The sequence below is a fragment of the Struthio camelus genome, chromosome 8 (assembly GCF_040807025.1).
Source record: "Struthio camelus isolate bStrCam1 chromosome 8, bStrCam1.hap1, whole genome shotgun sequence".
NCBI classification, from domain to species: Eukaryota; Metazoa; Chordata; class Aves; order Struthioniformes; family Struthionidae; genus Struthio; species Struthio camelus.
The window spans coordinates 12,307,208-12,451,111 of NC_090949.1; the positions used below are offsets into that span (position 1 = coordinate 12,307,208).

At 39.6% G+C, this 143,904-nt stretch overlaps 2 protein-coding genes and 1 long non-coding RNA gene across 11 annotated transcripts; 2 read left to right on the top strand and 1 right to left on the bottom strand.

The window, feature by feature from the left end:
• Positions 1 to 4,306: 4,306 nt before the first annotated feature.
• On the bottom strand, positions 4,307 to 21,876 carry ATP6V1G3 (ATPase H+ transporting V1 subunit G3). The gene is made up of 3 exons (XM_068952112.1): positions 21,618 to 21,876; positions 14,299 to 14,399; positions 4,307 to 11,119 (listed from the first exon to the last, which is right to left on the bottom strand). Exons 1-3 carry the CDS (start codon positions 21,697 to 21,699, stop codon positions 10,946 to 10,948), a joined length of 357 nt encoding a protein of 118 aa, XP_068808213.1. The 5' UTR covers positions 21,700 to 21,876; the 3' UTR covers positions 4,307 to 10,945.
• LOC138067992 (uncharacterized) lies at positions 11,113 to 45,090 on the top strand. Its single transcript, XR_011142472.1, has 13 exons — positions 11,113 to 13,118; positions 13,991 to 14,176; positions 15,964 to 16,197; positions 23,189 to 23,322; positions 27,123 to 27,275; positions 31,006 to 31,094; positions 33,736 to 33,889; positions 35,217 to 35,336; positions 36,035 to 36,127; positions 37,166 to 37,694; positions 41,956 to 42,078; positions 42,869 to 42,958; positions 45,008 to 45,090. It is a non-coding gene; the product is annotated as an uncharacterized lncRNA (long non-coding RNA).
• A 6,106-nt stretch (positions 45,091 to 51,196) lies between these two features.
• On the top strand, positions 51,197 to 121,434 carry PTPRC (protein tyrosine phosphatase receptor type C). 9 transcript variants are annotated; one of them, XM_068952113.1, is made up of 34 exons: positions 51,197 to 51,315; positions 51,401 to 51,524; positions 87,851 to 87,946; positions 88,767 to 88,862; positions 89,683 to 89,778; positions 90,123 to 90,149; positions 90,825 to 90,965; positions 91,745 to 91,831; positions 93,221 to 93,253; positions 94,051 to 94,269; positions 95,172 to 95,282; positions 96,445 to 96,597; positions 97,709 to 97,843; positions 99,604 to 99,753; positions 102,766 to 102,959; positions 104,999 to 105,059; positions 106,958 to 107,066; positions 108,283 to 108,314; positions 109,517 to 109,632; positions 110,195 to 110,285; positions 110,389 to 110,465; positions 110,691 to 110,727; positions 111,156 to 111,253; positions 111,839 to 111,964; positions 113,093 to 113,250; positions 113,739 to 113,874; positions 114,576 to 114,725; positions 115,161 to 115,251; positions 116,204 to 116,337; positions 117,374 to 117,508; positions 117,813 to 117,935; positions 118,356 to 118,534; positions 119,206 to 119,341; positions 120,136 to 121,434. In XM_068952113.1, the coding sequence occupies exons 2-34, from the start codon at positions 51,458 to 51,460 to the stop codon at positions 120,406 to 120,408; spliced, it is 3,867 nt and encodes a 1,288-aa protein (XP_068808214.1). In that variant the 5' UTR covers positions 51,197 to 51,315; positions 51,401 to 51,457; the 3' UTR covers positions 120,409 to 121,434. The 9 variants fall into 9 exon arrangements, with proteins under 9 accessions (XP_068808214.1, XP_068808216.1, XP_068808215.1 ...); XM_068952115.1 differs by lacking the exon at positions 90,825 to 90,965; XM_068952114.1 differs by lacking the exon at positions 89,683 to 89,778.
• Positions 121,435 to 143,904: the final 22,470 nt, after the last annotated feature.

Below are 143,904 nucleotides of genomic sequence, written 5' to 3' on the forward strand. Positions count from 1 at the left end.
TACCTACTGCTTCTAGACTCGAAAAGACTAATTGCCTGGTTAAGCCCATCCCCGTTTGCAGTCTAGACTGAGTTTAGTAAATGTTGTGTTCAAGCTATAAGCATTTTCCTACAGCTGTGCTCACATAAGCAAGTTGTAAACAATTGTTGCATGGTACTTCAGGAAATTGTACTCATTGCAAATGTTGTATTCATCTGTGCCTGGGTATGTAAACTGCACTTGCAAAACTGCTTGAGCCAGGGATCGCTGTTCCTTCATTTCTGTAGCGCTTAGCACAAAACCACAAACTCTGTTACTAACGGCAATTATTTGTTTGGTAACATCTGTGCACCTTGGTCACGGCCCAGGACTGCTCTGAGGGTGGGACTCTGGGTTGAGGTGGCAGGAGATGATGGTTCCCTTCTCCAGGAGTTTGCAGGCTGTAGTACAGCACAACAGGCAGCAGATAAATAGGGACACAATGACATGAGAAAATAGAAATTACTGAGACGTTATTGGGCAATATGATAATCAGTAGACTCATAACACAATTTGTTTTATGGCTGTCGTCATTTTTTGCTAGGATTTATGGCAAAAGAAAGCTTCTTAGGTGGAGCGGGGGAGGAAAATGAAGCAATGAAGCCTGTGTCTGTGAGGAACTCCTAACAGAGGAGGGAGCAGTCTAGGAAAAAGCATGAAGATACTGATTTGCAAGTGTGATAAGAGGGTAGTGGAAACTGGATCCATAAATTAAAAAGAAATTAAGGAGGGTATAATGGAAATAAATTAGGGTGCACATTAGAAGTGAAGAAAAGCAGGTTACATTTGATGTGAGAGAAGATTGGGAGCCAGTGGAGCTAATGCTGACCTGATGAAAGTGAGAGATCAGGAAAGGGTTGTTTTTTTTTTTTTTCTTTTTTCTTTTTTTCCTTCACAATAGCATTAGTGGCTATGAGAAAGAGATTGATGCTGTTACCAGGAAGCGACACTGAAGAAGGGAACTTCCACTTTAATTCCGCAGAGGAATATACCTGACTTAGAGACATCCCCAGCACTGGGACTTGAAGAGATGTCCGTGCCAAATCAGTGCCGGGGCAGGGAAGAGTAACAAGCAAAGCTTGGGGTGGTTGTGTGAGGGGCTGCCTCGTTCAAGTTGCAGCAAAAGACGGGGTGAATTTTCCTTTGGGCAGAAGGAATCTAATCCGATGTAGAGAGAGAACACCTCAGTGTCTCAGTCACTGAGATCGGTGAGACTAAATTTGATTTTTCACATACAATATCCTGGGGTGACACAGGACGAAAAGAGAAGGAAATCAAAAACAGGGTCCCTGCAATCTGTTTAGAGAGCTGCAAGGCAGCTTGGGAGGAATCGCCAGAAGGATGCTGCGGTGGGGAGCAGTTAGAGAGGCAGAGTGAGAGCCTGAAGCGGGGAGACATTTGTGTACAATTATTATTATTATAACTATTATTTTAGTTGACTGTGCTGACAATAGTGAGGTGGGATATCTGTGTCTGTGGCAGGGCAGGAAGAAGCAAAAGTGAGAAAATAAGTGAGTGGGAAAGTAATTTTCTAGTTTTTCCCCTTCTTTGAAAAATAATTTCAAATATAAAATACAGAATAAAATTAAGCTCTGCCAAACAAGAATGCCAGAGATCCAGATTTCTATGCCAAAAAAGTGAAATAGTTTTGTGGATGTTTTCAAATAATAAATGCAATGATCATGTTGTATCCTCTTCTCAGACAGATATGTGCAGAGAAATATAAAACTATGACCAGAATTAATGAAACAGTGTATCAATTATAAATTTAATTTTGCTGTTGATTAGTGAATTTCAGAAGATGTCAATTAAGATTTCCAGCCTTTCAGAATGAAGTCATGTGGGATATGATGGTTATACGTTTACTAGCGGTACCATCCTGGCATCTATACTCCTGTTGTGTAGTAGATGCTTGTAATTTCGGCAGGGATCCTGTGAAAGGGAGATGAGTTCAATGTCTAGGATTATAGAGAGAGAATTTCAAATCCCTCATAGTCACCACGGTATCTTTGTGTGAGCTGGGGAAAATAAAACTTCTCTGCCTCGCAGATGTTTTGGAACAAACCCACAAACATACAGGATGCACCAATGGTTGGTGAAAGCCACTTCAGTGCACAGGAGCTGCATTTTGCTCCCCTAGAAAATTTAGTTAGCGCATTAGTGTGAACTCTTACCAACATCCGACTAGATGGCTTGCAAGCCCACGTCACCGGAGCACACTTCCTCAGCAGTGCTTGTTGCAGGGTGCTATGGAGATTGCTCTTTCATTCCCCAGCTATTTCATAGACATGCTGGAGTCTGAACTCCTGTACTAGTCTATAAGGTGCAAATGCTTGTGCATATACTGTTTTCTCTATGTGAACGTTTGTAACCGCTTCAGTGCCAATTTAATGGTTGACTTCTGAACCTTGTTGCTGTTAGTACTCTGCAAGACTCCAGCCTCTCAAGAGCAGCAAAACGGAAGCGAGGCAGTATAACATGAACTCAGACATGCTCGTTATATTATATGCCCCTTCAAACTGATCTTCACCTTTCACGGACCTGAAGTTTACAAGGCAAAGGAATAGTTAAAAGACTTGGAACAAGTCGCAGGGGGGTGTGAAAACAAAGAGGCTCATTAAACTTTATGCCTGGATCTCAACTATAAACAACACAGTACAGTTTTAGTTAATGCTTTGAATTTTAATTACATGCTACCTTAACATATCTAATCTTGTCTTTTGCCGTCTGATATTAGAGCGGATCTCAAATTTAACTGAATGTTGCTGCACAGGATTTTGTGGAATGCTGCAGTATGCGTTTGTGGATAGGATACAAATTTGATCACCATTTCAAGGTAAGGAAAGATATTTTCATACTGAAGCGTAGCATGGGCTTGATTTTACTGTCCCCAGAGCAATTAATAACATATTAGTGTATATGACTGAGCTTGGTGTTTGCTGACAAGTCCACATGCCTATATGTAGAACAGATTTTCTTCTGAATATGGCATCTTTCTTAACCAAGAAAGAATATAAATATTGGTCTTGGTGCTTGAACACATCCCATCTCAAACAAATGAGGCATATTTTTTAAAGCATCATGCTGTATTGTGGAATTCCTGAATTTCTATATAGATCAATGCTGTGACAAATTCTCATGTTACATTTGAACATCACTGTATCTGTTTGTTCTGTTTCAACAGTGACTGTTTCAGGGTGTGTTGCAATCTATTCTAGAATAATTTCTGTTTCTAAAAGTTAATGTTGTGGAAAATAATACAGAATCACAACTTAATTCTTGAACTGATGGAAAAATCTCTCATGGAAATAAAATTTTCTCAGAAAATGCTTATTTTATTGAGATACATTCTTGTTCTGAAATTCTCTTTAATTCTCTGTTTTGCACTCGGCAGCCTCTTTCAGTGACAGCATGCTATTTTGGGAGTCAAAGTGACTATGTACAGGCCTAGGAAATACGGTGATTATGCCCATCATTTTAATTCTGGTACCTTGTTACTCTAGTAGCTCCATCTATGACAAGGTGTTTCTCTTACTGAATCTGGCTTCAGGCAGAAGGAATTGTAGAAAAGAGCAGCAGAAGTGCTGGGAGATTATGGAACAACCCAACGTAGCAACCGCCAGAGGTGTGTCCTGATGCAGAGCTATGAAGTTAACACAAAACTGAGTTGACTGAATCTCCATTGCTATCATTTGACTTGTACTGCTTCATGGCAGGTGACAGTCAAGCTTCTCTCACAATAGTTCTTCTGGATATGCAAAAGTTTTGAAGGAGTATTCCCAGGAAGGCCGTAAGTGCTTTGGAGAGCATTCTGCTGGGTCAGCTCTAAAAAGCTTAATGGTGAATAATAGCTATTTTTAGCATTGTCTGAATTGGAACTGATGAATCATTCAAGCTTGAATTTGTCAGAAAAAATGAAAGTAATGTTTGTTTCATTTTCAGTGGATATATAATTATGGTCAGAACTGAAAATGAATAATAAAAATTACTTTCATGACTGTTCAATATAAAGCGTATTTGTATAGGACAATTGTGTGCACATACACGTATATGTGTAGCTAGAATTATGTAAGTTAGTAAGAGTTAGAGTACTTATAGAAGTGAATGAAGATTCTCCAGTCTCTTTATCTTAGAATTAAGTATTATTTTTGTGGGTGACTCCAAAAGGTAATTAAGAAATGATATGGAAGAGAAATTGTTTAAAAAAAGAGAAAAGTGTTGAATGTTAATTTACTTACCACAGCACTTAATAGCTAAAGGAAAGGCCATTAGCGAAAATACACGAATGGGTTTGGCAGCCTGTGCCGCAAGAAACATTTCCTATAGCATGTGTAGACAAAGCAGTTAAATGTTAACAGGAAAAAATGCTATTTTTTTTCTTTGAAACTAATATTGGAAGATACATTGTTAGAAAGTGTTAATCTGATACAATACACAATTATTTCATTTATTAAACATTCTTTACTACTGCTAACAGCTGGAAAACCATGAGCAGGAGGTAACATGCATCTCCTTCCTGCACAGGGAGCCAGGGCTATAAAGCAGGTTTGAAGTAGGGTATAAAGTAGCTCCTGAGGTGATTAAAGAGTCTCGGTGCAGGTTCCTGGGATGCGAGAATACTGGTCCCCGTGTCTGGAAGTACTGCCCAGTGGAGAGCACCCACCGGCTGTACAGAAGAGACACTGAATCCAAGTTCATCGCAGGAGCTATCTGAGACAACTCACGGTGGCCTGCGGTTCCTGGTGGGTCTCGCTTCTGCACTGTGACCTCTGAGCTCTCTGCACTTCACCTTTGCTTAATTTTAAGTACAGGTATGAATTATCCCACTACCATCAATGGGATTGCTCATGTATTTGGAGTATTTCTTCAGTTAAGTCTGAATGGAAAGAGGATGACCACAGAACGCTCTATTTATATACCAAAGTGACGCATGCATGGTTAAATTACACTTATACTATATGTCTGTTTCTGTTTTTATCTAGCCATCTATTTTCTACAATAAATCAGTGCCACAGGATTGTAAAACAAATATTTACACAAAATATGTAGAGAAGGAAAGATAAATGGAACTAGTTGCAAATTAAGTTATGCTGGTATTGCTGATTAGCTTTAGATTAACATTCATGTTATCATTGATTTGTTATAAGTGAATGAAATTATAAATAGTATGCTTTTAAAGCAAAGTCTATTTAATGCTAAGTACTGACATCATTTTTCTGGCATGGTATTTCACAGAAAGCTTATTTTTAACCAAACTAACATTTTCTGAAGCAGCACACTAGTCAAAATGTCTGTATTTCCAAAAGTGGTATGGAAATCTGGTAGTGTATTTGAGTCAGATTTACCTGTAAATAAATCAAATGTCTGTGGCAAAAGGGACTTTCAATCACCCTGGGTCAGGTAATTCAGTCGTGGCATATCTTTCATAAAAGCAACGAGGAATCTCAGTAAGTTAATAAGGTTGCCAGTCATCAGATTTTCCACATGCAGTCATGTCCTGTAAGTGCAATAGAGTGTATTAACAGTACTCCCAAGTAACATTTTCCAAGTGTTTTGTTGTAATACCGGTTCGGTCATGTACTTCTGACAAGCGTTAAAATTCCTCAGGGAAGGCTCAGAGTTTGAAGTGCCTTATACTACCATAACATGAGGAATAATCAAATCTGTAAAGGACAGGCCACTGTGAACTTGGCAGGAATATGGCACTTGTGTATCGTGTAACAGACGTTTCCTCTACTTCTGTGAAGAACTGGAGAAAGTTAGATTGGAGTATATGCACTGTATATGTGAATAAGAACATAACCTAATTAATCAACACATGACTGTGATGGGGTTCCTGCCATGGGATGGGACTGGAATTGCTGCAGTCATCCCCAAGTCTTTGCCTGGTTCAGACTGCAGCTGCCCACTTTCTGAATAGGTGAAATGACGAAATGCAAAATCGGTACTTTGCTGAGGGTCAGGATCGGATACAGATGCAAGGACAGTAGTTACCTCCTATAAAGGTTAAAATAATCTGTTCCCCATCACCTATATGATGAACTCTTCATCTGCTAAGCTGGTGATCTATTGCTATCCAGAAAATTATGACTGTTTGTCTCAAATCTGAAGCACAGGTGAGCAGGCAGGGCTTTTTTGTTCACAAAGAAATAGTGTAAGGAAAAGCTGATTTTTTTCATTCCAGAACATGTTGCTGTAAGGGTCATGTACCCTTCTTACGTCTTGCTGCTTGTTCCTACAACAGTGGCTGTCTGCTCTTTTTGGTGGAAAGAGCAAAATGAAGCCTGCAGATTTACATAAAGTAATGTGGTTACTGCAGGTATATTGTCATGGCCTGACAGCAGGCCACCTGCTGTGAGTTTTGCCTTGAAGGTGTGGAGGCTGGCAGAAGCCTGGGTGGAGAGCCCCCAGCAAAAGTGTTCTTCCAGCATTTTCGACTGAACTGAAAGATGTGGAGAAATTTCCAGGCAAAACCTGAACGTGTGGTAGCTTATTTGAATTCATCCCAGCTCCAACCATTTCGAAATTTTCTTCTTTACTGATGAATAAATAGTACAAGGGAAATTGTAACTCTGGAGTCCTTTCAGAGAGAACATTGATGGTAAGGATATTAAAGATCGCTTACATACCAGAGTCCTTTCCTCAGGTATCTAAAGAGTACCAACACCTGGACCTTTCCAGCTGTTATTCTATTGGTACTACATAACATTTTATTAATCTGGACACTATTATTTGAAAAAAGCAAACAAAAATTCCCCAAATGCATATTCTAAAGGTGCAGCTCTCCCTCATATAATTTTAGTTGAAGAACATTCCAGTTGAAGGTCATCTCTCTCTCTTTTTTCTTAAGTAAGAAGCAGAGCATAGAGGAAAGGGTCATTCTTTTTTTTAAAAGAACTGTTACTTAATTGATGACTGCATAACCTGTCTATAAATACAGCAAATTGCCCGTGCCATCGCAAATGTTTGAAGGTATTGCTCAGTAGTCTAAAATTAGGTTTGGATTTAGATGTCATCCCCAGTCTTCCCCTTCCTGGGTGGGCACCTGCAGTTCTGCACAGCCCCTTGCTGCAGGGATGCTCAATAAATCCTTACACATTGAGGTCTTTTCTGCTTTGTCTGTTGTTAAGGACGTTTCTGGGGCAAGCCTCTCTGTGAACATACGTATCTGCATGTTTACGTCTCGAGTGATCATACGTCATGCCAACCTGTTCCCACCTTTCCTTTTGTAGTATCTGAGCTCTGCAGTAGTAGGTCATCTCATCCCATTTTATAGGGAGACATTGCTTACAGTCCCTTGAACTATGAAACCTTCTAAGTCAGGAAATTAAATATTTTGTTCCATAAAGAGCTTCACTCGTACATTTATGTCCTACGTGTGATCATTTACAATAGCGACTTATGTTGTACTGATAACATAATCTTCCAAATATATTTTAATATGGAAAATTTAATTGATGCAACTATGTACCAGGAATGGAATCCAATTTCAGTTAACATCACAATTAGTATAACTGGCTAAAACTGATTCTGACTCCTCACTTCTTGGCTTCTAAGCTCTACAGAAGTTAATTAACAGGATAGTCTGTAGAAAGCCTCTACACAGAGCATAGTATTTATTCTTCATTTCTGGTGCGTTTTACATTATTTAGGTTTAACAGATACTCTATTTTAACTGCATGGCTTCAGGTGTCATCCCTTATCAGCCATGAATGGAAATCACATCACTAAGTCCTTATAGATTGTAACTTAATGGATATCACTAAGGGAAACCAGCTACAGAAAATTCAGCCCAAGCCATGTCATGAGTTATACAAAGTGGTTCTTGCACTTCCCGGCTTTTTTGTTTTTTGTTTTTTTTTTAATGAGGCACTTTAATTTGTTGATTTTAAATTTATTCAATAATACAATTCTTCTTTTCCAGACAGCAAAGACCTTTTTAACCCCCTTTTGCAAGTCAGCATAGGATTTGGCCAATCTACAAACCAGGGGCTCCCGGTGGCAGCAGGGCAGGGCCTGTCCTCCACCCTGCGAGGGAGCGCGGCAGCCCTGGCCCCGGGCATCGACCACCTCTATGACACCGGGGACGGGCTGGGAAGTCGTGCTCGGGGTCAGGCCTTTGCAGGAGAGCAGGTTATGGATTCAGGGTCCCTACAGGCATAATCCAGACGCTGTTTGGTTAAACGTGAAGGGCTTGTTTTGCTCAATGGTAATCTAACTGATTAGAAGGGAAGAAGGCCGGGTACCAGGAAGATGCTTTCTTCGCTGTCTAGTGATATGCACTGTCAGAACCAGTGCTGGGCCTCATGCTTGCTTGCTTGCTGGGAGCATTCGTTGTGTTTGTTGCTCTTATTTACAAGCGTATTCCCAAAGCATACAATTTATATAGACTGCTCATCACATGTACTTGCCCTCCCCTGTCCTTGTTTACTGTATCGTTTCACACTTGGCCATTTTTGGTTTGATAACCGGCAGATAGACGCTCAGAGCATGCTTCAAGAGATTAGTCTGAAATGCCGCTGAACAGGCGAGTAAGCACCCCGTTAGGGAGCTGCCTGATGCAGTCTGAACTTTTACCATAACACGAACAATCCGTTTTTTAAAATTTGGTCCTGCCGTCTGGACTCCAGCCTCACTGGCCAAGTGCTCGGCTGTAGTGTAGGGAGCGGTTACGTTTGGTGATTGTCTCCCAAGAAGGATTTTCACCTTTCACGGTCTGCTGAAATCTGCACCGCTCTCTGCTCCCCTTGCGGAGTCCCCCCGCCCATCATCACATGCAGCACAATTGATTCTTATATTCAAACCACACTGAAATGCGTTAAAGGCTTTCTTCTGACTTCAGAGAGAATGGGGATCAGTTGCTAGGTGAGATCAGAAAAATAAACCCCATGTGAGCTAACGTTGCGCAATTCATTTCATTATCTTTCATGCTGTGGTCTCAATCCTGATTTCAGTTAAATAATTTGCATTTGGAGAAGCTCCGCTAAAACCATTGAAGTTATTTTAGTATTAGATCACATAAAAAGTAGAAAATATGACTATCTAATTATTTTGAAGTTTCATCCAATGACTCATTCCCTACCTCAAAGCTTTAACTATTAAAAGAAACTCTCTCTTCTACCACAGTCTCTGCTTCAGCTTGGGCAAATTTGGAATTGGTTTGCCAATCAATAACTTTTTTCAGTTTTTAACATCTGAATATTTGTCAGTAACCGCGACCCAGTGCTCCATTTGCGTGCACAATGCTCCCTTGAGGTGGAGTTCAGAGTACACTTCAGTTTACGCTGTTTGCCGTTGAAATGTTTTGCACTGCTCATTTAAGTTCACAGAAAATAACGTGCTTCACAACTGAGTGCTGTACAGGGATTGCAGCCGTGACCTGAATCGGAGGCAATTACCTGCCGGCGCTGTGGGCTGCAGAGGGTGCCTGGCATTGCCAGCGTGCCTAGGTTGGGACTGGAGTTCCCTCATGCCCTCAGTAGGTCAAACCCCATCAGGACTTGATTCCAAGCCCTCTGAAATGAATGAGTCTTTCAGCTGATGCCTATAGGATTTCTAGTCTCTTCCCCCCTTCTTTGGTATCCTTGGGTCGTGTGTATCAGGGAATCTAATCAAGCACAGGAGACTTGCAGTCAGGGCCTTGAGACTATGTACCATCAGGCACAGCCTTGAGGAGTCATGTTTGCTGACATGAAGTTGACTACAGCTTTACGGTCATTTTACACATGACAGCATGTCAGCTGTGTAAACCTCACTGGAACATGAGATTGCCTGTGACTAGCTGCTGTGAAATTGCAATGATTTGTCTGTGCCCATGCGGACCAGAAATTGTGGCTATTGTTTGCTCCTTGTTGTGATTTCTCAAGCTTGTTTTCTAAATCAGTGCAATTTTGTAGTGAAGATAAGCCACTAATGGGGTTTGTGATGCAGGCGTGGGCCACAACACCACTTAGTCCATCAGATTTAACGGGCTTTACCTTGAAAGCACCAGAATATATATATTTTTAACTTCAGTAAAGTAGAATTTAATTCAAGGGAATCTGTGTCATTGTGGAGGGGAAAAACTACTCGAGGTCACTTAGGGTAACAGAAGTGATTCGTGACTGGCCTATTTCCATGAACTTTTTGAGGATTTACGTAGTGTGTAGTGTAACGATTGCAGAGATCGGCGCCCATAGACTCCTGTGCTTTCAGTGTAACTGGGCAGATAATGATAGATATGTTACTACGCGCCTTGAACTAAGAGAATTTCATAAATAACGATTGCTCCTGTTCTCATTTTTAGACTTCAAAAGGCTATATAAAGCTTGTGATATAATTAACCAACAGGACAAAATTTCAAGTATAGCTTTTGCTCATAAATCCGTACAAGTCAGCTAGATTTTGCTTTAAATTAGCATACAAAAATTGCAAGTATGTTTTGGTCTATTCTGTTTGATCAAACGCTACAGAGTTCCTGTATGGTCTATAATCTGACCGCTCCACGTATTCCAAACAAAACAGCAATGCTTTATTTTTAAATTTTGTAATATTATTCTATTTTACATGACTTTAAATACACTAAAGATTGGGATGAACAGATTTTATTCAACAGCACATCTAGTGCAGATCATTTTATATAAGAAAAGAAATAATGACACCCACTAAAAAGCTGCTTGTGTCAAATAATCGTTTATTCTGCTGTTATTGACTTACCCGCATGTAAATGACGGGCTTAGCTACTGACAAGAAACAACTATGTTCCAGCAAATGCTTGTGAAACCTTGAATAATTTTTGTAGCATCAAAAATATATGTGGAACTATGGGCTTTGGGCTTCAGTGCTCTTCTCTGTCACACATGCAGCAACAATAAAGGAGGAAATATTGGTGGTGTCAAGAAAGAAGGCTACTTCTTACAAATACCCTTCCCTAGAACATCAGCAGATCTTAAACTTTGTATCTGAAATTTGGGTGGATTTCAGGGTTGATGTCATATATTGTGTTCAAAAGCTTTTTCATCATGCTCTCCATGTTCTTGTGGTAGCTGCTAGTGAGGTTTCGGACCGTTTCTGTTGTTTGCTCTTCTATTTTAGCAGAGAGGTTACCTTGGGAGCCCATTACCTGAAAAGCAAAAGTTTTCTAAGCAAAATAAAGGCTTAGATATGACTCTGTGCTCATTGTACTTGAAGCAGCCTCTAAGAATTTCTCTTTATCATCCAGTATAAACATTATGCAGACACTTCACAGTGCTTTCTGACAGTAAGGGTAGGATCTAGATTAAACCGCATGCATAATAAACAGGATTAAAAGGGAACTCTTCCACATGCTCATTAGCACTGGAATCTCTCCATGTAATGCAAGTTTCCCAGCTCACTGTGGGAACAACATTTTACGTGTTTTCTCTTTTATAGCAATCACTTTAATTTACTTTCTATTTTAATGACTAGTCGACTAAGTTCTATCACTAGTACGCTTCGTTTGGCCTCACTGAGAATGAACGTGAACACGGCTATGGAGCAAAACATGGGAAAGCCTTTCTGAAAATGCATAATTAGAGTTTCAGAGTATTTGAAATGTCTTCAGTAGTTAGTGATGTATAACCCTCAACAGGCCTCAGACAAGGTCTTTTAACGGTACGTTTTCTTATCTGGCGAAATACCAGACAGCTTCTGGCACGGTTAATACCAGGACATTCGCTTAGAATTTAATTGACTCTAGGCTAGCTGAGCGTTTTAGCAAGGTTATGTTACAAGCAGATGCACGCGTTCCAAATCCAGGATTTTGGTCCTGTTCCTCTACTGCCCCACCATCCTCTGAATTCCTCCCTGATGGAAAGTCCATCCGATATTGAGAGAAAATTTTGTTTCTAGCTAAAGAATTGTGTAGGGCACATCAGGAGACAGTTCTGTATTCTGATGGAGTGAGAGGAATAAATAACATATTCCTCTTGTTTCCGCCACGCTTCCCTTGGGTGAACGGCCAGTTCAAGCTAACCTATGATGTTAGTGAGTACCTAGATGACCACCAGAAACAAGGGAGGAGGTCACTAGCTTTATTTTTAATGGGACTTTATTCCAACATAGTCCTTAGAGGAAGGAAAAGCAGCTAAATTAAGATTCTTGCACAATGCAACACTGAAATTCTGTTTATCTGCACCTGGCAATGTGGTAAGAAGCTTGTCTGCAATCCAGATGTAAAACATTTTCTGATTTGGAAGAAATTGAGGACAGAGATACAATTGTGAATACTGGGAAAAGATTATAGCTTTCAGTGGTAACTATTTTTAGTTTGTATTTTGTATTAGCTTTTAGACAAGTTAGGAGGGCCCCGTGGGGGAAAAGATTGTACAGTTCAGACCATATTTATGGAGCTGAGTTTTTCCACTGGGGAAAATAACTTTCTAGGGTTCCCAGATGATTGTGTGCTATCCAGCTACTAAGTACTTTTGAAAATTTTCAAGAAAAGTGTTATAATTTAAAAAAGAGCTTCTGTAGCCTGGGAAACTGCTTGCATGATTCATGCTAATATAATAATTTGAGGTAGTTTGGCTCTTATAGTTCCACGTATTTTTATTTTCTTTCTGTTTTTCTGCTTCTGAATTTCAAGATCTTGTTCTTGTCAAAATCTGTACAGCTTTATGCAGTCTATGATTTCCACTGACCTTGAGGGTCTGTTCCTTATCTGGCCCGTGCTGGTTTTATGCTGGTGCCTTCAAAGCCACAAAATTCAGAGTGAGGCTTCAGTCTCCAGCGTTCACTGATCTCTGAATCTGGGTATCCACACCACAGCCACTAGCAGAATTAACTCTAGCTCTGGGCTTAAGTTCCGTATGTTTTGAAAACAGATCTTGCTAACTGCCACTCTAACGTCAAATTAATAATTATTTTGTCTTGCTTTTGTCGTTCATTCTGGACTGATGTGGAACAACTCACGAGGTGAGAAAATTTACCTCAGTATGGATATGACAGCACATACTACGAGGAGGAATAGCATTAAACGTGACTGTGACAAGGAATCAAAACTATTAGTGTCTGAACACCTGAGCCAGCAAACTGAATTGCGTATGAGACTTCCCTCTGCGCTGGCTTAGCAGGAACTCCTGCCGGCCTTCCCGGCGCAGGTTAGTAACGATGGCGTTGGCCTGGGGTAGATAAACGTTCGACGTAATGGGGTCAGGAAACGTGAAGGAGGGCTGCAATGACATGCTGTCTTTTGAGGAGCAATATATGTTCTGCCCTTTCTGTGTAAAGTGCTCGGTCAACAAGCAACGGCCTTTTCTTGCAGCACTCATTTTGCTTGCAAAGAGAAAATCTGAGTTCGCACCAAAGCACAGGAACAAATTTTTTCTCCTTAGCTGTTCTAGACCTTAAACCAAGAGGTCCACCTTGACTGAAAAAATGAATGTATTTTAGAGGTGTTTTTACTCTATTAGTAAAGATCTGAAATTGTATGTGTGAAACAAATCCGCCTGGCCTTGCTGTGTGACATTGTGTCTGGGGGCTGACGGTATTTATTAGAGACTTTGTGTGTATGTGTGCTCCTAAGGCTTATGATCTCTCCTGGAAAATGTTTCATATGAATTGTGGCTGAAATGACAGGTTTGTTATGCAGTTCTTACGTGACCTCTTTGGCTTTTTTGTTTTGTTGCTGCTGTTGCAGATGTAGTTTCCCTTGGCTTTGCACAAAACAAGCAAGGAGAAAAGCAAGAACAAAAAATGAAAAAGGAAGGTCACCAAGGAAAAAAAAGAACAGTTTGTGATGAACCTTCATGAAAATACTAGAGAAATCTGCAAGATAGTGTAAATACATAAAATGAGCCACAATTCAGATATGAAAGTGTCAGCGGGAACGCTTTTGTTAAGAAACTGTAGTGAAAACCCCCAACGTTTTGATGATTTGAGTTCATCAAAGATGCAGCGTTACATGCAGTAAAAAGGTCAGCTAAAGTAGAGCAGAAATCAAAAGACAAATTTTAAATCTTTGTTTTTGCAGAAACATCCACCTTATTTCAACTTCCAATTTCAAGACGAGGAAGAGTCCTGAAATTAAACAAAGAGAATCTGAAAGTATTTTCTTTAAGGGAGATGTGATATTTCCATCCAAAGATGGAAATGCATTCAAAGCCTGTGGAAAAGTCGAACTGGAGTCTCTGCAGCGCAGGCATTATCTGAGCGATAGGTGTGTTTCCTCAGTATGGCCAGGTTTGTTTGTGAAAGCCTCAGAGTAATGCCATGTGAAGCAATCGGTTTCGCCATTGAGTACATTGACGCTACGAAAAAGGGTGCAAGTTTCCTACTTACGTTCGTTTGCTTATGCCTAAATTCTTTCTCCCTCTGTAACCGGTAGTGGTCTATCTCTGCTATGGCTTCTTCTTTGGCCTGTTTCAGTCTCTTTCCCTTTCCTGAACAGAGGGAAGAAACAGGGAGTTATTTCAGTTATCACTATATCCTAAAAAATGAATCTCTGTTTCCCAGGTCCTCTATGTGGCATTGTAATGTCATATGAAGCAAAGGCAACAGCAGTTTTATTTGCACAGAATTGTCAGAAGAGCCAAAGTGATGTAGGTAGCGTGCCTTGATTGAAGGCGAGTCACATGAACACCCTATCTTCAGAGGCCACTTCCCTATGTGAAAGCACATATCAAAATGAAAAGTTTGTTGCTTTGCTAGTAACAGAAATCTCTTTTGTAACTAGACATTTTCTCATAACACAACTAATTTTTTTTTTTATCGCAGCTTTGTGTTTAAATAAATATCTATCTTTTCTTCATCAGCAATAGTAGCAGCCAGATAACAGATTTTAGTTGTCACTGATTGGAAAAGACATTATTCTGTAAGATTTGCTGTATTGATTGGTTGCCAAGATCCCTTCATCCCACACCAACTGGATTCTATTTAGAGCTGGCAGATTTCCAAAATACTGCAAAGATGCATCTTAACTGCTAAGGAACTGAGTTGCAGCCTTCCCACTGTGTTGTTTTCTCCCCCCCCCACCCCCCCCTTTTTCCCCTCACATTTGGTAAATGCAGAAGTGAGTGATAAAGAGAAAAAGGATGTCAAAGGTATTCTTTGCTAATGTGTAGAAAACATGGAAGTGTTTGTAAAGTCAAAAAAAAATTTTTTTTGAAATAGGAGGGTGATGTGTTAGGTGGCATTTTAGGCTTTAGTGCAGCTAGAGCCTTCCTTCTGCAAAGGCTTGTTCCCATGCTGAATTTTATGTACAGAGAATGGTTACTTTGGTAAAATACAAAGGGTTTGTGAAAAATCAAACGTGTGTAAGGCATTGCAGGGCTGGACATACAATTAATAGTATTCGTCAGGTCTGCCAGGGATGTTATGTATCAGATGAAAGCAGAAGGTTTGATGGAAATGTGGTGCTTAAGTTTTTACAAGAAGCAAGTACTGAAAGTGTCATAACCATCCAATGGTGATGCATCTCTGCCTTTCTATTTTCTATGAACTAGCTGGAGTCACGTGGATCTCCACAGGACTCATCTACATTGCTTTGCGAGGAAAAAGCCACTTTCTAACTAATGAGGCTGTAAACCTCTGGAATTTAAAGCTGACTTTTTTTTTTTTTTTGTGCCTCTCTGCTGTGCAGCTAGAGTGGGAGAGGTTAAGGTTGCTCCTTTCTCTTACTGGACGCAAGGTCTCTGATGGGGAAAAAAAATACATTGTTTAGTTGCTTAAATTAGGACATCACAAAAATAAGACAATGAAGACATGAAGACTGGGCAAGTGAAAGAGGGATCTTAGTATGAAGCATGAAATATCCTTTTATTTATTTATTTTTTGTAGCCACCTGCTTGACATCGTTGATTTTTATGAATACTTTGGAAAGATTTTAAAAAAATCATTCAATTCAAGCGTGAGAGCTAAAACCAGTACCTCTTCTGAAATCCTAAAGAGCATTCTCCAGCTAAATTAGAAAGACAGGCATCACTATTTCTCATTTATTTTCTCCAGGCAGCTACACTGGATTGGTTCCACTTGTGCTGGACTTCTGAAGTCTTATTAGATGTGACATATAGTAATCAGCTTCCCCTGGGCCTGGCACCAAAGTGAACCTGAATGCTGTGAGGAAAAAACATTGATTTTGATGCATCTGTGATTCAGGAAAATCCTGGATGAAATGCCTGATCCAATGGTAAACTGTTGGTTTGGTGGATGGCCCGTTCTGAAGTCCGTATCTGCAGTTTGGTGAGTAGAGGCAGAAGGATGCCTAACACGCAAATTTCCTTTTAAAGCCTTGGTTTCTGGGCCATTTGACTCAGTGCTGTGCTTATTGTGGGATCTGTGGAGAGGTGAGGTGAGATTCTGTAAAGGTTTCCTACACGGAGGAGCAACACAATGCGGCTCTTGTTAGATTTACTGAATCTCAGTTCACCTGGAGAATGCTTTCTTGTGTAGTTAATTACATTTATCAGAGTCCATATGCCACCAGGGAGCTATAATTATGTATAAAGGGGCAGAGAGGCTGTTTAAAACCTCACAGGTTCCTCTGCAAAGTTTGTATTTGTTTGGTAAGAGCTGATTACATCAGCTTCTATTGCTGTATTAAGTCTTGGGATCAATAAGCATAAACTGGCAGATTCACGTAAAAGCCTGACATCATTGTGGACGACAAAATTTGGAACCAGGTTTAGGTCTATGTTTTGAAGTTCCCCTTATCCTCATCTCTAAATCTGGAGCTCATCAGCCCTTTGTAGCGCATGCCTTCAGGAGGTGATTCTCTGAAGATGCAAGTCAGTGGAAGTGGACTGTGATGAAGCTCTGCCAATTTCACCAGCTGAGGAACTGGATCTCAGTAGCAAATTATTTCAAAATCAGTGGGATTTTAATTTCAAATTCCATCTGGGGGGCCATCTGTAGTAAATATGTTGCGTATTTTGGCCACCAGATAGATAAATAAATCCATTTAAAATGCACACAATAGAACGAGGTAGAAAAAACCAGCTCATCTGCCCCTGACAATGGAGCTAGCGAAGCAAACAAACCCCATGTATGCATATACAAACATGTCAGTTCTTAACAGTGCACTGGAGTAAGCACCGTACGTAGGGTGTTGCTATAGGGTGGCAGCCATTTCATTTTTCCGTGATGCCTTTAGGACTGGCACAGCAGGAACCTGCTGCTTCCTATTTAATTAAGTGGAAAAGCTGTGAGTAAATTACTGCTAGTTCAACAACGTCGTGGACAGAATCAGCAACTGCCAACATATGCGACAGTGCATATGCTGCACCTGATTAAGTTGAGCAGAAACTGGAGCTTAACCTGCTGTTTCACTAGAGGCAAATCCAAATTAATTAATCAGTCTGTTACTAACTGCTTGTCTGCTACCTTAGTTGTACGATAAAGGATTGCCTTGCCAAAATCCCACCGATCGTATGGGCCAGGTTCTCTGCAGCCGCACAGCCGAGGTGAAATCAAACCTTACATGCGTAAGGGTGGCAGAGCGTTGAATTTCAGCCAAGATCGCGCAAAAAGCGAGCTAGAAACGTATGCAGATGGGTGAACCAACCTGACCACGAGAAATTTACTCTAGGGTCAGGAAAGTGAGGTACAGAAAGTTGCAACTTTGAAGAGAATTTCACACCGAAGGGCGTACCGGGGGTTCTGCCCGTTCCTGCCCGTATTAGAGTTTGTCTTACCTAACCAGTGGGGAAACGTTATTCGCACAGGGAAAAGTTATATTTGGAAATGCTGGGTATTTCTGTGATGGTAATGAACTAACTCTAGTGAGATGCAAAAGAACTTTGAGTTTTTCAGCTGTTGGTGATTTCTTAGACCTTGTAAGACAAAGATAGCAGACACCAAATATTTCTGAAAATGTTGCATTCTGATTTGCTCAAACACTACGCTATCTTACTTTCTAAAAATTGCCTTGCTAAAATTGGTTTTCTGTTTTCAAACATGTCATCCAGGCTAAATTTCTTTATAGAAATCATGTCATACAAATAAAGTTGCCAAAAATTAATCTATTTTTATTTTAAATAGGACCATTTCAGTTGTCTTCAAGAGTGTTAAATTGCTTGCACAGTGGGATTTTTGGAAGGCTTATTTTGAGAGGATTATTTTTTTTTAACTTTATTTAAAAAAAAAAAAGTACAATAGAAGCAGCTGATCAGTATATATAGCTTTTTCACCAGACAGAACGTGTCCTGGATATTATCCAAGAGAGAGTGAAGGATATAGGTTTGTTTATAATATTTTATTTTGGTTAATTTTTTTTTTTTTTTTAACGTGATTTCCTGAAAGCTTTAATCTGAGCTTTCATTTTTTTAGGCACTAGAAATCGAGCCACGGCATGAAAACTTATAGGAAACCAAATTTTGCTAAATCCAGTGGTCATCACACATTTGTTTCCCTTGTTTTACCCAAAAGGATTTTCAGGAATTGACATCTTGGCTCTGACAATGCTCATTTATTTCTGGGGTCTAAGTTATGCTTAAAGAAAAAATAAGAGACAGAATAATGCAGTGTATAAAAGGACAGAGGACCACAGGCTGTTTCGTTTCATTTTTAATCAGTTCGATAGTTTCAGCCTTGTGTACGTGCATTTACCAAAAAACTTAATAATTTGTCAGATGTAACTGACATCAGCCAATGATACAGTACAGATATTGCAAGCCAGGATAAAGAGTATTGACCAAGAAGTTTGAAACAACATGTACGGAGTTTTATCACAATATTTTTGCTTGGTTTCCTGTCTATAAATAGCATTTTATTTATTTGTTAATTTTTCAGATATCTAAAGTGGATTTTGCATTGCAAACAGTTACACAAATGTCAGCAAAAACTGAGCCCATTATCTGTTCATGCTCAATTTTGATTGGACTGTATGAGTATCTATCAATAACACTAAGGGTTTTGCGTAAGGGTAGTTTTTGATAATCACATTTCCTTGAAAGTGACTGGCCCTGGTCATGTCCTGTGAATGATCTACCTTTCATTCTTCTTATATTTAAATGTAAATAGAATAATCTGACTCATGCATATAGACGTGCTGTGCAAAGATTGTTTGCAGTGGCAAGGGAGGTCATATTTACAGTGTAACAGGGAAAGCAACGCACAGGTACAGGCTGGACAATTTCCTTGTTTTCACTTGCACCCGAGACCTCTAGATCCCCAGGCTCTAAGCAGAATCTGCTGATTTGAACTGGTACTAACTGGCTTTGAGCTGGTGTTTCCAGAGATGCAGCAGCATGTTGCTGTCTTGTTTTTCCAAATTCTATGTGCATAGGGTAAACCAATTATATTGCATATATTGGTTGATTGCATTTCAGGTGTTTCCTTTTATTTTAGTTTTTACAGTCAATCAGAGATAATCTGTGCAGTCCTTCATGTTGATCTACGTGCAGAATCTCTCTAGGTGAAAGACTTGAAGTTGTCCTGACTTGGCGCAACAGGATTTGGCACTGAAAAAAATCCCGTTTGTCCTTGTCCCACACTATTTAAGCTATGCTGGTGTAGTTAGGTATCTAGTGTGGCATAGTGACATTGCTATGAAAAGTATTGAAGTTAAGGACAAATATGGAAAACATCTGCCAGTATAATAATGTCAATTTGGCATATGACAGCAGAGGCAATTATACTAACAAAAATGATTATTATGGAACTCACATAATTTGGGGAAATGCTACAAGCAAAATCGCTCTCTCTCTCTTTTTTTTTTTTTTGTAAGTTCACTGAAAATCTCTTGTAATTTTGAGTTTAATATAGATTATCTTGGTAAAAGCTTTTTTTCCTGTAGCTTAAATGGAATTTTCTTTATTTCAATTTGTGAATTTATCAGGATTATATATTTTGCTTATGTAATTTTTCTAAAAGAGGAAAATATGTTTAGCTTTGAAAGTAATAGAGAAGGAACTCATACTAATGAAATATTTTTACTGTCTTCACTGATAGCTGTCTATTTAAAAGAACAAACAAACAAACAAAAAAAACCCAAACCCCGCCAAACCAAACACAAAGGGCAGTCAGCATCAAGCTATCGTAGCTACAGGCCTGATTCTGCAGTCTGTGGTCAGACCAGACTCTCCTCCTCTCCGTTTAGGGCTGGACGGTGCCTGCCCAGGTCATATGCTTTCTTGCTTCTTGTCCTTGGGAGCAGCATGTTGCCCCTATCCTAAGTGGGAAGGAAAGAGCAATACCACCAAGAGCACCTCATCTAGCTGTGTAAGGTTTGAATCACTGCTGAATTATTCCTTGCTTTCAGACTAGGAGCAGCAACTTTTTATTGTGAGCTTTTGGTTTTATGAGGACGAGAGAGCGTCGTCTTGTTCTGTTGCCTTTTCCGTGGCTACAAGACATAGGCAGTAGCTAGGCGCTCAGAGAAGCCTTATTGCCTTTCCACTTTTTTTCTGTATGTACTGTGCAAATTAATATGTCCTGCTAATAAGTAATGAATACATAGTGATGCTGATTTGTGTGTAGAAGGGATGTAGAGACTACACAAATTATTTTTATTTGGCTTCTATTTCTCCCTGGAAAACAAAATATATTTCTTCATCACAGTTTCTTGCTGGCACATGACATCATCTTCATGTGTTTTAGTTGAGGCCTGTAGGACGACATTAAGTTTCCCTGCTGCTGTCTTCTAAATCAAGATCACTCTGTGAAACAGTATTAATGTGCCCTTGCAGATGCAGCTCAGTGACTCATGTGGTTCATTCCTATTTCCAGAGAATTTGGTCACCGTATTTTTGCATTAAAACATTAGGAGATAAATGCAGAAAGCGAAGGTCAGAAAAAGAGATAATGGAAAGGCTCTGCCTACACAATTATTTATTTAAATTATTAGCAGATTCAGCTAGAACATTTTTTTTGGATATTACCTTCATTTTTGTATTTGTTGGTATTACTTTTTGCTTATAGCTGACTAGAATAAAACTATTTTAATTTATTATTCTTGGGTATTTACACCTGCTTTACCCTGCGCATTTAGGCATTCAGCAAACGAGAAGTTTGTTTCAAATTGAACATTTAATCACTTGTTGATTGCATGTGCCATGTTAGGCTAATAGGGATGACAGTAGTGACAATCCTTCTGATTGTACTGTGACTGATGATAATGATAATTATCCTGAAGTCTCCATTTGCTTTCATATTTTTTATTTGAAGACCAACTGAGATTAAAAGGTAAGTTCCTAGTTTTCACAAGCAGAGAGGAACACTGAAAACGTTCTACAAGACCTAAAAAAGAGAAATACAGAGTTTGGAGTCCGGAGTCTCTGCAGAGCTGGCAGCCAGAGGCGTGCAGGCTCCTAGTTTGAGTACCTAAGGGAAGCTGTAGTGTCATTAGTGGGATTGGGATAAAGCAAGGATAAAGATAGTTGACGGGATGAATATAACAAAGAAAACCGTGTTTAATGTAAAAGGTACACAGGCACATACACAAAGAGTGTTAAGCAAACTGCGAACCTTCAGGTTCGGTTATATGCCTGACTACAGTCATGACAAAATAGTAACATAAGTGAGAGGGAAGTGGTACAGAAGAAGGAATAGGGGCAGCAGCTGGGTTATGTGTACAGATGAAATAATGCTTTTTTTCCATGAATGACTGTATTTCTAGAGAGTTTATAGTAGAAAAATACAATAAAACCAGTCCAGATACTTACTTTTTTTGGCTTCTTCCAGTTTGTCTTTGGCACGTTTTTCCGCCTGCAGAAGCTGCTGGATTCCTTGAGACTGGCTGGTCATGCTGATTTCTTGAGTGTACTTCTGCAGTAACTGGAGCTCTGAGGGAGTTTTATACAGCCACCAGCCTCTTCCGTGTGCATTTTGTTCTATCAATTATTACAACAGCCTTCCAGATTGCACCAAACCAGCCTGCTCTATCCAGATTGCTGCTGGGCGATAAGACCTGCTAGTGTAATCAGGAGAAACACATCAGCTAGTTTTTAAATGACCTTCTCTCCTCCTCAGGGTCACCTAAAAGCTGAAATGTCTAATTAACACATGGGGAAAAGAAAAGAATAATACTCCAAATGGCTTATAGTATCATTGAGAAATATATTTATTTTTAACTTCTTTTAGTTAATCTTGTCAGAGCAACTGAGAACAAAAATAGTTTTGTTTCTTGACATTTTCTTTTGATGAAACTCCCCATGGATATGAAGAATCAGACTCAGATGATCCACAAGGAGTTTTGGTTGGATACAGTGAACTGACTGTAGACTTCTTTTTGCTGTTACTTTTTGACATTATTCATTAAGATTTTTTAATTAAAAACAAAATCTCCATTGAAAACTGATTAATGAGGGACATAAGTTTAAATAAGCATGGGGTGCTTGGTGTGCTTTGCATTGAAATCTGCCCCTCAGCCACAAGGGAGACGAGTGCTGTGGCAGATAGCTGTGGGATTTAGCCCTAACATCCAGCCCTGGGGAAGGTACATTTTTTTGGTCTAGGTCTTACTTTTGATATACCTGAACATACACAATAGTCAAATGGGTGAGTGTGGCTGTGGATGAGGATCTGGCTTCCTCTGGTAAGAAGCAGTGTCTCGTGAGCTACCTCACGAATGATCAGCACACACGTATTCTGAGTGCTTGTGAAAACCGAATCTTCCTGTTAAAGGTCCTTTGGCCGTTAAACAGGGAAGCAGGAGGGGAACCTGTCAAGATTTGTAAGATGGAAAATGAAAGTAAAAAATGAAGCGCTCTGGTTTACTTGGGGCAGGAAACTCGGGCTTAGAACTTTAAAGCAATAGTTACTTAAAAATTAAATAAGAAGCAGAAATGTTGCCAGACTTACCTCAGATGTCAAAAGTATGTTCAAGGCAAAGGGTCCTGCCAAGGAAATCTCTGTGCTGCAAGAAATGTTACCAAGCAGCTGGCAAACTCAGCTACAGTACAGTTTCAGGGCTTAGGTGAAAGCATCGGGCATCATACCCCTCGATTTTCAGAGCATTTGGCAATGCTGTTACATTGTTACGATGTTACACTGATGTTAGTAATGCTGTAAATTTTGATATTTCCAATCTGTTAGTTTTAATATTTCACAGAAGAGAGTTTTATATGATATATTTTTGAGGAAAAAATCCACCCTTGAACGGATTACAACATTCTTCTGTTGTTGAAAAATTCACGTATTTCTTAAGCAGATCAACTGAGCTGCAGATGTCAGAGATCACCTAGGTCAATGCTTTTCTGAATCAAAAAACCTCAATTTATAATTTTCCTTGTAGTTAATTCATATACAACGAAGCATGAATATGAGCTTTTCAATCGCATCTTTGCAGCGGTTCACTCGCTCTCCAAGCCAGTGGAAGAGGCCTGTGCATGGGCATGCTGAGCTGGCACCCATCACCACATCAGACAGGTACGGCAATGTCTCTGCAGAGAGGAAGAAGATTTAACTTTGGCTGGTGCTTCTATGTGTTTTGTTAGGCTCCATACAAAGTGCTGCATTCAGAGCTAATTTCCGAGCTCGTCTGATGATAATGGTGGTGATCTCAGACTACTTTGACACCTCTGTGTATTCCACTTCATGGATAATTCATTAAAATAAAGTCGATTAAACCACCAACTAACTAAACAGACTCCTACTTCGTCAGGCAAGCTAATGAGAAAGTTCTCTATGCTGCAGTCACTGGCTTTCTTTCCAAGTCAATGAGAGCTCCAGACTCATTTAGTTAAAGAAGAGAGCTGCTGTGGCAACTGGTGGGGTGGGAGGAGCAGTAGAGTTTGCAGAGGGAGAGAAGGTAAAGAGAAGATTTTTCCAAAGACAAGGCCCTTTCCTTCTTAGCAAGTTGTCTTTTCATCTAGCTGTCTTGGCCTCCAGAACTGCCTGTAGCCTTTCCTGGTTATTCCTGCTGACAGAAGGGGAAAACTAGATCAGCTCTAGCACATCTCACTCCCTCAAAACTAACCTGTGGAGCCAGTAAATGAAGTCATGTGAGGGGGTGGAGACCTTGCAGAGACCCTGCTCGTTGCAGCGTAACCAGCAGAAACTCTCTAAACTGGGCATTTATAGTTTAGCTGGAGGTTGTGCACCTGCTATCTTCTGTCCACAGCCGGAAAATCAGGGCCAGGGTGTAAGCCCCCCTAGGTAGTTCTGTTTATTTTACTAGGAAAAAAAATCCTCTTGTTGTTACTCAGATTGATCCTTACCTGCCATAAATATAATAACTTATCAGCTTTAAATCCACTGAATGGTAAAGGCAGGGCTGTGGCCTCCTTTTATTGTGGTCTAAGAGCATGCAGGCTGTGCTGTACGTAGGAGGGCAGCAGGCAGATTTTCCACTGAGATGTTTTTTGGGCTGAAGGTCTCCCATGCGTTGTCTCTGCTTGTATATTCCCGTAAGGGCACACGCTTTTTAATGACATGTTTATATTTTAAGAAAATATTATTTCAAAGTACAGCTGCTATGACTACTATGTAGTGTACTTTGTTCAGGCTACAGCTTCAAAGCAGCCACCTTAATTCAATGATGAAGCGATAAAATCAGTGGTATGTCAGGCAGGACAGTTGGCGTGGTGCTTCAGTGTGCAAGAGTGTGTGCCTTTGTTTTTGCTGCTCTGGAAAGGACTAAGCAAGGAAAAACACTGTGCAGACTTGCACACTTTGCTACACCCCAGTGAGGACTATTTTTGTAATGAAAAGGGAGCAACTTCCAGTGGAGTGAGGTGTATTGGGATGAGAAAGAGTACTGTGTAGTTCTGCTACTTCTCACAGTGTTAATGACGAAAGCACTTTGTATATCAATCCAAATGTCTGCAATGACAACCATGACACTTCTCAAAATCATGGCCTTTTTTCTCATAATTAAACAATCATCTTTGCTTGTATTAAAAGAAATAGTTATGGACTTTGCATTTAAGTTATGGTTACGTCTGCAGGTTAGGATTCTCGCTGTGGCATTTGCCAGCAGTGACATTGTAGCTAGAGAGCATCAGAGCAGTTGACGTTGGCGGCCTCACCCGATAGGACTGAAAGGTATGGAAATAAATAGGTAAGCAGAGATGAACAAATATTAAAATATTGCCCTGGGCAGCCTGCTGCCGTAGTGTCCAGGTGAGCTTGTTGACACAAGCCCAACTTCATCTGTGATAGCAGTCTGCATGTGTTCTCAGCCTACACTGAGTACATCGAGCACCTACCTGGAAACCAGCTTACATTTTTCTCTCAATTTGGTGTGTGCAGCCTAGATATGGATAATTATGCTTGCAGCTATAGTTGGCTGAGCGTCCGGGGAAAGCCAATGTGAGCTGTGTATTTAATCAGTTTTCCTAAAAAATCTCTCTAACTGCTAGGAGAACAGTGAAGAAAAATTTCACACTCTCCTTTTTTTCATTAACCGTGTGATAATTCAGATGCATTTAAAAAATTGCCGTAGTCTCTAAAACTTCCTGGTTAATTTATGTAACTTGACCATAGAGATGGTTGTGATTACTTCCCATTCTCAGTGTTTCACAACGTTTCATTTTAAATAATATTTCTTTTTTTTCTTTCTTTTGTTTTTTTTTTTCCTGGTACAGCCATTTGCTATCTTCTTTCCCACCCTTTTCATGCAGAACACACCTCTTGTCTTACCACATCCTCTCAATGATTTTTAGCATTGTTACCTTTCCAAAAAGAAGACGTCAGCCTCATTACTGCATTTGTGCAGGCAGGCTGTGAAGGGAGGGGAAGTGGGAAGTCCTGTAAGTATATTTTAAATTATGTAGGCTAACCAACAGCTCACACCCCTTTCACAGTTCAACATTCACTTGAAAATCTACATTCATTTTTCTTTGTTGGTATTTATGGACTTGTCGATCGTATCGTTTATGTATCTTCATACTGATTGTACATGTGTTGCCTGTATGTTGCATGCAGTCTTACAGATCCCTTGTTTTCCTAAACTGCAGCATCCCTTGAGTTTTCAGTCAGATGCAGCTTTTGCTGGAGCTCGTGAGAGTATTTTAACCTAAGTTTATCCCTATCCGAGCTATCTGCATCAAGGAGTGGGTGGAAATGAGAGAGGCTCCCTGCCCTGACTCTGCAATACTGTCTTGCGTGCTGACTGGTCGCACACCCTGTGTGTTTGTGTAGCATCACAGCCACTCTAGGAAGGACTTTTATCCTGCCAGTTTTGGTCAGGCAGCATGGCTGCCTGGATTGGTGGGGGAGATAGGCACAGCTTCTTCAGGTAACCCACAATGTAGTTTGATGTGCAATTGGACTTCTCAGAGATGCCATAGAGTTAACTCTATGCCACTAGTATGCCTGAAGGCCACCTCAGACACATTCATTATGGGCATGAGGCAAGGTTTGGGTCATTCTGGCTGTATGTAAACTGCTGAGATTACTCCCCTACTTTCAGTAATGCTGGATGCAACCTCAGGAAATGGATTCTCACCTTTTTTTCTGGGGTAAATCTCATGTTCACCATGACTTTTACACTTTCCCCTCTTCCATTTCTTATCAGATAGACCATTTCACATAATTTTTGCCCTAATATGACAGTCTGGTAATGGCCACAATTGCTGAGCTGGAAAATAACATGAGGAACTTATTTTGGTTATTCTATTTGGGATGTGGAAAGATAAGGATCAGCAGGAAATCACCCTGCTCTCTGTGGCCAGCAGAATTGCCCTTCAGATACTGGAATCTTTCTCTTCCTCTGTGCCACCTACCTTTTTGTTACTTGGTACGTGGCTACTGGCCTGTTCTCAGTAAGGGTGGAGGCAGGAGGATGGAGGCAGGCAATGTTTACATACAAACTCTTATACCTGAGAGAATTCCTGAACTGCGGAATGATTGGCTTTGGTTCCTTTCATTGCATAAAGCAAACAGAAAAAATCCCCCAAAACATCTAATGCAAAATTTCATTAATTTCATTTATTGTTTTATTACTTGATAGATCTCTTTTTTTCCTGTTTCTATTGAAAACTTTCAAGTATGATATGTCATAACATTTCAGTGCTGCCCAGAATTAGATTTACTGAGATAACAAAAAAGTAACAAAGAAAATAATCCAGCTTTATTTGCAGCCCAGCAGAGCTAAACCTGTTTTCTGTATTGTTTCACTTATGTGCTGCTTCTTTGCATGTGGCTTAAAGGATGTTCAACTTTTATACTGAGCTTTGACAAAAACTTAATTTTCTACTCAGTCGTCTTGTTGTATTTCATTCCAGGTTTGAACAATGCTAACTTTAAAAAAAAAAAAAAAAAAAAAAAAAAAGAGCAAAGGGAATAAGAAGAATAGCACTTTCTTCTAGTGAAAATATTAATACTACAACCAGAAGAAGGATGTGCAATCCTCATAAACCACACAAACATTTGGAAAGGTAAGCTACAAAACCTGGGGTGGGAAAATGCTGAATATTGACAATCTGTCTTTAGGACCAGGGTAGATGTTGCCTTAGCTATAAAATTTCCTGGCATTAATGATACAGTTATGAAGGTGATGGTTTTTCCCCCCTTATTTTTGTATGACCTGCTTTTGAGTTGCAGGCAATGTTCCTAAAACAAGAAAGCTATAATCTACACATGTACTTGTGCTTGTACATGTGCACATACACGTGTGTGTGTGCGCATTGGTGCACTGAGATTTAAACTGTCTGCTATTTCTTTGCCAGAAGACACTGGCCTTCTAGGATTTTTGAATTCTTTTTTTTTTTTTTTTTTTTTTTTTTTTTTTAAGAACTTGCATTCTCTTCACAAAAGAAATAAGAATGTTAACTAATTTTAGCCTATTCATCACTTCACATCATGTCTCTGATATCTGTTTTTTGTTTCTCTTGCTACTCCTGTGGCTGCAAGAACAGCAAGTCTTGCATGTCAGTCAGTTCCTCATCTTAGCGGGGGAAGTACAATGCTCATCAAGGCTCGATCAGTAAACTTTTTTTTCCGGCCAGTCCATGAGTAAACTGTTTAGGTTTAGGTTTTGCTTTACAGAAGGTGATTCTGCTGCTAGAGATATTTGCACATTTGTATAAAACATTTGTCCCTTTTACATGCTTGGAGAAAAGGTCAAAATTAATCAGTTTTGCTTTTCTTTCCGTACGCTTCACTTAATTACAAGTGATTTCAGAGCCTAGCTAAACTAAGCACAGTTATAGCATGTTAAGCATGTCCTGACTTCTAGTGTCAAAATTTAATAAAAAAAAAAAAAGGATGATTTACATTCATGAGTGCAGAATGTAAAAAATGCTTCCATGTAAGAAGTCTTCACTCAACACAGTTCACATTTTCCTTACTAGAAAATAGAGATGTATTTGGCTGCTTTGCTTAGTAAAAACATGCATCTAAGGTCGTCTTGATAGATTTTCATTACGTTGTCAGGAGTGCCGCTGTAAAAATTGTGTCAAATTATTTTTCTCAAAGCCAGCTCTGGTGAATGTTTTAGGCATTGGCATGATGCACCAGCAGTCAGTCAGTTTTTCTAATGCAGTGTTACCATTTTTAAAGCATTATTTTAGGAATAGTATTTTTCAAGATGCAAATAATATGGCAGGAGTTGTGAAGAAATACATGGTAGCTACAATTAGAAAGTTAGAGCTAGCTAATGCTTAAAACTGGGGAGGATCTGAGAATATTCCTGAGTCTGATTAGATTTCTCTCCATTTGATGCAGTATACTGTTTTTGTACATGGGTTGCAAGGTCTTGTGCACAGAAGGAATCCGTTACCAGTGCATCCAAAGGTCACCATGTGGTTTACTTACTCTCACTTAAATTAGGAGACAACCAGTCTCACAACAAGGTTTGGGATCCAGTAGAGGCCTCTCTTGGTACTCCCATTGGCCTGTCAAGAGGCAGTCTGCTAGTCAGGCATTCAACATACATGTGAGGCACCAGGGTAATCAGTTAACAACGCACGCGTGTCCCAGTGGATTGGGACATGACTACCTCAAATGGTCTGGTCAAATGCAGGCACTATTTCCGACCCCAAAGGACAAAGCAATTGCTATTGCAATTGAATGATGGGGAGTCTGGGGACGTGAGCGTGGCTTAGAAGTGTGGTAGTGGGATTGGGGTGGGGAGCAAGAGATGAGAGGTGAAGGGCCTGGTTTGAGCTAGTGGGATTGGGATAGGAAGATGAAGTTGGTGGGAGCACAGCTCTTGGAGAGCTGACGGATGCTCATAGCACCTTTTCAGAGGAATGGTGAGACCTGCCTTGCTTTTGGCCGGATGTGGTTTGAGACTAGTCCTTCATATGAGATAGGAGATAACAGGAGGCATCTTAAGGGAGGAATGGTGATCCAGGGATAGGTCAAAGATAATGTACATCATTGTCCTGGAAGTGCAATAGACTTAAAAGGTTCCTTACTGGTAGTAGGAATTGTGCCTTTAAAGTTGGATCTTGGAGCAATGGCAACCATGGAAGAGCTCTGCGTATAGCTGCATCAGAGCTCCTGTGCGGAGAAGATGGCTCTGACTTTCTGTAGTTGTGGCATGGGGGTTTTATGGGTCAAGTTTTTGCCAGTCAACCCAAAGAACAAAGAGGAACAAAATATACAGTAGGAACATAGCGGGAGTTCCTACAGGAAATAAAAAAAAAAAAAGGGAGTATTTTTTAATCCTGCAGAGAACTGTAAGATTTCTGATAGCACATAGCATTTTAAAGGGGAATGTTCAGATGACTGATGTGTGATGTTTTAAAGTCATCACAGGAGCAAAGTGGATCACAATTTTTCTTCTGTTTATTAGCTGTATTTAAAATGTATCTTCATTAACATGTGGGACAGATGAAAATCTATCTGCAGTAAATATATAGTCAGAAGGAAGCTGCTGGAAGTGACAATATGGACAAATTAATGATGTTATCTTGGTTACTCTGGGCAGCTGCCCAATTTATCTTTGAAATAAATGGCTAGAAAGATTTTTTTTGGGGGGGAGAAAGCTGGAATTAGGTTACTATGAAACCAGGAAGCTATTTTTTATATTTCTATCTGAGAACATTGTGAATATTTGCATTGCTCTTTTTTGACACTATGGATGACAGCAGAAGCAGCATGGATTAAACCTTTTCTCACAGAGCATGGTGCAGGCTGTAATGGAAGTCTCTCAAAAGAAAATTCATTGCTTTGAAAAAACTCAAAAGATACATTAAAAAAGAAGCTTTGTGCTTATGATAAGATAACCCTTGATAAAGGGCTACACAATATTGGCTCTCAAAACCCTCTTGAAATTAAATTAAACCCATTGAAATTCTTCAGTAAAGACCTAACATGTAATAGCTTTTATTCTGTCAGTGTGCCCCACTGGATCTTTTCCTTCCAAGCCACCCTGAGATCCTCCTGTAGCAGAGGTGATTGTAGATATGTGTCCTAGAATTCAAAATATTACAGCAAAGTAGAAAATGTGCAGTTGTCCATTTCACTTCTCTCCCTTTCCTGGGCAGGAGTGGCGACCTTATGTCAAAGTATTGGGAACCTCAAAAAATATTTTTTTCTGCCTCTTTATGGCCACTCTGTTCATTCTTGCCTTCAGAACAAAACCAACTTTGGCTTCATGAAATAACCTGTCAGAGAAGAGGCAGCAAAGGCTACATTTTGTAAATGCCAGCTGTTAGCTGCTCCGTGCCGGCTGCCCAGAGCCTCGTGTTTAGGACGACCTTCAGACAAGCGTCGCCACCCCACCTACACGTGTAGCAGTGCCAGCTCTTTCACGCACTCTTACAGCTGTATTTTTATGAATCCTCCCTGAGAAGGAGAGGGAAGAGCTGATGATGAAAGGGTAAAGCTTGCTCCTCGTGACCTGCAGTGAGTGGAAAACAAGGCAGCACTCGCCTATGTTGCTGTAGATCAAATAACTGTATGGTGTTATGGGTCTTCAGACGTTGTGCAAAGTGACTCCAATAGCAACAGGTTGGTATATTTTTCATAACGTACGTATTCTGTCCTATGCACCCCTGAAAAACCAGCAATAAATGTTGTTACATTGTGGAGTACTTTGAAGCATTACAGCTAGGACAGTGTTACTTCCTTGGCAATGATGCAGTGTGAATTACCTCATTTCATGGTAATATCTTTGATACTGGTGTTTTTTTCTGACCTTCTTTTCTGTTTTTGCAGTTCTGCAGTATGTGAAACACTTGTTATTACATCAGCGATGATACTGAAGAAATAACAACACTCAGCAGGGTAAAAAGCTGTGTCAATAGGTACGTGAATTACAGGGTGGGAGGAGAGCTGGCGGTAAGAGGCTCAGAAACCTAATACTTTACAGTAACTTTGACTTCCTCTAGATGGATTTTAGCTGTTTTGAAGTTTGCAGATTTAAAAAAAAAAAAGGGATGACTTAGTTGTTTGAACTTTCCCCCTCCCCAGATGATATCTGATAGACTTGTTACCAATAAACCAAGGGCTTATGTGAAAATGAAGTTAGGCCTGTGGCTAGGTATATGGTGTGCTGTTATTGGGCTCACAAATCTTAACAACATCACACAGATTCTTTGACAAGGGAATGTCAAAGAAACTAAGTTTTAGAAAACTGATTGGAAATAACTTTACAAGGGAAATCTGCACAATTCCCTGCAGGGACATTATTTGAGTATGTTGTATCCTACCTCCCTTTGTGGATAAAGATGCTTTAGTTCCTCATCTACCAACGGTTTACTTGAGCCTAGACGGAGAAGTTTACTGGTGCAGCAAAGATGCATCCTTAATCCCCAGAGGATTAGGCAGTATTGCAAGACACGACCTCTGCCATACAGTCTATTTCCTGGTCCACAGAGGATGCAGAAATGGCCTAGTCCTTTCCGATATTGCATGATGTCTTTCCTACTGTTTGGCAGTTGTAGGCGGTGGTGGGGAACAGCAGTGCGCCCATATTAGTTTAATGACTGATTTTGGCCTTTGTTCAAAGGACTTAACGTGGGAAAAGTGTTTTATACTTCAGGCCTCTATATGCTTTCTAGAGCTAGCATTCTCTAGTTTGCACTAGCATCCGTATAGGGGAAAAAAAAAGAGAGGTTTGAAATGGCTGTATTTCCTTCTGTGAAATCACTTAGAGTCCAGTTAAAGGTTTTCAGGCCTACATTTTTCAGTAGTCTTATTAAATGACAGTTTCTGTCCCAGAAACCCTAAAGATATTAACAGCAGACTACTAAATTTGAGCAAAGAAAAGCCTGAGTATTGGGAAATGTCTGGAAGATTTGCTTGCATTTAGTGCAGTCATGAGATAGGATCTTAGTCCACAGAGCTTTCCCAGAAGGTGGATGGTAGCAGTCTCGGCGCTCAGGGAAAACCCTCACGCTAAAAAAAATGCTTCAAAACAGAAATATGTGACATTCCCATAACAATGGAATCCTGAGGGGGAAAAAAAGGCAGTTAAGGTCTCTCCAAAGTGGCATACTCATAAATGAAAACCTCTGTTTCACTTTAGACATCAAAAAGCAAACATGTCTTCTTCACAGACTGTTCATGCCAGAGTTCATTCTTTATTTATTTTAATGAACTGCCACGAACATGGAAAGAACTTCTCATAGTTCAACACCAAGTGTGACTAGGTCTTGATCTCTGGTGAACAATGATTGGTGCTGTCTTTAAAAATCATGTTACCTTATCTTTCCCTCTCCTTCTATGCTAAATTATTGTATTGTGCTGTTATTGTAAGCCATATGCCAGTATTTAAAAAACAAAAAAAAAGTGAAATGAAGGTGCCCGAGACAAAGTTCATGCCATGCACAATTTTGCAAATTCTTTGTGGGTTACTTTCAGTTACTGCTCTGTATGCAAATCTACAAACTCTAGGTATTAACTGAAAACTGATTTCAGTTACTGATTCATAACCATCCTCAGAACCCACCATCCAAATGTCCGCAAGAAATAATGTCACTGCAGCTTCCTAATATTTCAGAGCTAGCTTGTTGTTAATCATGCAGAGAATGATTAAGAATTACTTATGCGTGTCATTTTCCTAGTCAGCTATGCAAAGTCAGCTTGCAGTTACACAGCCTTAGTTTTTCATAACATTCATGTGCTGGGCACGAAGTGTAGAAAAATGGATTCTTTTATTTTCCCCCTTAAAATAGGCAGCACGCTTTCAAACCATATGGAGCACTCAGCTAGTTTAATTGATTTAGTGGGAACTGGCTGATGCTTAGTAATACTTTTAAATTATTTAAAATAGTTTTAAAAATTAATTTAGTTTTTAATTAATTAAAAAGTTTTCTTTTGTAATTACCTAAACGAGTTGAAGGAGAATGAACGCAGATATTGAGTAGCCATGTCTTACCTGTTAGGTGTCCTTGGCACATTGGAAAGCGCTGTCAGATTAAAATCTGAAATACATTATTGTGTGTAGGCTGAGCTTTTCTGTGAAGAAAAGCAAATGGCACTATTGTGCTTACAGTAGTAGGAAGAGGTTCACTTGATGAAATCTGCAGAGCTGCTGTAAGAAAACATTAGACTCTTGTTCTGCTGTGCTTTATAGTAAGAAAATCATTTTACAGTCCTTACTGGCAGTTACAGACCATGAAGAATCCTCAACAGAAGCGTGAGCATCAGCGTGTGCGCACACACATGTTGCCTGGTGAAAAGTTATCAGAGCCCTCCTGTGTGTTGCAATAATAATTTTCAAGTCTCTCCCCCATCACCAAACTTCCGTGGGTGAAGCCCAGAGATAGTGAGGAAGATAAAATGTGGGATGCAGAAGGCAGAAGCATTAATGTGTAAACCAGAAGAGAATGAAATTATTTTAGAAAAAGGAAAAACAGCAATAAGATGCAGTGATCACTTTGGTCTAACCAGAGACTACTGTTTATCTGCACCTTTTATCTCTTCTGTCTTTCTCTTCTTGAGATACAATTTCAGTAGGTTCACAAAAGTGATTTGGAACATGCAACAGCAGGAGACCACAGACAGCCACCTTGGGGAACTACTGCCTAGTGTATACCAGAGCACATGCAACACCCAACGTCTTCTAATTAAAAATAAAAAATAAAAAAAAGACAGGGTAAGCTTTTTATTCTGGATAGCTATGTGTGAAACGTTCTGTGTGTGTATACATCTGTGCATATACATATATGTATGTAGATAGATAGATGAATGTAGCAATAGTTTTGTGAAAAATTCAAAGCTGCTCAAATCCAGCGTGATAGATCTTCAGTGCTTATTGGGTGTGTTTTAAATGCAGTTTTTCTTTCCATATGGACCATATTCTGAAGCCCCTTCTCTTTCTGCCCTTTACCTCGTTGGGGTATTCATTTTCTTTGTGCAGAAGGCCACTGGGACATCTGGAAAACCACATCTCTTTTGGTAAGGACTACAGGATTTGGCCTATAGTTTTAGTGTTTATGAAAGAAATAATGTATTTCTTTGAAAAAAACAAGGAAAATCAGGGACGTTTTGTCCGCTTCTACAGCAGTGTTTGCAGTAATTGCCTTACACAGTTCACAAGTCTTTCCACTTGTATAAATACATTAGCTTTTGAAAAAAGCCCTTATATCTGTGAGGTGGGGCCTTTTGAAGGGGTGGTTCTTTTGAAGATTTGTAGGTCTCTTAAACACACATATTTTTCTTCAAAGTAACTGTTGTAGACTCCCGATCACAAATCCTTCTTGTTAGGAATTCTGCTTGAAGAACAGTTTGAATTTCAATATCAAGTATTTCAAACAAATACCTCTAGTGCCTCAGTACATTTCTTATGGTCAGTCAGTGGCCTCAAATAAAGAAGGGATCCTTGGATAATTTGAAGTCTAGCAACCCTTTGAAGAAAAATACAGAAAAATTCTGCAGTTGTTATAGTTGCTCCTGGAAAATAAGAAAGGGAAAGTAACTGTAAGGTAAGCTGTTTGGAGAAAAAAAAAAAAAAAAAACCTCCTTGAAAATCTCCTGGTTCAGATTTATGCAATGGTGTTGTAGAGTTACAGGTAACTTAGGTTGGCAGGGATCTCGGGACTTCATCTGTTCATAGCCCCTGCTCAGAGTCAGGTTAACGTCAGTGTTAGATCAAGTTGCTCAGGGTCTTATCGAATTAAGATTTGAATCTCTCTGAGTATGGACACTCCACAGCCACTCCGGGCAACCCTTCCCAGTTCATCCCATGAAAACTTTGTTTCTTAATGCCCAGTCATAATTTTGCTTGATGCAGTGTTTCTTGGTGTCTGTTCCTTGTCCTTTCATTGCGCTCCTCAGAGAAGAGTCTGACTCTCATGTTCTCTATAACCACCCATTAGATGTTTGAAGACATAAATAAGATCCTCTTTTGTAGAGACTGACAAACGTAATTCTTTTGGTCTCTGCTTGTTCATCATGTGCTCCAATTCGCTATGCTTTTACAGATACGATGCAACTTCAGGGAAAAGCAGCACACTAAACTGGACCAAGAGTTCACTGTCCTGTCTCTGATCAATAAACAAGACAGGTGTGAAACCCCATAAGAGAAAACAATGCAGTAACATGTAAGTGGGTGAAATAAGTTATCTGTGACCTGGGGATATGTCTTGACTCCTAAATACAGGGAGTAATTATCAGCATATCTGTCATTAGCAATTTAAGATGTCACGTGAATGCCATTAGCATTGCAGGTTTCATTTGCGAACATAATATATTCTGGAAGCTTTTATTGATTTCAGTAGATTCTGTATAGACTTTGGGTCTGTCTTATCCATTATGCACAAATAAGGCCATAAATATTCAGCTCTGAACTGCTTTCTCTAGCTAACAGTGGCAATTTTTTTTAATATGCATACACACACACACACACACTATATATATATACATGTTTTGTATAGTTTTGAATATTCTGATATGCTATAATGCAAAAGTATGTTTTCAAGTTAAAAATCTAGAAAGAGAAAAGTTATTTTTAAAAATTAATTGTAAGCGAAAAGAATTCTGTAATGTCTAGCAAGCTTCTTAATAATAGCTGGGATTCTTGTTAGCGTTACTGTGTGGTTGTGTGCATAAGGAAGCACATATATCAGCTTAGATTTAGAGCAGTTATCTATAAGACAATTAAGGGAGCATATAGATTACTTGAAAGCTTATCTGGCTTATGTTTAATTGTTCCAAAATTCTGGGGGACCTATAACAACGCCATCTTATTGTAAAGAAAACCGGAAGTGAACTTGCTTCTCTAAGTTGAGCATTTTTCCAGTCAAGGTCTCCATGAAGGAGAACTGTAAATCTGGAAAGTTAGAAGATCTTTCCCCGTCAAGGTCAAGCCATAAGTCACCAGGTCTCTTGCTTGGTATGTATGTTTTCTGGTTCTTAGAGCTAAACTTCCAAGAAGCGACCCTTTAAATGCTATCCACGATAATTTCAGCAGCAAATATGAATGTTACCCTTGCTCAGTGGTATGAGTTACTTGAAACAAATGTCTGATAAAAGGCCATCTTGTAACAGACAGATGGAACATGTAAAGGATCCTGTTAGCCTGATAACTTTTGCATCTAGAAATGATAACTATTTTGCCACTTCATACATCTATGTTCATGTATATATTTGCATATATACCCCCCCCCCCACACACACATTCATGATACTGTAGTTCACTGCACCTTTTCTCCTTGGGACTTCCCAAATGCTGCAGAGCAGAGAGAGGAGAATACAACAACCTGACGCCTAGATAGAGTCAAATATAATGAAGCACATCATACCAGTGCTCAGGTTTTCTTTGCTGAGATTATCATCAGCATCTTGCTTTCATCTGCAGTGCTCTGAGTGACCACCTCTTCTTACTTCATGATCTGCTATTCTCCTCTGCTCTTCTCCTGCCTTTTCCCTCCTGCACACATTTGCGCTGTTCAGCTAGAGCACCTGCATTCTGCAATTCTGCAGTTCTTCCATGCACCTGCATGGAGCTGAACTAATCAAAGTGTGCATTTCCCTTATCAGTTGTATGATTTGAGCACATCCAAGGAAACCAGAAAGACTCTGACAGGGCTCGTCTCCAGCTTTGGAGAAGAACAACTTACATCTCTATTCTAATAATATAATGTGCCTTCCAAAGTTGAAAATTTGCAAATTATACCTATGAATGCTGCAGAAATGGCTGTAAAGCAACAGCTAGAGTCACGGTTTCTAACTATAGAAAACCTAACCTCACACCTCATTAAGTGTGGGAGGGAAGAGGGAGTTACTAGCAACTGTGTGTAGTGTGGGCAGAATGAACGTATGCTTAAGCTGCAAGCACGACACACCAAGGCATAACACATATTCCATCCAGTGTATGCTGACAGAGTGGCATTAAGGAGGCCTATCTAATGGAGTATTTTCTTCCATACAGCATGTTGTTCAACTCCTTTCTTGTCAACTGGAAGCCATCAACGAGCTAAACAGGCCCCAGGCCTGTGAGAGAGAGAGAGAGATGTGCTTTCAGCGCTTTGACTGGACAGAACTTCAAATTTCTGCACACTTCTGCAGCCTCACCATTGCCCCAGAGCAGGTTTAGTTGGTTTTGCAGAACCTGGGAGTCAATGTCATTTAGGCTTCCATTCGGTGCAAACCTTAAATCATCGGATGTATCTTGACAAGAGCTAAGAAACCAGCTTATCAATTTAGAAGAACCTGAGGCAAGTGACTGAAAAAGTTGTGCTGAATCTCTAAAGCAGTACTTAGATGAGAATTTGGGCAGTGTGTGTCTGTCACTGTTCTGTTTTACTTCCAGTAAGTATGTGCTCCTGTGGCACATGAGATACAAAGCCAAACTGGTGACGACGAGTTCTGTGTCTGTGAAGTACAAAATGAAATCTGAAAGATTAATTAGATCCTCCATGCCCCAAAGGTACCAATCTTTTCAACAAAACAAGCTAAAGGTAAGAAGGCACGTACTAACATAAAAGGCTTCACTATGTTAAATTGCGGTTTGGGAGTGAGGAACTGGATATCAACACTAGTGTTAACTCCCAGCTTGTTTTTTTAAGAGCGAGGATCAGCAGTAGGCTGGATCAAAACACCTCAGCTGTTCTCCAGAACGTCTGTCTCGTGTCAGGACAGACGGTGTCCTGTCTACAGGAGACACCCTGAAAGAAACTGTGAATGACTTTCTCATGTAGACTGGAAGAGAAGGTTATAGTCAGGCCCTGAGTTTTGCAGCTCTGCCTTATTGCTGGGCTCTGCTAGTTCTCATGCAGGAACCAGAAAGTGAAACCGGCTTGGAAATCTGAGTTTGGCCTCGCCTGACAGGCCAAGCCGAAGCAAGTGCAGAAAGTAAGCAGCAGTGAGGAGCTCTTAGTATTGTGCTGGCTGTATTAACTGTATATATAAATATTTCAGCCTGATAGTCTTAATCTGACAGTCCTGAAAAAACTACTGTCTGTTGTTTGTGGAGTAATTGACGGTAAAGCCATTAAATGTAGCTCACAGTGCAGTTAAACCACACTTGCTTACAATATCTGATATGGTTTATATATATATTTATATGTATGTATATATACACACAGCATAAAAAAGCAATATCAGTAATAAAGCAGTTTAAATGGGTAGTTGTTTGAATTCAAGATGGATAATGTATTTGATAGGTTTTTTTAGTTTTGCTTTTTCCTTTTGAGGTTTAGATTGCTTGATAAGCAATTTTAAGATGTTTTGAGGGTATAAATGATTTATAAAACAAGTTTTATACAGTCTAGTATTGTGGCTCATGGAAAATACAAACTAGCCTTTCCCTTAAAAATTTTGATTTTTAATGAAAGCATAAAACTTTTAAATAAAAGTAAAGATCAATGATCTTCAGAGAGTTTAGCTGGTTGGATGTTGTACAAAGAATATCTACACTTTCAGCCTGCTTAGCTTTCCAACGCTGTGCTAGGAAATGTCTCAAAACAGACTTTCTCAAAACGCTTTTTCTACTTCCCGTTTCCACGGGGAGCAGTAGCGCAGTAGAAGCTGCTATGCAAGTAGCAAAGAGCCGATCTTCCCACCTTGTGGGGAACTTCTCTTTACTCATTTGGTTTGTGTGCTGAGTTTTTCATGCAAACAAAAGAGAAAGAAGATTTTATGTCCCCTCCGTCTTTGCCCCACACTTGAGGTTTTGATTGGAGCCGTTTTTCTGCAGGAAACCGCCATTTGGCACTCTTGACTGTCTGAATAGTGGAGCAGGACATGAAAGACGTTGTATGCAGCTAGAAGGAAGCGTCAGTCTGACCTTAAATAATTATGTTATAGAGAGGGCAAGCAATCTGTGAGCAGTAGTGGTGAAACTGGTAAGTATTTTCTGAGGCTGATATGGGAGACTTAGGGAAAGGGAGATTTCAAGAGTAAGGAGTAGTATGAAGGAGAGCTTTTATGGGTCAGGACTGTGGAGGACAGGCTGCTCTTAACTTTGTTCGTGTTTTTATCTGTCCTTATTCCCATTCATAGTGGAAGAAGGAAAGGAAAATGAACAACAGATTGATAGCTTTTCTTAGAAAAAAAAGCTATTGCGAATCTCTATTCTTCCACAGTGGTTGGTTTCCTCCAGCTGAAATGACAAGGTGCTGGCGGATGTGCTGAAATGTATCAGAAATTTCTCCCCTCAAGAAAGAATCTCAATCAATCAATATGAGGCAACTTGCTGGGCATCATCAAAATGAAAATCAGGCTGGGACATCAAACAGAAATAAGGTTAATATCTTTCTCAGTGTGCCCTTGCCTGAAGAAAAGACCCCTAATTTTTATTTACCAGTTTACAGACCTGAGAGACCAACCTTGCTCCAGGAGCTGCCAATGTTTAGCTAACAAGTTAGGTTTTTTAGTTTTTCCTTTTTGCATAAAAAGAGGTTTAAATACTGCCTCTGTGTTTTAACCCAGCATTTCATAAACTCTAAAGCGGATCTTCTCACGACGAGAGTCATAGCCTCTTGCCAAATGATTGTTGCGTGGAGTTTCATCTTCTGCGCTATTTCCTAACGAACCAACTATAGGAAGTAATGCTTGCTATAAGACAGCAAGAAGACGTGCAAATATTTTATTCTGAATTTTGGAGGAAGAACATGTTATTTCAGTTGGTCTGTGAGCTATGGGAAAAATGAGCTAGTCTTGCTATGCCAGAATTTATATTGCTAACATTTTATCAGATTTTAAAACAAACTGATGAAAAAATAGCTACACTAAGCCAATTTTTTTGTCAGAGACTAGATTTTTGGCTGTGTTTATCCGAGCACAAATTATAAAATTAGCTGTGGTAAAATTGTAATATTTCTCTGTGAGACACATGAAAGGTTTTTTCCTCAACTAATAGAATCTGATAATGTTTTATTCCCACTGCTATTCCATAGTTTATATGTTCTGAGAACGTCAGGTGTTTTGAGAATATCACAGCATGAACTGTTTCAGCATGATACTTTTAAAGCTTCCCTTGATGCTCTTCAAGCATTTTTTTTTGTCTAATCCATTGCAGCTATGTTTTTGTAAGAGTCTAGTGATACGCTCCTTTAACTCTTCTGACATGGCTAAAACAGCCAGTTTGTGCTAAAAGTCTTTGAATGTTTATTACAAAATAACAGAAGGTGTAAAACCAAAATATTAATGAAGTAAATCTTTTTATTTCAAAGTCTTTAAGTTCCCAGTACAAGTCTATCTTTTCTCCTATTTGTCCTTAAATCACCCTATATTTTCGTGGCTCTCTGGCACAATTTCTCTCTCATGCAAAAACCTACTGTTTACCTGGTTGTCCTTTTAAAACTATTTCAGTTATTTCTCTGCTCTTCACTTACCTGAGTTTAATTATTCCCATTAACGAGGAGTGATAGAGAAGCATTTGAAATTAAATAAATGACTTTGCGAAATATTCATATTAATCTTTTTAATGGAATTCAAATGCTTAATTGAATCTCCTTTTCACCTTTGCTCAGATATACCTTTTGCAGTTCTTATTGAGGCTAGATACCAGTTGACCTGAGTATGGCTATTTTCATGGTATTTCCAGAATATTACAGAAGTTTGGAGAAGGCCAAATCAATACCTGATCTAAAAAAAAAAAAAGAACAAAAATCAAACAGACCATCTTAGACTTGGTAGGTCCTAACTGTAGATTTCATTTTTCCTCAACAATCTAGCGTTGTCTTCTGTTTTTCTCTTCCATTTACATTTTTATCTGCAATAAGTGTCTTTTGTGTCACAGGACAAAAACAGGGATAAAGAAAAAGGAGGCTAGAACAGGGATAAAATGAAAGATGGATATAATCAATATGGAGGTAGCAGGGAAATGTAGAGGGGTAGTATTTTAGTAAGTTTGGATTTAATGTGACTATTATTGCAGAGGATTAACCAACTAGAAATATTTTGACCAAGAAGCGCATGTAACGTGCAGCAAGCAACCCTCTTCCCACCCTGCTGCGTTACATCTCACCCACTTTCTGCTTCTGCTCCCCTACTCTTTCCTCACTTCTTACCTGTATTGTGAGGTGTTTGTTTTTTTTTTTTTAACTGTCTTAGAATAATACAGTCATGAAAGATATATGGTAATGTCAAATGTTTAGCCCTTCTACTAAAGGAACAAATATGCAAGACACATATATAGACTGTGAATTGAAAGTGCTTTTGGACACCAATGCTTTAACAATATATTTCTGGAGCATATTTCTCAGGCTGTATCTTCATGGGACTTTCAACATTATGGATGTCTTTTTATGCTACAGAAAATTCTCAGAAATGTTCTCATAGTTCTCTTTGTCGTTGTTTTCCTCCATTTTTTGCTAACTGTTTTTCTTTAGAGAAGCTTTGAATTCCTGGCCTGTGCAAATTTTTTTGCTCTTTTTATAGAGTGTGAGGATAAACGGAGAAAACCGGTATATATTTAGAGAGACTTATCAGCATTATGAACTGATCATGTTTTATAATGGCTTACAGTGGGGGGGGGGGGGGGGGGCAAAAAAAGCATATGAATTGAAGAGCTTGCAGGTAGGGAAACTGAGGTAGGTAGTTGTGGAATAGACCCTGATTTACAAACTAGATTTGTAGATCAACCTGATTTCCTTACTGTTTCAAAGCACAGATGCGTATTCTGGGATAGAGAAATCTTCATCCTTTTAGTTTTACAACAGCAGTTTCTTGACAAGTCACTGAGGAAGAAGTAATGCTACATGTTTATCTCTGCAGACATCTGTCTAACTCATTTGGACATCCCTAGAGAGAAAAATCATGTCAAAGCATGGAGAAGGGTAGGAGATGGGCTATCAGAAGATGACCGGCAGCATCATTGCAAGCAGACCAGCCTTCGAGGTAAATATTTGTGGTTTATGTTTGTAAATACCTTGCTGAGAGGCATTTTTATGCTTCTGTACCATAGTAATTGCTATCAGCTGTGGGAATACATTTCTATCCACAAATAATCAGTCTGGATATTAGGAAAGCTTTATATGTATTATATAAAGTTATCTAGAATCTTATTGGAAAAATGAGTGCAGATAATTATGGATATGAGTGCTGTCATCTGACAGATAGCAAAACACCTGAAGGACTTGCAGACAAAAGCTAATAGTGTACGACAATGACTCTGGCTTTCTAGGTGGGAAGCAGCCTGGACAGGAACAGAACATAATGCTGGAAGCAAACAATTCATGAATTAGTGTCACAGGTGATACCTCCTTGGAAATGCTGTAAAATGTTCAGAGTACTGACAAAAGAAAGCCAGTCTACTAATTCAAGATACAGGCTAACCAGCGGTTAGCTTGGAAGTATCATGGTGTAGGAAAATAGCCCCAAACCCAGGTTCAATTGCCTACCGTGACACTGCATGCCTTGCTCTGACTAGAGCCATGATTCAAAACAAAACAAAACAAAAATAGCAATAACAACAATGAAATCCATCCACCCTGTTTGGTTATTTAGAGCACTAGTTCCAGAACTGGCATATCTTTGCGTATGCTACAGAGCACACAGGAAATCATGTCCAGGCGATAAGGGAACGTACAGCAAACTGCAATGAAATTTGTGACTGTTCTTTTGAAACCAGAATGGAAATATTTTGGGGAAGATGGTTTCTGTAGACATTTTCTTCTTTTTTGTGTAGGCTTCTGGGCTGGTGTTACTATTGCTTTGACTCCTGTTATCTCTGGCCTTCGGTAAATATGACACTACTGTGACTATCCGTATGGCGCAGGTAAGATGGCAATTACTGCACAGTGTTATATAATAGCATATAGTTCTGCGTGTGATTTGGGAAAGATAACTAGCAGGCGCACATGAGTAACTGCAGGCAAACAAGCGATCAGACTTGCTCCAGGCCAGGCAAACTCGGTGAAGGTAACAGGGAATCATGCACAGAGTACCTGCAGCTCTGGTCCTCCTGCTCCTGGGTTTTGCGGTGTGGTAGTGCGCAGCACAGCTCCCTGTCTGCTGTTCAGATCACTGCTTTTTAAAGCTGCACTTGTTTGTTTTCATTTGCTAAGACAAACATGTGCGTGTCTCTGAGAATTTGAGAAGTTTGTGGGTTGTAGTTTATATGCTAAGGGTGACCCTAGAGTTTACAACTAGGAAAAACAAAACTGAAAAAAGGAAAAAATCTGCCATCATTGAATGAATCTTCCAGATGAGAGTTCAACCAGGAATGGACCGTGAGTAGAAAATATTCAAATAGTTGTTCTCAAGTCTTTAGTTCTGCTCCTCCTATTCATTTTCCACTTCAAACTGAATGATAGAAGGATCATGGAAGTAAAAGAAGGAAAAGCGCTGTGGGTAAGAATGCTAGAAGATAGTGTCATGTTTTCATTCTTCAAATTAATTAAAAAAAACCCTAGAAGATTAGAAAAAATTTTTAAAGAAATTCCAGCAAATTCTAGTACTGTTATGACCTGTCTCTTGTGTTGTATTGGAAACAGAATTGCATATACAATGTATTATTTTAAAATCATCCTAATTTCTTGACAGTTGTCTTAAACAGGCTACTGTTGTACTCTAACAAACAGAACTAAAGGATGTTTTAGACATCTCAGGCATATTCTAGGTGAATATCTTCCTTTCACTAATGTCTTAAATATAATCCAGTTTAAGATCATCCTTAACGAGCAGGTACACATATATTATACCTTGTGGCAGGGGACCCTGAGATATTAATGGCAGAAGAAAGGACAGAATAATTCAGATCAGTGTAATCCCTATTAGCTTCTCTGTGCTTGTGGCTTTCTCAAAATCCAGCGTGATTTGTCCTCTTTTTCCAAATTCCGTATGGATCCAGACCATTTCCCCCCCCAAATTTTGCAACTTGCCCACAGCTGCTGCCTTGCCTCCATTATTTCCCCCATTTCAATATCACCTGCTCCATACTGAATTCTCTTTTCTCTCTTTCCAAACCATTAAGCCTCTTCTTTCAGATTTTGACTCTGGACTTTCCTCTTCTCCGTACCTGGCATATGGTGTCATGTGGTCACCTGCAGTAAGGATAGCGTATGTAACCATGAGCACAGAAGGCTAGTGAAACAACTGAAGGAGGAGTCTGTTGTTTATTTGATGGTATTTGCATAATGCGAAAAGAACTCGTTCATTGTGTGGCTTTTGAGCGTTATGAAGCTAAATTCTGGGCTGTACTTACTTAGCATTTAGCATTCATTCCAAATCAGGAGGAGTAGCGCGTGTTCAGCACAAACCTGATTCCATGCTTTTGGGTACGCTTCTGTTGTCTGAAGTGATCAAATTCTGAGGGGGCATATTACATGTCCGAAATTCAAGAATGTCTACTTCAGAGTACTTGTATCTAGAGTTATCCAGGAATGATTTTAGATGTAAGCAAGAAGTAAGCACATAGAACTTCTGAAAGCTTGTAAGATTTATTGCTCATTTTGGGCCACATGGTGAATAGTGCCTCGGAGACAGCAAAATATGATCCCTGTCCTGAGCAGGTACAATACAGATCATGCAGGCAACGTATGAAGTGAAGATGTCAAATCTGCATTGCCTAAGGGTTGATAGCAGCATAGCAGTATGCCTGCACAAAGAGCTCGACCTTAAAATAATTTGATCCAGTATGGCGTATTAAGTAAAAATGTTTTCTTTCTTCAAGAAATAGATCTTGGCAATTGTAAGCAAACCTGGTGAAAGTATATGCAAAATAAATTCCTTAGCAAATATTCAACACAAATTTAGGAGCATTGCAACATACATCCTTTAGCATGAACAATGTTTTCACAGTAAGCCTGTCAAATTAATTTTACAGGATGAAATGCATTCTGGAGGGAGCTGCCTTGATTTAAACAGAGTTGCCCTTGGGATGAATTTGTCCCGTGTCCATTATTGTTTGCTAAGGCGCGTGCTTTCAGATTTTGTGGAATGCTTAATTCTGATGTGCAGTCATGGTGCCTATGAATGTAATTGAGCTGAGTCGTATGAGCTGACTTCCGTGCAAAGAAAATTACGCAGACCAAAGAAAATGTACATAACTTGTCATTTAAACCCAAGTGCTATATGGAGTATATGGAGAATTGCATTTTTATTGAATTAGATGCTCCGTACTTTTTTTCTTTTGAGGCCTCCAGACAAAAAGAAAACAAAGGTAGCCTCTCAAGAATATAATTCCTTGAGAAGATTAAATTATAAATGTTCTTTAAAGACATTAATACAAAACAGCCTCAGGGCAGGTACCGGTGGAGAATAGCATTTCCTGAATTAAAAAGCAAGTTAAAATTCTTTGTAATGAATGCCTAAGTAGCACAACACTGAATTTGCAAATCTGAACTTGGAGGTTGTGTTGGATGAGGAGAATGTATATTCCATTATTATTTGGCTAAACTATCAGGAACGTGAACACAGGGTGAACACTAGCCTGAAATCATATCAAGAGAGAACAAAAAGTCTATGGTTTTAGGGCTTATTGGTATTTTTTGGTTACTGTCCTGTTTTATGGCACTGAACACAGCAAGCACCAAGAAGGATATATTTTGGGTGGCACAGGCCCCATAGGTGCTTAGGGTGCAGGGTGAATATGGCTATTATTTGATACCTGATGACAGATACAGGGTGCCCCAACCTTGTAGCTAGATCCAACCTGAGACTTTAGTTTATTTGGCCTATGGCTGTATGAACATGCTGTTCATGCTCTAGCTGCAACTACTTTTTCCTTCCCTCAGTCTTTCTAATCTGCTTCTTCACAGTCCTGTGGTACCTGGTGTAGAGGAACAGTGTTGGGAACGCTGAGCGGGATGGGAGAGGGGAGCCTCAAAGTCCCCTGTAGGATATTCGTGCTCTCCCAGCCTGTAGGATAGATAGTGGTGGGGTTTTTTGCTGTCCTCTGCTTTCCTCCACCCCTTATTGGAGTAGGAATTAGCTTCCACTTGTGAAATGCAGCAGGAAAGGAAATGTGCTAAACCACAGAATCGGGCAGGTACAGATGAAATTTCCTCTGCTCTACCTTGCTTTTGCCTACATGGTATGATCAGACCTAGCCAAGCAGGACCACTGCTAAGTAATGATGCCTTCAGAAGTCCACTTTTTTTTTTTTTTTTTTTTGTAGTAACGTTTGAGGATCGTAACATGGCCAGTGCACTCTAGTCTGATGCCTTTGTGCTTGTCATCGCACAACTTATAAAACAACTATGGAAAGATCTTTTGGTAAAAAGGAAGACAACAGCAACTGGAGAGGCTATTAGATATCTTGGCCCTTCTTAGCAAGCTCTAAGAGTGTTTGGGATCTGGGCAGGGTTTTTGCACTGTCTAGATCAGTCACTCAGTAACTACAGTATTTTTGCCTGCCACATTAGAAGAGAGACTGTGCGGGAGGACTGGACATGCGCAGCATGCTCTGTTGGCGTGCTACCTCGTACAGCCAGCCTCTTCACCAGGGCTTCGTGCTCTGATCATTAGTGAAAGACCGGCCCGTCCTGCCAGGCTAGAGCTAAGGCTCTGCCCAGCTGGTTGTCTCGGACAGAAACAGTAACATCCCCTCTGGTTTTGAGGATGGTTACCAGCTGTAATGGGGATGCCAAACAGTTCAGGGCTGGGACTGAAGGGCTCTGTGCTGAGACTCATCTTTTCCTGAAACTCAACTCACTATGCCCAGGACAGTGGCTATGTAGTTACTAGCGAAACACATACTTCCCTAAGGGAGAGCCCTTGGCTCAGGGCCTCATATCTAATTCCATGGGTGTTTATCCGAGCTAGCTGAGCACTAGAGCGAGCGAGCGACAGAGAATGATGATGGAAGGCAGGTTGAGGAAGGCATATCCTTATCATCATCTGCTTATTCAATAATTGCTATTCTCCTGTGGGAAATGTGCGTCACATGTAAGTCAATGCAAGTCAAAAATAGTGGATGTCACTGCATCTTCATTGCATCTCTCTGTGGAATAGTTTGATCTTTTTTTTTTCCCCTCCTTAAGTCATATCTGTTTCACAAATCTACTGGAGGGATAGAGCTCTGGACATATAGTATCTAATACATGCACTAAGATTACTAAGATTTTTACTTTCATTGTCGCAGCAGAATCAAACTTTTTTTGTGACTGTCAAACCCAGTTTTGGTGGATTTTAAGTGCTGAAACTGAATATAGCCTGCCTATATTCCTATATTGCATAAGTTAGTTCTGAAATGCATCTGATGTTATGTTTCTGTTGTTTCTTGTGAGTTTTTCTTTTACCATTCCAATTAAAAAAATTAAAAAAATAGGATGGTTAATTTATCTCCAAAAACATGATAGCTTCAGCACAGAAATATTTTCAATTGGCATAATTAGTGTCCTATAGTAAACATTTGTGTCATAAAATACTTTAAACTGATTTAATGAATATAGAATTAATCTATTTTGGATTATTATTGGAATGTATTTTCATTTAAAATTATGGTTTATTGAAGTGTGAATTGCTTCTTTACAACTCATTTGCAGCAAGGTCATATTGCTTAAATTCTTTCTTCCTCGAATTCCCTTTCTTTCCTCTGTATTTAAGGACTCTATTCTCTATTAATTAATTTTTTTAATTATTAATTTTTGGCATGAAGCTAAAGGACAGGGGGACAAACAACATCTTGTTGTCCATGATGCATGCTAATAATTACTGCTGTGAATTTTAAGAGATTAATATTTATCTATACTTCTGTCACCACCTACCATTGATAACAGAACTTCCAGTTAAGCCTACAAGAAACGAATGATTTCAGTGTATCCAAGAGTCTTTTACAATGCATTTGTGATCTTTTCCAAAGGCTTCAGATATAAATTGAAAGGAAAACTGATTATTATTAGCACTTTACTTATATTTTTAGAGTTTTATTGCAGCTCTGACAAGATTGCCCTTTGTGCTATGTGTAACTGTATGGAACACAGAGATACGTATTTATGGCAATTTAACAGATCTACTGTATTGCAAGATAGGTGAAGCAGACAGTGAAAGATTTACTTCTTACAGTCTCTTTGTGTCTTACAAAAGAAGCAAGCTTTCAAAGAGATGGGTGAGTTAAGTTTTTGCACTGTTTTCATCGTCATTGCCAAAATCTTTAGTCGTACAGATTGACAGTTCTGGCTTTAATTCTTTCTTGTTCAGGGGAAGTATCACCTCCATAGTTACATCTTGATGAAATCATTTGGCTGTTTAAAAATAAATGGTGTGGCCTGAAAAGAGGTCTGTTTTATTAATACTCCATTGCTTAATATGCGAACAGAATAAATTTATCTCCTCCTGCACCCCAAAAGGTGGTCTTTTTTGGCTTATCCTTGAGAGTAAGACTGCAGTTTATGCTTGGGAAAAGACTTGATGTTGTTCTAATAGCCTTAAATGCATTCACTATTCATTCTGGCTGAGCTGAACAGGAAATATGAGATGGGGTGTAAATACATCTATGTAGCTGTCATATATTAATAATGGACTGAAATGGAGCTCAGTACAAGACAAACAGTGTAAAATCCCAGGCTAACATTTTTATAGGATAATTTTCAGCAAGGAACTGAACCACATTAGAACTGAAATTTCCCTGCTTCTTAGTCTATTCTTTGACTTGTTCATAGTACAATGATTTTAACTTACCAAACCAAAACCTTACCAGAAAAGTTAAACAGAAGAGGCCATATCTTGGCCATCAGCCCGCTCTACATCGACTTTTCGTGCAGGAATTTTTCCCTTTCAAATCATCTTCTTCTACTGTTTCTGAGGCAACCACTTTTATGGACTGTCTTTTTTACTCAGCAAATCTATAACAATCATTCTCTGAACAATCATTCTCATATGGCTGAGAGGAGCTAAACTGCCCTCTTTTGTTTACCAGTAGAGCTAAGATTTCTCTGTCAGTTTTGAAGTCTCTGATACGTACCATTTTACATCTTGCAACATTTAGGGTCTTCTGCCTAAGGAACATGCTAGCAGACGACGCTGATTCCGTTTGCCTGATCCTATATTTTTGCTTAAATCTGCACTTCCTGCTAAAAGTTGTGTAACTTTTAGCTTCATGTATGTAGTTGATAATTACCTGCTTTCAAAGGCTTGAATTATGAAGGGAGAAAGCTTGAAAGTTTGCTGCTTGTCACACACTTCCTTCCTCCTCCTTTGGCCAGGTATGCAGCTGTTTTAAGGACTTCGTGACTAAAATGCACACGGCAATTCACAGTATCAGCTTATTGATTAGTTTCTTTGAAAAACCAATGTGTTAGTAACACAATATCTTTCATTTCTTCTTCAGATGTTCAAATAGACAAATGTCAAATAGACAGGCTGCACCGATATTTGCATTTCAGATGCATAGCAAGCAGATGAAGTATTGCAACGTCTGAGGCTAACCTAAGATCAAAGACACTATGTAATTTCTGTGAAGTGTATTTTTTTTTCTCTCAGATATGGGGCAATGCTTAAACTCAATGCCAAAATATGTTGCTTTCACGGCCATGGAAATAGATTTGCTGAATGAGGGGTCTGCTCTGGGAAAGAAAGAGTTTTTTCTTGTTAGCACTTCAGTAAAACTCAGTATATATGGTTTGAGTACCTGTAACCTCCCTGGAGTTTCATGTGTAATCTTGGGTTAGTAATTTTAGCAATCGATGGTTTATAGTTCCTCAGCTGTTAAATGAGGGATATTAATAACATACCCCAATTTACAGTGATGGCTAGAGTGTGCAATGTGTATCATTAAATAATACATGTGATATGTTGCAATATTTAAGTGAAGGCTCTGTAAGTATCACACAGACAGAAAAGGTCCATTGTGTAGCCTTTTTTTCTTGGAAAGGTGGCTTGAAAAGTCAGGCAGTGGCTCTGTAAAACTGCCTGGGAAGATCAGGTAGAAATGGAGCTTGGCTCCACTTACCTGACTGACAACCTTCACGTGAAATTCTCTATAGGGTACAGTGCTCTATTTTCGTCATATGGGACACTTTGACACTATGGTTTTGTCTACGGATAGCAAGGACTAAGATACCAGTGTTGAAGACAGTATATGACTGTAGTCCAGGTTCAACTCATGGCAACTTCTGGATGATGAAGTTATTGTATATCAAAGCTAGGGTCTCTGGAGATTCACTGATGCCACTACGTCAGTTTTGTTGTGAATGCATTTGTAATGTAATTATTATTATAACCAGTTGTTATACAGACATGCTGTTTAAGGTAAGCTAAGATTTTAGTCTGTGTTATAGGACTTCACTTGAACTTGGACCAGAGAAAGCTATTTTTAATCTTATGGAGAGTCTGATTCGCTAATTTCATATGTGAATTATTATGCAAATTTGTGCAACTTTTCCCAGTGTAATGTTTAGGAAGTCTCTAAAGGATTTATGACATGAATGAACAATAACACAGATAGACTCTTTTCCCTTCTTTATCTGTCTTGTGGCAGGATTCTGTTGGTACTTTTAAAAACTTTGAACTTGCCAGTAAGAGATGCAATCCCAACATTATTGCCTTTGCAATTTCACATGTAATGGGCATTTCTCATTCAGTTGCATCCTATCTCAGTGCATACAGTGAGGGGGAAATATCTTTGGTGTATCTTGCCTGTTCTCCAGGAGAGGAACCCAAATTTTCAAGGACTAGCATAGTCCACTACCAACTACTAGGAAGGAAAAAAAATTCCAGTTTCCAAGGATTTATAATTTTTTTATGGAACAGGTGAATAGTGTGACATTCCGTTTTGTACTTGGCCTTGTTGCCAATGTAATAGTTATGTTGATTGATTTCTTTTTTTTTTTTCCTCCTTGAGAAGAGTCTATAAATAAGAAAGGACTCAGTGGAATGTACACTGTAAAAAACTGAATATGAAGAAAAAGAATGGCTGTTCGTTGAATCTAGACTTTTAAAGTTAAGTCTTGTTCAGTTCCTCAGTTGAAATGGCTGAAAACGTTCAATTTCATTTGAATTAAGGAAGCTGAGCATTTCTGTAGCAACTTAAGAAAAACCCTCTTGACTTCCTGGAAACTGAAAGAATTTTTTTTTTTTTTTTGAAGAAGTAATTGTCTCTGACATCACTACATGGCATTGCAAGTTTGCAAGTGGTTAGTTTAGGGTAACAGAGGAAGCAGCTCCTTCACTGTGATAAGCAGGCAGTGCAATGTATGTGCCCGGTTATTCTCCTTTTTGATTCAAGTTTCGCTTCGAAATTATTTTGCAGAGAGATAATACTTATTTTGCTTTCTAGAGAGAGAGACACACACATGCCGTTTCATAAGGATACGCCTAATTTCCAGAAATAACCATGTTTTTGTGGCTTAAAGTCTTAGCGTTTGGCTTTGTCTTTCTGGACCAGGATGCTTTTGTCAAAGGTAGGTAGCAATTGACATTTCGTTTTCTAATTTTGAACCCATAACGTTCTGTGTAGAATTGAAACAATTTAAAAGCTTTGCAAAATGAAGAACTAACATCTAGTTCAGAAACTAGAATACGATTGTCTGTAATGTTGTCAGAACCTAGATCAAGAAGACTGACTCATAATATGCAGGGCTAAAATGTCTTCCGTGTGGTCATGTCTGAGTGCTGTATGAACTACAACTTAAAAAAAATAATTGCCATTGCATTTGAAAAAGAATACATTTAGATCTCTTATATGAACCTATTCAATACAATATTTATGTCTGGTTTCATCTCATAAGGCAGTACTTTTGTTTTTGTGTGCTTTAAAGCTTTAAGAAAAAAAAATTCCCATCCATTAAAGCCACTCCTTCATCTCAGATTCTGCATACAGTTCCTCAAACTTTGATTTTTACTGCAGTGGGACTGGAAAAAAATGAAACATTTTAAGTTTCTTTGTACTGTTGGAAAATTACATTTATAATTAATTAGTTTATAAAAACTGCTTCTTCAAAGAGCCTTCAAAATTCTGAATTGACTATACTACCCCACTGGTGAATTTAAGTCACTTGACCTTTTTTAGTTTTAAAAAAGGAAGATTTAGCTGCAGAGGTTGATCTCACAAAACATACTAGATGTGAAAGAGTTGCAGTGGTGAGTAGCAATAAAATCAACTAATATTGAGGTAATAATTTATACGAAAATAAGAATTTGGTTGATTTATGTTTGAAGAAAAGATTTTCTTGAAAAGAACATACAGCGTTGCATATCTATGTACCTTTCTTCAGTTTAGGTAGTTAATAGAATTTGGCATAGGTCAGGGCGGATACAAAGTCTTTTCTCTTAAGTAACGTTCATCCTAAAAGTGGCTCATAACTTACACGTTCTGAAATCGTAGCAAATTACATTTAGGGCCAGAACTGCTTCTCACATATGTTGAATTTATTTGTTTCTATCTTCACTTTATTGTAGTAACTGCAGATTTATACTGATGTAAGCAAGAAAATTATCTGCCTTTAGTTGATAACCAACTAAAAGAGTGTATGAGGTCTGAACATTCGTTGTCTTGTCCTTCAAAGTCTCTGAAGAGAGCCATCACTCAATAAATCTGGTTGGATGTTACCAGAAAACAAGTGAATGCTGTGCTGTAAAGGAAAAGAGAAACACTTTCTCTCATTTTTCCTGACTTTTTTTTAATCTGCTGTCCTACTTTTCATTTTATAAGTCTTTCCTATGGCTTCCTACTGCTCCCTTTTTCTCAGGGAGGGCGGGTTACGGTCTGCTTTTGCAGTCACCTCCAGTCAGTGGCTGCATTAGCTGACAGCAAGGACCAGAAGACAGAAAGAAGGGTAGCAGTGTTTTATTTCAAACAATAGTTATTTTTTCTGTCTACAGACAGTAGTCTGGCTTGATCCAGTTTCTTGCTATGTGTTGCTGCTAAACAGAAGAGCCTTAAAGAAATGAAATCGTCTAACTCCTCTCTAGCACACTTAAAGCAATTAGCAGTCTGATTCTGCGGTGTCCAGGACTCGACATTACAAACCATGGTTTCACCATGTCGTTTGGTGCATGCTTATTTGAGACGCTGTCTTTCCATTTTGTACCGCACCTCTACAGATATGACCCATCTGTAAAATTTTCCCTGTAGGTTTGATTTTGGCTTTCAGGACACCTTTTTCTATATATACAAGAGGGGGAAAAGGTAGGAGCAGAAGGCTCCTAGAGGTTGATTTTTTTCCTATAAGGGTGATAGGACTTTTATACTTCATCTTTGCTCTGTAGATTACTTTGCCTAGTAGCTGTGAACTAACTGCTCAGTCTTTTAGGGAGGAGTTTGTTACTGGAGGGGCAACACTAGGAAAAGGTGGGGTAAGCTTTGGTTTTATGGAAGGAATAATTTTCAGGCGCTTGCTAGTCAGTGTTGAGTGTGCTTTGGGATTTGTTTTGACGTTATGATTAGTGTCTAAGAGCCTAAATTACCTAGTGATTTTGAAAACCCAGCAGGACAAATTTTAAGATTGTTGGATTCCCACCACAAGCCCAGGCATCTGACAGAATATCTCAAATTCCCTGCAATACCCAAACCACTTTTGAGAACTCCAAACTACATTTAAAAAATAAAAGTCCGGAATACCTAGAACCTGTGCAAAGACTTTTTATTATGTAAATCCTCTAAATAAGACTCATATCCATCTAATTATACTGTTAATAAGTGGTGAGTAGTTGTCTTTGGGGTATTTGAAAGCGGATAGAATTGTCCACAAAAAAACAAATCCTGGAGTTGCATCTGCCTTTGTAAACATTTGTACTACTGAAATATCCCATTAAACGCATCACTGTTTTGTGCAATATTGTTTAGTCTTTCATTTCCACCTAAACAGAATAGCTAGCTTTATGAAAATCCTTAGTTGGCAGGTGTGTGCCTTTTAAAATCTTTAGTGCAAGGTTGATACCCTAATGCCTTCTATTATCTAGGCTGACTTCCTAATCAAAAAGGTTATGCTAACATATCTGATGCAATGCATCATTGCCTATCTTTGCAAAATAAAACTTTGTTCTTATTTTAAAAAAAAAGGGGGGGGGGAATGCTTGCAGGATTTGCAGTACTTTTTTTTTTTTCCATTAGCCCAATAATTCGAGTTCCTCCTCTACCCTCCACAAAAGTATTAGCAATTTGGCAGCTTTCAAAAGCCTTTACCCACTGCAAAGCAACTTCCTTTATTTCAGGAAACTACATAATTACTTGATAGTTTCATATGTGACTTTATTTTCCAAGTAAATGTACAGCGCTTCAGTGGGCACACAGAAATCGGGGGCAGTAGAGTCTGCATGCTCAAAAGCTATGGAGAATTCCGCTGGGAAATGGTCACGTTTTCTGTGCACCGGCATAAGCTCCAGTACAGGTATAGGCAAGTGAACTGCAGCGGCCCAGAACACCACCTCTGATGTTTCCCTCTCATGGAAGCCCCGCCGCAAGTTCTGTTTAGGATTATATCATGCACTTTGTAAGTTGTGTGTTTAAGGCTTTCTGAAATACTTACCCCAGCGTTCTGCAGACAGGGGCCTGTTGATCGTTTTGAACCAGCTACCAGTTTTTCACAGCTTGTGCACTTCTAATGGTTTATTCAAGATCCTCTCAGATGAAGAGTTTGTGTATGCACAAGGGGTGCAAGCAGTTTCCGGGTTGGCCAGATGCGAGCTGTTTCTAAACTGGAAACCGTTCAGTTTTATTAGTATGGTGTTGTACCTAAAATTACAAAGTCTACAGAGAGGCAGGATACGTATTTTAACCTGAGCATGGCTCCATGGCTTCTGCACTAGAATTAGCTACTGACTTGGACCAAATACATAATTTTTGTTACCCATTCACCTAGACTACACAGAGAATGAGCATACGGTTGGACTGGTCATATGGTATATTCATTGGTAAGTGCAGAGTAAGGAAGAGGCACTGGTTCAAGGCTAATGAGTCTTTCTTACATAGTGCAGAAAATTATATTTGTTAGCCATTCTGTATTCACTCACGTTAACAGATTGTCATACTGAGAATATTTTACTGCTATAAACCTAAAGCCACAAAACTCCATGCAGAGACTCCTTGAAAAGAAAATCCTGGTCTCAGTGGCCTGTTGTATTGGAGCTGCTTCCTTTACCTTTGATTATTTCCTTGGTGATCTTATGTTATTATGTCCTGAAGAACAAATCAACACTGAGTGGAATAGAAACATCACAAATATATGAGATAAGGTGGAAAAAGTAAAGGGGGAGGCAATAGTATGACGTGACTTTTCAGAACGGGTCTAGTGAGTGTCAGGAATCAAACTCAGGTTTTCTGACACCAGTGCCCTTATCTGCAAGGCCATCTGCCTCCCTGAAAATGTGTGTATGCGTTAAACAGAGAGGTGGTCTCCAGGATACTGAAATTGCAAATGCATTGCACATAGTATCTGAAAATTGTCCTGTTTTTTCTTCCCATGCAGCTGCATTTTGGTATATACTGTAGCATGCTGGGAGCAAGAAAGGGAAAACAGCAGGCCATGAATATGTTCTGCTTGCTGTTTACATTCTTGATCTAGTTTTAAGAGTTAATATTCATAAGCATATATCTGGCCCACCAGGAAGGCAGAACAAAGTAACCCACAATGAAAGCTACTGTCACGGCTAGACTTCTCTCAGTACTCGTTTAACCACCTCATTTAAAGTTAGCTCGAGCGTCTCTGCCTTACGCTGCGTTTTGCAGAACGGACATAGCGTGTCACTGTCACGTCCCCTCGTTTCGGTGGACGTCCGTCCTGTGCTGTCTAGCCCCGGGCGGGAGCACCGTAGTGCGGCGCAGGGCAGCGGTCCCTGCGGGAGCTGGGATAGCGCTGGAGCCAGAAGCACCGCAGCAAAATGTTGTGTGCTGGGCAAGGCTTGTTCGTATGTGTTAGCATTTTACAGCTGTGACCGAACTATTTTCAAACCCTAGCAGGAAATGGTATGTGTTACAGGGATATGAGTTTATATAGCGCCTGGACTGGATGCCTCCACATCATGCTCTGCTGCTCAGGGCGGGCATTGGGTTGATTGCTGGGGACATGGCTGCCAGCCCAATCTGGGAAGATCTGAGATGTCTGCTCTTTGTGTTTACTCATTTTTAATCATACATAATGAGAAATCAAGTTTGCCTAAAGAAAAAATTGTTTAAAAAGTACAGACCATCCAAAACCTTTTTTTTTTTTGAGAATAGCTTACTCTCTTCAAAGCTAGGTTTAGGGCCTGAATCAGTTTTGTGCAAACAGTGGTGAAAACTCTTGAAGTGGCAAAACTCTGACTTCCTCCTGTAAATAAGATGATTAAAATAACCTAAATAGTTGTGAAAGCTGTTTTTTTCCTGCAGCTTTGTCATTCCCTTGGCTGAAGCAGAGCCTCAGAGTGTTGTAACGTACATCCTGATGTATTTCCAGGTTGTCAGTACACTTGCAAACAGATCATGTTCACTGGTGTTTCAGTAGCTGTTAAGCATTTTATCTATTTTCAGGCTTCTTTCTCTTTCAAGTAAAGCAGTTTGAGGCCTTCAGTGCCAGGATTTTAGAAACTAGCTGTGAGCACTTCAGTGCCAGCTTATATTATTTGTAGTGTTGTACAGCTAGCAGGATTCACTTCTTTTCTTATCTTTTATATCACTACTTTTGCAGTACTGTTCATCCAGTTATTCCCCGTCTGTCAGTGCCTCCTCGGCTAGCCTGCTTGCTTAGGTTTCTATTCTCTAGTTTCAAAGACTTCTCTTACAGTCTGTCTGTTCTTCATTCATAATCCCGCCGCCCTGTACAGAACTATTGCTCAAGAGGTATCTTTTGTTGTGCGTGAATGATTTTTTTGTTGTTGTTGCAAAAATGTGGACTCCATGGAGCAATATTTTTTTAATCCCCTTTTGAAATATATCCTTTCTCTTACAAATGATGAAACAGGACAAAAAGAAAAATAATCAAACTATCTGCCCAACAGAAAAGCGAGGCCATACAGAGAAGCTTTCAATACAGTATATAAGCATATAGCAATTTGTTAAATGAATCATATACCTCCAAGCACCTGAAAGACTTTAGAATTAGGGATCTGTACTACAGTACAGATCCTCATCTGAAATGGTACAAAAGTATATGGCTAGTATAAGCCTTTTCAGGTAATCATATACATACTGCAAAAGTGCTCTACTGATTAAAGCTATGAATGGAATATATAAAATATTACCTGAACTGTTTCACTTCTCCAGATAGCAATTTTGCCATCTGTTAAGTTGAAGGCAGTACTAGTTACCTCATTGCAATATGTGGAGACAAAATTTCTTAAGTATTTTAAGAGATGGCTGTCTTTAGTAGTAAATTACCACACATTAATCTGCAGTAATTGTTTATGTATTAGAGATCGCTGAATAGCATATCTATACAAAGAAGCAAAAGCATGGAACAAACGACTTGTGCATAGGTATGCACCCTGCTCTCGCACAGTCCCAGGCACAGGTGTTGTCAATGGGGAGCTGATACTTTCTGCTGAGTAAGAACAACCCATATAAGACACGTACTCTGCTTAACTTCAGCAAATCTGAAATCCGCCAAAACATTCACTTGTGAATTGCAGTCGCCGTTTTAACCAGTGTCAGGTGAAATGACCCGAGTCATGGTAAGACACAGGAAAACACCTGCTGTCTTTTTACTGCCAGTGTCTGCAGACAAGAATGTGTGCCCAAACGGAGCACAGCTGCAAGAGGCTTGGCTTTGAAAAGCATGCTCCACACTTAGGAGTAAATACTACAGCAAGACTGTCTAGTAAATTAGGTGTTTTTAGAAGTTTTGATGGTAACATTTATGAACTCAGGTCAATTGTACTAGTGAAATGCAGACCAAGCCAAGTCCATTTCAAATCATATGCAAGCATAATAAAAAGAAGGTTGGCCAATATTGCTTCTGTAGCAATTCAGTTATTCTTCCTGAGACATACCTTAGATGTCTAAAACAAATGAAGAATAACATACAGTAGAAGAATCTTTTGTTTTTAGTGAGTTTTGGATAAAGTATCTTGAGGATTTTTTATTCTTAATATCAGTCCTCCTTGTAAGAATCTACATGTTAATGAAACATCTGTATTTTTAAAATATGTAGATGTTTTTCCTCAGTCCCTGGTGGCAGTGACAGAATATCACCAGAGGTCTGTTGTAAGCAATATACAAGTTTCCTCTCCTGCCTCCCTGTGTGCATGAATTTGTGCACACGTGCCTTGTATCTGGGTGTATGAGTGGGGAGACAGAGCTCATGATACTTGAGATTGTCCAGCATTCACATGAAAGGGCTTGGCCTTGTTTGCAGTTTCCTTCTTGAGCTTCTGTGCTCAACTGTGCTGGCTCAACAGAGCTGAAAGGCTTTTCTACATCCTCCACACCTGCAGTCTAATGTTTTAATCTGAAGTATGAAACGTGGTTGAGATTTCAGGGAAAGATGTGAAGTAGCAGTAAGTATCGTGTGTTTGTGCAACTTAGTAGCATTTCTGGTCCCAGTGTCCTGGTCTGCTAACCAAGTGCCTTAGAAATAAGGCATTCCCAAGAGCCACTCAATGCACTCTTTCTCGCTCCCGGAAAGCCTGTTAGGAATAAGAACAGCTTAACCCAATGTCAACTTACGTACTTACAGAGAGCACAGATGCAGACAAAATGAGCAGCTCCAAGTTTAGAAGCTTTGTAATGGGATGATGCTGAATAGGAGGGATGAAGTTTTGGGAAATAAATATGAGGTCTAGAATGTTTTATTTATTCTTGATGGTGATGGATTAAGGATTTCTAATCCTTAGAGGTGAAACTTCCGTAATATCCAGTGACATCTGGTTTCCTGAATTTGGCACTTTATACTGTTTTGAAGATTGACCTGTTTGGCCAAGCGTATAGGGAAGTTTTAATATGTAGTAAGATAGTATTTACAGAGGTGTACTGTTACATGGAAAGCAGGTCTACAGAGGCTTTTGACTGAACACAATGCCCTAAGTCCACTGGAAATCTTAGATGAGCTCAGAATAGAAGATCCCACAAACGTTCTGAGATTTGAGGATCAAATTATTACAGAAGATAATAAACAAGCCACAGCTGCATTTGTCTTCCTACTGTGATTAATGCTGGACTTGAGGGTCTGCTAAGTAAAGTTGCAGTTTTGCACCATCCTGAATAAACAGAGAAGTGTTTGGAGTAGCTGCTGGTTTTAGATTTTGTGTTAACATCAGGAAGAAAGCCATTTACGATGTGGAAGTGAGTCTGCTGCAGAAATGTCAGCTCGTGTGTCGTCACTGTAGGAGCATGCCTTAAATAGCAAGGGAAAGATTGCTTGTAAACCACAGCTTATAAGAGACGCTCTGTAATGAGCAACGAAGACATTTTAATAATCCTGCGCAGGTCAGATGGCACCGTTGTTAGCTGCTCTCTCTGCAGTCGACTCTCTTGATTTCTTTCACAACAGAATTGCTGCTCACCTAAGTGTCACCTCAGCAGTGACGTCAGTGGAAAGTCTGCAAAGGCAGTACTTTGAAACTTTCAGAGCTTTTACAAGATTTATTTTATCTTTGTGGTTTTTCGCTGTGGTTTGTTGCATTTTCTTTGGCTTTATATTAAAATAGGAAAATAAAGTCCACACTTTTTACTTGCAATAAGGGGCTTTGGGGCCTTTAAACTCTAAGTGATGCTTTCCTGTTTGCTTCCCCAAGAAAGCTGTTTGTAGGAAATATCCCCAGTACTGACTACATGCTCCAAGAAAACTTGGCAACTTGGCAACTCTCTTAGAAGAAAATGACAAGATTTTTCAGAAGACCTCCGTGTGTTTGTCCCTGAGATGATGTGAAAAATGTGGGTGCCCAGCAACGAATTAATCTCTCCTGAAACTGTTACTGCAGTTGTGAATACTGAGTGCTTAGAAGGTCAGGAAGGAGCTGCTTGCGTGTGTGTGCGTGTGTGACTGGCTTGTGTATGCTGCTATGAACATGTTCATTGTTTTTCATACAGTAGTGCTAATGGCCACAGTCATGATCAAATGTTCCCGTTGTGCTAGGTGCAGTAAAAATACAAGAGGAAAGACAGTTTCTCCTGTGAAGAGTTTATGGTCTGATTCTGGACAGCACGGACGTTCCTTAAAAAGGAATGGTAGAGGCAAGCAGAAAGATAGACGAGGAAAATGGCAGTAGTAGCATATGTGTCTGTCCAGCCAAATAGTTTGCATAATCCCCTAAGCTATTTATTTCCTTTTCTGAGAGAGGGACATACAGCATCTTACTGAAAGCCGCACAGAACTGAATAAATTATTCCCTGGATCCAAAAGAAACCCTCCTACCTAGATCCATGTATTATAATTCTCACATTGCGTCCTTACAGCTCCTTTATAAGACTGAAGCAGCATATTCCTGGAAGAGAGCTCTTTATTGTAAAACTGCTAAAAGGGAAAAATTTATGCTTGTCCGAAGCTCCTCTCTTTCTGTATAAAAATAGTAATAAAAAAAAAGGTCAGGTCACATACAAAGGCATTATATTTACTTGCGGTGATTATTTGCTCCAGGTGTTTAATCTTTTCCTTAACATATTGTATTCTCTCACCAGTGAGTGAATATAGTAAGCAAACAACAGAACGTGTAGATGATGTGTTGCGCGCGCACACACCCACACACACTCATTTTCTTGTATGGGAGGGCATATAATCTCATAACTCTGATATTCAGTTCTTGTAACAGATGCTCTGTTTACATGAAATGACATAATGTGAATAGCATCTACATATGAAACAGGGACTGCATTCTATTCTATTCAATTCAGAAACTTTTACATTATGTTCAGCATTCTCATATCTGAGCCTTCATGAATAATATTAACAATAATAAATTAATACTGACCTGTCATTGATCCAACGGATTTATTTAGACAGGAAAAAACCACGCTATAACTCTTTTGTCTTTTAAAAAAAAAAAAAAAAAAAAAGGAATAAGAAAGAAATGCAGAACTTACTTTCAGGAGTGCAAGGGATGACATCACATTTCCTGGATATCAGATGGTGAACTAAGTAGAGACGAGCTCTGGGAATTGCCTGTAATTAATTCAAGTGTGGCCTGGATCCATATTACAGTATTGAATAATTTTGAAATATTTATTGAACTCCACAGAGTTTTTTTGTGGGATTGGTTGTGATTCATTTATTCAGTTGGAGTTCCGGGTCATAAGGACCTTCAGATTCTAAATGGCTGCAAGTCTGAGTAGAGAACATTTTGTTTCAAAATGCTAACAGATTGGAAAGCTGTGTTTGTTACTAAAATATTGATTGGAAGCTATGGCTGTGAATAGAAACTTGAATGAAGCTGATGTATTGTGTAATAACTGTTTACAAATGTTGTCTTTCTCTAAATCTTCTCTGATCTTTCTGTCATATCAGCTTGTCTTCATGTTGATGGACTATATAGATAGGTAGCAGGAAGCAGGCATAGCCCTACAATCTTTTTTAAAAATCACTTAAAATCTTTAAGATAGTCTTTGAAAAGTACTGCAATGATTGATAGAGTGGTATATTTTCTAATATGTGGCCGTTGACAGATCTTTACAGTGTTATTGGATACAACTGACTACTTTTTTTAGTGAGATTCTCTGTAATTGTAAGCAATTAGCATTCAGGCAGCAGTTTTGATCAGATACGAAGCCAAATGAGAGGAGATCAGTGTTGTGAGACAGAGAATAAGGTTGTGATGGTACAACTATTGCTACCCCAATGCTTCAGAGGAAGAAGAATGATGAAACTCGTTAAAGAGAAGAGGTAGGATGCCGGGACTGAGATGGTAGTGGGCAACAGAGCAGCTGGAAGGAGAGGGAAAGAGATTTGAAAAACAAAAGAAAGCAAAGATCAGATAGGAACAGGCATGAGGTGATCTGTGTAGGGGTCAGTAGGAAGAGATGAGTCTGGTAGGAGTCAGAAGACTAATGAATGGGAACTAACTAGGTGAGAAAACAAGATAGTTCTGTTTTGATAGAAAATGGGATTCAGGCAAAGACAAAATAAAAAAGATCAAGTTTGGAGCTGGAAGACAGAAGAATTGTTCACCTCTACATCTACCCCAAGGGCTGAAATAGCAGCTCAAGTCCCTGAGTCTCACCACTTCTCTGCTGTCAGCAAACATGTGGAAAACTCAGTGATGAAAGCCTTCTACCACTGACCTGTGCTTAAGATAACAACATGTTAATGCTATCACTACTCCCTTAACCCCAAGAGGCAGCTCTGAGCAATAGATATACACATCCCAATCCTGCTGATAAAGCCTGGGGATAACATCATGCTGCCCTTTCAGACAGTTTCTAATTTTTTTTTTTTTGAGGGTGGAGGATGTTTTTAAAAACTAAGAAATCACATGTACAGAATGACATGAAGATTGCAAAGCTAAGCTTTCACAGTTTGGAGAAAGCAGGCTTCTCTGTATTTTATTTTATTTTATTTTTTTACTTTTATATCTTACAGTTTTTACTGGCAGGGTCACATGCTGTTTTCACTACAGGATTCTTTTCTTAGCACACAGAATGAAAATATATTCAGTATGTTATTTTATCTGTGTTTTCAATGCATAGTTCTAGCCTTATTTACGGAATGCTTTTCAAAGCTTTCTCTGTGGCTGCAAATGTTTCCCCCTAAGTTTTTTTTATGATGTTGCTCATCTTCTGTATCTAAGTGCTACACACATGTGCAGTTTCATATCTGTGATGACAAACTGATCCAAAGAGGGAATCAATCTACTGATTCAGAAAGTTTATTCTAAGACCTAGCAAGCACTTTAAAGCACCCCTTACTTGAGTTAATTTGCAGTTTTGAAAGCTCACCACGTTTGCAAGTCAAACTAGTATCATGATGGCAAGAACCTGCTAAATGCAGAACAATTACTAATGGCTACCGGATGGGAAATTTGGTTTAAGTAGCTTTCCTAGCATCATACAAGAATTCTCTGAGAAGAGCTGGAATATAATTGTGTTACATAAACCAGCATCTTATTCTTTTGTGATCCTCTGACTCACTAATGTCACAGCTCCTGCAGAGAGTTAGGTAACTCTACAGGCAAAAGGTGTCTTCACTGCAGACCCTGAGTAGTTCTCAGTTTGTCCGTCTTGTGTGATGGACAAAACCAAAAGTATGTAACCACAGAATGCAAGATGCTATCTGAGAGTATTCATAGGTGTTAGGAGAGGAAAAGAGCTACGGCTTTGTGCTGGCAATACAAACGGACCTTTGCCAACTCCTGATTGATTGCCTTTGCTACCCCAAAAATGTCTTTTAGAGCAGTTTTTGTGTGTAGAATCATACTATGAAATACTAATGATGTGTAGTGAAAATCACAGGTATCTGTGACTTTCTGGAGTGTAATTTTGTGTTGAAGTTCTTCTGGTAATGTTATGAACTAAACAAATCAAGTTGTTTTCTGTAGCTACTTTCCAAAGATTTGGGACATTATTAAAGAAGCAGTACTGAAATTTTGCCTTTTTTTTTTTTTTCTTCAAGCACCTACTGATACAGTTTCTTGCATTGCTGTAATGCCAAGCCTGCCACATTCCTGCACCTCCTGAACCAGTGCATCCCATTGGCAGCTATTTTTCCTACTTATTTCTGAAGATTAAGATCATTTATATTGTATTTATGACCCACAAAACTGACTTTTTTTAAAACACAAAACACTTTTCAGTGTTGCGACTGTTTTTGTATAGCTTTTGATCATCGGTTAGTATTATTTATTTGACAGAAGGCATTAAATGGTGTTGTATGAGGTGTTCCTCCTTCCTGCAAAAGAGTAAAACATTGTAAAGTTTATTTCACACTTAAAAATCACATGACTATTGAATCTTGATAATTTATATAACAATCTCCACTACATTAGTATGACATCAGTTCTAGTACTTGGAATTTTTAGCACGCGTTAAGTTTCAGTTTGGATGAAGAACGATGTAATTGTCCTTCAACTGATGGAGCACAGGATTTACATGGAAGTAGAAGGAAGCAGCCTACCAAAAAGCCATCGCTTTTTATAGTCAAATGATTTTTTTTTTAGTACCTGTTTTGAGCTATAGCCTTTATTTTTATATCCTTACTTAGCACCAAGACTCGAAAAGTGGTTGTTGGTAGGAAATCCAAGTGCAATATATTATACAGAAATATTTGCTATCTTGACTATTTCAAGTCTTTCAAAATGAAGGTGGTGTCCAGCATATTTTGTATCACTCTGTAAGTCTAAAATAAGCATTGAGTAAGCAAAAGGAAATATTTCAGTTTGGATCAGGTTAGGATCCCTGTAGGAGAAACCACTTTCTGTACGGTTCCTTTGAATTGATGTTAGAGACAATGACAGAACTGGACTTTCTGTATTTTTGGCAGGTATAGTGGACTTCTTTAGGATCACTTAGGCTCCTCAGTCTCTTATGTGTTTTCAGAATGTTTGCATTTGAAATGATTATGAAGATTGTGCTGATATTAGTAACTTGCATTAATAATTGCAGTCTTCATTTCAAAACAAACAATAGAGCTTATTGGTGGAAATTGGTAAATTGGTAAATTACCAATTTCCACAGTAAATTGGTGGAATTTTTTCCTACCCCAGGAGTAAGTGAGTATTGTGAGCATGATCATCACTTTTTGTGTTCGTTAATATGAAAAGGATGAAAACCTAATGACTTATTGCCATCATTTCTTTAGGGAAATCTTTCTGTCTGAAAAGGAAGCAAGGTTGTTCTGGGAGTGGTACAACTTCTAAAAATAAGGCTTCATCAGCATTTGATGTTCATTGCTCCCTAATGTCCTCATCCTTTCTGGCAGCCTCCAGAAGTAGTCCAGAGCTATGCTGTGTTGACTGGATAGCCTTTCTGTGCTGGTTGGCTGCCTGGTCCCATGTCTGCTCTCACTGACTCCAAAGCCAGGGAAGGTTTGGATTGGGGCCCCCAGAAGAAAATGTGGAATCTGATAAGATTGTTGTTCTGAGCACGGTTATAGTCATGGAAATTAGGTCCTTCGTTTTCTCAGTGATTAGATCTGATTCATTTTGAGGGACAAGCACTAACAGTCTTGAACTGATTCATCAAGATAGGTAGCATCTTTGTCTCTAGATGAGTATGGAAAATTGCCTGACCTTTGATGGATATTTTGATAAAAGCAGCTACACAAGCCTATGTTCAGTTTCCAGGAAGTGTAGGCAGAATAGTACCATTCTTCCATTTATAACAAAGATTAAAAGCAATTCTTGGTTGTGGGGGGTGGTGGGGGAAGGAATTTTTGCTCAGAGAAGTCACTGATAATGTCTTTAGTCTCTACGGAGTAAGCAGTATTGTGCAGAATGAATGCAGATGGCTAGAAACATCTATTACAGCTTGATAACGGCAGTGTTATTGCAGCAGGTCTGGGAGGAGACGCAATATCTACTTAAGAAAAATGCATTCTTTTTCCAGTCAAGAAGGCATTGCATTCATTCCTTAATAATGGCTACGGCTGTAAAATCGTAATGATAATAGCCTCCCTTCAGCAAATTCTTACTTGGACAAGCTTTCAAATTATGTTTGTGAGGATTTTGCTGAGAGAAAATGTCTAGTCTTTAAAGTAAAAGTTATTAGGACTTTATCTATTTAAAATCGGTGCCTTTGAGATAGCAAAGATTTATTCACTAGTTTAAATTTAAGAGACAGTTTCAGCGAGATTTCTTAGGGTGAAGCTAAGATTCCCGAGTGTCAGGATGGGCTACAGAATCAGGTAAACACATAAAGCTTGGTCCCTTACATAGATGGGTGCAGCAGCCGCTCAGGACTTCCAGACTCTTCCTGGGATTATCATTCTTTCTAGAGTGAGGTTTCCTGTGTGTAAAGAGAAATACAGTAACTCCTCCTAAATGCTGAAGGATTTAGAGTAGATTTCTGCATTCAGGAATGTTTCCGCACCGTGATGTATTCCATACATATAAAAGTAGTCTTGAGTGAAACATAATCTCAGCGACTGCCATTTAAATCTTCTACGGGAAACTAAGTGAAACAAAAGAAATTGAAGTAATTTCCTCAAGATGATCATGGAGCATTTTTCATTCCAGTATTAACTTGCAAAATTGTGATGTTAGAGGAGAAAGCATACTAAGTGCTGCAACACATCAGTTATTAAAGGAAATGCAAAAGAAAGAGCCTTGGGGCACCTGCTCATCATGACAAATTGTCACCTTGTAGAGGTGAAGTAAAATATTTCTGTTCCAAAAATGGACTTCAGTAAATTTCCCCTGATAAATATCTAGCTGTTACTTGGAGCTGAAAACACTTCAGCAAAGAAGAGTCATTATTCCTGGTTTAGAAGGAAGCAGGTCCAGGGACCTGTTTTCCTAAAGGTCACCTAGCAAGTTGGTGGACAAAAAGAAATACTCTGAAACTTTCTGCTGAGTAAGAAAAAAACGAAAAGAAAAGAGGAAATGAAGACCCCAAAACAAAATTTTTTTAAATTCAGGATTTGAAGTTGTTCATTTTTCACTTATTTCATTAAGTAAATTGTAGCAAAAAATCCTATTTAACAGTGCAAAAGGGAGGACAGTATAACTGATTATTGTGCAGAAAAATTGCTTCAGTTGATGAAGCCAGTTAGTACTCAGCACAGTGGTAGGAGGCCTGTGTATCACCTCAGCTCGTTGCAGAAATCTTGTGTTAACCTTCTGCATAAAGCACATGTCACCCTAGCAAAAGGTGGACATTAGATCCTGAAAACCAACCAGGACTAGTAGGGGAAGACATAGGGATATTAATCTTTCTTTCTAGGAGATGATTACTGTCAGCCTCAAAGCATAATTTCTCCCCACTTCCAGGCAGGGGTATCAAACTGAATAAAAGGCTGCTTAGACAGTTGGGTAGGATCAGGAGGAGGCAATCTTCAGTTATCCTGGAGTATGAACAATTTAGAGAGAAACACAAAGGGTCGATAAGAAGCAGGGAAATAGTAATAATGCAAATAGCATTGGCCCCTTTGGAGCAGGGTCAGTACATTTAGCAGCTGCACTTCGTTATGTGGTCTGGAGTCACTGTGGCATTACGGTAGACAAATGCAAATCAGAATTAGCCTGATGGGGACTATAATGATAGGTTTTAGCAAGGCAAATTTGTATTAAAGATTCCATGCACCCCCATTGGAAAAGAAATCCAACCCCCAAACCAAAACAACCGAGTTGTGCTGGCGAAGCAGACTCCTAATCTACATCTTAGGTCACAGAGTGACAGATCTTTGAAATCTGTCCATCTGTCAACCTGTGTGCCTATAACAGCATTTTCACTGGAGGTGGAAGTTGTTGCAGAGTGCATGTGGTTGCAGTGCTGCTGCAGTCACAGAGACAGATGAGATGTCTCACTACAGGAAATGTGATCATTAGGGAAATGATCTGTCACAAAATTCATTGTAATGTCACATTTCAGAACAAAAAGTGCTTCAAAGCTTTTAGCTCAAAAACAAACTCAAAACCAAATCCCTGTGACTTCTTCTCATACTGAGACAGGAGGTTTCACTCATAATGAAGAATGCTGGGAATGACTGAAAGTGCCTGATGCAGAGTATTTGAAGTGTTGAATATTGGTTTTCTTGTCCACAGATTCCATCTAGAAGCTTCACAGTGCTTTTGCTAAAGAAGAAACCAGTGTGACCGCAAATAGAGCTAGCTTGGGCTCTCTGCTCGTTATCTTTATGATACAGTGCTTTTCATATACCTATTGTTGATATAGAATCTGAAGCGCTTTCTAAATTTCAGTTCTGTGAATGATTCTTTACTAAGAATCATTATATTATACGATTTTAGTGGCCGTTGTTTACAATCTTACTGGTGCCTGTCTTTAATATTGCTTTTGATGGATTCTATTAATAAAATAATCAAATTGGTAAGCACTAGCTCAGGTCATGCCTTCTTTTGCAGATAAAGCCTCACTAGGAGGAAAATTAAGGAAGTTGAAAAGAACCCTTAGAATTTCCTAATTAGGATGGGAGTTTTCTGCACTCTACAGGAGAAAAAAAAAAAAAAAAGGATTAAAGCTCCTACTGTGCAGGTTCTCCAAATCTGGGAGGGTTCAAAGGATTCTCTTGAGACATGGGTTGTTCATCTTATGCAAAATCTACTTCCTGCCTTTTTTGGCTTACAAGACCAGAGGCATTTCAAGGACACATTGAGGTTATTGCTCTAACTCTGTACTGTCTACTAAAAATTAATCAGAATGAACTTTCTGTATTTCTTTGTATAGGTATACCTTTAATCCAGAGTAGGAACAGATGTTTTCAGTGGTACTTATGATCAACCTATCAGGGCAGCTTTACTGAAATCAATGTTTTTTTGCTCTTCTCTAATAATTTTGTTAAGCAGGAAGAATGAATTACTCACTTTTTTCTTTTTTTAAATTAAAGCAAGTGTTTTCATAGCAAGGAATCCTTTTCAAAGGCTCAATGTGATAACAATGCAAACTGTTAAATAAAAAGGAGAGAGAATATTTCCAGTTTTATAAATGATAAAAATTATTCTACATTAGTTTTATTTCTCTGTCTTTTAGGGATTACCTTATCAGTCTTTACATCATTAGTTTTTATTATTGTTTGGAAAGTGAAGCAAAGTTGATTTTTTTTTTTTTTTTTTTTTTCCTCCTCAGCTTCCTTAAAAGTGGTATGGTAGGTGCAAATGTCTTTGGCTGAATCTCTTCTGCAGGCAAAAATGTTTTCGGAGCTGCCTTTTGCAGTCTCTGGCCCCCTGTGTGTCCAGGGGGACATCTGGGCTCATGCTACTGATCCCTTCCTTCCTGCAGGTCTAGGCTTCCCTCATGCAGCAGCCAGGGTGTGAGGGATGGAGGCTTTTCCCCTCAGCCCCAGATATGCGTGATGAGGCAAGCATCTGCACATGCCATCTTGGAAATGCTTTTGGGTCCTGTGGTATAAAGATAGCCATCGATTTCCATTGATGCAGTAAAGATGACGTTTGTCACCGCTGGAGGAAATTAGATCCCTCTTCTCATCGTGTGTCCAAACCTGTTAGGCAGCTTACAAATGGTCTTGCCACTTTCGCACTGTGATGTGAGCTACGCAATCATAGCTCTCATTGCAGTGAGCCACCATTTTTCTTCTAAATATGGAGTTATTTTCATGTCATGTTGCAACTGACCCACCTGTACAGGGAAGATATTTTCCTTTAAGGAAAGTATAGGGAAAAATATGCACATGTGGTAGTGTGTTTTGACCTTCAGTTTTAATGTTGGTCTGAAAAATCCTCCTCCATTTCAGAAATCCATCTGAAGTGATGCTAACTGAAGATAATATAAACTGTTGGAGATAAAATTCAAGATAATTATTAACCAGATGTAGAAGAAATTGCTTCAGGAAATAACAGAAGCCATAATAAAACAACAAATTATTTCAATATATGAGAAAGTCTGTGAATAACTTGGTGGGCCTGGTAGATGGCTAAAAAGAAATGGGAGCAATCAAAGAGAAGACTAAAGTCATCTTTATGTAAAGTCTTCCTGCAGTACTTATTGATTTTATTTATAACGTTTAGGCCAGTTTGGTGTATGTAAAATCTTCAAGGAAGCTGTGGAAAGACTGAATAATGAAAATAATGAAAAATTAGCTGATTTGTTCAGCTGAAGTTTTGGAAAGCCTTTGATAACTTAAGGGTAGAAAGCAAATAGTGGGAATAAAAACATTCACATAAATAACACCTAAATATTCACAATGTGATCTTGTCTTGAAACAGTTGACCTACTGATAAAGCTTTTCTTCAGAGGTCCAAGGAGCAATAAAATAGAGAAAAAAGTGGTTATACAACGAGACTTCTGGCATGGGTAATGGATAACAGGCTGTTTATAGATATTGTCACAGTCTGTGTTGGCTGGAAGATGACTAGATAAGGGAAAATATGTATTTGTTTTAAAGATATTCATGAATTGTTTTATTTACTTTTTGAGGAAGTTCATTTGAGTCAAATTATGTCTGCAAGAGTGTTTCTGGAGAGGGAGTAAAAACACAAATGTGAATGGATATTTTATGCAAAAGTATATACTGCAAATGAATGGTGCAGCAACCTTGAAACCTGTGTGTCTTTGAAAGTCTTTGACTCTGAGAACCGTCTTGTGGTAACGATCCATTGCTTTGCTAGTCAACTTGGAAAAGCAAATAGATTGAGGTGAATATTTTAGGGTCACTTTAAGGGGTGGCATGTGCTTGAAGGAATCATATGTTTTATAGTTTTGAATATCTGCTTGTGGATTACATTTGTTTTCTTAAATGTTTCCCACATCTCTAGTTGTCACAAGACAACACGTCAGGGGCCATTTGTAGTATAACTCCTTGTTCCTGTTGCCTGTTCATGTTAAAAATGATGTGAAGGAGTTTGGCCATCTCCAGAAACGTTACCTGAGGTACCAAGCAATGGCCATGTAGGCTAAGTCAGAAAAGCAATAGTAGAACTATGTGAGAAAAAAGTACTTTTGATGTTTGTCCTGGGCAGCTCAGATCATCCTGATGCAGAACAGCCACTGAATTGCCCGTTATAAATTTTCTGTATTTAAAGAGCGTGTAACGCACACAGAAGTTAAACTACAAAACACCTTATTTATTAGACAATAACTGTCTCCTGCTCTGATGTACCATGAGGCTTGTGTCACTGTAGAGGCTACTTGTGTAGTGCTTTGCAGCTAGAGCGGTATGTTAAAAATGAAAGTTGAGTCATTACGGCAATCACAGTTTCTGGTATTTTAGTTTTGCAGAATTCTGTTTTCAAATGATGTAGGCTGAAGTGTTAATATTTTTGTACATTGCTACAATTCACCATACCTCAGTGAGGAAGTTTACTCATTTGTGGGTTGACAGGCAGCCTTGCTATGGGAACGGGAAGGGCGCTTGCTTATGGTGCAAGCTGAGAGCTAGTTTGCTGAAATACAGACGAGCACTCTGCAAAATGGAGATAAAATTAAGGCACCCACATCCTGTGATACTATATAGTTTTTGCAGGCTGCCATTTACCAGGAAATAAAAAGAAAATCCATTAGTTCCAAAGTGTTGAAACACCAAAATTCTTAAAAAGTTATTCTTGATTCTCTTTATACTGTGTGAAGTTGAAAACAAGCCTTGTGAACTAGACTTTATTCTGAGATAACTCAGTCTCTCTCTGGGGGTGTCAGTGGAGGAGCGAAAATGAGTTCTAGCTACTTGTCTGCCATGTTAGTTTTGCAAGTTAACCTGACTGTATTCCTATAATTCCTACTTAGTGCAAATCTCTTCGTCTATCTATAATCATTATTTGCTTTTAGTTCCTGTGTCTATTCTTATGCATGTTTAAAAAGTTTAAAATATGCAGCCTTAAGTTATTAAAAAAAATAACAGCTGTGTTCTGTGTTTTGGAATACATGTACACTTAAGATGGAGTTATAGACTAGACAGAAATGGGCATTTTCTATTTATTTCTGTGGCTGGCAGGAACACAGGTAGGAATTTGAGTTTTTGTTTATCAATAAACTGTTAAATAGGGCTAAATAGGTGAAATTTGGAAAATCCTCTGAAATTCAGTGGTAGGTTTTTGTCTGCTGAAAAGGGTAAATTTTTATTAGGCTCTCTAGTCTATCTAAAGTCAAGCAATATTCCCCCAGTTAAGTGAAATCTGGTCAAGGTTAGGAAGAAAGATCGCATGCCACAAGCTTGGTGGGCAGTCAGATATAATTACTTTCTATATAGCAGGCTGAACCAATGCCTTTGATCTTATCACCTCTGAATATTGGGATTTCTGATCAAGCTGGCAGAAAGCTAGCAAACTCTCAAGGTATCCCCGATCATGCAAGCTAGATAGCAATTCTAAAGCAAATGCAAGTTTATAGTGAGACTTTTGTATAAGAAGGTTCAGACAAAGGAGACTGGACAGATCTTTTAGATGGTGGTCTTTGCACTATGGAGGCATCATCAGTAGGATCATCGACTGGTTTTCTGGAGCTTGACATAATCACGTAATGACCAGTGCCTGGCAGGAAAGCATCAGCCCCTTGAATACTGTGGACCATGGTAGTTCAGAGGCAGTTGAAACTGCTCCAGAAGAAACTGAGAATCAGGAAACTCTAATATCTGGAAAAACAACGGTAATGAGGACCCAATCACATATGGCCATTGCAATTTTAGGCTTCCCAACTGACAGTGCCATTGTCAGGTGCACGAGCACAAAGCAAAGGACCAGCACAGGACCCAGCTAGCCCCAGACCCCTCTCTCAGACCATTATGAGTGTATGAGTGCGGCATCATAAACTGCTGTAAGTGTTGCAGAGCCTGGGAAAGAATACATGAAGGCATTGCTGGACAAAGTTACTGCCAGCTACCAAGCACATTTGACAACATTTTTGCAACTTTTCAAGAGCTTAAATAATTCTTCCATCATTTCCTAGCAAGGTGGTGGGTTGAAGTATATTTTATTTACTTTCCGTGGTAGCTCTAAGCCTGCTGCCAGAGCTATATGAAGAGCAAATGAAACTTCAGGCCATCTAATAGGCAAATACCAAAACTGACCTCTTGGTTTTACTCGCTATTATCCAGAGGCAGAATCTTCACCAGATAAAGGGAACCCTCCTGTGGTTAAGCCACTCAAATCTAAACTGAATTTGATTTATACTGAAATGGGAGCATGACCATGTATTTGATTAACTGTAATGACTCATAGCCAAATAGGACGTGACTACAGGGTACAGCGAGCAGGAGAGAGAGAGACCTCTAAACAAGCAATAACACAGATAGCTCCAGACACAGGATTTTTGCCACACTTGGTAATGTGGTGCCAAACATGGAACGGAGGTAGCAGCGCGGTGGGCGGGATGTTAGGGACAGCGATGCTATTTCAAGCATTCATTGGGGAATGCTTTCATAGAAGTTCCGTTTTGGTTCCCGTTCATCAGCAAATCAAATTCCTTAGGAGAAGGTATCAGACCGAGACATCTGCCAAAGTGATAACACTTAATTCAATTCTTTTTCATACCCTCTGCTGTTCTTGCCAATTGTTAGCTGCTTATTCCCTAACAAAATTGCATTTATGCCCTGGTTAGGGAGTTCTGTTCCCTGGCCACTCTGCTGCTTTATTTTCTTGAGTGTTTGCTCTTCTTTGTCATTCCTGAAGCTTTCTTTGGCCCTGTCAACATAAAGAAGCCCGATGGTTTCCTGTGCTATCGCTCACTACATTATTTCAGATTGCTTATACCATCATTGCTGTTCCATCCTTAATTTCTTTGAGTCCTGATTATGTAAATAAGCATGAAAATCATACTTACACTTGATTTTCCCAACCCTTCTGAATGTGAAGCTAACCTTGAAAATCCAAAGTGAAAAGCTGTGGCTTATCTGAGTTGTCGGGTATAGTGGTCTCAGTAGATCTAGCAGAGAATCTAACTGCCTGATCCACACGAAAATACTGCTGGTGCTGGAAGTTACAAATTATTACTGTAAATCACAATGTTTTAGCAGAAAAGTAGGAACAGCTATACTGAGTCAGATCATCTATACAGAATTTTATGTCTGACTGTGACCAATGGCAGATGACTCCCAAGTCACTAATGTCTGCTTCTTAATGCCATGCTACTACTACCTGCTCTAATTTCCTGGCTTTTCTAATATTGGGCACTGTTACAAATTCTGCTTTTCACAGTTTTAATATGGATGAGATTGCCTTGAGATTTTCAGTTTTCAGCATCAAGAGTTACACAACCCAGGCAATTTGACACGGAGTTTGGCTCTGGGTGTTGTACATCAGAGTTTTGATTGTAGCCTGTTGAGTGAAGTAGTCCTGCTGGCATCTGCCTGTGGTTGGGACCAGCCATTCGAATGCCTGGCGTTTCCATGTTTGAGCTGGTCTGCAGATGGGCGAGAGGCCTGTGTGCCTTCCTCAGCCAGCAGAGCACCGCCTGAATTACGCATTACCACTTCCCCAATTCCCGTTTGCGCTTGTTGCCGGGGTGGTGTTAGGGATCCGCCATGCACTTCTGCAGCAGACTGTAGTGGTCCTCATGCAAAATATTGTCTTAATGTAGGAACTTACTTAAACCATGAAATTAATTTCTACTGTAGTCAGTGACGACGACGTGTGCGGAAGTGCTTTCTTGAGCGCTCACCAGAACCTTTTGTCTTTTTTGCTTTCTTTGTATAATCAAATCTGTGGGACATATATGTGCAGTTTTGTGTTGGTGCTCAAGGATCTCTCCAACTTTCTTAATCTCCACAACTAAAAATTGTCAGATACATTTCCTTAGTTAAAAATGAGAGAGTGGTTAATTCTACCAGGTTATCTGGTCATAAATGCATCACCATTTCAGCCAAATGCTGGAGGAGTATAGGCCTTGAAAGAATAAAAACCTACCTACATTCACGCATCCTGTGTCTTTCTACCTCAGCTTTTCCATCTGTCGTCACAGGTGGCATTACACATCCTACTTCCAAACTGTTCTCTGTATGTGTGTGTACAAATTGATCCTGTATCAAGAGCTTAACATTATTTGGAGCATGAAATTGGATGTTCTCTTAGCTTGGGCCTGAGGGCTTTCTCTGGGTCCTTATACTTTGAAAGGTCCATAAAAATACTTTTTTTTCTAAATAAATCAGTCTAGCATTCTTTATCTGATATCTTTCATTTTACTTTTCTTTCCCAGACTGCTCACCTCATATTTTTAGGTTACAAAATTGTTCATATTCTAAAAAATAAAATGCAAGGACTTTTTGAAACACTAAAGAAAATTGCTTGCTACATTCAGAAGAAGGTAGCATAGACAGTCTGTGATCCTGTTGCCATGAATTATTTAAAGCAGTACTGAAGTCAGTCTCATTGACATCTGAAGGAACGCGAGCTTTGGCATTCCCAGTTTCGTTGCTGGAGTACGTGGGAGCATAGCCCCTGTGAGCAGAGCTGGAGTCCTTCTGTTCTGAGCCTTTATTTTTATCTCCTGTGATGTTCACCACACATTGTGTTTCAAAAAAGAGTGGTCAGCACGGGATATACAGCAAAATTAGGTGAGCTGTTTTCCCCCCTTTTTACTTAAGACTCCCAGAGAGATTGTTAGTTAAAGCTAGGGCTCATATCTCTTGTGAGTTAATAAAAACAGCAAATAGAAAAAGAGAAGAAAGGAAATGCAGCTTAAAATGCAGCTAACTGCCCAGAACTGGACCCCAATGCTGGTGTTCTGATTTTCTGAAAGAAAAAACAACAAAAAAAGAAAACTCCCCGTCACAGTTTTCATTGACTTTGGGAGGAGTTGTGTGTGCTCAGCACCATTCTGCAATCTGTTCATCGCCATTGCTTCTGCAGCGATAGGAAGTACAGGGCTTTCTCTTGAGGGAGCAGAGCACAGTTTTTGCAGTCCAAATACGAGCTAGAGACTTTCGTAGGCATGTGCAGAGCATTCTGGGGAGCTGGAGAAGGTGTTTCTCTCTGTGCAGGCCTGTGACGGCCCCTGTTTGTGCAGTCTGACAGATGTGAGAGCGCTTATCTTTTTATAGCAGGATCAGCTCCTGTTACCTGCAAACTTCATGATTTTTAATAAATTTCTAATCACAGTACGCCAGTTTAGCAGGGTAGTGCTATTAACTCCTCTTTGCAGATGACATTACAGCGCGGCCCAGACGCCGAGGGATAGTCCAACTGCTTGCACAGTCAGTAGTAAAATGCGGAATTGAAACAAGGTCGATGTAGTCCCTGATTATGACTCAGTCACAGTCCCAACTTTCTTCATTGTATCTGAGTACAAGATGGATTTCAGGTGGAAATATGAAGTATAGGAAGTTTTGATTAATTTATAAGCCGTTATTTTCTGCTTTCCGATCAGACCTGCAATCCAATGATTCCATATCATTTTATATAGAGAATATATGCAGGGAATATGTACAAATAAATTTTTAACTGTCAAATTATCTAAAAGATATCGATATGCTTCAGTGAATATTTTTCTTCTCGGATGCTTTTTCCATGAGTAATGATGGTAGAACCTGGCCCTTACATGATGATTCACTCTCAACGTTTTGTGTGTATGTTTTACTGTGTTTAAAATTTTGTCTTAAAAAGTGTTCAGCTGATTCAGCTGTTGATCAATTGATACTATTCACCAGAATATTTCATGAACAGAAAAAATACTATTCAGTAGTGTATTTACTGAATAGCGCTCAGTTGACCTTACAAGTCACCTACAGCCTGGAAGTCTTGAGAAGAAAAAAAAGTGAGGATAGCAACAAAGTAAAATCGCTCTCCCTCCTAGGAAGGAGGGTTTGCTTACTGCAGCAGGCAGTCGAGGCAGGGCGAAGCGGGTGCCCAGCACGCAGAGCTGGCGTGAGGCAAAGGCTCTCTGCTGAGGTAGCTGGATTTTTTCCCCCTCTATTTTCTCTGTCCTTTTAAGAAACAGAAGCTAGATGTCTCTCAGCCGGTGCTGGTTAGGATCTTTTCTTAACACTGGGAGAAATCTGGGTCATGGAAGATGCCTGAGACTAGCAGTATGGCTTGGAGCATCGTTCCTTAGAGATGCAGGACGGCGCTTTGGCCCCAGAGCCCAGGGACCGCTGAGGGTCCTGCTAGCTTGGAGCAAGAAGCGACAGCTCACTGGAAAACAAAGTTCTTGCAGCGGGTTTGCTCTAATGGCATCTGTATTCTGACTCAGCCTCTGTTGCCGTTAAGGAGGGGGCAGAGAGGGGGCCGTGGCGGGCAGAGGGGCCGCGCACCGCGGAGCCCGATGCTGCGCGTGGCCGTACCGAGCAGCGGCATGCTGGTCACTCTGCCACCAAGTAAGGTAGCTGTGTTTGGCTAGTTTTCTTCACACCTGAACTCCGCAGTCACCAGAGGATTGCGTTGAACAGTCCTGTCATCCTCGTGAGACCCTCGCTCTGGTCCAAGCGTGTTCGTGCGTCTTTGCTGAGGACCTTTTCCCACCACCGGCAGTAGCAGGGCCAGGCTGTGCGACAAGGACGTTTCAGCAGCAGCCAACGTCACCGTAGTCGTCAGCTCACTGCACTCTGAGCCACTTTGGCATCTCTGCAAACATGAGAAATTTTGTATTCAGGGCACTCTGAAATGTGTGATTTTGGTAGCATTATTGAATTACTAGTAGCTTCACCTTGGTGCGGGCAGGAGCCGTTCTGCTGGAACGGTGCAGCTACCGCCCTTGCATTTATGTCTGTGACTAAACCAGCGGTGATCACTGACTGCAGCGTTAGGAAAGGCTTGGAATAGAAAACAGGCTGTGTCATTTTGCTGTATTTCACCCGTTATTTCTTCCAGGATTTACAGTTCTTCCTTTGGTCACGGGGCTGGGGGGTGACACACGCAAGCAACGTTGACGCTGCTACGCTCAGTTTATTATGTAGATTAAGCGAGGGACCAGCTGTGTCAGGGCAAGCTTCACACACTCGTACGCGCCCCAGCTGAGACCTGCCCCCAGTTACCACACCAGTGCAACGGCCCAGCTGAGCGGGGGCCGCGCTCCTGCTCCCCGCGGCGTCCGGTGCTGGAGCAACACCCTTCCTCTCGTGGCCAAGGGCCGTGACAGCCCAGCGCTGGCACCGGTGACGAACCGGAGCCACGGCGACACCGCGACGCTCCTTCCCACTGGTTTCGGCTTGCTGCCACCATGGCCCATTGCACTGGCGGCGTTTGCATCGCCTTGTTTGCCACCGCTTGCAGCGTGCTCAGCTCCTGGCCAAGGCAAGGCCGCGATAACCCTGTGCCACCTTTATGCTTAAATATGATCTGTCAGCATATCACTTGCTTTTCCAAGTCGTCTAATAATTCCCTTTCAAGGCAGAGGTTCAAAATGAACACTGAATATTTTAACTGAACGTTAGTATGTCTGTGCACGCTATGTGGAGGGTTCAAGAAAAGCACGCAGAACAGATTATAGATAAAATCCAGGAGTCAAAAATTAGTATATCTTTCTTTTAGAAAATGTTTTTTTCATTAAAAAAATTCTGAAATGAATGCAAATGATGAAAAAGTGATTTATGCTAAGTGCTAACCATTTGTGATAGTCAAAAGATGGATTTGAGGATTTACACAGCATTTAGCTGTCATGTGGGAATGCTGTTTGCAGCACAGACTTTTTCTGGGAGCTTGGAAACACCTGTCTCAAGTAAAATTTTTTTTTTTTTTGCTATCTTAATATTCCCTTTGTAACACTGGAAGTAGTCCTTTCCTTTTCTCTGTTTTGCCTAAATGAAACCTTTCCAGGCATAAATTGTCTTATACAGCATGTTTCTGCAGAACATAGCACCAAACGTTTATGACCAGGTTTAAGGTATGCTGTTATTTCCATGCTATAAATGAAATTAAACTAGACGGGAACAACCTCACCTTCAAAGTTAGACTCCATCTAAAATGCTTTACTGGCTCTGTGGCTCTGGTTACAACAGGCATCTAAGGGTCCTTTAAAAAAAGGAGAGAGATTAAAGGAAACGCTATTGTCTCTCTTCACCGCCTATGTGTTTTCTTTCCATTTTTGATTGTGCTTTGATCCTTTTTTGTAGGAAAGTTGAGTATTTGCAAATCCAGGCGGTGTCAGTTGGCGACACAAATGTTCAGAGCACCTGAAAAGCGACCGTTTGCCTCCTGTCAGCAGCAAGCCTCCCTCAGCCCCCTGGGCCAGTTACCCAGCTCCCTTGTTGTTGTTTGGGTCTTTCCCATAGCAACTGAGCAGAGAGCACCATTATTACAAAAAGGAAGAGCTCATAGACAGGTGTCATTTCTTGAAAGTGATTTTCATTTACTTTTAAAATTTGCTGGCTGCATCTCTTCGAAGATTGCTGATTGCAGCCCTCAGCTAGGCACCGTTCCCACCGCGCGCGGAGCGGGTGAGCCAAGGCTTTCCTGCTAACAGCGCTGTAACAAGCAGAAGGTGCTTCTGATTTCAGCTGGCTTTAGGTCATATTACCAGTGGCTAAAATACTGCTGCTCTTATAGTATTAAACTGTTTGTGGCTTGGTATCTGGGCTGGTTAAAGTTTAGCAAAATATTTCCGGGTTATTTCTGTTCTGCAAAGCAGAGGACTCATTTTCTGTTTCTGGCAAAACTATGTAAAAAGTAATTTGCCATCAGAAATAGATTTACAACGTGAGATAACGCTTGTTTTACGAAGGGGCTCAGCATGGGTTGGGAAGCAAGTCTGGTGTTCAAATAAGCCACGGTCCAATGAGACAGTCTTAGATAAAGCAGTTGGCTCCTACCTCTGCCCGTGACCAACAGTAGGTCGGGCTTTGGTCGCAGCCTCTTTTTCCTGTCAAAACTCTTAATGATTGAGCTGGCTTTGGCTAGGCTCAACAGCTCCCCAGAGCTCATAAAGGCAGCAATTACAAAAACGCGGGTGCAGGAACGGGGAGGAAAGCGTGGTAGTGGCGTGTTCGTTGTTTCGCGCGCGTGCCCCAGGCAGCGCGCAGCGAGCCGTTTCAGGAGCAGCCTGCCTGCGTCACCCAGCCGGCGGCGCGCGCTGCTCGCGGCGGATTCAGGAAAGGAAGAGCTGGGCTGGAAGAGTCATAGCTAAAACTGGGTACTGAGACTTTACAAAAGATACGTGTAACAGGGTATCAGCTTAAGACTTAGCCTCGTACATGCACAAATAGTGAAAACGTGCAGAAGGCAAGGCAAACATCAACGGTTTTTCTTTCGCATGTAACACAAAATCACCAAGCAAATATCACAGCATCAATAAATAACACTGTAAGAGCTTCACGTGATGAGCTGCAAGCGCGTAGTCTGAGTAGGCAACTACTTTTATTCTTTTTTAATTACATTCCTCACGTATAGGTGTTTTAAATGACTGTGGACAGTAGCCAGCATCTCACAGCTGAGATAGCTGTTACATCAGGATTTGATATTCTTCCCTCTTGCAGACATAATCCTCATTGAGACAAACACCCCCTGCAAAGCAAACCTGACTATATTCCCAAATATTGCTGTCCCCCACTGTGAATTATTAATGGACCTGTATAACTAAAAATAATTACAAATGCAAATTTGGTGAAAAGTAGTTTAATAGGGAAACTTCAGGGCTGCACTAGAGAAGTTGTGGTTTAGCGCTGAGATAGGTCTGATTGCTTGAGCATGTGGGTGCTATGGTAACTCAGTTTCACCATTTGGAAGTGCTTAAGCTCTAAACCACAGTGTGCTGCACCCTCTTCCTTTTGAGTTGGGCTCTGTAGAAGAAAAACAGAAGTAAACAGCATGAGAGAAACCACAGAGGAGCGCAGGCGACGTTAGCTGCAGTTGTACAAGTGGGCTACTGTAGTTCAAGTATTCCCGTGAAGACTGAGGATGTCATTTAAAGGGCAGTCCAACTGAGAGAAACTTCTTTCTTCTGCCTGATAAATACAGGAGATTTTTGAATGCTCATTTTAGGTTTGTAAGAACTGTATATAGGGGAAAACATACTTGAATTGCTGCCTTTCCTTCACATATTACTCCAAGTTTCTGCTTTAGAGAAGGTCTAGGTATTATTAGTAACAAACGTCGTTTCCGTAAAATTGATGGTTTTGAGGACTTTTTTTGGTTTTCTCTACGTATTTTTATTTTTCTCTATGAAAACTAAACTCTTAAGTCTATATTTTTAACCAGAATCAGAGCCTTCCTTTTTTTGAAATGGTCACAAACATTTCATTTAATTTCAGGTTAGTTGAGCAAACTCTTATTCCAGCATTTTTGCTTCTCTTCTTCTTCTTTCCTTAAGATAGACTTCATATTGCAGGACATGGTAGTTAGTCTTGGTATTAATTTAGTTCAGTCGATGAATGTTGACAAACAAATATCGACGTTTGTCCTTCCACCCTCTCCTGAACCTGCAACACTGTGTTTCTCCTTGGATGTTCCAGCTATATTTCTTCTAAAGTCCATCTCTCTCTTCTGACTCTTGCCCTTGCACTTGATTTCTGGTCAGTTTGAATTTATCACCATCTCCAGCGCTGTTTAGCATTTCTAGCTGATTCTGAAATTGAGAGAGAGAGAGAGTTACAGCTCCCATCCTGGAAGCTGGACAGCAAGATGGTCATAGATGTTGGCAACAAAGAATAAACATTAATTTAAAAAATCAATTTTCATTAAAAATTAATACTAAATTCTATTGCATTTAGCTGTAGTGTAGGCACTTATTCCTAAAATGTAGTTTGCAGGAAGCCTGTACCTTCCATAATGCAGTTCAGGTGCGAGCACTGGTAGGTATCTCGGGAACTACATAGCTTTTGATTCTTCAGCTATATCTTTTATGTGTGTATGAGATATATCTATTACTATAACTAAAGGTAGACAGTAGAAAAGAATGGCATGGTCAGGGTCTTTAGCTTTGATTGTAGGGTGTTAATGAGCCACTTTAGGTGGGGGAAGGTAATTTATTAATGAGCTGGCATACAAGGAAGCATTTTGACAAATTCAAGCTGAAACTAATTTAATTATTATTTTGGAGAGTTAGGGTGAATTGTTTACATCCTGATGCCAAAATGAAACATCTGGTGTTTCTTAATCAAAATATTTTATAATTTCTGTTAGAATAAAATTTTCAATTTCACCTTTTTCTCACAAGCTTCTGGTGCAAACAAATGTTGCAGTGATAGAATTCCCTGCGGGACAGAAATTCTAGTATTTGTTTAGTTCTAATTCTCAGCTAATATAAATTTTAGGATTCCTATGATTGCTGTAGAGCTATGAAGATTTTTTAGCAGTTAAGGTTATGGATCGTTTTGAATTGCTTTCATGGTTGTGCCTTTAAAGAACAAATAACAATTACAAAGTGACAAGCTGATTTTTTCCTTTCCGGTCCACTAACATTGATAGCATAGCCCAAATCTTAAAAGTCTTTCATATGCTGAATAAACTCTGCAGGAACATTTCAAAAAAAATTGAATAATCTCTCAAAATGTACTTGCAAAGTTCCTTAGAGAAGTCACTTGTATGACTCCTCCAAAGCTTTATGATTTTTTAGGATCATCAGAAATGTCCCAATTATCTGAAAAGTTTCTACCTGTTAACCTCAAATGAGTGTTTTTTTTTTTTATCCTGAGCATGCAAAATTTCACATATTTTTTCTGTGAACTTTATATGGCCTCTAAGAAACAATTCTCAAAAAAACAGCATTTTTTTTCTCCCGAAGCAGCTAATGATAAAGAATAAAGTGTAATTCTGAAATCTGGTTATGAAAGCGCTCCAGCACGCATGATCCTACCTATAAAATTTGAGGGCCCCTCTGTGGTATAGAGTTACTCAGATGTTTAAGTGTTTGCAAGCCTATTCATAGGTCTGCCTAGACTTATTTGTAAAGTAGCAATGGATCCCTTTATTTTGTATTTGCAGCAAAAAGAGGCAGTACCATCTCTGGCCTGATGCTCATTTACCTTAAGGTTCCTTTACCCTGTTCTGGCAGCACAAGGGAGCCTTAAAGTAGGTGTGAATTACATCCTATCCCACTTGAAGTTTAAAAATAAATCAAAGAAGGGCAGCTGGCAGCATTTTGTAAGGCTCCTTGCCTTACTCACCCTTCACCTCCCACCAGGAAATGCTCTTTTTTTGAGTTGCAATTTAGTATTGGCTTGCAGTGGAGCTGACTAATGTCTGCGCTGTTTTCTTGAAGACCCCCTCAAAGAGCTTTACTCCATCTGAGCAAGCAGACCACATCCTGTTGCTTTCTGTGCAGATGTGAAGAGCTCTGACCCTGCTGAAGCAGTGCTGTTTGGCTGTAAAAAGAGAGAGGACAGAATTTGGACCTACCCTTGCTGCTTAACGTGAAGTTCAGCTCAGTGGGGGACGCTGTCTTCTGCCCAACACGCCAAAAGGTGGAGAGGTCCAGGGAAAAGGGCAGCAGGTTTGTAGGTCTGCAGAATCACTAAGCATTTTTTCCTGGTAGAAAAAGCCAGCTGCCAGTGCTTCTGCAGACACTAGGCTGAGAGGAAGGATTATGTGCTCTGCCCTCTCCCCAGGTTTTGTGAAGACCCATGGAGTACTGCTGGGTGTGAAGAGCCAATTGCTATGGTACCACAGCAGAAAAAAGCCAAACACACAGAAAGGGGCCTTTAGCAGAAAGGGACCTTTATGTCCTCGTTTCCCTGTGCTGTGTGCATCAAGAAGTGCAATATTGCTTCATTGCAGCGCTCCTGGGTGCAGATGCGACAGCCTCAGCTACCCGGGTACAAGCACAGTCCACTGCCCAGAGCAGCAATAACTGTAAAGCAGGGTCCATTTTACCCACTGCGCAAATTAAGAAGCAGAACAGAGTCAGGGCATGTTCATTGTCACCTTAATAACGTATTTTTGCCTGTATAAACATAATGATGTTTTCAGGCTCTTATTGCAGATTCTCTAGTCTCTCTGTCTTTTTGACTGGAGTTTCCTCCAACACTGTAGCGCAGGAAGTGCATGCTGGTGCTCCCTTCTGCTCTAGAAGATCAAACCCTGGACTTGAAGCACGGTATCTTTTAAAATATCCTAGATCTGAGCTGTTTTCTGTTGAGTTCCTTGTCCTGCCAATTGGAAGGGTTTTTTACTTAGAGAGCTTTTCTTCATCCTGCCTTTCCCCAGCAGCTCAGCAGACAGCAATGCACCGTAAGTTCTTACAAGCGTGTGACAACAGTCCACTGTAGTGGGTGCAGAGCCACGACTGCAGGGCAATATAGCTGCTCCTCTGCTTCTGAATGTGACTGACACAGTCCGCTGTTCCTGGGATTTGAAACACTTGGCTTTTTTCAGACTAGTTTCTTCACAGTTCTTCCACTTACGCTTCTTGTTTAGCGTTTAAAGGTTTCTTCAAAATATGGTAGTTCCATGTTTCACTCTTCAGGTTTGCATGTCTTGGGGCTTTCAAGAGAAAGGATGATCAGCTCATCTGTTCTAGGTGTATTACTTTGAGAGCTTGCCTTCCCATCTAAAACCTTTTCTTCAAGCAGCAGCTGCAGTGTGTCTGCCGACTGGTAGCCAGACACTAAAGGGAACTAAAGCAATTAGCTAAGCTTCCCATCTGGTGGCTGGATGTGCTGTAAGTATCTTTTTGCAGGGTAGCAGAATAAAGCCAGAACTGCCTAAACATTCATTATTGATAGGACACAAGTCTTTCAGGCAAGTCAGCAGGAGCTAGCTGCTGGCCAAATCAAGGGAAAGGGAAAAGAAGCTTACATACACTTTTGGTAGTAGGAACTTTTCATATACTTTAATTCTTCCTCTTGAATTATCTGAGCCTATCCTATTTATATTAACTTAAAAATGGGTTATGGCTGGATACAGTTTAAGATTTGAGCAAAGGTTTGGGAGCAAAGGTTTCCTGTTTTAACCCAGACCAACTTGCTTAGGTTGGTAATCATCAGGTTTTTGTATCTCACAGCATGTTGTTTTGGGTTGGACATTCTTGTTGAACTTTGAAGATATTCTTTGATTTCAGCCTTCAAGCTTCCAGCCATATATTTTAGAATATAAGCAAGCATGATCAGAGTTGTAACTTTGAGGTTAACTCTGTAAGTACTCAGAGGTATTTGATACTAGTGGGATATTTTGGGAAAAGTAAATGCATTATAACTATACACCTCTTGACATTGGAGTAACAGTCTGAGGTACAGTCTAGTGGAGGTGGTATCCCCCTTTTTTCTTTCTTCAGTTTATCTAATATTTCTCAATAAGATAATAGGGGGAAATATATCTGCCTCACTGTCTGAGAGGATTTCTTTTTTAGTGTTCTGGTGCCACCTACTGAAGTCTTATTAACTGCATCTTATTCTATTGCTATAATAAATTCTATAATAAAATCAAATCCTGTAAGAACAGGAGACACCCAAAATGCTCAGAATGATACAAAACTGCCATGAAAGTCCGTTAAAACGCCAGAGCTTCTTTGGAGGAAATAAGGGAGAACTAGGACTGTACTTTTTTTCCCCCCTCCAAACTGTTTTAAAGAGTAATCTGCTCTGAGCAGAAGGGTTGGACTAGCTGATCTCCAGCGGTCCCTCCCAACCTCAGTGATTCTGTGATTGTGTGTAATATTTATCATCTGTCATCATAAGCAAACAATAAATTTCACACTATATTTAAACTAGTATTGTTATTTCTAACATTACAATGGAGAGGACGGGAATATGACTTTCTCGGGGATCTTAAGGAAATCAGTGGGACAGCCAGAACTACAACACTGTGATTTCTCCCTTCTTTTGCTTGTATTACCACACTTCTCTTGAAGGAGGCAATCTTGAAGTATATATTTTTGTCTCCGTCATGTTTGCATTAGATCAGGAAACAGCTAGAAAATGATTTCTAAATGTTTCACTAACCTCTGAACAGAGATTTACTTAAGGCTTTTTCTGCAACATCTTTTATTCTGTTCTTGGAAGCAGTCATTTAAGTGAAAGTTAATCTGTATAGATGCTCATATAAAGTTAACTTGGGCTTGAGGCCGAGGTATGCTTAATGTGCAGAACCAAAATAAGATTTGGGAAGAAGAGAGAATAATTGATGAAGTTTAGGTAAGCCAGTTGAAGAAAGAGAAATAATAAATGGAATTTAGAGTGACCAACAGTCATCTTTCAAATACTGAATTTAAAAAGTATGAAGATACATTGATGGTGAATTGTTCATGACAAATATGAAAATTCATGTTAGCTCTTACGAGGTTCTCAGGCTTCATTTAATGTTTTAATTAGATTATACAATTGCTATTAACAAAGGCTGCAGTCCTTACCTGAGATTTCAGATGCTGAAGATACACGGATAGTTCAAAAGATCACCTATATTTTTGATTATTACCTATAATTTATCTTTCAGGCTAGCAAGTTTCATCTGCTGACTTGTAGCCCTGAAAAGTGTACCTGGTCCTATGTTTCAGTGAGGATATATGCAGATGAATGAATGAAGACACTAGAGAACTGCTAATACAGTGGCTTATACGCCTTTACTGTTCACAGTCTGTTGTCAGTCTGCTATATTTCTTGCAGATCATAGTCTTACAATTAATAGTAATTTCATTTTGACTGTTTCATAAGGTTTCAGAAAAATTATAGGCCAGCCCATATCATGGCTGTCTGGACCAGAAAAATGAAGTAGCTAGCTCTGCATTGGTATTTTTAGCTGAGCTTCATTTTGCTGTGATTGATACTTTTTCGTTAAGATATCAGACTACTGGCTTTCTTCAAATTGGAATTAGTAGAAAGAGATCATGAATAATATAATGGCCGCAAAGAATGTTACTGTTTGCTGGAATCAACGTTTCACTTTTTCTTTACGGCAATTTTTACATCATGGAGTATAGACATTTCATGATGGTTCTGAGCACAGAGGAGCTGCTTAGTGTCCAGAGGGTAAGTCATTTAAACTTTGTGGCCATGAGTTGTGGGTTTTTTTATGGCTGTTGTGGGGTTTTTTTTGACTGTCCATATGGAGTGCAGAATCTATAGTAGCTACTGAGCAGTCAGTGCTTGTGTTGCTGCTTGTCAGTTCGATAAGGGGAAAAACTCTGGAGCCTTGGGAGATCTGCCGATGTTGAACTTGTGTGTCAGAGATGAGAGACAAGGTTTTGACCCTGGCTTGTCAACAGGACAACCGAATGCGTATCCCTTATAAGTGCTGTAGCTCTTCAATTAAGTCTGGAGCTTTGTTTTAAAGGTTGCAGGAGCCTCTTTTCAAAACAGTAGAGTTACAACATTTATGAAGTACCATGTAGGGAAGCTGAAGTAAAGGAGAAATAATCAACAGTGAAGTACTAGCTGAAAAAAACAAGCACACGGACCCAGACACACACACACACACACACACAAAACCCAGGAAAGAGAGTGGAAAAATGGAGAAGAACTAGTAGAAAGAGGGGAAGAAAGGAAGAGCCAGGTGGGTGGATGAAAGTTCGTGGACAGCAAGAAACATGTGAACAAGTGGGCGTTGGCTCTTGATCACAAGTATTGCATGCTGTGTCGGGGATAGGGGTCTCAGGGAACCGAGCATGCTTTCACGATGGCTTTCAGGATTATTTCGAAGTGGAAGCTTCTAGTCCCCTAAATAAGTAACGTGTAGTGACAAGAACAATCTTCAGTTTTTATGATGAGACAACAATACCTGCAGAATGTGCACATTGTTATACCACTGCTGGCATTTTCTCAGCTCTACTCGAAGTGCCCTTATTGGCCTGGTCCCAGACACTGCCATTTATTTTTGTCTTCCTTTCTCACAACAGAAATTTTACATTACAAAAACACAAAATGTATTTGCTCTAGGTTTCAAAGTAGAGTGCTAAAAGTGAGGTTTATTTTTATAGGCACAAAAAGACCATCGCTCCCAGCTGAAATCAGGAAGTAATTTATGAGCGCTTAACCTGGAGTTAGAAATACTTGGAGGGATGCTTAAATATCATCAGGATGGTCTAGAAAATCTCGGATGTCCCTGGGATTTAGAAATGAATATTAGGGGAAAGTAAAGGGCTTTCAGGAACACTTGACTTTTGGATCCCTTCCTCTTGTATCGTGAGGATTATAGCGAGGTAGCATTTTTCTTGCCAATGGAATTAGTGTTGGTTTCTCTTCTTAACAATAAATTCATTCTTCATTCAGCAAAAAGTCAGTCTATATTAGTTTATATTGCTTGTACTTGTGTGCATTGCTGTGTGTTAATATGAAAGATTTTGAAGTCATTTGTTGATGCTGTTGTAAAATATATTGATAAGTATGAAAGCAGCAGTTACATACCTCCCATCAAATCTGGCCTGAGAAACATGGTTCAGAAAAAGCCATGCAAACAACTGACCTTTTTTGACTGGAAACAAGCTTCTCACCTTGATGTGTTGTTCACCTGGTGGTCTCTCTTCCCCACCATGCAGCTGGAGACGAAAATATGCCAACTTCCACCTCTCCTCCCCCTGTGTCACCTCTACCTGCACACTCCACTTCACTCTCACCTGCAGGCACCACCAAAGGTAATGGTGAAACCCGGGTTGCGGCACCGCTGTTCTCCTCCTGTGTCAGCTGAGCTGGCATCCGTTGCTGTCATACGTTGATTAACTCCATCGCTGCTAAAGCTATTACTTTAATAGTTATATATTTACTGCTTCAGTGATATATCTTGTCTGAGGCCAATCTTATTGCAGTAAAATTTGTGAATGTGATGAAGACATACATTGTTTTTTTTATTTTAGTTAAATCAAAGGTGGGAATTTGAAGCCCCGTTTGAAAGGAAAACAATCAGAATCAAGCTGTGGATGGTGTTATAAGTTCGTGTTTTCCTCATGAACACCCCTCCTCCCTGAGCTCCCAGCTCAGCATTAACGTGGAGCTGCCCCAGTGGCACTCTGCTGTAGCCCATGCAGTGCTCCTCAAGCACCACGGCAACGCCACGTGGTCTGTGGGAAGCGGATCCTTCCTGGATCTACAACATGAAGCAAACACCCCCATCGGGCTGTGCTATTTGCAAGCCGCATGCTAATTCTTCCCCTTCAGCTGATGTTTTCAGACAGCTGAGGGCAAGTGTGTCTTGCTCAAGGATGATCAAACATCTCAGCCACAAAGGCATCACAGACAAATTGGTGGGGATTTGGTGCCCAGTGGCTTTGCAGAAGTGGTCCCAAGCCATGCTCTTGTGATGAATCCAAGCACACACATGGCACAGTCTGTGCAGGTCATGGAGAGCAATGTAAACTCACTCTCCTGGCCAGTGGGCGCCTGCGGTGCTTTCTGCTTCCATTGACTTCTCAATGACATGTGCTTTTCACCTGATGGTCTCTCTTCCCCACCATGCAGCTGGAGACGAAAATATGCCAACTTCCACCTCTCCTCCCCCTGTGTCACCTCTACCTGCACACTCCACTTCACTCTCACCTGCAGGCACCACCAAAGGTAATGGTGAAACCGGGGTTGCGGCACCGCTGTTCTCCTCCTGTGTCAGCTGAGCTGGCATCCGTTGCTGTCATACGTTGATTAACTCCATCGCTGCTAAAGCTATTACTTTAATAGTTATATATTTACTGCTTCAGTGATATATCTTGTCTGAGGCCAATCTTATTGCAGTAAAATTTGTGAATGTGATGAAGACATACATTGTTTTTTTTATTTTAGTTAAATCAAAGGTGGGAATTTGAAGCCCCGTTTGAAAGGAAAACAATCAGAATCAAGCTGTGGATGGTGTTATAAGTTCGTGTTTTCCTCATGAACACCCCTCCTCCCTGAGCTCCCAGCTCAGCATTAACGTGGAGCTGCCCCAGTGGCACTCTGCTGTAGCCCATGCAGTGCTCCTCAAGCACCACGGCAACGCCACGTGGTCTGTGGGAAGCGGATCCTTCCTGGATCTACAACATGAAGCAAACACCCCCATCGGGCTGTGCTATTTGCAAGCCGCATGCTAATTCTTCCCCTTCAGCTGATGTTTTCAGACAGCTGAGGGCAAGTGTGTCTTGCTCAAGGATGATCAAACATCTCAGCCACAAAGGCATCACAGACAAATTGGTGGGGATTTGGTGCCCAGTGGCTTTGCAGAAGTGGTCCCAAGCCATGCTCTTGTGATGAATCCAAGCACACACATGGCACAGTCTGTGCAGGTCATGGAGAGCAATGTAAACTCACTCTCCTGGCCAGTGGGCGCCTGCGGTGCTTTCTGCTTCCATTGACTTCTCAATGACATGTGCTTTTCACCTGATGGTCTCTCTTCCCCACCATGCAGCTGGAGACGAAAATATGCCAACTTCCACCTCTCCTCCCCCTGTGTCACCTCTACCTGCACGCTCCACTTCACTCTCACCTGCAGGCACCACCAAAGGTAATGGTGAAACCGGGGTTGCGGCACGGCTGCTCTCCTCTCATGTCAGCTGAGTGGGTGTCTACTGCAGCCATCGGGAAGCCTTCTCCACATCGCAGACCCCCTGCTCAAGGAAAAGTGATCTCAATGTGAACAACATCAGTCCACATATCATTTGCGTGATATTTTGGGGGTCTGTTGTCACTACATGTCATTAAATATCACTTTAGGACGTGTAATTCCGCATAGAGCAATGATCTGATAGTTGGGAGAGGAAAAAAGGTTTCTTTTTTACATAGTTGGAGTATGATTGCTTATAATTCCTTTACGGTTTTATTTACACTTTTTCTCTCTCTCTTTTTAAGGGGATCAGCCAGCATCATCTACTAATGGTAAGAAACTTCTGATTTGCATTACAGAACTGCATTGATGGTTTTTCTGATGGTTTCTCCCTGTTTTGTGTTTTATGATCAAGGATAGAGATTGTGTGCACAATTACCATGCAGAGTGTGCAGTGTGTTTTCATTTGCCTGGTGAAATGGAATACATTGTCTTAAGAAGGAAGACTGTGATCAAAAAATGAGTCTCTTTTTGGAGCACGAATTCGGGTACATCTTAAAAAATCAATGAAATCAATGAAAAGATCAATGAAAGATATGCAGTCAGTGTGGTAAAGGATTATCCTTACTAGATGTTTAGCTGGCACTTGTTGGACCTCCTAATAAATTTTAAAGAACAGTAACCAAATGGAGAGTTTTGTTCAAGTTTGGTCCATATCTTGTGTTCCTTTGGAGAGCGGTGTGAGATGGTTAGGCAGAGAGCAGGAAATAACAGGTTTCAAATTCTTTCCTTTCGCTTTCCTACTTACTGAGAATATGTGACCTTGAGGAAGCTTCTTCACTAATTATACCTGCAGCTTTTTATGCTCTGTTAGATGAAGGGGCGTTGCAGGCTATGCTTATTTAACTGTTCAGGAACGGTTATTAAAATATCAGCTATTAAAATTTCTCCTTCTGCCCAGCGTTGTTCAGAAGCGTTAACGAGACTGCTGTCCTTCCTTGCCGCAGGTGCCTCTCCTCCAGGCAGCATGCACCTCACCACTCAGGCGGGCTCGGGCCCCACCGCCGCCGGGCTCAGCTCTCAGCCCCCCAGCAGCACCGCTGCCCTTTCCGCACGCACGGCCGCTGCCGGCCTGCCCACGGCACCAGGTTCGCTGCCTTCCTTCACCTGCTGTCATCTGAGCCGTCGAGGAAAGCCGAGTAACTCAGCGTCAGGGTAGCTCCTCCTAGCTTATGGTTCAGCAACTAGAAAACGGACCTGCCGTTCAGCATAACAGCAGGACCAGAATTGTTTCTGGGATCTGGTGTCTGACGGCCAAGTCTCGTAGTCATTACAGCAGTATTAAAACTCACACTACTGCCACTGAGGCTGTTGCCAAAACAAGAACCGTAGGAATGGGCCTAAAACAGAGCTGAGAAAACAGGCGGTGGCTTCCAAGCAATGAGATAGGTGGTAAGGTATGATAAGGAACACAGTGAGCAATGTATCTGATCGGTCAAACACACACTAGCCGAGTGCTTATGTCTGAGCGGAGCGCTTATTTCACCCTTCAGAATTGCGTCCTCCCGCGAGAACGTTGCGAATCGTTTTAGTTTCTCCTAGCTCACGCTTATTAAGGAAACATTTAAGCCGACTCCCTCATGGATTATGCCTAAACAATGCCAGAAAAAAATTGTCCTAGCATATTGCAAAATTCAGTAGTAGGTGTTGCATTCCTAAAAGTTTGCTTTCTATTTAAATACTTGTTTTCTCTTTTATTGGATACATTAGCATAATCTTGCTTTCAGCACTCTTCTCTAACTTACAAAAATCCTGGAAGGAAAAAAGGGGGAGGAGGGATGGTGGTGTAAGACGTTTCTGATGACACGACCGTCTGCAATCATGAATTTTACTTTTCACTGCTGATGTGTTGTTTATTTCCTTACAGATGATTACACTCCAACATCCTTGCACAGCACCACCTCACCAGGCAGCATGCCAGCAAACACTGGGATCATCCCCAATCACACCATAGGTGACAGACTTGCACACAGTTATAGCAATTATGATACTATAGCAAGCACAGAAAATATTTTAGAATGAGGGAACTAAAGTTGTTTGGATTTTTTTTTCTTTGCGAACTTAAGGAATACAAATTAGGCATGCAACTGCATTGAATGGAAGGGTTTTTGGGAATCTTATTAATAGTGTATGAGTAGTATAAAAGACACCGGATTCACTACTTGTCAAGCAAGTGAAAAACAGAAGTTATTTGCTAAGCAGTGGCACAGCAGGAGAGTAGATCTGTCAAATAACTCTGCCAAGACTCCTGGATATTCACAGAAGTTTGCCCAAGCAGCAGCAAAAAATGATGATGAGATCCACAGCTCTGCGCGCTTGTCCCGGTTTTCAGATTGCTTGCATGTTGTTTTGCTCAGCATTAACTGTTTCTTGGTATCTAATCCTGCAAGCACTTGTGCATGTTATTACCCACTTGTGCTACAAAGAATGACGCAGGTCGGCGGGTTGGGACAAAGCACAGCCAGGAGTTTGACTCTGTCGTCTTTGTTACTGCCCTTCAGCCTCCCGGGGCCGCCTCTTGGAGAGCGTGGGGCGGCTCGGCCTCTCCCCGGGGAGGCCACTGGCCCGGCTGCTCCTGCCTCGCCTCCCGGCTCGGCCCCGCTCCGGCGGGAGGCAGCGCTGCCGGCCTCCGCTCGGCCCGGCCTCGCCAGCCGGGCGGCGATGCGCACCCGGGGCCTTTCTTGCGGGAAGGAAAGCAGATTTCAGTCTCTCTTGGTACGCTTGGCTCTAAAGTATATCTTCAGTAGTTGTTTGCAGGATGAAGTTCTTTGCTCAAGCTGCAGTACAGGTTTCCTGAATACCAGTTCTTAATTTCTTGTCAGATATTTCAGTGTAAAAAATTATGGTAAAATGATCTGCATAATGTTGCATAACTCTGATTCCGGAGGTAAGAAAGAGCAGCAGTGCAAGAAGTAGGTTAATTTTGTTTCTTTAGTGACAAGGGAAACTATTCAGTTAGCTACTCCACAGCGTAAGTATCGTGGGAAACCGGATAGCCATAGACCATACCTGTGCGAAATGTGCGGTTTTGGAATGTTCTTGTGTACTTCTGTAGGCAGAAGCATCCGAGAAATGTTATAAATAACCAATAGGATTTGCAGTCAGTAATGTCATTGTAAAATGAAGAAATACAATGCACACAATCTCGAGAATATCTGGTTAAAAGTCAGGGTTATAGTTAGGTGGTATTTATTTTCTTTCATGTTTTCAAATATGAATGGGCTGCTAAATACAATTACTTGTATCGAATGACTGAAAGCGTTTTGGACAGTATCAGTCATCCTCCTCTCATGCTGTGTGAGGAAAATACCTGTGGTATTAATTTTGTTTTCTTTTCTTACAGAAACTACCACAGTGACAACTGAAGGACGCTGTGGTATGAACCGAACGCCCTATTTTTCTCAGTCCTGCTAGTTGACCAGATCAGTAAACTGAATTAGAGAAAACTGATCAGTAAACCAAATTAGTTAGCATCTCAGATTATCTCAGATTATTTTATGAACTGTCTTCCAGTTCAGGAGGAGTTACTAAAGTCATTAACATTTCTGATCTTCTCCTCTCCATTTCAGCTCTGCTAAATTGCCCTGTACTAGGCTCTTGCTCTCAGTAACGCTTCAGGGCTGCAGATGAGATCTGCTTTTATTCAACTAGGCCCTCTCTAATTTTTCCCTGGTGCTAAAAACTGTAATTCATAAGTAAAGTTTAGACATTGGTTTACCTCTCTTCAAAATCAGAGCGCTCTGTGTCTTCTAATTTGCAGGAAGAGACTACAGCCATTATTTACTAGATGATTTGAAAAGCTCTGGAATGGTTTGATTGAGGAAATTTTACATTTTTGTTCAAATGACTGATTCAATGTGGCAAAATGAAATATTTAATTTTAAATTGATGTTATAAATTAAAACAAATTTAGTACTGGAATGCTAATTTCTTACTTCTCTGATTCTCCTAACTAGAGAATTATTTAAAAGAATATTTTCCGAAGGAAATGTTCAGTTTTGACTAAATTATTTTTTCAAATACATGATGATTGTAGCCTGAAAAAATCCAACAGCCAAATCTGCTGTATTTTCTGATTCTTAAAACACAAATGATGTTGGAAGTGCTATAAAACGCAGTTCTTAAAAATTATCATAAAATCATTGTTTGCTATTTTCTCCTTTTTTTTTTTAGATCATAATATTCATTACTCGATGAGTAATGAGCCAGACGAGAATAACTCTGTTGAAGTTACATTGAACAAGCTCGAAAAAAACAAACAATATAATATTTTTCCCCTTGAAAATGGTACATTCATGAATCATAGCACCTACAAAGTAAGGCTTCAGAGATGTAAGAAATACGAAGTTCAACAGGGAAATTGTACGCTACTAAAGCTTCTTCTCTCACCTGGTAGGTATAGAAGGATTTTGTTTTGTTACGCAGATATTATTATGTTATATTTTGTTGTACCTTGTCAGTAATCTGTTGTGATTCCAATCTTGCTGTAATTTGACAGATTACAGATATTATTTGATGTTGGAAGTCCCTTTGAGGGGGCTATCTTAGCAGTATTATGGGAGTCACTTGAAGTTTCTCCCATAAGTACCTGCAGTAAAACTTCAGTTCTGCTAAGATCCAAATTGTGTTTGGAAATACTTAATGTTATCTGTTAGTTACAATGGATTATGGCTATTAGGCAATTAATTTAGAAGTCCAAAGTTAGTTGGGATGAAGACAGAGGAAAGGAGACGGTTCTTGTAACTTACTCTTCTGTCTTCATGTCCAGACACTAAAACTCGGCAGTTTCTGACCTACTTTCCTGCATTTCTTAGTCTAGTTTTTTTTTTTTTTAGAGTCATACGGAAGGTTTTTATATTTTGTGCTTGATTTGCAAGACATTTTGCATTTTGAAGTTGCACCTAAAGCCTGTCAGTGATTTTTGAAATATTGGAGGGTCTTAAAAAAAAAATTGTAATTTTCTCATTGTAAAGGAAAAAAAGAGAACTTGAACTAAATCAGCCTTAGGCAGCATGGTTAGCAGCAGCAAGACCAGCCAGCCTTTGAACAGAGATTCACACTAAAGAGATTGTCTTAGTTGGGTTAAAAGTTTCCTTTGTGATTTGAATAGCACCATTGTCTTTATCTCATGTGTGTAATTTTTACTTTCAGTTTCTTGTTAAATTCTTTGTGTATTGCTCTGTGCTAATTGCGTACTGATATGAAACAAATGAACATTTATAAAAGATAAAACTGGCACTTAAAGAATCAATATAGCTAATGTTATAGTGACATATAATATTAATCCTTTTTAGACGAAAGCAAGTATTCTTTCAGTGCTTCGGATATAACAAATACATCTGCAAAGTTATGCTGGAACAGCTCATCTGACTGTGCTGTGCAATACCGTTATAACTGCGAATCCGGTAAGATGCTTCTAAGATATTTGGACAGTTTAAGGTTGGTTGGTTGATTTGTTTGTTTGGTTTTTTTAGCAGTTTTCTTTTTTTTTTGATGAGGGACTGTCAGATTTAAATGATAACGCCAATCTGAGACAAGAACTGTTCAACATTGCCAGGGTCCGTAGATTCAGGACAGACGTTCTTACGTGCTACTAAAGATCTAGGTAAAGTTCATACCCAGAGCACGCATTCCCTGAGTTCACCAGCTTCACATATTTTAGGCCTTAGGAGATTTTTGAGGTGGTAGGGAAGACATGGAGTTTGGAGGTCCTCGTGTGTCCTGGAGAACTGCATGATAAATGCCCTGGGCTGGAGATTTCATATTTCAGGGAGCTGAAGATTGATATCTGGGTCACATGCAGAGTTCTTTCACACTCCTATGAAATGTTTTGATTTCTGTGGGAAAATACTGTTTTTTTGGAAATTCAAATCAGCACTATTCATAATTTCCATGATACATGTGAAATAGGTAATTCCTGAGAACATATAAGTGTTACTGATGAAAAGTAAAGATCTATGCAGATTAAATTAAAATGCAAGAACCTAGAACCTAATCATCAACAGGGAGTGATTTAATAACCTCACATTTAATCATTCTCAGTTGAGTTAATCAAATAAATGCTAAAAGCCTGTGCGGCCTTTGAAATTCAAATTCTTATTCATGGCATCTAGGCTGACTTTTCAAGAAAAGCAAGTATGACTGTATGTGTGTATCTTGATTATCTTGGAATGAGATTTGTTACGAATCACAGACATTTATATCATTTCATGCAGACATTTATTTTCACTCTCAGGAGACCTCTGTAGGAAGAAAAGATATTTGTATTTAAGTTGTAGCAGTTTCTAAGAGTAGATTTAATCTGATCTTCTCTTCCTGCTTATTTTAGATGCAAATCTCAAATTTTACTTCTAATATCTAGCAAGATGAAAGGAATAGATTCTGAATGCCAACTATTAAAATGTTTTCTGGTTATACAGTGATGGTCCAGCTTGTCTGCTGAGTGGGCAGTATTGCATTAGACTAATGCTGAGTGTTTTTGAAAATCCCAGTTAAAATGGTACCATGTACTTTTGGAGTTGAGAAAAATATTGATTAAAAACCTTTCCTTTTTTTGTGTGTGTACAGGTCCTTTAACAGAGTCTCCTAAGGACTCAGGTGATGCTTGTGCAAATCTGGAAAATTTGTTGCCCAACCATCGCTACATGTGCAACAGTACAGTAAGATTTAATGATAAGGACTGGCTGCATGCAAATACTAGCATAGAAACAGATTTTAGTCGTAAGTATAACATGTACTTTTGTTTTATATTCCACATGTTTCTGCAAAGACCTACTGTGAATTCCTCTGCCTATGTTTCCTGGAGAGTGACAGTACGTTTGGAGGGCCTTTGCTCATTTAGCCTTGGGTTGTCCTCCAGCTCCTGCTGCCCATTCTCCTTTCCTCATGGCTCTTCCTTGACCACGGTCGCAGGTTTCCAGTCCCAGTCTCAGGCTCCACGTCTGCCACCTGCCTCTCTTACCTCTGTGCTCAGACCAAGGGTCAGTGGGAACGCAGCAGGGTTGTGTTCCCGCTCCTGCGTCCAGAGCCCAAGTCTGGGCCCAGAGCAGGCTGAATTATTCTGCAGGCATGGAGGTGCCCAGGAACTGCGCGGGTATCAGTCTGTCCTTCTGGGGAAATGGTACACATACAGGCTGGTCCACACTAGGAGCTGAGATAGTTTTGCTGAGTGATGGACAATTTTAGGATGTTAGCTGCAGAAGCATGTTGAATCTATGAGAGTGGTTTTTTTGTTTTTTGTTTTTGTTTTTTTTTTTTAAGGGTGAGAATGTGACCAAATTTAAGCAGGTTTCAATAACAACAAAAAAGTATGCAGGCCTGGTCAAACAAGTGTTAAATTCTTGCTTTTGAAGGAAGATGTGACAGAATAGTTGCAAAGAATGGTTCAAGATAAAATGATGTGGTTTACTTAGTCTTGTCCTTGGACATGGCTTAGGTATTTCTGCTGAATTTAAAAAGAAAGAAAATCAGCCTATATCATGTGGCCTGCAAAGAAAATGTAGGCCAGACATTTAAAGTTTGTTAAAATTACAAGGAAATCAAAGCAATGTATTATAACTGGAAATGCTGGACTATTTCAGTAATATATGATATTGCTGTGTTCACTTATATTCTACATGGATTAAATTTATGAAATTATTGCACTTTGATAGTTTTATATGTACTTGTTTTATATTTATATATAATGTCTTTGAATGTAGCCTGTATGCAAAATATTTTATCTTGTTGGTATCTTGGATATTATCTCGTATGCTGAAATTTTAATTTAATCAAAGGTGATCAAAAATAGGAGTATTTTTCATTTTCATTCACCCATTTTTTTCTACAACAGCTCCAGACAAACCAGGAAATCTTCAAATCCAGAGTTATGCCAGAAACGTATCACTTACATGGGAGGAATCTGTCAGCAAATCAAATGGTAGTATAGCTGGCTATACTGTGTGCTGCAATACCACTGACAACTGTGGTAAGTATATGCCCCTTTGGTAAAGAATAATTCATCGCATTTTAATATTTACAGAGCACCAAGCATGATGTAATGACAAATCATATTGGAGTCTCTTAAAACTATGCAGTAAAAACACTGAAGTGTTTTATTTGTAGAAAACTTTTGTTATGTTTCTTTCCTTTGAGGTTGCTCATGAGGTTCAGCCATGTGGCTCATTTAGTTTACCATTTCAGGACATTGCTCCACCACCCTGCAGTGTTATGTATCTTGTATGAAGAATAAGTCATGACGGGATTATCAGTTGCTTGATCAGTGCTGCGTATGGTGCATTCTGCCTCGGAAAATGTTGCTACAGCCAGTTAATATATTCTCTGAGATGTTTAATTCATGTTTAAGCATGTTTTAATTTTTAACAAATCAGAAGTTTGTGAGGAAGTGGAATCATTTCTTTAGAGAAAAAAATATTTACTGGAAGGTTTAAAGACAATTAATAAAGATACTTTTAACAGTATCTTCCCTTAACTATTTTTTTTTTAACTGTCCCAGCTTAACATAATTAGGCTTAGTTGGTTCACTGAATCTGCTTATTGCTCCCCGAGTGACAAGAGGGATTGCCTCCTCTCGGTACAAGTACCAGATCTTTCTACGCTTCTTGAAAAAGCAAACTGCAAATAGGGAGCTGCCTTCTGAGTAATGCTACGGTTCCTGAAAGGCCAAGCGCTGAGGGCAGCATTATACATGTTTAGATAAGTAGACCAGGAGGCTGTCTTCTACAAAACAAGCTCTCTTCTTTCAGAAAAGTTGTTCTAAGCTACCTTACTTTTAGATGAGTATGTCTGTATCTGTTATACTGGATTTTCACAGTTGTGAGCTTTTGTTTAAAAGAAGGACTGGAAAATTATGCGTTGAAAGCTAACAGCCTGATAAATGATACCAGCAAATACGTCAGGTTTAGGCTAGTCCTTACTGCAGCCAGTTAAATCATTCCTCCTTTCCCATGTTTTGCAAATCTGGACTGCCCCGGGCAGTCATGCTCCTGTACTCCTCACATCCAGGTAATCTCTCTGGTTCTCTGCACCCTGGCGCTGACCATTGCGCAGATGGGCTGCAGCCCACTGGCCAGTTCCTGTGAGTGGATAGGGGTGGTTTGCCCAGAGACCTGGGCAGTGCACCCAGCTGTGGGGAGGTCACAGCTGGAGGGAAAGTGGAAAGGGCCATTGCTCCCCAGTTCCCTGGGTCTCCAAAACCCCAGCTGCCACCCTAAAAAGGGCTGCAAGGGTAATAGCTTCACTCATTTGTTCCTTATGCAATTCCTTTCTGTCCTGCTTTCAGTCATCGAAAGCAGGCTGAGTCTCTCCCACCATACCAGGACAGACTTACCTTTCTGTAGCTAACAGCACGCAGGGTGACCTCAGGCATTCAACTATTAACCTCTTCCCAAACTGAACACCGAAGAAAACAGTAGCCTCTCTTCACACAGGTACCTTATGTTAGGTTCTAATTACACCCTTTTTTAATGACATAGTACTGAGAAAATAAAGACTAAACAAAACAAAACCCAACTCTCTGCCTGTTTGAGTGGGAAGTATATTCCTTCCTCTTCCTAAGCGTTCACTTAACATTCATGAGTGAAACAAACCAGCCAAGCATCCTCAATACAGAGTAATTAAAATACAAATACCCATGACATTGGTTCAGATAGCTCTCATGAAATGTAAAAGTTCCTGTACTCCTAACATAAATCCTATTTTATATTTTTATTTTTGGTCTCAAAACAGCACGTACTAGCATGACTAGCTTTGTCTGTGATGGATTACATCCTTATGCCGATGGTTTTGTATTGGTCACTGCCTTTACAATGAGCAAATACGCTTACAAAGAACTTCCAGGAGATCATGCAAAAAAGGAGTTTAAGACAGATTCAGCAAGTAAGTCTCATGGTTACTCACTTTTACTAACAAAGCAAAGAATTAGCAGAGGAAATATATACTTTCTTATTTTAATTCATTATATTTTTATATATTTTATTGCTATTAATTTAAACAGTAAACTGATTAACAGAAGAATTTTACTAACATTCTTAGCATTAGTGTTTCATTTTGAACTATTTTATCTTAATCTGTTTTTAATTATGTATTTGATACTGGTATTCTTCTTTTCTATACTTGATTTTTTAAAAAACTTTCCCTACTCATTCTCAGTTCTTGATAAGATTTTTGAAAATATTTACCTTTTCTCATAAAGAGAACATTCATATTAAAGAAAATGGAGAGTTTAACAAAAAGGGCATGAAAAATACTCATTTTCTGTGGCATGAATGACACAAAGACATGTAGAATACATCTTCTGTTACACAGTTGCCTGGTTGCTAAACTCAAGACACCTAGCATACATCAGTGTTGATATCTGTATCCATGTTTTGATTAGTTTGTATGTACATCTATGCAGTCAGTTTCTGAGACTGCACATCCGAGTAGGTTGCAGCTCACAAATGTGTGCCAACTCTTGCATTGCTAGAAACAGTTTGTCTACTTTTTAGGGGCTCAGCTTTCTGCCACCCTAATGGTCCTAATTCTTTCTGTACCATACGTATTCTATTGATAATGCTATTAGAAGAGCTGAAATAAAACAACTCTTGCAGAACAACGCAAAATGATGTGGATAAGGTCTTTTTATTGTTTGTTTTTTCTTTTAATCCTCAGAGATATAGCCTCTTACTGTTTTCATTCCTTCTTTGAGCAAATTAAAAAGATGTTTCTCTTAATCTAATTTCTTCCACTACATATTTAGGCTGCAGTTCCACCATCTCCAGACTCAGCTAATATAAAGATACAATTATAGGGACACTTTGATGGGTTATACCTGCTAAGATCTTGGATTAAAATTTTCTTTAATTTCATTGAATGAGCAAAAATTATTTTGGAGGAGAAAAATATTCTTTTTGTGCTAATGATGCTATGATACTTTAAAGTGGTGATTTTATGTTGTTGTTAATATTAAGAACAATTAAAACCTCATTGTTTAGAGCTCCTGAAAAGTACACGAAAGTGGTTACATAAGAATCTGATTGCTCTCTTACATCCACTTGCATAGTGCTTTGGGAAATACAGGGCCCTGAAAGAGGCTTCTGGCAGAGTGTTCTTTTGGATTTGAATCCTCTCCTTTGGAATGTACTGAGCTTCTGTATCCAATATTATAGATTATCCATGAGAACACTGGAGTCTCCCTATTACTCTGGGTCATTGAGCTAATACATTTTAGTTTATATTTGAAAGAATACATGGATCAGAATTAACACCGGAAGCCTCTCAGGAAAAAAAGCTGACAGATTAAATGATACTCTCCGTTTGATCTGCTTAAGTCCTGTGCCTACAGCTCTCCTTAAACAGACTTAACTGTATCCAAAAATGGAAAATACTTTGGGTTTATAGACAGCCCTAATTTGGGCATGTTTGTGATTTTTCTCTCTCTGATAATCTAGTTTGAGCAAAATTATATTGCCCATCTTCTATAAAATATCATCCCACGTTGTCCTCACTTGGCTTTTATTTAGTGCAAGGAAAAAAACCTCAACCCTTTAACCAAAGTGGAGAACACTACTAATCCTAGTGTGAATGTCTCCCACACAGCCTTACAGTCTAAATAGCAGGTTTGCACAGATTCTTGTATTTTCTGGGCCTTCATTCATATTTTAATTCCTCGGGTAGAATTTATAGTCCACAATGTAAATTTATAGGTCTAGAAACTAACCTCAGTTCCCTTATTTTTTGAGAAATAATAAGTTGTTCGCCTTTGTGAATCAGTGGTATTTATTAAACATTCTCCAGCTGTTACAGCAGCTGCTAACATAGTCAAGCAGATGCGTCAAGACTCTTGTGATTTCTTAAATAAGAGAATGGCATCAGCAGAGCATTCGCCCTTTGAAGTAGGAAAAGCTACATTTTGTAAAATGTTCTTTCTTTTTCTTCAAACAAACTGCCACAAGGAATGCTCTCCTTCTCCTTGTCACAGCTCTTTCCATAGGGTGCCAAGGAGGACTCTCGCAAACTTGCAGGGTGGACAGATATGACCAGTTAGGTAGTAACTGTCCCAAAGGATATATCCTGCATCTCCCCAGCATGGGATATTTGATCTGCTCATAAAGTCTTACAATTCTTAGCCCTTCATATGAATTAAAAAAAAAAAAAAAGCAATTTCATTTTATTTAATATGCTGGCTTGGAAATTGAAGTGATTTTGAGGTCAAAGCTCCTGGTTAAGAAAAATTAAATGGCACTGATTACTGAAATGTAGCTAATGAAACTATGTGATAAGGAAGGTTATTGACTTCTAAAGGGTTTTAGAGGCTCTCAGTAAAAGCTTAATATATTGTGCTCCCAATGTAAAGTCCATTTTATTACAGTGTACAAAATTGGAGTTAGAAAACACAGCTTAGATTTCCTATCTTTAAAATTAGTTAAAAGTTTTCCTGGTTTTATGTCAGTTGCACGGCAATGTGACACTTGAAGCAAAAGGATATGAAGCCAAAGGATACTTTGCAAAATTTTTCCTTGGTAGGGAATTTCATTTACAGCCATTTTGAAAGTCATATAGTCACTTACATAGAAGATTTTGTTTGTTCCCATATTTTGTCTGTTGTCCTTTGCTTTTCAAATGAGAAAATCATATTAGAATTGAGAGATAGAGTTGCTACTGTATTTATCTTTGCAACGCGACCATTGCTAGAGCTCTGATATTCCCAGCCATTTCAATTGCAGTTTACAGTTATTCCATTTCAGATAAGCCTATGGTTAATTTGAGATTGATTTGATTCATCTTGTTAAATTGGGATTGAAATTTTATGAAACCTCTTAAAGGATGAAAAATAGACATGAACACATGCAGTTGTTGAAATGTTTGTCTTGAATAAAATAGAACCGTTAACACTTCTTCTGTGAACAGAACCAAAGCGAGTGACTGACCTCGATGTAACATTGACAGCTGATAATGCAGTCCAAATTAAATGCAAAAATCAAGATGTGTATGGTAACGAAACAGTATTTGTATTGGTTTGGAATGAGGAGAAAAAACAGAATTTCAAGGAGTGTTTTTTTTTAGAGGAAAATCTTTCCTATTTGACAAACTATTCATTTAAGGTATGTATGCTTATAAGTTGACTATATAAAATATTGCTGTATTCTCTTTAAGTGTATTACACTTGTTTGTAGAATAAAGGCAAATATGGTGGCAGATGAGTTGATCTATGGATCTGAGTTGTAAAGTAGCCCCCTATTTGGGGACTGATGAGTGTAAACCAGTTCAGATTCTTTTTGTCTTCATCTCCTTATATCAACCTTTCAAAAGCCAGTCCTGTTTCCATAAAAAATCTATCATCTTCTGAGCTCCCTGTTAACCAATTTCTCTGCCTTCGGCTATTTTCTCTTTGTTTAGGCATTTCATTGTTTTGACTTTTGTTGTTTGTAAAGCCAGTGTCCTGTGTCATCCCCTTGGGGCAGCTAATTATTTGGAATATTTTTGTATCCTGATAATTCCTCACAAAACATTTAGCAGGAAAGTAACTAGTGGGAGTTGACTCCATTTAGGACTCCTTTCAGGAAACATATTCACTTATTTTCCACAATCTTTTTCCTATTTTCTCTGTCCTTCTGAGGAAATGCAGTATCAGAAAGCTTTAGTAGTCTGCATCCTTTTGTTTTGAGGCTTCTGACACTATTTTTCCTGCAGATTCTACTCAGAAGGCTACATACTTGGAAATCTAGATCAAGCTCCAGAAAGAGCAAAAGATGTTTATGTTGTCCCCATGGTACAGACCTTGGTTGTAAGCTTTTCTCATGCCATTTTGCTTCACAGAAGAAATTGGCTTCTGGCTGGCTCCAAAGGCTGTCTTGTGCTGCCAAATTATTTTGCCCAGCTCTTACTGGAGAAACCAGAGGAAGTCCTACTGCCTTTGCTAGTAATAAAGGGATTCTGGGTCAACTTCTCTGAGACGCTCAAGAAAAAATGATTCAGATGTCATGATTCTCTGTGACAGATTCCCTTCTATGTGCAAATAAACCATAGTTTATCCAGGACAGTTTTTCATTTAATGAAGTTTTTGACCCCAACCACAGCAATTAGTTTCTGGCTTTAACTGTTTGTGATGCTTCTTGCTTTCTTTCACTGCCATTTCTGCTGCTGCTCCAGATATTGCCACTTTTTCACCACTCAGCAAATGGCTTTCTTTCCAGCTGCAGAATTCAGAAACCATCAGCACCCAGAACACATCAGCCTTTTAGAGCAGTGAGGGAGGAAGCTGAGACTGAATTCTCTGAGTTATTAGGAAAGATTTCTCCTAAGGAATTGGATAGACTTAGTAAGAACTCGTAGACTGCAGTCAGTGACAGTGCTGGAAACCCTTGTCCTTCTCTATTGGATGATTTGCTGCAGGACAATACTACCTTTTAAATCAATATTATTCAATACTGCTAGTTCTCTCTACTGTTCAGTATTAAATCTTTAAGTCAAAATTAATCCTAAGATACATTTTTCTTTGACAGAAAGATGTAACATATTTTACATGCAAACTTCAAGCTGCCTATTAGATGTAATAGGATTTTCTGTTAAAGAAATTAAAAAGAATGGATTAATGGAAAATATATTCTAAAATATAAACAGATCAAAGTAAAGTTAGTATTTCAATTCTAGTTAAAGTATCCTAAAAATTAATGTTGGAATAAAGGAGCTTATTGCACAAATTTATTTTGCTTTTATAATTTAACTTTTTATATATATAACTTCCAGTATAGGGACTTGTGTTAAAAATACCTGATTCAATTACATATTTGTATATTTATTGATTAAGCAAATAAAATACTGATTTTTTTACTACACATCACATTTTTTTCAGATTTGAGATCATGTTGTAAAATATGTCTCCTATTTCACTAACGTTTTTATTCAGTCATCTACATACTTTTACGACCTAGATCTCATAACTTAGGAGGAAACCTGAGCTCCACTGTGTATAGCTGTACAAGGCTTGACTGCAGATCCTGCTGTCAGTCAAATTAATTCATTGAAAATAGATGGAACTATTTTGAATATGAAATGAAACTTTTTATTTTATTCTATTTTATGCAGACGTTTTTACTTGTTATATCCTAACATCTCTATTGTTCTTATCCACTGCATACAGATTTTTGTGCGTAATGAAAAATATAACGGAGAAGATACATATAGTAGTGTAAAAACCAGATGTAAGTAAATGTATATAGCATTTTTACTTTTAGACTTTTCTCAACATCCATAACATAGTATAGAGTAATAGTGTAAATTTCAAACTCTATTATAATTGTTCCTAATTAAAAATCCTCCATTTTTATTAATCTGCATTTTTGTTAATCTGCATTTGAAGACATAGTATCCTTGATCAGCATTAATGTAATGGATCATGTTCACAAGTCGCTGTGGCTTCCTCAGAAAACATTCTAATGTGACTAGAAATTCATTCTTCTAACTTAAGTTATTAATTTTAGAAATTTTTTCCTGTGTTCAGATCCTGCGTTCCTGGAGCTGAACATCTGTGACTTCTCAAGGAGTCTCAGCTCCTGTGGAGTCTGTGTGTCCAATAACAAGTACTATGAGAAGGTCAAAGTATTGTAGACATGGATAGAGTAAGCTGTGACACTGCAGAAGGTTTAATTTTGACAGACAGAACTTTCTTTTAAGTAATTACTTAACTAAAGTAACTCCAACCTTATAAGGCTGGAAGGCTTTTTCCACTGTGGTTCCCGGAGCTTTAGAGGCCCGCTGTACACGTTCTGCTTTTTACTTCCGTGTCTGGCAGTGGAGTCTGACCGACAGCCAAAGGCCCAGGTCATATTAAAGGCTTAGAAAGCACATCACCTTCATTTACACAGGCACAGAAAGCACCCTGTGCCCTGCAACGCCATTCTCGCTATTGATGCCTGCAGGGTCTCGGTTATGCCCAGCAGCAGCAGGGCCGGGCGTTTGGGATCCCTGCGGTAGCTGCCTGGGCCTCTGCAGCGGAGGGCAAGGTGCAAGGAAGCAGGCAGTGCACTGGCCTTCCTGGTTGCATCTTCGCTACCAGACGGGGCAGCTGCTTCCTGACTGCTCAAGATGTGCACAGCTGAGGAGCTCTGAGAGGCTTTAGCCTTTCACGAGATGTATGAAGAACTTTATTGTCCCAGCTGTCATTGCCTGATAACAAAATGGAAATTATTTTCATGGATTCTCCGTTCAATGCCCACGAGAGGCAACCACCCAATTAGTGAACTATGTTCAGCAGTCCTTCCCTTCGGCTGGTCTTTCTTCAGCAGGATTGGGTCGGGGATGGAAAATGGAGGAGAAGGAAGCACTGCTTTCATGTGAACGTACAGATATAGAGTGGAGGGGAAAGATCCACAGAAGGGAACGCTGTTATGGATGCTAGAGAGTAGTGAGAAGCCCTATTTTGAACTCGATCCCAAACTATAGCTGCATTAAAGAAATTGGGCAAAAGACTTTTTTGTTACTGAAATATCCTGGTAGCGCTGACAAGAGCTGCCAGAAAAGGTGTTAAAAAGATCACGGGCAAATCAAGAAATCCAGATAGGATTAATTTGGAAAGAGATCTTTTTCTGACCAAATACCCGAGACGTCACATGTTATTTCCTGTAATGCGCAAATAACTACAGGACGAGTCATTCCTGTAGCTGGGGAGACTGTGCAGGGTGGCAGAGCGCCTTTGAGCTTGAGAAGCCGGTGCCCACTCGCAGCTGCTGGGCAGGGCTGCAACCGCGGGTGTCAGGAGCGGCCAATAGCTCCGCTTGGTCACGCAGGGCAGGGGCACGCATGCCAATGGGTGAGCTGCACGGCGTTCTGACAGGTGGAGGTAAAGAAGTTATTTGAAAGTTTTCTTACTGGAGAAATACATTTCCCTCCTTTGCCGTCAACGTAAAAATTGACTTCTGCAAAACAAATGCAACATTTAAAAAGTTGTTTAGAAGTTTTTTAAAAAGTTAGTTCTTTTCACAAAAATATTAAAATTCAGTGAATCCCTGTTCTGGGATATATACAGATAAAAAAGTAAAAATTCCTATGCTGCTAATTTTTTATTCAAGACATAATATATTTATTCTTCTTCTGTTACTAGACAATTCTAAGGCCCTGATTATATTCTTGGCATTCTTGATCATTGTGACTTCAATTGCTTTACTTCTGGTTCTGTATAAAATCTATGATCTTCACAAAAAAAAGCTCAGGTAAGCTTCATGTTTCTCTCCCTGTTTTATAAAAGTGCAGATTTTTTTTCTCAACATTGCTTCACAAAATGTTACAAGTTTAATATTTCATTACTATTTGGAACAGACATCTTTTCATTTTAACAAATAAAAGAAACTCAAAATCATTTTTGGTGGTTCGTCTGGCAATGCAAAGACAATGAAATAGAGTTAGAATCTCTTTGGTATATTCTTCTTCCAGGTGCAGAAGAATCGATGAGTTAGAACAACATGCTTTTTCATTTTTTTTGTGAAAAAATAGTCACAAGGACCTGGAAAACCTTTTGTTCATGTTATAAGTTAAAATAATGAAAATAATAAACACTTTCTTGGAATGTTTTCAAATGCTGATTTACCTGAAACAATGTCTCAAAACTGTTTATTATAGTCATCTCCAGGTGACTTGACAGTAACCCAAAACAGTGGACTGGGACAGAAAAATGGCTATTACCTTCTTGACTGTGCCATAGCCTTGGAAAACCAGGCTGACTGCTGCTACTGCTGTAAAGGCGGGTGTTACAATGTGGGAGGGGGCATTTAACCGCTATAGAGAAAGAGGAGTTAAGGCAACTTGTTCACTAACCTCTCAGCCTTCTGGCAATAGCAGAAGTGGCCAAACTTGTCCCTTCTAGACACCTCCCTCAGAGCCCTTTCTCTCCTCCCTTCTCTTCCTCTCGTAGAGGGCAGGGAGCTGGTCTTGCTCAGGCCTCCAACTTTTATGTTGAGGGCAACAAAATTAATTTTTGCTTACACTGCTCTAGAGAGTCTGGCTTGTTCTTTGTTATTTATTCTTTAAATTAAATTCATTATATCTCTTGTGTCTGCAAATTTTCCGTCACTTGTTAAGAAAGAGAAACAAAGACCGTGTGAGCAGTCACCCGGTCGTTAGCAAGAAACTGAAGACGTGCTTGATGCAGGTGATTGATAGTGACAAAATCATGCAGCTAGTAAAGCTGTTTTATGAGGGTCCCTTGTTTCTCTCCCTCACTCATGCTAAGCCCCTGTAGGAAGACAGGGATCCCAAAGACCTCTGCCAAGTGACTCATTGTAGGAGTCCTGTTTCACAAAGAGCTTGCAATGTGGTCTGATGATTACTGAACAGTCTTTGTGGTCATATATGAAGCTGCATTCATTTAACTCATTATCATATCCATTTCTGACTAGTCAAAGCTTTTACAGATGCTTTTGCTTCTTACAGCAATTCTTCTGAAGATGTGAGCCTTGTTAGAGGTGAGTTTTTTTAATCTATATATCTAGCAAGTGTAAGTAAAGATTAGTCACATGTCCTATTGCCACTTTTGGATGGTTTACATTCTAGGTAGTTGTACATAGATTACAGATATCAACATAAACCTCATTTGGAGAAAAACATACATCAGTAAATACATTCCATAGGTATTAATATAAAAATGAACTGAAATATTATCAGAGTATTTGGAAAACTCTTATTATCTTACCATGAAAACAATTTTGTTATCCCAGACAATGGTCATGGTAAGTTTAACCCTGAGAGTATCTCTAGAATCTCATATGGCTTCAACCACAATGTCTGCTTTCTGTACACCTTCTTCAGAGCAAGAATTCAGACGCAAGCCAATAGTTTATCACTGCAAAATTTTGAATTCATTTTTTTAATTCAAAATTTTGATTTTTGATTTTTTTTTCAAATCCCAAAGACCGCAACCTAGCATTATGTACAGCTTTTTGTACAGGATTTCAATGCCTATGAAGAAAGACAGAATCAGCCAATACTGGAAAGCTTCAAGAAAAAAACATTTATGGCATTCAAGCCCACAACAATTAATTAAATGGGAAATAATACCATGTTGATATTCCTATCCGTTCGCTTAGACATCTATAATTGAAAAAAAATGGATTTATAATATAATTATGGATGTTACAACTTGTTCAATCATTGCGTTATCATTAAATATGATATTGCAGATTATTAAAACTCAGAGAATACGTTGGAGAAAATTTGGAAAAGTGGGCAAGACTTCTTATTATATTTCAAGAGAAATGTTAGTAGGTTGTTTGTACAGTAATACATTTTGCCACTGCCAATAAACAGTCAAGCAGATTTGAAGCATACCGCAGAACCATGTAACTATTGTGCGTTTGGGCTGTCTGTTGCTGTGACCCAAATATGACAGCTGCCACTTTGTACAAAAGCTCTGTTGATGCAAAGTCCCGGCATGTGGCCTCTTGCTGATGTGCGCCCAGTTCCATAACAGAGCTGATGAAGCTGTTATTCCCAAGGCCTGTTTGTTCACAGAAGGCTCGGGGGGGCAGCATTTTTTGAAAAATAAACATGGTTTAGTTCAACTCTTGTCCTTTTGTTAACTCATATGACAATTAGAGGAACACATTTACTGAAATGTAATTTATGTTTTAAAAGCCAGTAAAGATAAACATTCAACATCTTTACACAGTTAAAGATGATGAAAGGCAACTTCTGAACATAGAGCCAATACCTTCAGAACAGTTATTGGAGACATACAAGAGGAAGATTGCTGATGAAGGAAGACTCTTCTTGGATGAATTTCAGGTTTGTCATTGGCTCAGAACATACCACAGATTTGTAGCTAAGTGTTCAGAGGAATTCTGTTCAAGAGCATGTCTAAAGTATATGCAGTTAATATATATATATGTATGTATATATTTTTGTGTGTGTGCATATATATGTATACACATATATAAAATCTGAAAATTATAAGTGAATTCTCATCTAAGGTCAAATATGGCTTAATTTTGTCGCTGAATCCTCCATTTTTTAGATGCCTTTTTTTTCTGAAGGTGGTTTTCAGCAAAAGTATAAAAGGTACAGTCTAAATTCTTCTTATTCAAAAGCATTTTTGAGGCACGTTTTGCAGAGTATTACTACATAGCCATGGGGATAAAAATAATAAATAACCACAAGTAATGGAAAATGGATTTCATATTTATTTTAGATGACATATCAGAAATATATGAAATAGTATGATATGAAAAAGAATGTTATCTTCCAGACTATTATTAGCACCAAATTACTTTAATTTGCATTTGTTTGTAAGTAGAAGCTATTTTAAATATATATGCTTTCCTAATAATAGAAACCCTGTATTTTACAGAGTATTCCTAGAATTTTCACTAAGTTTTCAATAAAGGAGGCCAAAAAAAGCCATAATCAGAACAAAAATCGTTACATTGATATTCTCCCGTGTGAGTATTTGTCACAATTTCTTCATGGTCTATTAATATTTGTTCTCACTTACATCAGTGCCTTGAGACAATATAATTATTTTGTTTTAAATGATTTAAACAGATGACCATAATCGTGTGGAACTCTCAGAGATAACAGGAGACCCAGGATCAGATTATATCAATGCAAGTTATATTGATGTGAGTGACTTCTGTTCATAAAATGTCACAGATACTATTGAAAAACATCTGTAGTCCGTACATACCGAACACCTTTGATGATTTCCATTTGAGTTCTTTCCATCTTTGTAAAGTATTTGATATTATTGGACTTTTGCATGTTGAACTCATTTCTAAACTTGCAAATCTTTTCAGATAGTCCATGCTTTCTTTTTAAAAGCTGAGTAACATTGTATGTTTTTATAGGGTTTCAAAGAACCGAGAAAATACATTGCTGCACAAGGTAATTTTTAACCGTAAAAGAATTCCCTTTCTTTTTTCACCCACTTTTTGTTAGAAAGTAGCCCAATAGAATTAATAAATTTAAAGAAAAATTGACAGACTGACATTTTGAAATTTAATATCAAAAAGCTGTCAATGAGTTTTAGCTTAGGGCATTTTTGTGAAGATGAACAAATTGCGCTTCACAGGCAGATTTGTCATGATGGATGGTTTCACACCAACAGTTTTTACATTTCACAGCTACACATTAAAAATATATGTATGATTGTAGGCTAATGACAGCAGTCATAACAAAATCAAGTCTGTGGCTGTTATTTGCAAGACCTCTGTTAGCTTTTCAGTCTATATGGCTAAGTATGTCAACAAGGTTTGGGCTTTTCTGTCTAACTGCACTTTTTGGAAAAAATCCCTTAAAATATCTCTTGCTAGGCCCCAAGGATGAAACCACAGATGATTTCTGGAGAATGATCTGGGAACAGAAGGCAACAATTATTGTCATGGTGACTCGCTGTGAGGAAGGAAACAGGGTGAGAAATATCCATCCGTCTATCCATCCATTCTTCTTTTATCTGAAAATAAAATGGGTTGCTGTGCTGTGGTGAATTACATTTCCTACTTAAGTACTTTGTTTTTATTCTTTCCTATTCTCTATTTGTGGCAGAACCTATGTTGGAAAGCATGCCAAAATGGTTTTGCCTTATGGGCATTTTACTTATCAGTCTTATCAGCAATGTCACTTTAATCACAGCTCTAAGGAGCAGAGGGTGAGCTTCCAAATTACTAGTGATAAATCCAGAAAATGGTTAAAAACATTGCAGATTCTCAGATTAGAACTCTAGCTCCTCGCTGTATAGCATTCTTTCCCACCTTATGCTCTAAGTAAATTCCATGGGGAAAAGCTTCAGGTTAGAGACCAGAACTGTTGGATATTTAGAATTATTAGGCAGTGATAGCCTAAGAGGTAACAGCCTTTTCAAGAGAGGACAGGGCTTATGAGAAGCTGGAAAACTGTAATGAGTTACTCATTATATTAAATTAGACTTTCCTCTAGCTTTCACTCCTCTGCCACTTTGCTGTCATGCTGCTCACCAGCTAATTTTGTGTTTTCATAGAACAAATGTGCCCAGTACTGGCCGTCAATGGAGAATGGCTCTGCAACATATGGGGACATTATTGTGAAGATCAATGAAAGTAAAGTGTGTCCAGACTATATCATTCAGAAACTACATATTACAAATGTAAGTTGACTTAGGAATATAGGAATGGCTTGAATTGGAATGGATGTTTAGAGTCTTAACAGTTGTGTTGAGTGATTATTTAAAGCGTGAAAGGATTCTGCTAGCACTGGAGGATGTTGTACTGTTTTTCCCGAAGCGACATACAGTTTAAGAGAAAACTTGTAGATGAAAAGATTGTTAAGAACCCATAGTGGCATCCCCATGCTCTGGCTCCAGTGAGACATTTTGGTTTTGGTCTGTGTTACACTCTAAATCAGAAGTGGTTTCAAATTAAGCATACACTGAGAGAGTATGGTCAGCCAGCAACTCCAGTTTCCTGACTGCAGAATTCCAGTCAACCAGTGTAGGCTGCACTTTTATTCTTCTTTGTATTTTCTTTGGTATAAATCTCCTTGTTGCATGTTCTCGTCAAAATATGAGAATGGAAACAGTCTGAATGGACTGCTGGTTTATTTTCAACCATTATCAATGGAAAAAAAATGCCATTGATATGTCTTTCTCATTTTGTTTTACAATCTTGCTTACCAAAATGTACGTTCTCTCCTTGAATCTATACAACAGCACGTGAAACTAGGACGCAAGGCTAGATGTGCCGTAAGCCTTAACTGGGTGACTTAAAAAAGCGAGTCACTCTCTGTGATAAACATAGGCTTTCCTGTATCTGCTTCTATTCTAGGTTACAATTAATTTTTTTTAATTTTTTTTTTAATCTGTGGTAGCCTTAGCAGACTATTCCCAGCACAGATGAGAGAATTACCAACCAGTATGCCTGGAAGCACGTAGGGCTAGTTGGCCAAGTTATTTACAAACAGAGTGGGGAGACTTACTATATTTTGTCATAGGCTAGCCTTGACAGTAAAGTGTTTGTAGCAATACTTTGAACCTCTTGTTGTCCTCTGCTCAAGTTGTGTGTCCCTGATGCACAGCTCTTGACTCCTATTTATTAATTAAAATTAGGTAAGAAAAATGTCTTAACCTGAGAGACTGTTGGGAGCACTGTATGACAATATATACTCTTTGAAATTTCCATTACAACATTTGGTGGCTGTTTTCCTTATTTTTCTTCTGCTTTGTATATCTACACTTGATCTTGGTATTGTATAAAGAAACACATCTCACTTTTCCTAGGGAAGGGAAAGAACACCTGGAAGAGATGTCACTCACATTCAATTCACAAGCTGGCCAGACCATGGAGTCCCTGAGGATTCACATCTTCTTCTCAAACTCCGGCGCAGAGTTAATGCTCTCAGCAACTTTTTTAGTGGCCCAATAGTGGTTCATTGCAGGTAAATATTAAAATTAAAATGAAATTATGTTAAATGTTAAATGAAAATTAAGTTATTTAGAAAAAAGGGAGCTGGCAAAGAGCAGAAATATTTGGCCGATCCCAAATTTTGTGATTTGCTAACTTGAGAGCGAGGCCACTAAAGATGCATAAAAAAGCCTGTTTTCTGCGGGATCAGATCCCATTCACGTTGACTGAAACTGAGGATACACAGACTTTTGGAAACCAGCCAGATAAATGCCAGGCTACTCTGGCTATAAGCACCATGTTTTAAAATATTGTCCTTGTTTTCATTAAAAGTTATTTATAATACAAATCCATCATTTTTTGTATTGCTGAGTACTTTATAACAAGAACTGTTTTCAGTTGTTTCATTTCCAGTCGTTCCAAGTGTTTTCACTTTCACTCTCTCACTCACTGCTCCTCTTTGGGAATGGTACCGAGCAGTACTACTACCTCTCGATAACCATATCCCTCTTTGCTTTCCAGTGCTGGTGTTGGGCGCACTGGAACATATATTGGAATTGATGCAATGCTGGAGGGGCTCGATACCGAAGGCAGAGTGGATGTTTATGGCTATGTTGTGAAGCTGCGTCGACAGCGATGCCTCATGGTTCAAGTAGAGGTATCTCACTACAATCCATTTCAGTTAAAACTCAATTTCATTAGTGCTTCGTCAGTATTTCCTGAGAAAAAGTGCTCTTGTCAGTCTTGGGGGATGCTAAAGTTCAGCTGAAGCTGTTTAGAGAAAATACAGTTCTGAAAAGATATTAAGAGAGAGAAAAACTTCCAACAAAGTTTTTCAGCTTTAGAAACTTCAACATTTTAAACTCAGACTTTAGAAAAAGAAGGTAAAAGCATTTTAGATTCGGTAGTCCAGCTTTAGGCATGCAACTCAGATGCAAAGGGGCAAAGTTGAACTTGCACAGTCAAACAATTTTCATATTGTAAATGTTGTGTGGGATTTTCAGTTGAGTTGAGAATACAGTAAAAGTCATGGACTGATGAAATGTATGCTTTTAACTTATTTAGGCATCTTAAAGATCTTTCAGATCTTAATTACATATTTCTTAAACAACATTACATTTATCTGCAGAACACCTTTCAGCCAACATACCCCGTTTGCTTCAAAATGTTTAATTAATAGGAAGCCACTATGATTTTTAATATTTGTATTTAATGCCACTTTAATGTTAAATATTATTGCCACTAATATCATCATGTGAGTAATAACTTCTTACAATGGTTTTAAAAAGTGGTATGTTTTTTTCTTTTTGCTCACTAATAATAACTTCACTTTTAAACTGTTAAAATGGGAAACACCAGTCACAATACATCCTCATCCATCAAGCACTGGTGGAATATAATCAGTATGGAGAAACCGAGGTCGCTCTCTCAGAACTGCATGCCTGCCTTACAAATCTGAAAAGGAAAGATCCTCCGAGTGATCCTTCTTTGCTGGAGGCAGAATTTCAGGTAAATATAACAGTGCATTAGCTCTTCACTGGCTTAAATTAGAAATTGCCTTGCACAGTAGTCACGAGGAAGAGACACCATACATAACGCATCACTTCTGTGCTAATTTATTTCTCTAGCACAGATGGAATTTCTTCACCTTCATGAAGAAACCTGTAAAGTAATGAAATTGCATTTCTGCTTTTGATATTAATATTTTTCATAAAGTTTAGGGGAACAGAATGATTACTTGTGTCTATGTGCATGATTTCTTGTGGCACTATATATGGTACAGTGAGCATTTTTAAACTGTAGTCCAGATGTGACCAAAGTTTATAGAATTAAAATAAGAAGTGAGGCACTGGGCAATGAAGACAGGTTACGGCTGTCCAGAGGGGACCATGATCCCATGAACCATTTTTATCAAGCATAATCCCAAACATCCTATTTCTTTAGAGGTTGCCCTTCTATAAGGGATGGCGGACACAGAACACTGGGAATCGAGAGGAGAACAAAAGCAAAAACAGGAATGCCAACACAATTCCATGTGAGTATTTTCCATGAACCTTTCTGTTATTTTCTCTGTTATCTTGAAAGAAAACCTATTAAATTTTGAATAAATTAAGACAGCAGATTACCTTATTGAGATACATTTCTGATTTGTTCATTCTCTCAACATTGTAAAACTAGAAACTTATAATGTTTTAAAAAAGAAAATAAGATTAACATATGAATTCTTAAGAGTGTTTAATTTTATTTCCAATGAAGTGGACTTGGCTCAGCAGCCTTTTGTTGACGGACTGACTTTTTCCTATCAGCAGTTTCCATCACTAGCAGAAAACTGCTCTGTCTTTGGTGAAAATAAAGAACTAGAACTTAGTGACACTGTCACTAAGAAAAACTTTGTTCACTATATGGATACAGTGCACCCCAAAATGCCTGTGGTTCACTTGGGCATTGTGTTAGGAGAAGAGAGGAGGCCTGGTGAGTGGGAACCTGGAGGAGACTTTCTCAACTCCACGAACTTCTCCCAGGTTGGCTTTTGACATTACCCAATGTGGAGGAGCCCTCAGCCCTCACCTAGCAGATCCTCATGCCTTTGGTGTTCTCCCAGTAAGGATACTGCTGCCTGAGACTTGGTCTTGGCATGTGTTGCAAGAGTTTTGCAGAATCAGTCCTCAGTTCCCTGACTCCCTTCTCTTGATGAGAGAATAAAAAAAGGCTGAATATCTGGTAGCATGACTCCAGTGCACAAACTGATGCAATCCAGGGTGAATGGACAAAATAGATTGCCTTTCCTCTGCTCCCTGAGCAAAGCAACTAAACTGCAAGGAAACCCAGACCACTATGTGTGTGGCCATATTCACCCAGTAATAAAAACAGCACTTGGGATTCCCTTGAGAAGGCAGGAGGGTAATGACACAAGGAGGGGACAGCCACCCTCAAACGCTATACCTGACCAGCAGTGCTGCATCGTGGTGACACTTTGTCTTATGCAGATGACTTTAATCGAGTGCCAATCAGGCATGAAGAGGAACAAAGTAAGGAGAGCGAACATGACTCAGATGATTCCTCAGATGGGGACAGCGATTGTGAGGATTCAAGCAGATACATCAATGCTTCCTTCATAACTGTACGTATTTAGAGGATGCACTGTAAGTATCTCACAAGCTTGCAACTAAAACTTGCTGATAACTATATGCCAGCCTGTGCCTTTATTCTCTTCTATTCTGTTGCTGGCTTCACAAGTAGAATCGCGTTAACCTGGATAGGGAAGGACGATCTGACATTTGACTGTCAAACCCCTTTATAGTTTTAATCATCAAAATCTTCAAAATTTTGGTGCAGGAGTAAGGTGGAGCTTTTTCCCTTACATAGTCATAGACTATGCAATCTCAAAAAGTGATAACAAACACAGAAAAGTGTTTTTTTGTTTCTTATATTTAAAATCACTGAATTTCAGCTGGCCTTGGAGTAGCCTATTTTTCTATGAGAGGGCATTTGCCTATGTACAAATTGATCCATATTAATATTTTCACTGCGAGTTAGACATGAGTATAGTGATTTGCATGTATAGAACTGTACTAGTGAAAACTGAGACCAGGAGTTTTTTGGTATAATATTTACTTCTAGAAGAAGGAGAGCAGCTACTGCCCCTAATGAAGATAATTGCTTATGAAATTATCAGATAAATTATAGTTATCGAAATTCTTTAAAATGAAGCAGGATTAGGATGTCTGTTCAGAGTAAATGTATTTTTACTTTTGGGTGGTTCAGTGTGAACTGACTGGCTCATAAACTCTGTTGTATGGGATAAACTTAATTTGTTAGCAGACCAGTAACAGCTGTGCAGAATTAAATCCTTGCTTTAACCCTTAAAAACATGATCTGTATGTAATGGTAGGCTGAGGTCTCACCCACTGCAGCATGGGTATGTCCTGGTGTCATTCTAGAGTAATGTTTTTTAGGAGGATTCAGTTTAATGTTGTTTGACTCTTATTGTTCCTGCAAGATCATTGCCTGCTATGACAGGCATGTTTTTCTCTATAAACAAGACAGATTATTAGTTTATTTCACTAGATAGTCTTTACATGACAATGACTTCTATTACAGGAAAATAGCATTTTGGATGAATTTAAGGAAAAAAAAAATTTAAATTTCTTTTGTAGGGCTATTGGGGTCCAAAAGCCATGATTGCAACTCAAGGACCACTGCAGGAAACGGTTGCTGACTTCTGGCAAATGGTCTTCCAAAGAAAAGTCAAAGTCATTGTTATGCTGACAGAGCTGAAAGAAGGAGATCAGGTGAGGAAGGCATCGTCTTCATGCTGACACCTTAAGGGTCCTCTGTGTGCAAAGAAAACACTCAACTGCACTCTTTTATTCTTATTAAAGTCTTTTATCTAAAAAGGAATTTTCTAATATAATTTGTTCTATTATTTACCTTCTTAATTTACCTTCTACTGAATCTCTGAGGAAAAGAGTTGCTTGATGAGGTATTTTTGAATACAGTGAAACTCCCACTACTTTAAGTGAATGCGTTCTGTAAGTGCATGCAGAAAGTAATATAAAAGCAGATTTGAAGAGCACTGACTTTTATGTATTTTAGGAACTCTGTGCGCAATACTGGGGAGAAGGAAAAGAAACATATGATGGCATAGAAGTACAAATGACAGATGTTAACAGTTGCCCTAGCTATACCATACGTGCATTTGATGTTACACATCTGAAGGTAAAAGTTTTTTTTGAAAATTACAAAAAGAAATTTTACATTTCTAAGAAACTTAGCCCAGACTAAAGAAAGATAAGGGATAGTTCCCACCGCACTTACCTCCTGCTCTAAGAAATTGAAGTATTTTTTTGTTTCAGACCAGCAGCTAATCATGATATATGGTATAAGTTAACTTAGATTTCCAGTTTAGTGATTTACTGAAATGGTGGTAGAGGACTCTAAGGAGGTGAGCTCTCTTTTGTACTTTGAGCAAAGCTTCGATGTCTACCGATCTCATGTTCACAGAAAGGCAGAATTTACATCACTGTGTAGTTCCTCAAGAATATAAGTTTTATTTTGTAAATCACCTACAATAGATGTACTATGTGAATCTTTGCTGTTAGTCTGAACATTGATTACGTCTCCACTGCTGTTTTGCAGAGGAAAGAAACACAGAAGGTGTATCAGTATCAGTACCACAAGTGGAGTGGCTTGGATATTCCTGAAAACCCCAAAGACTTAGTCAACATGATTCTAAACCTTAAACAAAAAGTTCCAACCAGATCAGGCTCCAACGACAACAGAGGCAACCGCAGTGTCCCAATTGTCGTCCACTGTCGGTGGGTATGCGTTCAGTGCATGTCCTAACCTAGTTCTAAGTTCTAAATATATTTAGCAACTGCATTTTGGTAATTCCTGCCTTTTCCCAAAAGCCTTTGTATGTGCCTGTAGACTCAGCTCTCCCTAGAAAATTTCTTGAACGGATCAAAATTGACCTTTTTGATTGCAGTACTGAAAAGTGAGCCCACTTCTCTTTGGCAAGAGTGGGAGTGCAGTAGGACATCAGAGCTAGTTGCTCTTGCCTAGTACATGTATTGTGAGAAGAAATGCCAGGTCAGAGCGCTTTGTAGCGTACTTCTAATAAGGATCTGGCAGAGCTTTTATCTCATCTCTCACTCCAGTGCAGAAATCTACTTTTTTAGGACCATATTTCCAGGCACAGCCATGCATACCATCTAAAATGGAATAATCTTGGCTAACAGTGCTAAGACCATAAAACTAAAGTTTCTAATTTCTCTCTTCCCCCTTAAATGGTCACATGAGATCCAGGTAGAATTTACATAAAGTAGCTATGCCTTGTTTGCACCCTGCAGATACTTTTAGTTGTAACAATTTCAGTCCAGTTAAAAATGTTTTGGGAATAGAATTCATTATACAATCTTTGAAATAAATCTAACACTTAGTCACACATCTTGCTAATTTTTACATTTTAAAAATATGTATCTTCTAGTGATGGATCCCAGCAAACTGGTGTATTTTGTGCTTTAATGACCCTCTTGGAAAGTGCAGAAGTAGAAGAAGTAATAGATGTTTTCCAAGTAGTAAAAGCTCTTCGTCGCACCAGGCCGGGAGTGGTCTCCACCTTTGTAAGTAAATCTTACGAATTACAAGGACAAGCTAAGAGATTACTTAGCACAGTCGGGAATATCTTCATACCTCATGCACCATTTCTGTGTAGGGAACTCTAATTATAATGTGGACATTCACAGCCTTTCATCAGTACTTAGGAATTGGCCATTATCGATGAGAATGAAGGAATCTGTGAGATGTGCAGAGCTGCAATTCTGTAATATTTTTGTGGAAGGATACATGTTGTAAAATTATAAATTGAATCAGTTAAGGTTTCTGCAGTTGCTTAGGGGACTGACATACCCAGTGCCCCTTAACTTCTGCAGAGCTGAAAGCCTAATTCATTTGGCAGCTTAGGAGCCATCAATTTATTTGATTGCAAAACGCTGCTTCTCTGTGGCGTACGCTGTGATTTACCATCCAACAAACCAACTAGGTTTGATCAATGTGGGGCAAATTAGTAGAGGACTGTCCCTGAGTCCTTACAATATAAGCTGACTACAGCTTAGATACTCTGAAAAACATATTTTTGGTACTTTGCCTTCTAAACCAAGAGGTACTTAGTGACTCTTAATTGAGAACGTCTGATATAAGCAGTTACAGAGGCATTACATAAATGTGAAATTAGAATTAAACCATAGAACCAACACCCTGTAGGCCAAAAGCTGTGGAAGCCAATTCATATGTGATTCTCCATGCTCAACTAAATGCAGCATTTCCAAGATTTAATAAAAGCAAGAAAGAAACTGCTCATTCTCAGATACTGGACATTGCATTCATCCTAATCTCTTCTCTTTTTTTTTAATATTAGGAACATTATCAATTTCTGTATGATACCATTGCCAGCATCTTCCCTGCACAGAATGGACAAATAAAGAAGAACAGCCAGCAGGAAGATAAAGCTGCATTTGGCAATGAAGTAGAAAAAAAAGATCAGGAAGCTGATTTGATCACTATTGATCTTACCCCTTCAATGCCAGAGGGAAATGGGGCTTCTGAAGCATGTGAAGATTCTAAAGCTGCAGATATCACTAAAGAAACAGAAAGCTCTACAAATGGTCCCACAACTCCAGTTTTAACTTAGAGGCTATATTAAAAATATGCATGTGTTGATTGTCATGTGCAAAAAATATTAAACAAAATAGGAAGAATGTGAAATCTTCTTCTTCCTACCATTTTTGGAAAGTATTTACTATTATATCAGTTTTTCAAAGGTACAGATTTGAGACAATACTTGAAAGTAGAGAATGACAGAGAACTGTGAACATTTTTTTTTTGTGTAGATTTGCATTTAATACTTCAAAAAAATGTTTTCACTATTTTATACTTTTAAAAATATGTACAGTGTAATACTATGTTTTCATGTTGAGCAGTGGGAAGGATTTCTTTTTTCACTTTTGTAATAAGGAGGAAAAAAAAAGAACTCAGAACACCAAATTTAGTGTGTTGCAAATACAGGTCTGTCTTCAAAACTACTAGCAAGTAAATTAACCTAACGGGCAAGAGTATATACTAGAATTTCAGGAATGCCTAGCAAGCGCTGCTTTCATCAAATTCTGTGGAACTTGTATAACTTTGCCAAGCAATCTTAAATGCTTATCATTTACACTGTGTATCAATTCCAAGGAAGTCAGACTTATTGAGCATCTGGCCCTTCATCCTTTGAAATCAACGTGGAATATAAGCTTTGCGTTTTTCTAACTTGCCTCAAGATGTCCTTATTGCTCCACATAAATTCATCTGAGATCTCACTATTAGACTCAAAGAAGAAAGTCTGGAGACTGGCATGCTGAATGATTGCAAAAATTCTGATAGAAAATGCATTGAGTAGACTTTGAGAGCTTGAAATACTGTGCGCTGGCACATCTGTTTCTTATATTCTGTAATTTAAAAAGAGTACTTTCCTGAAACTGTCTGTGCATTGAGAAGTCTTGTGCAACTTACAGTGTGTGCTTTTTTTCCTTCAAACATTGTAGATTTTAGAGAGTTGGGGTTTTTTTTTTTTTTTGAATGATGAGGTTTTGTATGTTACTATTGTGATAATTTTACTATTTCCTGCTGGATTTTAGCTTATCATTTTTAAAATAAACAAAAAGGATAATAGTTGAAACAGTGGAAATTATTTTGTTCTTCTGGACTGTGTAAACTTTTTTTCTAAATGCACAAAATCCTGTGATAGCCAATGCATGATGTTTTCAGTAGAAAAACACACTATTTAATTTTTATAAAACTGTGTGTAGTAACTGTTATAATCCTGTCATTACAGATGAAAATACTTATTCTTCTGTTCCTTGAAGTCATTAGAAGTACAGTCACTGAACAGACTTAGGGCTTCTAACTTACCACTGCATATTCCTAATCTCTCTTTACAAAATATAGCTGAAAGTATTTAGAGAGCCCTGTAAACAACATTTATAGACACAGTTGATTAAAACATTAACTTAATTTTGGAGTTGACCTAGACCCAATGTTTTATTCACACCTACAGCACAGTTAAGCGCTTCCTCAGCTGTTGTGCTTGGCTAAGTGGCACCAAACACACCCCCAGGCTGCTGGACTCCTTAATGGTGAGCTGAACTTCTTCTTCAGCTAAAGTGGAGTTAGATGATGAACTAACAAAGCTGAGGGGGAGAGCTGATATCAAAGAAAACTTGAAACTAAACGTGAAGATAATGTAAAAAAAACTTCTAGGCCTAAAAGCTGTTGGCCGTTTTTAGAGGAACATGTCAAAATTGCAAACGTAGCACAGCTTGAGAGATCAAAAAGATAAGGGGCCTAGGATGCAAATCAACTGACAGGCGTTCATTGGATGACTGAGGACGCTTCACTTCTTTTTCTTCTTCTTTGTAGTTTTGGTCATCATGAAGCCTCTGTAGCTATTTCACGTAGTAAATAAAGAGCTCAGTGCAGCTACTTAATGTAACAGTGTCAAAACAGATACTGGTCACACTTTTAGGAATAACTGCAAATGCTTCCCAAATGAGAGGACAGTTAGGCTTAAATTTTCATCTTGTATAAATCCGAGGACTTTCATACATTTATAGTCCTTAAAAAGCAGTTCCACATTAAGTTCCTGCAACACTTTGGCTGTAAAAATTCTGGAGGATTTTATTTTGCTTGAATTGTTTCCTAGAGAGACGGTAGTGTTCTCCTGACTATATATTTTTTAAAAAGTGCATACCAGGTTGACACTTGATTTGCGCACACGTTTTTTTCAGAAAAATTCTGAACTGTATTAAATTTTGCCTAATGCCCATCTCCATTAGCCTAATCAGAGAAACAGAGCCTCTCATTACAACTCTCCTCAGGCGCCTAGTGTAAACCACTTTTGGAGTAATGTTCCTTATAGTCACCATGGGATAAGCTGAGCTCTTCGTTTTTAATTATTTTCAAATTAAATAACACTTTGTACAATTAAATCTCATGAAATCGCCATGTGACAATTTAGGGAGTCTGTCTTAACACAGTCTAGAAGTGCTGACTGCTTTTGGGAACTCCCTAGCAGAGCCGGGCAGAGGGGAGTTTTTCCCTTCTGTATTTAGTTATTTGAATTTCAAAAGTCCAAGGCGTGCTGGCACAGGGTTTGTAGCAGAGGGATACGAGAGCGGGTCTGGAGGAGGGACAGCGGTGTGCCGTGGAGCCAGGGGCGGGAAGGCAGGTGAGAAGGAGCCTCTCACCGCCTCCGGCAGCTCCCGCTAACGGCCGGCTAACGGCCGGCTAACGGCCGCCGCCGTGTGGAGAAGGCGGCGGGGGGAGGGGCGCGGAGAAAGCGGCCGTTTTGGCGCTGAGCAACCAAACAGGAAATCTGAGCGAAATCGCAGCACAGGCGTTGCTGGAGAGCGAGCTTGTGACTGAGAAGTACAATATTAACAACGCGAACCATCTGTTTGAGAAGGCAAGGAATGTACGGAGCAAAGAATAGTGGCTCAACACACGAGTTTCGTTTAAGCTGGACATTATATCCTTTATTGAACATTCCTTAGGAGAACGCTGCAGTAGCAGTGCTTATCTCGTAGACAAGGCATCTTGCTTTTGTACAAGCCCAAATTTTTTAACTTTGTACATTCTCCAGATCACCTCTAAAAGAATGTCGGCAATTCCCTGCGGGGCTCCCTACAGCTGTACTACAGCTATTTTTCCATACGTAAAAACATTTGCCAAGGGCCAGGAAGCTTTATTTTAGGCCAGGGGAAACCAAACTGGAAGAAAAGGAGCTGTTCAGTTTCAAAGCTTTATTTTAGGCCAGGGGAAACCAAACTGCAAGAAAAGGAGCCGCTCAGTTTCAGCGTATAGCGCATTTTGATATGCATCAGCTCTACTTCAGAAAAATGGTAAGTGTCTGAAGAATAATGGGCTGCAATATATTTCAAAGACACGGCAAAGTAGAACTAAACAGATTTGTAACAGCCATATAGGTCAGTCTTTCTTTTCCGTGCAATTGAAGATAATTGCAAAAGTACTAAGCAATTTTATACTAAAAGATCTCTTTACTGGGTTGAAAAAAATAACTGTGCAGGCAAGCAACTTGATATCAAAAGGTATTGTAAGGTAATAGCCTCATTGTATTAACCCTAATACAACAGGGTATTATTAAGTAATTATGTACTCAGATTCAGAATCATCAGCATCAGCAATACATAGTGTTACCAGAGTTGTGAAACTAACAGGATAAACATTTTTCAGAGGAATAGGCAGATAACTGTTTACAGCTGGCTTGTCTCTTGAATCCCACAGGTGCACGCTAGTCTGGCTTGTGATGCTAATGTAGGCTTAAGCATAACTGTCTAACGTTCAGAGAAAAAAAGAAATACAAAGTTTAATCTGGACTATTTTAGACTTTTTAGCAGTCGGGGGTCTCTGTTTTTGGAGATCACACTTTAAGATATCCTGACCCTGCCTGGAAGTTTACTGAGACCCCAGGGCCACCCAGAACTTGTGCTGGTCGATGCAGTCTGTGGAAGGACTTGGTGTATTTGCACAATTTACCCGCCAGGCTGTGCTGAGACTCTTCAGATACTTTTGTTCTTTTCAGAGCCATACTGCAATGTATTTGGCTGGCTCCATTTATGTAATGTGGAACCATCAGAGGGTAAGGAAGATGACAGTTGTTTTTACAGTACTGCACAGATTGTGTCTGTACCTGTCTGCAAGTACCAAGCACTTGGTTGGTCTGTCTGTCTGTGTATTTTAGCCAAATTATACATATTTAGCATTGATTGTTTGTTTGTGTGCATTATTCATAGTCTTAACTCTGAACTCACTTTCCCAGCCCTAAATTGATGGATTGTTGATTTGGCAGGTGCTGAGGGTAAAAAAAAATAGGGGGAAAAAGGGATGAAGTGATGTGCCCATGCTAACTTTTCTGTGAGGTGATGCAGCACTGTGACAAAGCTGGATTGTGTGGCTGATGGGCTTTGTAAGAGGTGGTTTCCAAAAATGAATTTGCAAAATATAAACTGCAGATGAGGTACAGTAGATTGCATACAATGCAGAGTGCCTATGTTGTCACAGAATAAATCAGTGCTGGCATCAATGTCTACTAGAAAGTTATTTGTCAGCTCTCCTTCTGCTGCGATAAAAATCAGGGTGGTTCTTCAACTGCAGAGAAAGATGGTAAAAAGTGACGACACTGGAAAATGCAGTTTTGTCCAAATGCAGACATTTGGTAGGAAGTGTCAGTTTTGATTCTTTTTTTTTTTTGAGAAGGTAAAAAATGAATCACTTTTCACTGTCTTTTGCTAATGTTGATAACAACATTCTGAGAAGGTAACTCTCTAGTTCTAAGTTCAGCACTGTATTTATTTTTACTTCTGTTTTTTATGAAATACTTAAATACTATATTATTTTTAATATTGTTTGGTGTCATTAACACTACTTCAAAACTGAAACAGTTCAATATCATTAACAATATTTCCTTTTTCCATACTGATTTTTTAAATATAATTTCTGTTCAGCAATAAAATGAAATGCTGACTTCATTTATTGATTTAACATAAATAAATAAATTTTCACAGAACAGGAATTCAATTTCTTAAATGGTACTAGTAAATTATTCCTTGAAGAGTTAGGTCTCCCCTGAAGACAGCCAGAAGTTTCCACTATCAAATAATAATTTGCCCCTGTTCCAGTCGCAATGGAAGGACACTTTCTGATGACATGAAAGGCAAGCAAGGTTTGTATCTCTCTCTCCCCAGCAAATAATCCAGTCTGCTCTCCGCAGTCCAGTTAGTGGGAGTCTGGGTTTTTTTCTTTTGCAGCTCTTGCCTCAGTTACTGAATGGTAGCGTCTTCCTACTTGAGTGTTTGTAATAATTTCTTAGGTTTTCTCCTCATTTCGGATAACTGCATTTCATTGACTTGAACAGCTCTGTCAGCTTGCTGCTGGAGGCATCCTCTCTCACCCACCACGCACACTGGGTGTCACGAAGCAGAAAGCATGGGCTGCTCTGCAAACGAGGGGGAGCCTGGACCAAGGCAGGCAGGGCAGAGACCTCACCAACATGGGTGCAGGCCCAAAGCACCCAAACAAGGTGAACAAAGCAGGTCTGGTGACAGTAGCCAGTGTCAGACAACAATCCAGTGCTTGCCAAGCAAAATGGTGAGGCAAGTTTGAGGTCAAGCCAAGAAGTTCAGTCGGTAGGCCAGGAGCAGCCAGGAATGAGACCAGGCGCAGGCAGACTGACTGCACAGCACAGCAAGTCTAGGCAATGCTCATTATCTAAATGCCTCTAGTTTCCCAGAAACTAGAGAAATGTGTCACAAAACATCTTTCTGTTAGATCTTCACTTCTGATGGTCTTATGCCATTTTGGAGTCACTAGCTGCACGAAGTGTGCATGCCGCTTGGCTAGACATTGTGGAGGTTGATTTCTTGTCATAACATGGCATTTATTGTAGTCTGTGAAGTATGGACTCAGCAAAGCCACTTACCGGATTAGTTTAGGGGTGTTCTGACCTTTGACTGTTAAGCCATGACTCTATTAATTACTGGTCCAATTTAGAGAATAATATGCTCGAGTGTTACATATGACAACAGTTTGTCAGGTTTCTATTTGCAGCACCTTTATGGAGCTGACACCTCCACACACTTTGGTAAGGTAGGAGATGTCAGCACTACACCTCAGCAGCTGAGCTGTTGTATCATAGTGCACAATTCCATGGTATCTGTTTTAGCATTTCTGAAGATTGCTGAGAGTTTAGGTTTAACATGTTTAGCTGATGGGAAAACCACTAACTCTTGTAAAATCAATGCTTCAGGCCGAGTACTGACTGAATGTTTTTCCTAAAACTTGAAACTTGTTGATAAAAAAAGGATTAGTTTGTCATGATTGAAAGAGAGTTTAGAATTAAGAGCTAACCATATGGTGGCGAGAGGGAAAAAAAAAGCTGGCTTCATTGACATATAGGACGCTCATGTAGATTTTCATACACCCCCTATATCTACTCTGAGAGTTGCATCTGCATTCTGGATGAATCTTCCCATCACCTGGCCAGTTGAGATTTTATTTTGAAAGTTCCTGATTTTTTTCTCACCTTAGAACAGCTATGGAAGAAATTGCCACAAACTAGATATCATGTTCTCAACATTTCTGTGCAGGAATAGTTTTTTGAACCACTGTTTTGTAAGAGTCACAGTTTCAAGAGCGCTGGTTTTGACTTCCTGATTAAGTTCTCCTTAAAGTCATGAACTATGAGTTTCGCACTGCTACGTAGAAGTCAAACTACAAGTCTATTAACAATCATCACATCTCATTTCTATTCTCTTGACAAGGGACAAAACTATATGACGCTGTATAGAATTGCCATTGCTTTCTATAAGGAGGACACGTGTGCGCTCTCTCTCTGTCTCTCTGTCTCTCTCTCTCTCTTTTAAACAAGTGAGAGAGCTGGGCTACTACTTACTTGTCTTTTTTTCTCACCTTCGACAAAACAAGGATGAAAAAGTTCCCTTCCCCTATAGATTTACATATACAGACTGCATCACGACTCACAACGGGCTGTGGTACAAATTAGCATTTATGTTTTGGTTATAGATGTTACTGTTTGGTATTAGCCATTTTGCGTTTTAAAGACCTCTAAGCCTTGGCTACTGTTCTGGTCTAATGCAAAGATGCTTACGAACTGATGGTGTGTGGGAAATGATGGCCTCAGTCCCAGTCATACTGGAAAAGTCTGTTTTAGTATTACGGCTATAGCAGTGCTCTGTGAATTAAATTGCTTGCCATAAATGCAGATGGACAAAATGAATATAGATGGACTTCGAGAATATTAGGGCTCATTGAGTAGGTTTCATGCACTGTACAAATTTTGTTTGGTGCATTGTCAATAGTCTTCCATTAGGCTCCTCATCAGGGTGAGGAGCTTTATTAAGTGTAGGCATGGAGGCAGCAGTGGCTCTAGCTGCATGGCATGGTGGTTGTAGCAGGAGGCACACTGTTGGAGGAGGAGTGAGGAAGCTTGAACTGGGATTGCCCTACAGCCATTTGCTCTTTAGGCAAAGAACTGCTCAGGCATCATCAAATGGATGTCCCTCAGTAGCCATTTCAATCTGTTCTCTCTTCTCTCTCCTTCAAAGCTCTTGGACAGGACAGGTAGGTATGTTTTCCCTCATACCCATGGAATTTTCTCTTGCTTTGGTTCCCTTCTGCATTGCATTTTTTTAAATTGCATCTAGCACTCGGTTCCTTAACTTCAAGCTTTTGCTTGTAGCTAAAAATATAAATAAATCAAGAGTTTGTTTAGTTTAATTCCTGGTGCTGCAATTTTTTTCATCCTAACTGTCATTATGAATTAGTCATTTCTTTGCTCAAAGATCATCAAACACAACAGTATCCAAGGTAAATACTTCAATAAATCAAGTTCAATAAATTATATAGTTATAACTTCAAAAATCTAAGATAAATAGGAAGGGGAGAATATTTTTGCAAGGTTTATTCAGGTTTCTTTGGCAAGAGCTTGAAGTACGGTAGACATTCCAGCCAGTACTTTCCTCCTGCAATCTGACGCTCTTGGCTCAGAGACATCACAAACACCAATGAGTGACCATGTGATGGCGACTGCTCTGAACAGCCATAGCTGTGTGCTGATGGGGCTTCTCTGAAGTGGCTCCCAGGCCGAGATCACGTATAAAAGGCTGCTAGAAGGCAGCGTGAATTACACAGCACAGCAGCTACAACAGGATGTGCCTCCATGTCAGGGAAATGGGCAATGTGCAAGAAATAAATACAGGTGTCCTGCTGTTCTGCTGAGCTTCTATATGGGAAATAGGTGTACCAGAGCAGAGAGTGTTTAGCTAATTATGTCATTGTGTAGCAGCATTTAAGGGAAAAATGGCAGAGTGCATTAACCATCTCAAAGGCAAAGTGAGTAACGTCACTTGCTAGGAAGGAACTTGTTCATTCCCTTAGCTTTCTGGTACTGGTTTCCTAATTTTTGTCCTGTAAATCTGAAGCACGCATAGTCTGCTCCTTGACCCTCAGAGGATGAAAACAGCTTTCTTGTAGAGGACTGAACCGATACCCTGAGTTACAGGGCTAGCAGTTCATGCTATAACAAATACCTGAACAACTATTGTTTGCCAAAGGCTAGGGAGAGCAAAATGTAATATTCAAGCTGAAAAGACCAAATTTTCCTACTGTGATGGGTGTGAGGTAAAGGATGAGCTCAAAATGTCAAGGCTTCACTACTGGAGAGGAGAGATCTAGAAACTGAGGACTTCTTTTTTCAAGTCAAGACTGTCCAAAGTGGACGGTTCTCTGACAATAAGTGCGTCACCCTAATCTTCTGCTAGAGAGCGTTTTTGAGGATGCTAACCAGACTTTGGAGGGCAGCTGTTACAAAGCACAGCTTAAAAAACTGTACTGCCTCAGGACCCTAGAGCAGCCTTTTGACTTTTATGTCTTGGCTAATGAGTAGACTGCCTTTTGGCATCTGTTATATAAGCCAAGAGTTTTTCAAGCCCAGTGCATTTCACATGCTCTTGAAAAAACAAAATTTTTGACCTGATAGCATAATGCATAAGCAATTCCCTGAGTTACAGCCTTCTCTGAGTTTTCCTAGTGTGGGTTTTTCCTCCGCAAAGCATATTATGTGCATGGGGGAAGCAATTCCATGGACAAACTGCTTTTCTACTGTTGCCTAAAATTGTCCAGTGATGTCAATATGATCCCACTATTTGGCTGAGCCAGGACTCTGTCCTGTATCAACTAAAATTAGTGTGATTTTTTCCAATGGTTTTCCTGTGCAGTAAGTTGGGGCTTAAATATGAGAAGCAGGTACAAATGCATTATATTCAACTTTTTTTTGTGTGTCCTTCAGTACCAGAGACGCTGATACTCACAAATACTGGCTCTATGCAGAAAATTTCCCTCCTATAATAATCTCTTTCTTCTCCTTCCCAAAACAAGGGGAAAACAGAGTTCAGCTATATAAAATATGCATTTGGCACACCACTGTGCCTTGAAACAATTCATTTATTGGATCCTGCTGCCCTGAAAGTGGAGATGAGCACAAGGCAGGTTTGTGGTGGACTCCGAATGTTAACCTTCAAAAGGTACAATTAAGAATCACTATTAAGTTTTACCTGTAGACCTGTTAAGTTGGTCTCCAGCCAAGGGCAACCTGGAAGTAAGCTTTCCTGCTAATTTGGTTCAGTGATAACATTCCTGCCAGCACTACTGTCGTGGGGAAACTGTGTATGGTTAGCTTTAATTCCTTGGCAAACAGGAATAGAATTTGAACAGCAAGAGGGAAATTCCTGTTGACCTGCTTATACTGCTGTTTGGAGTCTCACACCTGTTTCTTTTGCAAAGCCTGTCTTCCTTTGCATCAATTTTTGTGTGTGAAAGATCAAAGCAGGAGGCATCAGAAATTTGCCCTTTGAAGTGGCTTCTGTTATATCAAAATTCAGCCCAATAGACTAAAAAATCAACATGTAATAAAAAATGTAATCCATCATCACTGATATCATTTCTGCCACCTCATGGTTTATTTTTGGATGTGGCCAATTATGTGAGCGTAGTTGGAGGATACACAAGAACCTATTGCAGTCTCAGAGTTAAGCAAGAAGGAAATGTAATTAAATGTGCTGTTCTGGTGGGCTTGAAACCTATTTACAATCAAGCAAACCATTGAGCTTTTCAGCACATTTGGCACGCTCTCTTCAGAAGAGGTCCAATACTGGGACAGCAGCCATGTTTCCCTGCTGCTCCTGACTGAGGTGCATTGATGGAAAAATGTAGGAGTTTACACAGGGTCCATCTGCACCAAAACTTGATCTAGCCAGGATTAGTCTCTCAGTTTTTTGAGCACTAAATTTCACCAACATTTACCTCCAAATTAAAAAAAAAACAAAACTGTATTACTAAAGCAAATAAACTTTGTTTTTTTGCATAAATAAAGCAGAGTCTTATTTAATCTTTGTTGCCTTGGATGAGGAGAATGTGATATTAGGTGCCAAACCCTTCACGGCCCCCTGGATGTACCTGAAATTAACTCTTTGAGAGGAAAGTGGAAGCGAGAAGTCACATGTTTGTTTGCAGTTTCTTTTTATCTCCCATATAACTAGAGCAAAATTGTCCAAACCTTGAACTTTGTTAAGAGGCTAAGTATAATGACTGTTTGCTGAAGATGTCATACAGTGGAGCGCAGTGTAGGGGTTCCTCAGCTGATGCTGAACCAGTGAGCTTGGAGCCATGAACCGGATGCAGCATAGCAATGCTATTCCAGCACTCTGTGTCATAAGTAATTGGCCTGGCCAAGAGACAGGACAGATTTGCTTGAGCAGACTGCAGAGACGGAGCAACTATAGTGCTTGGTACCTCAGTGAGTTTATTCGGAGTAATATGTAAGTGCTGAGAAAACTGTCAGGCTGACTACTGACTTAGATGGGTGCCAGATCACACTATTTATTAGATCAGTTATCTCAAAGACACAGGCACAAGGCTATTTTTAAAAAAATAGTTTTCCTCCTGTGCTTTTCCTTTTTGGTATAACTTCAAGAGAAGCAAGAAGTTCTCGTGTTTGCGTGAAAGATTCTTCTCTATGAAGCCAGAGAAAAGGTTACTTGTAGTGAAACAGTTCCCTGTCCCATGCAAATAGAAGTATTAAGAATGGAAATGAAAGTAGGAACACATCAGTATATATCAAAATAGACACCCTCTCTAAGATTGATCTTTACACTCACCACTCTAGAGTAATTAGATGTTACTTTAGTATAGTCCTTTAAATGAACATTTGGCAAATGGTATGTCCGTGTTTTAAGCCCAAATAGCTAAGTAATAGTTAGGCATATAAACCCCCATGCATTCCTTTCCTGGAGAAAGGAATTTGGGAACACAGGCTAATCTCCAGATCTTTCTAGATAATTGGAGCGTTTCATCTAATAGGATTCCCTTGGATCAGAGCCGTTATTGCAAGGCACAGTAACTCCAGCTTCGAGGAAAGAAGACTAACCTAGAGAGGTGGATACCAGCCTTGGTAAACTGACTGGGCTATATATAACTCCTTCCTCTGCCATAGTCTTTCTGTGTGGTTCTGGGAAAGTCACTTTGGGAAACAGACACAAAGGCTATTTGCAAAGTGAGGAATATAGTACTTTGTAATAGTGGTAAGTTATTGTCAGATAAAAAGCATTAAGTGATCTGAAGTGATCTTCAGTAATGGGAGATGAACAGGCATTTTAGAAAAAAATCTATTGTTACATGGCTTGTTTTGATAAGAATCAAAGACCAAGTAGGACATAAATGTGAGGAAGAGAGAATGCTTTATACGTACCTATCTTGAACTGACGGAACCAGTAAGAAGTGTTACTCTGGTGGGCTAATCCCTGCTCACATCCTTCATCTTGTATAGTTATGTCCTGATCCTGCAACAAACTGTGTGCTTTGCAGGTGAGGCTTTGTTGTAACTATATATAATACGCGGCTACTTTAGCGTGAAACATAACTGATGTTCTGTAAAGTACACTGGTGCAAGATACTATAATAATTTGGAAAACTGAGGTCAGAATAGGAGGTAGGCCTTTCAGAGCTAGTTATTGAATTTACATGTCCATTTCAGTTCAGTTAATGGACTTAAAATTCAAGACTTTGAAGATCTGAGCCAGGAATCGCTGGAGAAATAAAAGGTAAGATTTAGGTAGCCCTAGATTTTGCCCTGTCTGCAGAATACAGCAGATAATGTGTATATTTTTTGCCCAATGCTATTCTGAAAATAAGTGAAAATGTTTAAGCAGGAATAATTAAACTTCAGAACAGTTTATCTAGGGATATCATATTTTTTCCCATCCTTGCTGTTTTTGTGTGCTGAGTGTCTGTCTAAATTGTATGCTAAAGCTCAAAAAGAAGCTTAAGAGTTTGAGAAGAAGGGGATGTTCTGTGGCTTCCTGTGGAGGAGGTCCGACTAGAACATCTGAGTGTTTTTTTCTGGCTTTAAAAGCATTTCTCCTATGAATGATGGTCCTTTTACTTTACAATTAGGGATGTTCATTACTATGCACTACTATGCACTTTGTCACAAAATAGAATCTTACTCTCTTTTATCTGTATGAATTGGTTTTGTCTCATGAAGTCAGGAATGTCCCTTAGACTCTAGTAATTATAATTCTATGAAAAAAACCCCAAACACTTTTATGAAACACTAATGGGAAAACATATTAACAGGAGTACTGATTCCTATCAGTAATGCAGGCAGGCAGGAACTGTGGAGAGTGAAAGAGCTGTTGGAACATGCTTTTTTTTTGAGAGCGCACCTAAATTAAGAGTCTGTCAGAGACATATGTTTCATAATTTTGGCTACCCAGGTGTAACAAATTTCCAAGAAACTATTAGTGATTTCTACCAGCTAAAAAAACATTTCTAATTTCTTGCAGAATAGGGAGACCTAAGTGTCAAGTGGGACCAGGACTCTGGAGTGCAAGTGAGGGTCAGTTGGGAGATGTGTGCAAAGTAATGCCCGTTAGCAGGGGAAACGTAGACAACTTCCATACATGAAAGGGTCCAAATCAGCTGGTTTGATTTAAGAAAAAGAGCCATGGATGGAGGGAGTAGAAAGATCATCTCATGCTTTTCCAATGAAGAATTTTTTTCACCTTCCGTGTTGTGCTTTTTGTCTTGGACAGTGGCTCTTGGATCTGGTTTGGCATGGCAGTACCTATCTTCCTGTATCTGCTTTTCTGTTGATACATTTTATACTAATGTTAACTGCACTGGGAAAAAAATACTCTGCTTCTATTATTTTTCTTTTCTGAGTGTTTTTGAGTGTTCTGAATCTGTTTGACTCCCGGATCAGTTTCTTATTGTAATGAAACCAAAGAGACGATAAGAGTTTCACTTTCCTGGATGTGATTGATAACTGCCTGGAAAAATTAATTTTTTAAATTTTCAGTGGAGCTACTTTACAGGGCAAAAGCAGGAATTAAGCATGACTTCCAAGAATTTTTTTCAACTTCACTATTCTGCTCCTCTCAGATAGTGGCCAGTGATCTATAACAGTAGAAAGTCTAGGCACAAGACATGACGCAAACTACATGTTTGTATGTTTTTTTATATATTTTAAGTATCTTGCTATTAAAATGTTCATCTGTTTCACATATGTTTTTTTCTCATTTTTTCATCTGGAAGGTCTCTCTGAATTTTAAATGAGGGTTGAAGAGAAGAGGTAGGACTTTTGATGCTAAAACATTTGGACAGGCTTGGAGGATCTGTATTTTATCTGTGTGGTTGCTAGTGACTGATTATTATGAAAAGGTTAAAATAACCCTCAGTTTCGGCACTTTCCTTTCAACGGTCAGACCCACTGCGCTTCCAGCTATGGCAGTTTAAAGATGTGAAGATTCATACTATTGGTTTTGAAAAATATTTTCTTGTACATTAAAGTTTTGATACTGATAATTTTTAAGTGCTGGCCCTTCCACAAAGTAGGGCTAGCAGTGGGCTAGATCTTGCATTTACTGAGTCAATGTCAGTGAATTCAAAGTCAGTGAAAATGGTAATACTCAGACCTCAAAAATGGAAGGTCCCCAAATCACATTGGAAATGCTTGAGGTGTTTTATCCTGAAGACACTCTGTAAATCATTTATACTGGTACCAGAGCTCTGGCCAGTCAGGCGGGTCAGATAATGATGGCTATCTTGTAACTACGTTACTCAGGCTTGAGCACTGGCTTTTTACAATCACTTTGTACTCCACACACAAAATTCTGCAAGTTTTATTGATTTATGAATCTGATTCACAGTGTTAATTAAACTGTGCCTCGGAACACTGTGGAAGTGCAAATTATTTAGGCCCTATGTGAAAAAACTGTGAGGGACAAAGGAACGTTCATTCCCATGAGTTCTCCACCTCTTTCAGATCATGGCCTGCAATGTACAATGAGTTCAGTAAGTAGCTGAGCTATCCTTGTAATCTGCATCTGTGGTGTTTTCTGGAGAAGAGATGGTATGAGTAATGAAATTAAAATCTACTTTGTGTCTCTGACCACTTAAATAAAAAGCATTTGCGAATGCCATCTCAGCTAGATAGACAGTAGGGACCCGCTGGGTACTAATTGTTCCTCTGATATACTTTATAGATAATGCTTGTTGTGTGTGACCATTTCGGGTGTCTGTTCCAGGCTGGCAGAATCCTCTGATCCCACGGTTATTTCTATGGGAGATAAATGCACAAATCATGGTGTGACCTTGTTTTCTGTGTTAGAGTGGAACCCTAGGATATAGTCTTTGGCTGTGCCTGCTCTGCCCATCTCACAGCTGCTCTCTTGAAACCAAATGCCTTTGCTGTTCGTGGTATTTTCAGCTTGAACTGCCTTCAGGCACAGTGAGAGTATCGTAACTGGAAATGAGGCAAAAGGCAGGCAGAGTTTGTAATAGCTGCACTGTGTCCTCTCAAGCACCCTGGAAAGTCCAGAATGGAGGAGAGCCCTCACCCACTTGTGCGTAAGGAAAACAGAAGTACGTGCCCCTAGATTAAAGAAAAAGCTTTTCACTTTTGCCAGGACGTTTGTATCACTTGACATCTGTGTTTTGTCTGTTGACTCTTTGCCGTAGGGCCTTAGCTGCAGGATTCATCCCTCACACTCTGTGCCAGCCACTGCAGTATTCCTGCTGCTACAGCACAGGGGGTCCTGAGCGAGCACTGGCAGCTTCAGGGCATGCAGGTCCTGCCCCGTCTTCTCCCAGCCCTTGTTCCTGGGCTAAAAGGGATCAGCAGGACAAGTTAAGAGTCAGGCAGGGGTTAGGAGATGAGTCAGGATCAGGTCAAAGACTAGAAAACATTATGCAGACTGACCGTGGAGCAAATACATGCCTGATGTTCCTAGTGTGGATGGGTTTAGGAGGTCTTAAGGCTCTTGAGTCAAAGTATTTTAAGTATGGACACAGTGCGTTGTTATGAAGCTATTTGTAACAGTTGCATGTCAGGAGCTTGGGGTATTTTTTTAATCCAAGCAATTATAGAAGTAGCCTTTTCTTCCCCAGTCTTGTGTTTTTATGGCAGATGGATGACTTGGAGTAGTCATTCTACTATTTCAAATTGTCATGTTCTATTAAAAAGTGGTCAGGAGCTACACTGGAACGATTTAGTTGAGTCCAGCAGAGTTAACACACATTTACACTAACATTTCTTAGGGTAGAAACTGGCCATTTTTGAACATTAACATTTTCTGGACAAAGGCATATGTTGTAACTTCAATAAGGCTTCATAACCCCTCATTAATGGGATTTATGGCACTGTTAGGCAACAACTTGGTTCTTTGCAATCTCTTATAGCTAGTGATGCATACCCTGTATATTTAATAACAAAATGCCTGTCTGGAGCATTTTTTACACTTTTGGTGGTATGTGCATTGTGTCACAAATATTTTATTTCTATTTATGTGAGATAGCTATGCTGTTTATAATATAGTATGTTATACATGAACAGTTTTTACAGTGCTTAGAAAAGTTTTGTCTCCCTAAGATTGGATTTTAGAATTCTTAAGTAGGGCCTTCTCTGCAATAACTTTCCATCATCCATTCCAACATTCTTTGTCTCTTTTGAAAATCACGGCCGATTAAAGGTCTAATGCAACAGCTGTTTATGATCATATGATTGATATGTTTTCTAGACAGATGCTGAGTATTAGAAGCAGAACCATTCTGAATTCCTTGCAGGGCTCAGAAATTTTTAAATTGATATTTTTTAAAGTCACAGTGGGACAGAGCTGCCAGGCAAAACATATTCTTTGTATATTTAATTAACAATTGGTGCAAATCAGAAGACTGATCATATAACACACACACACATATGCACACAAACTTATGCATGACTTTAGGAGATGAAATTCTGTTTACATGCATAAATCAAAAAGTACTCTGAAAACTTTTGCCCACTCAGTATACTCATAGAATACTGTTTTTTGTTTTTTTTTTTTAGTACTTAGTATTTGAAGTGAAGTCCCCTTGTGGTAAAACATACTCATTAGTTTATATCAGTAGAACACTGTATAACAGCTAGGGCTAAGAGCTGAAAGGTGGTGAAACCAACAGAAGTTGCAGGAAGAATGCAGGTAGGAACAAGGCATTTAGACAATTTGCAGTATGGAAGATGCTAGGTTTTGTAATCACTTTTAAAAAATGGAAAACCTTGAGGTCAATCAAGGGCAGAAACATTCCTGATGTCTGTTTTATCTGATCTCTGAAAAACAAGACTAGAAATGCAGAGCACTACTCCCATCCCTTCAGTGATCTTTTCCTAGTTATGTAACATGAACAAAATTTTCCAAAAAGTTGAATGAACAAGAAGCTTGTTCTTCAGCCTATTCTAAACATTTCCAGAAAGGCTCCTGTGTGAGTTTCTCAACAGTTATATGCAAAAGGTAGATTTTGAGCAGAACACAAATAATACCCATGTGCTAGGGTAAAAGAAATGTCTCAGTACAGTTGTTAATCAGATGTGTTCATTCACTGGAATGCCATTTTGCTAAAATGGGTAACTCTCACTTGATAGCACACGCCTGCCTGCATGAATGCTTCTTAAATACTTTGGGCTGTGGGTATCTCTTTTGGACAATGCCTGCAGGATGATCAAGTATATGATACCAGTGGCTGCTTTGTTTTGAACTGATACCGCATTGATGCAATATACTTATTTTGTTTTCTTGGGAGAGAAACATGACATAAACATATGAAAGCATATTTATTCAGTTTGAGTCTATCCCACCTCCTGCAAATATTCAACGCTTGCTAATTGTACTCTGAGACTTACACAGACAACAGCAGTATTATTCCTGCACTGAAATGTATCTCATTCTGTAATCACACCCACAGGTGCAACTTCATGAGTAGTCTCACCCATGGCTGGGTGAGACATAGCTATGACTACCTTTTCTGAGGGGTCAGTGTTTTAAGCAGTCACCTAGATTTTGAGAAGACTGTATCCCCGCCACCCCAGGGGGAGGTAGTAACCACCATTTTAGGGGGCAGTTAAGGTGAAGGGAGGATAAGCTGTCTTTTTGCTGAAGCTATTCCAGGGGGGAACATGTCGATATGACTCTTGCTGTTAGGGAGAAGACAAACCAGGGGGTGAGAGCTCAGAGCTCCCTCAGGCCTCTTAGCAGGAGAGGAGCCCTGCCACCTCTGCTGCTGAGGCTGAGCTGCTGCCAGCACTCTCCTCTCAGAGTGGAACAGTCATGTCCCTGTGCAGGGCACACACTGAAAGATGCCTAGATCACAGCACCTTGTAGGACATAATCACCAAGGTGTCTGATTTTCCTCAGTGCTCATTACTCCCCTTCCCAGTGAGGTTTTTGGCCCCGCTGGCTGTATATTTAGGAGCCAGGTTGCCAAACAGGTGCTGAGGATTCTTTTAGATGCTGCAGATTTAGGCACTTAAGGTAAATTGCTTAATTCCACTTCTGTATTTCCATCTTGGCAACAGCCCCTTGACCAGGTGCTGATGACCAGTTGCGGGGGTGGGGGGGAAGGGAACGGGTTAATGAGACAGGCTCTGGCTGCCTGTTGCTTAGATTGCTCTGGGCTGGGGGGCATTTCAGTGCACAGATCCTCACCCAAATCCACACCTGTAGCTGTGCACTGGGGAGCTCCTCACTGCTGAGAGCGATGCCTTGGAGACTCCAGAATAACACTGACCAAGCGGACTTGTTTTGACTTCTGTTCACGCTTTTACAAGTTTTCTTCTTTACTCATGGGCCACTCCAGGTGGCCCCATGGTATAGGTTACACATCATCTGAGGGTCACAGAATAATTCCCTGGAGTCCTTATCATAAATCCTAGGAAGTCAGGGAACTAGTTTTAGCAAAGACTCCTATTGCTGTGTGGCTGTGAAGGGGCAGCTGCTCTGCAGGCCTCCAGCATGGCATGGGCTGAGGGGCAGCTGTGCTCCCAGGCCCAGCCAGGGCAGCCCCTTCCCCTCAGCAGAGGCTATAAAGGCCAGTCCTGGCCGTGGTGGGGAGTGCTAGGTGGATGATGCTGAGGCTGCAACTGGGGAAAGAGCTCAGGTGAGTACTTTCCATTAAAATAGGCTTACAGTTCAGACAGATATTATTGGATGTATATAATAGCTGTGTGGATGGGAGCAAAGGGAAAGAAAGTTTTGCTTGTTGTCTAGAGGTGACTTTGTTTCTGACTTTTTAAAGGATTGCACTTCATGTTTGTGGTATGGTTACTGCCACCATAGTTCTGTGTATGTGAAAGCTTGAATATGTAAATGTATTATTTGCTTTGTTGTTCCCTGGCTCTGTATTTCACCTAGTCTCCCTTGTAGTTTCAGGATGCCTGAGTACTTACATGGCTATGCGTGTGTACCACAATGTATATGTAAGTCTTGGACCTGCAAATGGTGTGCATAGAGCAGTTAGTGAATGTTTTTGATGAAGTATTGCTCTAATGGCAGTGTAGTGTGATTCCTAACAAATCTTATTAAGGGAAGTTTAGGATGATGTCCTTATCTCTTATATGTGCTGTTGGAGTCTTTGGCTGTCTTGCAAGGATTTGTTTTTCTAGCATTGTCCGATCTCCTGGGGACATCATGAGCTTGGATGAGATGTTCTTCCTACATCAAAATGGCTTCTGGAATGTAGCTGAAAGCATTTAATGCTTTTAGGGAGGAGAAGTCTTCAGGAGTACTGCTTTTGTTCTAGAAGAAAGAATATGTTGACAGTTGGGTTGTATATACAATTTGTCTTTCTTGGTCTAGGAAGGCTTTATTTTCTTTTCCTTTCCTCACTTGTAGGATGAGGAGCTCTGCTTGTCTTACAAAACTTTTATTGTTTGCCACTATGGAATAGCCAAAAAAAGCATAAAGGAAAATATCAAAGCTGCTCCTTAAGTCAGTTGTTGGCAGTTGCTTTGGATTAGAAGAAAAGAGGGAGAGGAAAGAAAGCCAATGTCACGCCACTGGAATAGCAGTCTTCCAGGACTTCCAATGTCATTGGAAGAAAGCCAATGTCACGCCAGTCTTCCACAAGGGCAAGAAGGAGGAGCCAGGAAACTCCAGGCCTGTCAGCCTCACCTCCATCCCTGGAAAGGTGATGGAACAGCTCCTCCTGAAGGTCATCACTAAGCATCTGGAGGACAAGAAGGTGATCAGGAGTAGTCAGCATGGCTTCACCAAAGGGAAATCATGCTTAAACAACCTAATAGCCTTCTATGACGGAATGACTGGCTGGGTAGATGAGGGCAGAGCAGTGGATGTTATCTCCCTGGACTTCAGCAAGGCTTTGGACACTGTCTCCCATCACATCCTCCTAGGTAAGCTCAGGAAGTGTGGGCTAGACGAGTGGACGGTGAGGTGGCTTGAGAACTGGCTGGATGGCCGAGTGCAGAGGGTTGTGGTGAATGGCGCAGAGTCAAGTTGGAGGCCTGTGGCTAGTGGTGTCCCCCAGGGGTCAGTCCTGGGTCTAGTCTTGTTCAGTGTATTCATCAATGACCTGGAGGAAGGGACAGAGTGCACCCTCAGCAAGTTTGCTGATGATACAAAAATGGGGGGAGAGGCTAACACACCAGAAGACTCTGCTGCCGTTCCGAGGGACCTGGACAGGCTGGAGAGCTGGGTGGAGAGGAACCTCCTGAAGTTCAGCAAAGGCAAGTGCAAGGTCCTGCACCTAGGCAGGAATAATCCCATGCACCAGTACAGGCTGGGGGTTGACCTGCTGGAAAGCAGCTCTGCAGAGAAGGACCTGGGAGTGCTGGTGGACAACAAGTTAATCATGAGGCAGCTCTGTGCCCTTGTGGCCAAGAAGGCCAATGGGATCCTGGGGTGCATTAGGCAGAGTGTTGCCAGCAGGTGGAGGGAGGTGATCCTGCCCCTCTCCTCAGCCCTGGTGAGGCCTCACCTGGAGTACTGTGTCCAATTCTGGGCTCCCCAGTCCAAGAGAGACATGGCACTCCTGGAGAGAGTCCAGCGGAGGGCTACAAAGATGATGAGGGGACTGGAGCATCTCTCCTATGAAGAAAGGCTGCAAGAGCTGGGCCTGTGTAGCCTGGAGAAGAGAAGATTGAGAGGGGATCTCATCAACGTGTACAAGTATCTGAAGGGGGAGTGTCAAGAGGATGAGGCCAGCCTCTTCTCCGTGGTGCCCAGCAACAGGACAAGAGGCAATGGGCAGAAACTGAACCACAGGAAGTTCCACCTGAACCTGAGAAAAAACTTCTTGACTGTGAGGGTGACAGAGCAGTGGCACAGGTTGCCCAGAGAGGTGGTGGAGTCTCCTTCGCTGGAGATATTCAAAACCCGTCTGGATGTGATCCTGGGCAATATGCTCTAGGTGACCCTTCTTGAACAGGGAGGTTGGACTAGATGATCTCCAGAAGTCCCATCCAACCTAAACGATTCTGTGATTCTGTGAAAGAAGAACTTAACTCCACAAAATGGAATAACATTGCCATCTTTATGTTGACCTTATGTCTTGGACTACACAATTGTTAAGAAGTTTGGGATCCCAGTCTTATGGATAATCATAAATTTAAAATAAGATAGTGTTTAAAATGAAGGGCTTCTTTTTTGTTGTTTTGTTTGTTTGTTTTTTGTTTGAAATGGAGCTTGAAGTAAACTTCTGTTAGTGAAGTTAGTAACTTGGTGGTGTGGGACCTGTTTTGGCAATGATGGCTCTGAATGTCTGACTCAAATACATAAACAGATTGGTTCATTTGCTGTGTAGGAGAAATTAAAGGAAGAGAACAGGAGCCAGCATAAGAGAAGGACAAAAAGGGGCTCTGAAGAAAGGAGGGGACAGAAGCCGTAATAAATACAATATGTAACTTGAGTTATCCTCTGTTTGCACAGGCATGCTTCTGGGACAGAAAGGGTTGTGTTTCTTCCACAAATACTGCATGTTTTTTCTTCAACTAGATGTTGGATATAAATGCAAATACACAAAATCTGTGGAAATAAAATGGTATGCATAAAGTCTGTCTCAGCATTGCAGTGCTCCTCCATTATAGTAAAGGAGGGTCAAAAATGCTTATCCAGGAAATTGAATGTGTGTAGAATGCAGAAATACCCTAAGACAAATACAAGTTGGACATAGCGTTTTTGTTTGCTGCAACAGAAAGCAATAGACTCGGTCAATTCAAATGGTCTAAACTACAAGCTAGTAAGTATGTATGGACTGCAAATAATTGTATCAACTGACTCTTCCTATATCTGATTTTTAAGTTGCCTATTTCATTCTATATGCAGGAAATATTTGTTTAGATTCCTAACCTACAAAATGTTCTTAAACTTGGGATTAAGTGATGTCATAATGGAAGTACTTACAGTAAAGCTGAGTGTATGCATTTAAGATTTGTCTAGCTGATCTTTCTTTTTTGTTTTTTTTAGGTATTTCTTCACACATTAATAGAGATAACATGTCATAGTTGTCACCTTATGATATGACACACTTAGTTTGCCTTTAATAGCTGTCCATTTTCTTTCTTCCTGCTATATAACCTGAGAAATATCACTGAATTCGGGCTATGTGCCTAGAATAACATGTAACTTGCAATTACAGTCCCTATAAAGCCAACAGTGCTGCCTTTCTTGGTGGCAAGTAACCCCTTTGGAAAGAGAAGGCCAAGCTGTTTAGTATCTTGCATAAAGCATAGCTTCTCTGAAAGCTTAGCTTTACGGTTTGCTGGCTTTTTCTGTGCTCCATCAGGAGAATTTATTTTATTACAGTTGGAAGAATAATCATTGAATGACTTTCTCTTTAATAGTCATAAGAGTTATTTGCAACTCTTACAGATTGGTTGAACTACTGCAGATAGATGAAATACAAAAAGTTTGTGGGGTTGTTTCTTATGTGGAGTTTCCATTAATTGTAAAATTCTTGTAAAGCAATCAGTGTTGATTAGCTGGTTGATTACTTATCTTCTAAAGGAGTGTTAATAGAAACATCTGAGGAAACAGGTGGTGCCTCTCCTGAATGCCATCTGCAAGAAGTGGAAAGCTGCATTGACGGTCTCTCTTGCTTGAATCCAGAGACACTTTGTCTTTGACTGCCTATTAGCATTTTCCTGTAGCTGGTCTCGGCTTGTAGCTCAAATGGGAACGTGCCCATGTCTGGCATTGTAACAATTTGATATGCCACCCGTGTTCCCGGTTACATAGTAAAAGTGCCAAATGCTTGAGGCACAGAAAGGCCTCTTTCAAAGAGCTTTCTTGATTCCTGGTGGGTTGGATTCAAAACAATTAAAACGGATATAAACCTTAAACATGATAAAGCTGAAGGGAGATGAGATCCACAGCTATTTCACCATAGGTAAGATAACTAAATTGATATGAAACTTAACATGGTATCGCAGGACATACCTGTGAATATGCATTTACAGTAGTCTCTAAGTTATGTATGTATAGTCTGATAATAAGGGTGCAAATGTAGTTTTCCACACAGCTTTTTTTATTAAGCAAATGTGTTTTTTTTTTGAGGGAGACTTAACATTAGATTGATAAAGACAGCTTTGCTATAAAGCTGACTGGGAATTTAAGGCATATGTTCATGTATTAATGGTGTACTTTGTATTTAAAGAAAGACCATCAAAACGTCCGTTTCTGATTTGTAGCTTGAAATCCAGGTCTGTAAAGTTTGTTTCTGTGCCAAATATTTTCCCCATAAAGATATATGGGTTTGTGTGCAGCTTAGATATTCTGAGATTAAACTGGTGGAAAAAAGGCAAGCTTGACTGCTTTGTTTATTAATAGGCAAAGGCACTGTCTGAAAACTTTACAGTAGAAGAGTAGTTCTAGACAGACAGCAAGGCACCACTGTGGGAGCTGATTGCTCATTATATTTATAGATAAGCATAGAAGCAATGTGTGAAAGATTGCTTTAAGGGGTGAGGTTTTCTAGTATATGATATGAAATACCAGTTGCTGTTTCTGAGAGCTGTTGAGAGTACTGATTTGGAAGTGGGACCTTGTCTTTAGCAGCTGCTTGAAGATACGAAGTGGGAATTCTTTCTTTTAAAGGCATTTTTTTGAAGTTGTAACAGCTCTTGTTGTGTGAGTGAGGACATTCTTAATTAGTACCTAACTCTGCATGCCTGATGAGTGATGAGGAACTTGTGAGCTCTTGAATAAAGGTTTATAGGAGTGTTGCATAA

What these genes read in the sequence shown, in the direction of transcription:
- ATP6V1G3 (XM_068952112.1), bottom strand. Translation starts at nt 21,699, where the DNA reads ATGACCAGCCAGTCTCAAGGAATCCAGCAGCTTCTGCAGGCGGAAAAA. An exon ending in ACTGGAAGAAGCCAAAAAAA is followed by an intron (nt 14,400 to 21,617) that starts GTAAGTATCTGG and finishes CCCTCTGTTCAG; the next exon opens with GAAAGGGAAAGAGACTGAAA. An exon ending in TTAGGCATAAGCAAACGAAC is followed by an intron (nt 11,120 to 14,298) that starts GTAAGTAGGAAA and finishes TTTGCTTTTCAG; the next exon opens with GTAATGGGCTCCCAAGGTAA.
- PTPRC (XM_068952113.1), top strand. Translation starts at nt 51,458, where the DNA reads ATGTTTTTGTGGCTTAAAGTCTTAGCGTTTGGCTTTGTCTTTCTGGAC. An exon ending in AAAATACATTGCTGCACAAG is followed by an intron (nt 110,728 to 111,155) that starts GTAATTTTTAAC and finishes ATCTCTTGCTAG; the next exon opens with GCCCCAAGGATGAAACCACA. An exon ending in CGGGAGTGGTCTCCACCTTT is followed by an intron (nt 119,342 to 120,135) that starts GTAAGTAAATCT and finishes TTTTAATATTAG; the next exon opens with GAACATTATCAATTTCTGTA.